General features: G+C 44.6%; 2 protein-coding genes across 4 annotated transcripts; both read right to left on the reverse strand.

Annotated features, from left to right (window-relative positions):
- Positions 1-5,441: 5,441 nt before the first annotated feature.
- SNTN (sentan, cilia apical structure protein) lies at positions 5,442-12,119 on the reverse strand. The gene is made up of 4 exons (XM_058031972.1): positions 8,660-12,119; positions 8,022-8,056; positions 7,132-7,271; positions 5,442-5,708 (listed from the first exon to the last, which is right to left on the reverse strand). Exons 1-4 carry the CDS (start codon positions 8,863-8,865, stop codon positions 5,550-5,552), a joined length of 540 nt encoding a protein of 179 aa, XP_057887955.1. The 5' UTR covers positions 8,866-12,119; the 3' UTR covers positions 5,442-5,549.
- A 2,035-nt stretch (positions 12,120-14,154) lies between these two features.
- SYNPR (synaptoporin) lies at positions 14,155-111,440 on the reverse strand. Of its 3 annotated transcripts, XM_058032016.1 has the most exons (6): positions 111,328-111,440; positions 111,163-111,228; positions 41,857-41,981; positions 25,140-25,338; positions 16,987-17,178; positions 14,155-15,935 (listed from the first exon to the last, which is right to left on the reverse strand). In XM_058032016.1, the coding sequence occupies exons 1-6, from the start codon at positions 111,343-111,345 to the stop codon at positions 15,669-15,671; spliced, it is 867 nt and encodes a 288-aa protein (XP_057887999.1). In that variant the 5' UTR covers positions 111,346-111,440; the 3' UTR covers positions 14,155-15,668. The 3 variants fall into 3 exon arrangements, with proteins under 3 accessions (XP_057887999.1, XP_057887997.1, XP_057887998.1); XM_058032014.1 differs by lacking the exons at positions 111,163-111,228; positions 111,328-111,440 and adding an exon at positions 64,630-64,796; XM_058032015.1 differs by lacking the exons at positions 111,163-111,228; positions 111,328-111,440 and adding an exon at positions 55,587-55,854.
- Positions 111,441-144,179: the final 32,739 nt, after the last annotated feature.

Raw genomic sequence — 144,179 nt, forward strand, 5'->3', positions numbered from 1 at the left:
CCCCCCGGGGCAGCCCCAGCACTCAGGGAGAGCCACCACAGCTCCAGAGGGCCCCGAGGGCAGCATTCTCTCTCCAGTGGTTACAGACACCCAAGGGGCTGCAGCAATCAGGACACAACAGTTTCAATCCATTTGCTTATTATCTACAGTTCAAGCTCCCCCTATTACATTGACAAACTGCCTACAAGCTCCAATCGATCTCAGGGCAGCTCTTGGTCCCTGTAAGCTCCTGGTGCCCACCAGGATGCACACATCTAGCCAGGAATCTTGTTATGGAACAATTGCCAACAGCAAGATGCTCCCAGGTTGCAGCACAGCACACAGACAGATCAAGTGGCCTCCAGCTCAAGGGGACAGTCCTGCCTTTCCTAAGCTCTTGCTGCTTTTTTCTTTTTTTTTTCAAATTAAAAACATCTTACTAGATGTGGCTTTAGGCTTTATCAAATGCAGTGTTAGTACCAGGCAACATACACCGAAAAAAAAAAAATAAAAAATCTCCCTGGACCTTTCACAGCTACACAACTGCACTAGGTCATGGACACCAACAACCTTCCATCTCCATTTAATACCAGCATTTATTTTATGTTCTATTAACAGATATCTAGAGCAATGAGGTGTTTCACATACCTGTAAGGCAGGGCAAAACAGCTCTCCATCTGCTCAGCCTGGGAAGGCCACCACCCTGACCTCTCTCCCAAGAGCTCTGTAAAAAAAGGGTGTTTTCCTTTTATCAGAACTCCTGAGCTGATTTGAAATACGTAGCAGCTGAGAGCTGCCAGTTAAACACCTGAGAGAGAACTGCTAAACATTTCTCAGGGCTAGTAAAAAAGGAGAGAACCAGAGCCAAAATGTTGTCCTGGGAAGGCTCTGGTTATAACAGGTGGGATGGGGAGAGCAGATGTGTCCAGAGCTTGCCTGCCGCCTATGAGAGCTACAAGCCACTTTCCTCAAGAGTCCTGTGTTAGATGTATGCATCAACAACATAAGGAAAAGGTCACTTGAGATTTCAAAAGTCTCCACTCTCTCTAGCCATTTTTCAAATCCAGAGTTCACTGTCCTGTCACCTCAGCAGTCTCTTCACTCCCATCCCAGACCCTGCACCAGGCAGCACAAACTTGCCCCTGCTGCAGCCCTGGGCACTGCCTGCTTGTCCAGGTCATGAGCAGACCCCAAACTCCCACCCCAACATCCCCAGCCCCACTTTGCACCCACACACTGCCCAGGCTGGGGGCAGCTCAGCACCAATGCTGCTCCAGCATCCTGCACACAACACAGCCTGGGAGCTGCTGGATGAATTCAGCTCCCTGAGGAAGAGCTTTCCTTTTGACCTTTGTCATCCTCTAACAGGGATAAGAAATCTGCAATTCTTCTGCATCTCAAGGACTGGAACGGGTATTAGAGAAGAATTAAGCGTTTCTCTTTAATTTGCTGTGCTTACCCACTCTTTCCTTCACATGTACTTGAGCACTCCCAGCATTGCTTGGCCTCAGGCTGCATTCAGCAGAAGGCTTTAGGTGCTCATTAATTAATGCTTAATTTGTGTGGGCCTCTGCTTACAATTCTTATGCAAATCCTTATCAAATTGTGTTCTGGTTTCAGCTGAGCTGGATCCAAGCCCTAAAGAGCTAAAAGAGGAATGACAAATTGAGAAGTAAATGTGCAGGTAATAAAGCCTTTCCTGTCCTCAGAGGCTTTGCAGTCACCTTGGGTCATGTGTACTACAAGTACAAAATTAGAGGAGAAATAAAGAGTGCCTTAATGTTTGAGTCTTGCAGAATGTGCAAGAGCTGTTGTTGGAAAGCAACTACCAATAAACACTTACTGATGTGTTGGTTATTAATGTGACATTTTTATATAAATGCTTCTTCCCCTAGAAAGAAGATAGTTTTTTACCAGAAGAGGAAAAAATGAGTTTTTTCTGTATAGTTTAATCATTGTGTATGTTGCCTGGTACTAACACAGCATTTGATAAAGCCACATCTAGTAAGATCTGGTTTTAATTTGTGCTCTTTATTACAGTTTGTTGTAGCTGCCTAATTAAAATTTGTCAGGGAAGTAATCAGCCTTATTTCTGCAGTGAGATCAGTTTAATAAGAAAGCAATTTTGCAATTTGGTTTCATTAATTAATTAGGCAAAACACTATACAATCCACGTAGTGGTGTATAAACCCAGGGATGCCATGACACCAGCCACGGTGTCCAAAGAAAAAATGGAATTTAACTGTGGATATTCCATGCCCAGTGTGGTTTTTGCCCCTGCCAGCTTCAGAGAAAAAAGCTGTCAATTAATGCTTAACTGATTGTGTTTGCTAGTGCAGGTTTTCTTCAGACAAACCTCAAAAGGGCATTATGTGGGATGGAGGAAGAACAACTGGATCAAGAAAAATTCACCAGCAAATGGGTCAGCATCTGTACACAGACTTCCTCCAACAGTCCCAGGTGCCAAAGCAAACAGATCTCATACTCCTGGGAAAACAAATCAGAGAAATAGTGGGAAGGCTGTCTGGGCAACCATTGGAGGAGGAGGAAGGGTATCAGGGCTGGGTTGTAGATCTTTCTGCTTGTCCCTGCTGTAAGAATACTTGCCCAGCTTCATTTTCCAAACTCAAGCAGAGACGTGGCATCCATCACTTTGGATGCCAAATCCCAATGGCACAAATCCCAACACAAAGGTCAGGTCCTGGCTGGCTGCTCTTCACACCACGTTCACTTCTGGGCTATCAGACTCTGCCATGATGCTCCCACTTGCCGAGGCAGAGGAACCTGAGCATTCCATCAGCTCAGCTGCTGCTCAGCTCCTCGGCCCTTGCTGGGCTCTGCTCTGAGAAATCAATGCTGAACTCTCTGTGCTTCCAACAGGAGCAAGAGAGGAACAAAACAAAGCACAACAGCAGCATTTGAGCAAGCTCAGAGCCTGCTCCCTGAGGATGCAGCCAGACATGCTGTCTGCACCAGATCAGCTTCAAAGCCAGCAGCTGGGAGTGCTCAGGGCACAAACACACTGAGTTAATAAAAGAGCATCTTCCACAGTCATGGTGCAAATTTCTGCCTCCTCCTAACTGGAGGAAGATGCTGGGGCTGCTCCAAGCATTTCCTCCTGATTTCGAGCATCAGGTGGGACTTTCAAGGGCTGATGCAGATCAAGCCCCATTCACCTTGTTCAGAAACTCTTGCAGAAAATGTCCCAGTGCCTCAGCCTCTGCGAGGAGCCCAGTGCAGGCTGGAATCCAGCTCTGCTACCTCTGCTCACTTGCTTTTCCTGTGCCTCTGATTCCTTTCCTACCATTTGAATATCTTTGCTATTGAGTTGTTCAGGAATTGCTTCTTACTTTGAATTTTCACTGTGCTTAGCACAAGGGGCTTTTGATCCAAGCCAGGGACTCAGGATGTTGCTCACAACACACCAAATTGGGATAAAAAGGGTTTGCACATGATGAGACGACAGAGTGAAGAAGGCTGATAAAAGGCTCTTAAGTCATTAATTCAAGTTATGCAAGATCTAGAAACATTTCAGCAACAACAAAAACTCTGTTAGAGCCTTAGCAGTTTCAAAGAACTTTTTCTTAATTGGCTTCACAATACTTTTTCCTTTCAGTCTTTTTTTTTTTTTTTTTTTTTTTTTTTTGGTGACATAGGGATATTAGCAAATTTATGCTTCCAGCATCACCAGTGGCTCCCAAACAATCTTTTCTAGGCTCTGCTGTGTTTTCATTCCTGAGTAATGGGAAACCTGCCCAGGCACTGACATTCAGAGCAGCTTCCTACCCCAGAAAAGGAGCATCAGCTGATATTTCAGGCTTTCACAGATCTACCTGGCCAAAAAACAGGGGGACAGGGAAAGTGACTGAGTAACACCAGGGACAGAGTATCAGTGTTAAACTGTGATAGCAAGGTGGGTAATCCCATCCTGGGAGGCTGAGTGGGCACCCATGGGAGCAGGCACCCTCACTGTCACTGGGACAGCAGGGGGATGCTCCCTGGGCAGACAGACAGACAGAACAAACAGGACAGACAGAAACACTGCATCCTGGCTTTTTCATTCTTGCCACAGGCTGGATGCTGCCTGTTCTTGCAGCCACCATCACAGCAGGGGCTTTGCTAATCAGGCTTTTATTTGTAGTAGGACCAATGAATGTTTAGCCTCCAGACCAGGCCTGTCCTGGCTGAGGTCCAAACCCAGCACCTTACCTGCTGAGCTTCATTTCAAACCCCACCACATCCATCTGCATTTCTTCTTTCAGCTCCAGCCCACACTGCACAGAGACATTCCTTCTCCAAACAATTGGCTGTGGGTCTTCTATTATAGTCTTTCCTTCACATCAAAATCCATCACAAAACATCATCTTAGTCCCTGAAAACACTAAGAGCCTTTTTATGTCAAAGAGTTAAATCTCATTACTCAGCAGGCATTAATTTCCCTCTTTTAACACTAGAGGGTTTGATCCCTTCCTGTTAAAAATTTATCCACAAAGCTAAATCATTATTGTCTTCCCCTTTCTAGCCAAGGAAGAAGAAAAAATTTAAAAGGCTCCAACGTTTTGCTGGCTCATTCATCTTGGTAGATTCTTATTAAATCCTTGCAGGGGCTGTTCTGTTCCTGGGGTATGAGACTGCTTTTTGTGTCCTAAAGGGATGTCACAGTAGGATAAATATTGGCTCTGAGCCAGGACTTTGTAGGTAGGAATCAAACCAAATATTAGGATGATGAGCATTTAATGCTTAGGCTCTGGCCCTAACCAATATCACTCAGTTCCAAAACAACCAATTTATCGGCCACCCTTTTTTCCCACCATCCCTGGTCTGGATCACCTCTTATCTGGTTTCTGCTTTTCACATTTTCATGGCACAGCAGATTCAGCAGGCTGCCCTGTTTGGGTCACTCCCCTGGTCATACAAGCACAGCGCTGCCAGGGATGCCCTGCAAATGTTGGACTTGAAATTCCTTCCATTGTGATCTGTAAATGAAGAAAGCAGCTGGAGGAGGAAATAAAAGTAAACAAATGCTCCCTTCAGCAGGGTTAATGGTGGGGTGGAAACCTCTCAGACTAAAATCAACCTTTACCTAAGACAGGAACAGCTTTTGTGGTCATTGCCCATTGTGAAACCCATCACTGGTGACCCAAGCTCAGGGGTGACAATCCCTGGGGTGGATGGGAGAGCCCAGGGAGCTGGGCAGCCCTGATTCCAGGGGAGTTGCACATTTTGGCAGCTGTGTCTCCATCATGTCCCACACCACCACAGGGAGAGGATGGAGAGCCTGGGCTGCCTTTCCTGGCATTGAACTGGGCTGGGGGCTGCCCCCAGCTGTTACCTGCTCTTGCCCCCAGCAGGAGCCAGTCACCCACTCTGCAAAGCACAAATGGAAGGGACACAAATCCCTGAGCACCAACTTCATGGAGTGTCTCAAGAGAGGAGTAAGTTCAGCCAGATTTGGACACAACTTTATTCCATTTAAAAGGGACCAGCACAGGGTATCCAGGCACTCTGTGTGTACCTCACTCATGCTTTCCTCATATGCTACCAGGCCATTTCTTCTTTAAAATCACAGATCATTTTGTGGTTTTCACATTTTTGATCTCCTGCAGCAGGTCAGACATTAGAGTGAGACTGACTAACAAGATCATGAAGTCTTCAAAATTAATTTTGTTCTCTGATTCCTCATCCAAGGAAGAAATTATTTCCTGGTATTTTGGTTTGTTTTCTTGGCCCTATGGAGGATTTTAAATGAAAAAAAAAGAGCATGAAATTCCTTTTTTATTGCATCACTAAAAAAAGAAAGACATCTACTTATGTAAATATTAATGTATTTTTTATTTTCCCATTCACGTTGTTATGTCAACATTCATATTAGTTTTTCAAGAGAAATTCAAACAGAAATATTATTGTAGTCAGAAAGGAGAACAACCAGTCCTCAAAGTTTCCATCAGAATCCAGCATATATCTTTATGTCTAAAAGACACCTAATTATGACTGAAAATCTGCCAATGATGATGATACAGCTGGTAACTGTTAGATAAAAAAGGGAGCCCTGTGTCCTGATAAAACTGGGAGGAGGAAACAACTAACCCTCTTAGATTGAATATTCAAATATATACAAATACATATTGTGAAGGTCTCAGAAACTGTTGATTTTACAGGCATAACTTTAATACTGCTACTCCTGGTCTTCTTGGGCATTCTTGTTGGAATGGATTATTAGAATTCTGTAACATATCTATTATTTATATTTCCTAACGTAAAATCCTTGCTAGAGTTCCAGGGTCATTTTTTAACTAAATTTCCAAACCATCTCAGGATCCCAAGCTTAATTGCTTCCAGTAATATTTTCAAAAGGTGCCTCATTTCTAATTTGGTGCCAATTTGCCCTCCCCAACCAGTCATGTGATCTTGTCATTTTGGGAAGGAAAGATATTACCTCTCTCATTTACTTATTTGAACTCTTTTTTATTAGTCCAATATAACTTTTCCTACCACTTGATAATTTATTATTTTGGTGTTTTTGGGTTTTTTTGGTGTTTTTTTTTTTGTTTTTTTTTTTTGGTTTTTTTTGTTTTTTTTTTTTTTAATTTACAGAGGGGAAATAAACCCCTGTGGGAAGTTGACAGCCACAAGTGCTGCTGTGATGGTTTTTCACCACACCTTTCTGCCCCTTTCTCCCAGGAACCCACCAGTGACAGCAGAGAACACAGAACATGGCTCTGCAGAACAGCGCTGGCCTCAGTGCTCTGGCAAACCACCAAACACCTCATTAAATACCATGAGTTTCTTCTCTTCCTAAAACCACCTTCTTGTTATCTTCCAAGGGTTTTAATTTAGTTGGTTGGTTGGTTTTTTTTTTTGTTTTGGGTTTTTTTTTTTTTGCAATTGCCCTGTTTTCTTTAAACAAATTCAAGCAGCAATCAGCTGTGGTTTGTTGTTGTGCTCCTCCTTTGGCCCTGTGTTAGACACAGGCTCAACATAAAGCAACTCAGTCACAGAATTTGTTTGTGCCAAACCCCTCAAGTCTCCCTTGGGACGACGCCATGGACTGCCTGATGCTGGCCAAGCTGCAGGAGAGAGCCTGAGCTGCCATTCCTGCACCCAGAGTGCCCAGGGCTGTCCCAGTGCCACCCAGCCAGCAGATCCCCTCACCTGGATGAAGTGCCAGAACTGGGATTGCAGTAAGCTCTTGGTTTCAGACTTGCTGAGCTTGCTCTCAGGGTCAGCATGGTTGTTATACACCAAAGCTGCTGTAGCAAAAGCCTTTTCAAGGTCTGAGCCTTTTCTTAGAGCTGGAGGGAGGAAAGGTTTATCCAAAAAAAAAAAAAAAAAAAAAAAAAAAAGGCTTTTGAGATATAATTGAAAGGAATCTGTTAAAACCATCCAGGGTGGGTGGAAACCTGTGTAGTTTCATTAAAGTTAATGAGACTGAAACTGTTTATACCCACAGAGGATCTGGCCCAGATTTTATTTGGAATGGGCCAGCACCATGCCTCATATCCCATGCAATCACACCCTGAAGGGAGCTTTCCCTCAGAGCCAGGGGTGTGGCACAGCACGGGGCTTGAGACCCACCTGGCCTGTCCTGACCCTGGGCACCCAGCAGGGACCTGCCACACCACAGGGACAGGCCATGGTGGCCATCTCCAGGATGCACTTGGAGCCCCAGAGACCTACACCAGGGAAAACAGGGCCCCTTTGGGAGCATCCCTGTGCTGCACCAGTGCTGCACCTCAGCATTATGGCAAGCTTGGGATCTGGGCTGGATCCATCCCACCCTTGTGCATGACTCTGAAATACTGATGCTCACAAGCTCTGCCAGCAGGGGTTACACAGATGATTTATGCTGTGATTTTTTTATGAAAAGGCAAACACAGGACGAGATGTGACAGCACAGGGCACAGGGACACATGAGACCCTCATGACTTGCACCAGCTGAGGATCTGCACAACCTCTGCAAGCGCTGTGACACTGCCAGAACTTTCTGCACGTGGGCTGTGAATGACCTGAACCCCAAAGGGGCAGTGAAGGGCTCCCCTTACCTTTTATTGATGCCAGCTGCTTGGCAATGGGTACACTGGTGGTGAGAAAGCAGAGAGGCACAATTATCACTTGGTAAATTGTGTTGGGTATTGAGTTTCTCCATGAATGAGCTTGCTCATTTCTGTTTTATTTAATCACCCAGGAACTCAGGGCTTCCCAAGGGACAGTGTCTTTCCTGCACAGTGGAAAGGAAAATGGCCTCTACAAGAAGCACAAGAACATCACACAGCTTCTAATCCCTCACCTGAGTGAGTAGCCTGGAGTTGTAACTAAAGTTGATTATTAATTTTAAGTGAGGGACATTGCAACACACTTCATGTAATTTCTTCATGAACATGAAAGAGGCCCCAGAGGTTTCTCAGTTTTATGCTCATTCCCAGGAAAGTGGAGAGGGGTCTGCCATCCCCTCCTCACCAACGCTCTCAGTTTGGAGCAGACACATAGCTTTTATTTCCAGCAGGACTCACATTTGTGAGAATCATCCCCCTGCTTTCAATCAAAACCTAAAACCTGCTTACCTTGTGCTGAATTGCTGGAAACTAATTACAGAGCATGTGATAGAGACAAACACACCCACATGATGAGTTCCAACACAAATGGCAGATCACCCAGATGCCACAACAAAGAGATGACTTACCCCTTGGGCATGCCTGCAGCAGCTGGAGGGCCTTTTTTGGTGGCAGCAGGAGCAGGCTGACTGACTGAGTACTGCTTCATACTGGGAACACTTGTTCTGCAGCCACACATCTCCAGGCCAGGCTGTTTGTGATCTCCAGGCAACGGGGTAATAGCAAGCAGGTGGATGGCAGCTCTGCCCCGTGGAAGCAGCCTGCTTGTAGCCATGCCTATCAATAATGCAAACACTACCTGGGAATCCTGGAGCCAGTGAAATACCCCAGTCTGCAGCAGGAAGGCACTGCTGGGCTGGCAAGCAGTGGGGCTTGAATTTCACAAGGGAATTTGACAGAAACAAACCCAGCTCATAATGGAGCCTGGATCCTCTCAGACCTGTGGGGATGTAACTTTGCATCGGGAATAACTTTGACACTGCATCCACTCATCTATACAAATTATAATTTTAATGAGAAACATTCCTGCTGTGGGATAATGTAACTTGCCCCAAGCTACAAAGTGAGTTATTCCTGCAGCCAGAGCTGGAATCCAAACACTTCCTAGCTCCGGATCCAGCATTTATCCTAGATGAGCACACTCCTGCTCTAATATTTATTCTATTTCCCTGTCACGGTGCAAAGAGCCCTGCTCTGCCTCCAAACCAGCTCCAAGGCAGCCCCCAGCAGGGAGCCTGGGCTGTGCTTCCCACCCGAGCAGGGAGTGCTGCTTCCCCAGGCAGCTCGGAGCCATATGGCAGAGCAGGCACGCATTAGAGGAACTGGAAGGGCTCCAGTGAACTTTGTTATTTATTGGCATGGATATTGCTATTAGAAAACACAGCTTGTCACACTGCCTAGCTCCGTGCACGGGCTCCTCTCTTTGCCTAGAGGTGTCTAGACAGGATAACTTCAAGTTTAAAGACAAAGCAGGCAGTTTAATTCCAGGGTGGTCTCTTAATAGGTGGTGACTTCAGCTACCTCACCCAGCTCATCGTTCCTGGTGAAAGGATACAATACTGATGTTAAAACTGCCCATGATGAGACTTTATGTAACGGGACACACAAAGGAGACTGCAACAGATGGCCCAGAGAATTAAAATGTTTTCCTCATTTAGTAGAAGCTAAATTACTGAAGGCTAATGAATAAGGATGTTCACCACCTTACCATTCCTGGATTTTAATTATCTTAAAAAGCATGGGAAAAGAGAACCTTTAATTTTCCATCTAAGAGTGTCATTACTCAAACAATTCAGAGCCTTTTTCTGAGAGGTTTAAGCTGTCTTAGATCTCTAGTGCATTCTTTAGGACTGGCTCATGAATAAAACAGAGCCTGTAATTGCAATGACGAAGCCAAAACACATATAATCAATGCTCATTATTCCTTCAATTAACACACTAAAATTAAACAAGAATTCAGGCTTAGTAATCTGCCATCAACTAAAAAAAAAAAAAAAAAAAGAGTCTTGATATCATGTTGAAGTGATAATTCCCTTTCACATCTGTTGAACCATACATGAAAAGCCTTACATCCTGGTTAATATGTGGAATGGAGATGTTTGGTCTTAGCATGCAAGGTGAAAAATGAGAGTGAGAAACAGACTCAGTTTCCTGTTTATCAGTGGCAGGCAGTACTGTGAGCGGGCTGGCAAACCCAGCCCTCTGTGTTTTGGGATCTTTCCACTGCAGATCAGATTTCAGCTCACAGTTGTTTTAATCTCACCGACTTTTGAGAGCCTGAGCTCTAGAACAGGTGATTTGCTTTGCTGGGGTAGTAGCAAGTTCAGACAAACCTGGGGTTCATTATCCCTCTAGGATACACTAATTAATGTGTGCAGGAGCATTTGTGCCTGACAGATAAGGGGTAGCATGAGGATAACCCTTGCCTTTGCAGATGATCAGCTTTGAAGATTGAGATTTTGGCTGTGCGTGTAGCTCGAGTATTCTGGTCAGCAAGGTGTGTGTGGAGCCAGGCCATCTGCTCTGTAGCTATTTTGGTACACACTATTTATGTTTGAAATATCCAGGTGCCTTTATTGGTCAATTTTTAGCATGTTTCACACGTTAACAATCCTGTCTGCGCAAAATACGCAACCTGCCACTTCAAACTGCAAAATCCTTGCAGGCAGTTCACTTAAAATAATTGCCACTGCAAAAAGCCACAGCCTCTGCCTCACTTTTGGTATTTTCCTGGAGACTTCCTCCTCCTTTTTTAAGGAAATGCTTTTTGCATTTCAGAAGGCTGATATTGTGAAACGCGTGTGTGTGTGACAGAGCCCTGACTCCCTTAGAGATGACCTGGGTGGGGCAGGATCCCAGGGACACAGGCAGGAGGGAATACCTGAAACAGGAGACACACTCACACCTCCTGGCCTCTCAGGTTTCATTTCACCAGCAAACCCTTCAGCAGCTGCAGGAGAAGAGCTGCAAACATGCACCCAGGCAGGTAATAGCTTGAATTCTTCACTCAGAGAAGCTGTGGCTGTCCCATCCCTGGAAGTGTCCAGAGCCAGGTTGGACAGGGCTTGGAGCAGCTTGGGATAGTGGAAGGTGTCCCTGCCCATGGTAATGGGTATGGAACCAGATGAACTTTAATCCTGAAAATACTATTGCCAAGTAATTTTCCCTCTGAGAATGTTTTATTATAGGACATTTAGATTTCAGAAAGGCAGCTATATTCTTAAAAGCCTAGAATCTCATTAATGGGGGACAAAAGAATAAAAATGTAACAGCAGGAAGTAAATGCAACAAACAGGATGCCTTCTCACTGAACTATTAAAATTTCATATAGAAATGCTAAGATCTTCATAATAAAGATAGATGTCAGTGACAAATGATGGTATAATCAGGACCAGATATATTAATAGCAAAATACAAATAATTGCTGATGTTGTAGAATTCCAAAAAGAAAAGCTCCTGCATTTAGCAGAAGCTGGGAATAGAAAGAAATCCTAAAAAAGAATATTGAAGTTAGGGGAGAGCACAAGCTAAGTAGACCATCTATTCACATACATAACAAATTTTGACTAAAATCTTTCTTAAAACCAGTGGACAAAGGACTAAATGCTTGTGACATGATATGGCATAATGAGAAGAACTTTTTTCAGAAAAGGATTAAATAATACAGTGGCAGTTTTTAATCAGTAGCTCTTAATCTGTCTGTCATATTAACTGTGAAACTCTGGAGATATTGTCAGGAGCAGACTACAGGGAGGTGCAATGCATGTTGATGCCACTGCCTTGTATATCAGCACATCACAGTTTCAGCCAAGATTGATTCAGGGCTACAGCCTGGATTGCTCTTTCAATTTGAGAGCCTATAAAGATTTGAAATAATTAACCTAATCAGGTCAGGCGATTGTAACATGAATTCATGCAACAAGAGCACAAACTTTCTCCAAGTCTTAGCCATCACTGAGGCTCTGTTATGTGCAGATCAATGGCCACAATGAAGGAGATCTGGCCCTCAGGAAAAATATCACACACAAAAACCCCAACCCCATCCAGCCAGGACAGAGCCCTGTGGGCTGTGTTTGCATCTGAACTCACCCATGTCTCCCTGAAGTGCTGGGCAGGAGGTGGAGCGGGCTCAGAGCCAGTGGTACCCAGGGCAGGGGATGCACTCTGCAGAGCTGGAGGGAGCATTGGTGCTCCAGGAGCAATGGAGGAAACCCAAACCAGCAGGTGAATGTGCCCCTTCCTTGGCCTCTGAGGCACCTGGAGAGACAGTCCTGTGCTCCTCCCTCCCCACCACACTCACCAGATGCACCTGCCTCTCCCCCATAGCTTCACACTTGATAATGCAAATATGCTCCTAACTTGGGTAGCTGAGAAATGGGCTATAAAGAGAAACACATGGGAAAACAGGAGGGACAGCACAAAGATCAAGGAACATGTTTTTTCTCTCCTAGGCTGACCTAGTTATTCAACTAACTGGCAGAGATACTCTAATGATGAAGCAGGGAAGCAAGGAGGCTGCCAGCAGCAGTTTCACAAAGGATGCTTGAGTTTACTTTGCTATTTGTCTTAAATCCAGGTAACATCAAATACAGTCTTTTTCATAAGTTGCTCAACCCTTGGCTATGGAGTCCCCATCCCCAGCAGAAATAAACTTTCAATTTCTCAGCGACTGCAAAAGGATGAGACTCAAATCTAGAGGAAGACAGAGAAAACATTCAGATACATTTTCTTACATAACACAGACAAGTGCATGCATCATTTTTGTTTTCCCTTTTGCTGCTGCCATACTTTATTAACCTGAGAAGCTATGGATAGAGATTTTTCTTCCCTCCTAATTCAGAGTGAAGATTACAGTCCCCAAAGGGTAACAACTGGCTCAACTGTTCTGTACAGCAGCCAGGAGCTGAGGTACCTGTAAATATCTGGCCAGCAGGGTAAAGCAAGAGCGAGTCTTCCATTAAAATATGAGCCTCCTACACTACTTTTTGTTAACTCTTCAACCAGTTCTGCCCTTCATGAGAAACCCTTAGACCTGGAGTTACACAAATAGTGCCCAAAATATGACATAAACTTAATTCTGTTCCAAGCCTTGTATCAAAAACTGCCCTTTCTCCAGGGGTGTGAGCTCCAGAAAGCTGCAGTCCTGTGCTCACACAAGAATTTAATCTGGTTTGAAATGCAGGAATAAACCAAAGCAAAACTCATTTCCATCCCTTAGCATTGGATAGAAAAGTTTAGAATGGGAGCCTGCTGATTTGGGTGGAAAAGTTCATGAAGAGAAAGCTAGTTGACACAAAAGCTATTTCTAGAGGAGAAACTTAGATATGGGAGCTCAGCTTGGGATGTTCCTCATCAACTAGTAGAAAGGGAATTTAAAAGAACAACAATAACAAAAAAAAAAAAAAAAAAGAAAAAAGAGTAGAAGCAGGAATAAGTGGGAGAAGGTATGAAGAGCACACATCCCATCACACCCCTTGCCACACATACAGGTTTCACTTTCTCCTGACCTGCCAATGTCCAACATTTTTCCAAACTTAAAATAAAACCAACCAACCAAACAAAACCACCTCCCCCAAACAAACAACCCCAAAACCAAAAAAATCACATAAAAAACCCCAAACAAATTAACCAAGAGCCAAAATAACATTTTTCGTTTACCCAGAAAATTGTACTTTGCCTTCATTTGGAATAGGAGAACGTTTAGATATTCCAGTTTGTTTTCTCTACAACTCACACATAGCTTTCCAGCAATCCTCAGAACTGGGATGGGTGGCACACTACTGGACTAATCCTACTGACAGTGGAAAGAGAGGTAAAGAGGCAGGCAGGTATTAAACTGCACACTTTTAATTTTTTTAAAAAACTTGTGATACTGACCTTTAATGACAGGTGTCTGCAGAAGTGTCGTACTCCACTGTACATTAACACAACCCCCATAAAAGTGTTGGAAAACAGTAAGAATATGACCAATAAGGTCAGGCATAGGAATAGTTATTTTTCTTTAATAGTTATCTTTGTCATTTGGCAGTGACATTTCAATATTAACATACTCTGAAAACATGCATTGTATGCAATAACTTTATTAGGGTCAAATAGATATCACAATATAGATTCATCCACTGAGTAGCCATAAATTGGTTACAACAATCATAGAAGAGACTAAGCTGTTTTAAGCTAAGATGCTTTCAACATTACAGCTCATACAATAAGATTATATACTGATACACTTTGATCTAGAAATGCAGATGATCAGTTTTGATTAGTACATTGTGCTTCAGGCTTTCATTTGTGTCAATGCATCCCATATGCTGTAGTGAGGGAGGGCTGAATTTCCCAGGGAGGAATCCAAACAGGCTACAAGGCTGGCTCTGGCTCTTTCAGGACGAGTTCCTCTGAGCCTGGGTTATTTGGTCAATCCAGTTACATTCTCCATTAGCACCAAGCTAGCGCTCAGAGCAGCAATCTAACAGAGGGATATCTAACAATCTTGAAACAGCACGGACAGAAAGGTTTTCTTCCCATCAAAGGGCATAAAGGAATATTTATGCTTTGTAAGGTCACAACAATACGTGCGGTTTTCATGTTGCCGTGTCAAGCAACAGGGCGTTTCCACATGATTTTGTGTACTGATATCTGCACCTCTGTTATCTTAGTTAAATAAATACCTTTGTAAACATATAACACAGTTACTTGGTCCTTATTCTCCACAGCTCACATTAAAAGATTCACAAAACATCCATAGAAATAGTGATTTATAGAAGGAATACTTAGCTGAGTTAAATGGAATAAACATTGGTCAGGTACCATAGATACTACTGAATGCCATTTCAAGGAAAAACAGTTTAGTTACAAAGCATTCAGAACTTGGGTAAGCCATATATTCAACTCTGCAAAATATATAAAAGATGCATACTTCTTTTAAACAGACATTTAACAAAATGTAGTGGCAGAAGTCGAGAAGTTCCATTTACACAGTCCAGACATTTGGTAGTATGAAACTGCTTATCCATGCACTAAATTACAGATGGATGACTCAGTTAACTGAAATAATAGTAAAATCTTCTGAAACAAAAAGGTATAACCAAAACAAACTCTCTGAAGAGTCACAGACAGGCAGTTCTGAAAATTTAGGTGCAATGTTACATGCATGGATATACAGAATAATCTGTAGAAATCATAGTAAAACACTTCCGTTTTTCACCAAAATGCAGAAGGAAATTCAATTATATTATGCATATTAAATACTACAGACTTGAGGCTACAAAAAGCTTCTACCATCTTAACACATACAAAACTACCATAAAGTTATCTCTACAGTACCTACTACAACAGCAACTCCAGGTCACCGGCGAGGAGCACATCCCCTGTGTCTGGCTAATCAGGGAAAGAAAGGCCAACTCCAGCCCCCTGGCCACCTCCCATCTGCCAAAGGAGGTGGGCTTAGACCTTCAATGGACATTAAACACTGTGTTGTAGTATGAATTTATGTAGAACCCTTAAAAATCTGGTGCCACTGAAACTTGAGACCTGTTAAACTGTCTACTTGCGAGGGGTGCAAGAGCTTGCGCTGCGTGAACCCTAAATTTGATTAGAGAAGGAGGTTGGCCCGCTCTGCCCATAGCTCTGGGACTGGCCATATTCACCCACCTGGCCATAGGAGCCTGGCTGGTTGTAGCCACCAGCTGGCCCATAGCTGTCTTGGTTGTAGCCACCTTGGTTGTAGCCCCCGGGCTGCTTCTCCATGGTGTCCGCAGCGTGCCGCTGGCCCGAGGAATGCCAGCCCGTCTCCTTAAACACAAACCAAATGTTGCCTGCCCACAGGATAAAGTTCAAGTAGCCAAAGACCTGGGTGGGAAGAAGAGGAGCTCGTCACCAGCAGCCACAATCTCACAGCTCAACCTAATGTTATGGTCCCCACCATAACACTAGGTCCTGGGGAAAGGCAAAGCTGCTCCCAACCTCTCCTTCCCAAGGACAAGAGGAAATGGCCTCAAGTCGTGCAAGAGGAGGCCCAGATTGGTTATTATGAAAAATCTCTTCACTGAAACTATTGTCAAGCACTGGAACAGGCTGCCCAGGGAAGTAGTGGGGTCACCATCTGTGGGGTAAGTGTAGATGTGGCATCTGGGGATAGGTTTACTGCTGGACTTGGCAGTGCTGGCTTAGTGGTTGGACACCATAATCTTAGAGATCTTTGTGGTTGGACTCTGTAATCTTAGAGATCTTTTCCAACCTAAATGATTCTCTGATTGTCCCAAAACCTGCAGGAAAATTTTCTCAGCTTTGGAGCAAATTCCTGAATTCATCTCCCTTAGCTGTAGCTCACAAGGTGTCTGCTTTGCTTTTTGTTTTCAAAATAAAGGTCAAGTTTTTAGAGCAAAAAACTTTTTTTGCTTGAAAACATAATCTAGTTTAAAGAAAATGTGGAAAGATAAAATTGAAAGAAACTAATTAAAAAAGAGAGCTCTTAATTGGTCAGGTGGCCTAGAGGGATTTTTTGTGTTTATTTTTTTTAACATGCTGAAGTCCAATTTTATGTTGGTTTTTTGGAGGATTTTTAGAAGAATCTGTAAGGCACAAACATTTCCTTCTAAAGGAGCACACAGACCCCTTTGCAAAAGAGTTGTAGTGAGCAAGTTAAAAGCAGAGGGGCAAACAATGCACTTGGACAGCCACTTTGCTTTTTCCCCATCCCAGCCCTGCACACTCACCCTGCTGCTGCTCCATGGCAGAGCTGCTGTGAGTCACAGCCTGCCTTTCCCTGCAGCAAGACTGCACTTCCAATTAAATCATGTCAGCTAACTGGTTTACACCAGTCAATTTAGGTCAATACACAGCTAAAAGATGAAAATACACTGCAAGGTAAGGGTGAACAGCAGCAGTAAAAGTCACTTACAACCGAAGTGTTGAGGCTTGACATAACAGGGCTGCGAACAGGCAAGCATTTGTTGGACTGCTGTTTGCAGGCAGACATCAGCAGCAGCACTTCATCAGGGTCAGTTGCAACCTTTACATCTGACAGTCCTTTAGCCCAAGCAGATGAGCTCACTAGCCACAAGAATGAGAAGACCACTGTCACAATGAAATCCTAAAAGACAAATTAGTTAGAAGCATTATACTGGTGTGTCCATTGGAAAGGAAAAAAATATTAAAAATCACCAGAAAACTCAAAGCTTGTGTCAGAGGAGGGAAATACCAAGAGCTTGTTACTTAGTGGAAGGCTGTGTTACTGTCATCACCCGCAGAGCTAATTTTCAGAAGTGCTTGACACACCTAATGGGGCAGAGCCCCTGGGCTGACATTTGCATCTCGGGCCTTGAGGCAAGATTCCCACAAACACGTGGTTGGTACCCACATGTGAGGATGCTGATCTGCCTTGAAAATGTGGCAGTTCAGAGCACCAGGCTGATGCATTGGGATGAATTACAAAATACAGATGCCTGCAAACAAGATGGGCCCTCCTGAGGGCTGGGTCTTGCCCTGGGTACTCCTACAGACAGTCAGGGTGGGTTTCCAATAGGAAGTGTTTCTGTCCTAGGGAAAACCTGAAATTGGCTAATCCTCAGGTACCAGATGAGGAGTTTTCTCACCAGCCACAGGTAAGGCCAAATGTCCCTGCTGCATAAGCCATGCAGCCACTAATTACTATGAGTGAGCAAGTAAACAGCAAGACTTGCCAAGCAGAGACTCCTCCCTGGCCTGGTAAAGCACTGGTTCCTAATTCCCATTCATGTGAAAAGAGGGGAGAAGGTGGGGTGGTCCCTCCAGGTCCCAGCAGCTCTGCTCTGATCCACTCTGCTCACTTTCCCCTTGAAAGACTCTCGGGAGCACGCACAGGCATAAACTTCTCCTTGTCTTAGCCAGAACAAGTGGCCAAGTGACACTGTTGTTGTGTGGGTTTGGGGGGAAAGGAGGGAGGAGGTGTGATTTTTCAAGCTTTCTTGTGTCTTGCTAAAACAGAAGAGCCTTTCTGCTGTCATATTTCATCCCATCTGTCAGCCCACAACAGATGGCAGAGGTGCCAAAGTCTAACATACCACTAACTGCATCGCTGCGTCTTGATATCCCACCTCCCGTGGGGCTGCTTCCCCTTCCCCCTTGCAAAATAAAGGTGTGCATGGAAGGGAGGGACAACACTCATTAAGAACCCAGTGTTTCAGGTTGCTTCTCAAAGAAACAAGCAATCTCTAGGAAACACCATTCTCATGTACAGCACAGCTGACATTTGGGGAAGGAGCTCTCCATGGCACCCCAGGGGTGCAGGGCGTGAGCCCCGTCATGATGGATGAGGCACCAGTCAATAAAGGGAGCCTTGAACAAAGGATGTCTCCACTGACGCAGATGGGATTAAATTAACTGTGCTTGGATGCTTTCCCAAAGGATACATCCTTCTCTTTTAACAATTTGCTTTCTGCAGGCCTGTGTCTGCCACCGAGCTCTGAGTTCCTCTGACCTCCCTCGTGCTGCCCAACTGGGCTCTCTTGAAGAGCGTGAAGCCCAGGATTTGACAACTCCCTTAGCACCCACAGAGACTCCATGAGGCATATAGCCCAGAGTAATTCTTCTTCTCAGGGAGATTTCCAGCAAGAGAAATTACTGTATCTCAGACGTCTTAGCAGTGAATGAGAAAGAGATTCCTAGAGGCAACGGTTCAATTGCAAACGTTCCCTAAAAATTCCAGCTGGTAGAAAGACGAGGTGTTTGCTGAGCTGTGGATGATGATGGGAGATGCTTTTTATTTGCTGTGAGGTTTGACATGCTATCAACCCAGATGCCAAGCCTCTGTGCAGCTTTGGACTGACACAAGAGATGGGGACACAGCAGAGTTTTGGGGAATGTATTTTCCAAATGCCAAGCAACCCTCTCCCAGTGCCACCACACTTGAAGCAAACTAAACCCAGCTCTGTAATCAGTGCACTGGCAGTGTCAATTAAAGAAATGCATAACAGCAGGTAGAAATTTGATGCAAACAGAGACAAACTGACTAAAACTAATGCAACACAGGAGATCAAACTTGCTAAAAAGAGAGAAATTTTAAAAGCAAGCAAAGTTCTTGAAGCAGGTGGTACAGACCTGCAGGTGGTACAGCAGCAGGGGTACAGACCTGCTGTTGAGCTTACAGGCCCATGTTGGAGAGGCTCATTGCACAAATTACTGCATCTGCATGATACAGTCTGACTGGTGGTATAGCCCATGTCCTGGGCTGTAAGTCCTTCCAGGTCATCCCATGGCACTGTGCAGCTGAGGGGATGGCCGTAAAGACATTAAGTATTTCATGTTATTTCTCAGATCTTGCCTTTCCCATAACTCACCATGCTTCTCCTGATTTCCTCTGCTCCCCTGTGCCAGGGTGTTCACAAAGTCTAAAACCCTGCCCTCTGTGCTACAAACTCCCCTATTTCAGAGCAGGTCAGAGCCTTGGATAGAGGGCTCTTGCTCCTGGGGTATCAGGATCAGCTCTTGTAGAGAGGACCTCCCAAAAACTGTAAAGTCTGCCTGGGTGCAAGAAACACACTGAACCATAAGTGAAAGATGGCACAGTGGAACTCAAAGAGGAAACCATGCAGCCTGGCCAGCAGCTGGCCAAGGAGACAGGACACAAAGGCTAATGGAACACTGGGATTTTTTCAGTAGGTGCTCTCATCAGGGCTACATGGCCGGACTCAGGCTTTTTCTGCCTCCCCTCTACAATGCAAGGATCAAAATGTATGATTCTGCATCTAGAGTGAACTTGCTTCTTTCTATTTGTGTTGAATCTTTGAGAACCTTCAGCTTTGGCTGGAACCTGAACCTCTCTTGTTTTCAAGTGGGTTTGCATTCCTGCCTGAACATTTTCACAGCTCTGGGTGGAACAGAGTTACAAGATAATGACATGCTGAAAATAAAAGTGAATTTCAAGCTAAGCTGTTCTGTGGCTTAATGTCTATCTGGGGAATTTCTCCTTGGTAATTAAGGCCAGAGTGCCTGCATACTGAAACATACTAAAACAAATCTTGCATTTCAATGTTTAATATCCCTATAGCATGGGTGAGTCTTTTTTTCCTTTGGAACAAAATAATTTTTTGTAGTTGCTCTCTTAAAATGATGTCCAGATCTCTTGAGTGTGTATTCTTGTATGATTACACCAAACTCCTAATTACTAAGTTTCTCACTCAGTTCTCAGCTGAGATACTTTGCTCTGCCTACAGATGCCTTTGGGAAAAAAGGAAAACACAAGCATGTAAAGAAAGGCAAAAACTGAAATTTAAAATCCTCAGAGTATACAAGGAGGGACTTTTTAAGATCCTGAAGTACGTGCAAAAACAAAAAAAAAATCCTTGCTGCCTTTTTCAAGTCGAAACTTGTTATTACTGAGTTTGCCAAAAATGTCTACTTGGAACAATTTTATACATTACACATTTTAGAATAGAACTGTGAAAGCCTTTTCTTTTTATAACAATTGAAATATTTCTCCTTGCTATGAAGCTACTTACTGGTTTCTGCAAAATGCCCCCCTTTAAAAGGGGCAGTCACACTCACTTAAGCCTCCTGAGCACAGTTTTGGATTGCCCAGTGTCTGGCATGACCTGACCCAGCCAAGAGCCTCACTCAGAAAGGGGCTGTGCTTCATCTGCTCCAGGCTGGTCAGTGGCTTTGCCAGCCCCTGAAGGCTGTGACACACATGTCCCTGCGTGCACTCTGTGCCCTGCTCTCCCTCCCAGCCACGTCTGCCAGGATGGGCCTGGGCTGTCATGGCTGGAAACAGGGAGAGACTCAGCTCTGGCCTGGCCAGAGTGCCCCCGGCATCCCTCCTGCCTCACAGAGCTGCAGCTGCTGCCTCGTAACTGACTGCCATGCAGGGCTCATGCAACAAAACCTTTCCATTTGTGAAAACCCCGTCACAGATTCACAGCCTCCAAGGGAGCAGCTCCTCAAACGCTGAGGTCCACGAACGCTCCCAGTCAGAGCCTGTCTAGCACTGCCAACAGGCTTCATGGCCAGCCACGCAGGAACAGAGGGAGATTTCTTTACCCAGCAGAGGCAAACCACTCAGGGGATTTGCTTTCACAGTCACAACCACCCTGAAGTTGAAGAAGTACCCCAGCAAGAGGCAGAGGCCTGGTCCCAGCCGGGCAAGCGGCCAGCAGCAGATTGCCGCAGGCAGCAAACGCCTTCCCACGGTGGCATTTTAGCTCTTTTTTGGTTTGAACCAGATCCCACCCCAGATTTTCTGCCGAATGAAGCTTTGAAAGAATTACATGCTTCTTGCAATAGTGTAAGGCCTTGCAAGCTTGCTTCACAGGGAAGTGCAGAGCCTTTTGGGAGGCACCAGCATGTACAGCAAGGTCACCCTGGCTCGTGCTTTAAAAGGAGATGACAAGAGCAGGCTGAAACAGCTCTTTGAAACGCAAAGAAATAATCAGGCACTTCCTAATTTCATTTTTCAACTGTAAAGGATTCAGTCTTTTTTTAATAGATGGTTCTTTATTCTTTTCCTGTCTGTTTTTAGACAACTGGACATCAGTGAGGAAGTACAACATTTAACCAAAGAGGTGTCCAAAGAACAGACCTGGGTGTGCTTAACTCACTCAATCTGCAACAGATGTAAGGAACCAAATGCCTTTCTGCATAATGTGATTATTCATGGGACTCCAGATGCAAAGGAAAGATCTCATCTTCTTAAGATATAAGCATCTTTATGCACCATAAGAATGAGATTAGCAAGTAATCACTATAAAAATGAAATATCTCTTTCCAGGGCTATACCAGTCACCTTTCTTGGCTGAATAATTGTATGCTTTTATATTAATTGACTGGAATATTAATTAAGTGATTTACATTTATACATGAATGCATGTGGTTCCTCATGGCCAAGCTATAACTTCCAGAGACAAACCTGAAGGCACCTAGGGTGTCAGCATGTGGATTTTCAATGGAACACATATGGGGTAAATAAACCATAGGAAAAATTAGAAGCCTGAGTGATGGGGACTGATATACAATGACTATGCCTATTCTTTCTTTTCTGAGAGACATATGGAAGCATCCTATCCCTGATCTCCTACAATTTCAGCACAGCTGGGTTGGTTACTCTCTCCTTGCAAGAAGCTCCAAACGCACAGACCTGAAGCAGAGCATCAACACAGGGGCTGAGCTGGCAGCCCCAGGGTGCAGCTCATCTCTGCTCTCACCACAAACCAGCAGTGCCTCCCAGGTATATGGTGTCAAACATGTGGGAACCAGCTTAGGTTGGTTTGGCCTGAGAGATGGGGATGCACTGAAAACTGGTGGCATTTTGTACATGGCATTCTTTAAAATCTAAGTCACCACCTCCAATTAATCTCTTTTAAAAGTTTCTGTCTCTTGAGCACTAATCAGTCACTTGAGAAGCAGCCTTGCCCCCGTTGTACCCACCAAGGTGAGACCCCAGCTCCTCACTCCACATGTGCACCATGTGGGAGCTCACAGTGGAATGAAAATCACAGCTGAGCTTTGCAGAGCTCAGAAACACACAGCATGTTTCTGTGAGGTACTAATCCCTGGCAATCTCTCCTTGTTCCTTCAGAAACTGGGACTCCAAGGCCCTCTCTTAGGCTCTTCTATCTGTATGAACCCCTCCGAGGATCCCTCAGGGAGCCAGCAAGGGAAGCAGAGGCTGAAGAGTGCAAGGACTCATCATTCCCTGTGGGAATGGGTGAGTAACACAACCAGGGCCCTGTGTGACCAAAATAAAGACTTCTATCCCCAAAACCTGACAGGCAACATTCGCAACAGAAATGGTTTACTGCATAGTGAATAAACACACCCCTTCCATCCAAACAGGCAGGGAGCAGTTATCTGCTTCTCCCACTGGAAATATTTCCTTGCTATCATGCCTCACTCCACACTGAATGCTAAAATATTTTTCCACAGTTAAAGTGATGCTTTGCTGAGATCTCAGCACATGCAGTTCATTTCCTTGTATCTGTATAAACAAAGTAAACTTGAAACACTTGTGACTGAAATTTTCCCTGCAAGTTTCTTGTGACTTACTGGTCATTAAATTCCTTATAATCATATCTTCTGCACCCAGTCAGGCTTCTGCAATTTGGTAATGCATTGATGGTGACTGCCTGTGCAGGGGCCTTTTGAAAAATATTATAAAATTTCAAGTGAAAGGGGTTTTTTCCTCTCCCGACTTCTCCTGTCATACTCATTTTTCAAATCCTGAAAATTTGTCAGGAGAAAAAGGCAGTTCTGAGAGGGTGCTGCTTAAAGGCAGATGTCATCCCAGACTGAGAAAATACGAAGCCAAGAGGAAGTACAAAGCTTAAAACAGGAATGGTTTTAACCATGAAATTGTGATCAGGCACTGCAGCAGAAGCAAGGATGGATGAAACTATCATCTTCAAACTCTTCACAAAGAGAGAAAAACTGGTAGTCTGGACAAGGTGCCTGATGCACTGATCCTGCCAGGTGATGAAACAGAGTGAGGGCTGCCCTGCCTCCTGCACCAACATGTGCTGCACCAGAGATTTCTGCAGCACTTTTCTTTGGAAGGAGCAATCTCAGGGATGAGACATACTCACACATCTGATCTGATACACGTCAGCTCAGAGCAGCATCTGCCTGGAGCTGGAGGATACATTGCCTGCCTCCTGCACAGAGCATGTGTCACCCCTTAGGTGAGCACTGCAGCCCTGAGAAGCTCCTTTTCACTCCATGTTTTCTTTTTCCTTGACCACTGAATTCCTCCTGGCTACAGCTGCCACCCTTTTCTCCAACTGGGGTTCTGCATTTTCCCTACAACTCCACTGCACAGAGGGACTCACACCTGTCCTCAGCCAGACTGTGGTGCTGCAATCATTGCACTGGACAGTGTCCAGGGACACCAGCAAGGATGTGCTCCAGGAAAAAAAGGTTCTTTATTTCTAAAAATGCCAAAAACAACAGAGCTTGCAGTGCACAGGATTTGCAGATCATTTGGCTGGGGAAGATGGGACATTCCTCCTGTCAGGCATAACCTGACCACAATCCTCAGAACCACTCACCAGCAGGAGCTGCTTTTGCTGTAGGACAAACTCAAAAGCATCTTTATATTCTGAAAAAATAAGGTCATATAGCCTTGGTTTAAATACTGTGAAATTGCAAACAGAGGCTTTGGTGACAGACACTGGTTAAATTTAACCTGTAGATTCAATTACAATCCATTACACAGAACAAATTAAGTCAATGTGATGTTAATGCTCTAGCAGATTGTGCCATGCATCCTGTGACAGACACTGCAGCAGCTGTTTCAGGAAAGTCCTGGACAAAGGCAAGTGGCCACATCATGATGTGACATATTAATACCATTGTTTCTCTTTCCTTTTTCTATTGCTACAGAGGATAATGTGGTTGGTCAAAAGTAAGAATTATTTTCCACAAGAAAATTAAGATGTAAGAATTCTGGAACAAATCCTTTGATGAGACTTTGAAATGAGACCTTACTTGATACCAAGAAGAAGCAAGGCACTTTATTTACTCTTTAAACAAAGGGCACCCCTTTATTTTCCCTGTTCTTTGGCTCCTCTGTGAGGACTTCCTTACATTTCCACACCATTTTCTAGGAAAGGTCCCAGTGTGTTGGTTTGGCACAGCCTGGTTTTTGGTAGCAGGAGAGGAGCACAGGGGTGGCTTCTGTGAGAAGCTGCTGGAAGCTTCCACCATGTCCAACAGAGCCAACCTCTGATAATCTCCTCTTTCCTTTTTTCCCCCATAAACAAAGCTCTGCTATCAAAGGGCTGAGATCCCAAATCTGCTACCACTCAGCTACATGTTCATTATTTGCGTGATCATCATCACTGCGGGCATCGGGAGAGAAGCACAGGATTTCACAAGTACATACAGGACTGAACTCCTCCTGCACACAGCCTACATTACCTTTGATGTTAAAATATTACATCACCATTAAGACAAAAAAGCAGGTGAATGCAGAGATGCTTTGGGCAGGACACCTGGATATCCCAGACCATGCAAAAACATCAACAACCGAGAAAGCAGGAGGTGAAGACCATGCCTGAAAACACTGGAAATGCTGCAAACACTTACAATTAAAGGCCCTCTGTTGTTCTCACGGTACTTGTTCTGGAAGAAGATGTAAACCACAGTGGCAGCCAGCGAGTAGAGGAAGGCGAAGACCGCGATGGTGACGAAGAACTCCGCCGAGGAGGAGAAGTCCCCGATCAAGGCGAGCGTCTCCCGGCGCTTGCCTTCACAAGTGGGAGCCTCAAAATTCACTTGATGCAACCTGGAAAACATCCCATGGAGCAGCAGGTGAAGCACAGAAAATGGGAGCTGTTATCCGAATAAAGATTAATACATTTGCTCTGTCTCGTTCCCAATGCACATTGATCCCTGTGAATAACTGGCAGCTGTGGGCAGAGCCCTGTGAGTGCCAGGGTGAGACTGAGCACATGAACACATCTTTTAATCAATCCCAGAGAAAAGTTTATGTTCCAGGGGTTTGGTACAACCCTCCCCATCCTCTCTGGGGTTTTGCCATGGCAACAACTGAAAAAGGATAACATGAGAAACAATTTGATTCTCAGATTCTTACAGTCCAGGCAGCAGAAAACAGAGTCTTATCCTCAGGACTAAGCCCATGGGATACCCGTGTTTGGATGTTCACAATTCCTTGCATCAAATTGTCTGGTGCAGAGCTACCTGTGGCTGTTAGCCCATAGGGCTGCAAGCCACACAGTGCTTCTACATTAAAGGCTTTTAAAATCAAGCTGCAGCAGAAATACACAACTTGGATCAAAGAAAAAGTCTGCATGCCCTGGTTTAAGCAACCTAAGCTCTAACTTCATACTCATGACTGTTTGTGAGTGACTGAACTAATAGATTTATAGTTCTGTCTGGAAGCTTCTGTGACAAACATTTTTCTGCAATAATTTTAATTCCTAATTCAGAAAAAGAAAGGGGATCCATGGAGGGGCCATTTTGGCAGGTCCTGTTGCATGGCCCAGATTCACAGTGGGGACGTGGAGCCCAATGAGGGATCACGTTGTTCTGCCCTGCACAGGCTGAGTGAAGGGGACAAAGCCAGCAGCAATAAAGAACTGATGATCTCGTGCTGAGAAAGGATTAGGCCTTCTGGGAGACATTCCTCTGCTCAAGGGCAATTAATGTGTGCAACAGCAAGCCAATGGGAGCAGCAGCCATAACTATATTTGGCTAAATAAAAAGTTAATTCCCCAGATGAAAACAAAGAACCCACAGCAGAAATCACAAGATGGGTTAATGGTCATTGGAGGATTGGATGACTTTTTGCTTTTGCTGGTCCTGATTAAATGTACCCAAACATGTAGGCAGAACCTTTTCATCAGTGGTTGATGAATAACACCAGTTATTTGCTCCAGAGGTTTTATTCCCTGTCATTGTAGTAGTGGTGGGATTAAAACAAAAACCAAGTCTGCCCAGATTGCAGAGATGAGCAGTGGCTGAATCACCTTTCCAGCGTAAAGCCAGCAAAGCCTGATGAAATCTGAACACATGAGAGAGATCCTAATGCCAGTGATGTTTCCTGACTTGACTGTCTTTACAGCAGAGTTTTCTTCCCCTCCCCAGGAGCCCTGAACACAGGCTGGACAGCACGTGGTGCTGCAAGTAGCAGCTCAAAGTCCTGTGCATACCAAAGAGGAAACTACTTAGGGAATATTTCTACCAAGATTCAGACTTGGAGTTGCTGCCCACCCCTGCCCCTCTGACTGTCCACTGTCAACACAGTCCAGTCTCATCATCAACAACCACCAGCCTTTACCAAACATGGTAAAGCAACTGAGACCATGTTCATTTTCTATTCTCTGTTTTCCTGACTGCACCTTAGTTCTGAATCGTAAGCCAGAAAAAAATATTCATATATTAACACCCTACTTGTACCTTCCCAGGAGTGCTTTTATGGCCAGGCACCTGTCAGGGATACGAGATCACAGAAACCTTCCTCCATCGAGTTATTTTTATTCACTTGCTTTTCCTTTTAGATTTCCTTGGTCTCTAAGAGGATGTGCAGTAATTGGTGCCTCTTGTGGCCACCTCACCTCTGTCAAAACAGCCGAGATCTCTGCTCTGCAAAGGGCCCCAAAATAGACCATGATTCAGACCTGGGAAGAGGAGCTGTGACAGGCAGGAGAAGTGAGGCAGCCAAGCCCTGCGGTGCTTAGGGTGGATGCTGACTGTACATGATACATCTGAAAAGTTTCTTTAAGGCAGGGGAGGATCACTGACAGAAAATCCACTTTCACTAATCAAAGCCTTTTTGATCTGGAATGGCATCTCCAAGAGAAAGCTCTGATTTTTTCCCCACTGATGTTGCTGAGTCAGCCTTTCTGGGGGCAGGATGGCTTGGGGATGACTCACAAAACATTAATTGCCTCCACCTCTCACTTTTGATACAATTCTACCTGTTCTGTCTCTTATTTCCTCTGACTTACTCTTCTTTCATCTTCTCTTATCTCTCTTTGTTTACACCCCACCTTTTCCTTCAAGTCATCCTTGGCCAGTGTCCTCCTTCTGCTGCTTTTCCAGTTTCCAGCACCACCCCTCCATTCCACCTTCAACTCTCCATTTGCTAAACAAAATCAGGAGCCCCAAGAGTGACCCTTTGCAATCACACCCTTTGCACTTTGTTAACATTTGTGGGGCTGCATTAACAGGAACGATTTTCACTGATTGATGGGCAATGCAAATAAGGAACACAACAGTAATGAATTTACTTAATTAGGGAAAACTTTCCCCCTGTAAGTTCCTCCAGGGTTTCTTTGGCCTTGTACTGCACTGAGTATTGCTATTAATACAGAAATAAAGCTCCTGGCTTTGGAATGTGACCTTGCATCCCACACTCAGCAGAGCTGCACTAAGGTTGTCCTCGCTGCCCATGGTTACCAGCACCATCCTTTTGTTAACAGCAGCTGCCATGGCCAAGCCATCCAGGCCCAAATTCCCCCAAATTCACTCCAGTCTGAAGTAAGTCCACCAAGGGCAGTCAACTTTCACTGATGAAGTCACAGTAATTAAGGGCTTCTGAGGCTTCTTCCACCACTTGGCAAACTTTCCATTGCCGTGGGAAATATGATGACAAGACAGCTGTATTGTCTAGCTTGACAAGATCAAAGGAGGGCAGGAATGTTTTACAGTGAAAAGGGGGATTTTTTCATTGTTCCACAGCAGCAAAGAGCAGTTACATTTTCAGATGCTAATTACCCTTGCTCTGAAGAGAACACATGAAGCCAGACACATCGAACAAAGCTACAGCTGTTACATGTGCATGGGGGAGCAAAAGTTGTGCTCTCTCCATGTGAACGTGAAGTTCCCTTTTCTTCCTGAGCCTCAGTACAATATTGAAGCCATAGCTTTCTTTTACTCATAGCCTTCCACTTTTTTTTGAGCAGCTTAATTCCCCTGATGATCCTTGAGCATGAAAATAGTCAGAGCCAACCTCCCCAAAGACCTGTCTCACTCCACCAGCAGAAGGGTGAGTGATCTAATATTGTCTGATTCACCCCCTTCAACAATGCACACAGGGCTTAAACTTGAAGCCAACAGAACACACAATTAACACAAGAATGTGCTCAAATGTTATTGATGAACCAGCATAGATTTCCTCTCATGGGCTTTGATTAGTGTGTGGATTAATAAATAGCAGATAAAGTTCTGTCTCCAAAAAATTCTCAATGGGGGTTAGTGTTTCTCCATTCCTTTAGCAGGATCTAGTGAAAAACAGGCAAAAAAAAAAGCTCTGTTTTGGCAGGTTGTCCTATTTTCTGAAAATAGCATCTTGTAATCCACCCTCCAACTTGTCTACAACATGCTGGAATAAAATCTGCAACACCCACACACGTGCTTGCAAAAACCCAGAGATCCATTATCTTTTCACTGGGCTCTATTTCCCCCCAACTTGTTTCTGGAACTCAAACTGTCAATTGTCTTTATTGTCTGCAAATCCCTGAGAGAAATAAATCACTAGAAATGACTTATTGCAGTAGTGCTTGTGGAGGGGTTTCTTGGGAAATGTTTATCTTGGCTGATAATCTCCAAAATGAGGGGAAAATGAAATTTCAAAATACAGTAGTGAAATGCTGACATGCACAGAGCCCCTCAGCAAGTCAAACTGCTCTGCTGAGGCACAAAAACATGACAAAGGTTTACATCTTCCTTTCTCAGTAAATACACAGTAAAGACATTTCTTTTAGTTAGCCCTGGAAACACCGGAGTTCCCTCATTTCAGAGCACTATCCTGGTGTGCTTTGACACCAGTGCCTCCAGCCAGCCAGTCCCTGGGCAGATGTACCTTTTTGAGGCACCAAATATGGATTTTTTTTGTAGGCTTAGTGGAAGAATACAAATAAATGGGAGCCTTTCTTCACACAAGGCTCATCATTCCTGCAAAACTTCTCTAGAGATATTACCTACATTAAGAAAAACATTTTGAAAGTCATCTCTAATAGTCAGGTCAAAGCAGAAATCTGCCTGCAAATGAAAAGTCTTTTCTTTAAGGAAACTGGGGTCCACTGACTCTTCCAACACTCTTCCCAGCCTGCTCTTCTCACTGCAAAGAACACTTCCCCCAGTGCTGGGCATTCCAAAATGTTTGGCATTAAATCCTGGCTATCTCAAGTTTGCTCACCCAGCAAGGAACAGATTTCCTTCCAGGCTTCAGGAGGATGGATGGAGTGAGCTCTGCATTCTCATCCTCCTCCTCCCCCCAGATCTGCTCTGCAGGGACAAAATCCTGAGTGGGGGCACCCTGCAGCATCAAATTCATTACCCAGCAATTCCCATAGGATCTGAACCTTTGCACCCAGGAGCTGCTGAAGTTAGTGTCAGGAAGAAATCCTGTTAATACCACATTTGAACACCTTGAAGCCATTAAATGCTGAAGTTCTCTCCAGCCTTTCAAAGTCAAATAGCTGAGATGTTATTCAAGCCCTGGACAACTGTGGGGATGAGATGGGGTTTGCCCCTCAGCAGGACAGCAGCTACCATGGAGGTGACTGCTCCCAGGCTCTATTCTGGTAAAATGAGGTTTTTACCCTTTTGCTAACAATGATAAGACTGTTTCTCACCCCAAGCTGCTCTCCAACAGCTCTTTCCCTAATGAAGAAATTACCTTACTCAAGTATTCCCAACCCTTGCCTTTACATTGCACTCTGCCATGACACACATCTCAGTGCTGCCTGCACATACCACAGCCTTTCAAAACTGAGATGTTTCTCCATCCTTCGTAACAATCCCAGCAGTTTTCCATACCTCACTCTAACAGCTGCCCCAAAAAACAACACCCTTCCAGACTCCTCATCACCCAAAGGTGCCCTCAGTACCCTCCTCCCCTACAGAGCAGCAGCACAATCATTTCCACTGCATACCTGCCCCTAAAAATCTGTTCATTTTTATCTGGAGATATTTGCAGAAAGCAAAATTAAAATTTGCCATCTGACTCAGCAATCCAAGCCTGTTTTTTTGTTTCTTTCCTTTCTGGAAGAAGAAGGGATAGAGCTGGCTGATCAAAGAGTATTTGAAAATATTTCACTTTGAACTTCTGTCCGCTCAATAAATCCTCTCCGTTTATTACCAAAAAATGAATTCCAAAGCCCACATCACTCTAGAATTATTCAACACCACCAGTCATTTCACACAAATACATATATCATCTTGCAAACATTTATTTCTAGCTCCTATCCTGGACATTTGAACATCCTAAAGCTCTCCCCTTTGTCATAGATAATTTTAGTGGCTTATACTCATCCAATCCATGTCCAGAGCAGCATGACCAAAACAAACCCCAGATGGTACTGCTGGGAAGCTAACCAGGAAAACTGTAGCAACCTACACTCTTTTCTGGATTATGTCCAGTCAAAATAATTAAAAATATTTCCCTCCTGATACTTTCAATTTCCTAGCTTGCCAGGTTCCCAGCCCTCTCCAGCACAGAACTGTGCTGCAGATGTTTGACCAGCAGTATTTCCCTACAGTTCTGGTCTATCAGGACAAATTGCAGGCACAGCTGCTGTGCCAGCATACTACACTGTGTGTTGTCCTGGGACAGGGGCAATTCCCCCAGGGCAGGCAGCTCAGAGCAGGTTCACCACGACACCTACCCAGAGCTGGGCACCTCATGGGTCCCTCTGCTCCGTCCCTCTACCCCACATTTAATTTCTCCTGTTAAGACAGTGAGTCTGAGACCCTCTGAGGTGCTCAGGCCCCCAGGAAGAGAAGCTACACAACCCCTTTGAGGGTGGGTTCAGAAGGCACTGGAACAGGGACAGCACTGGTGGTGGGCAGAAGGCAGCAGTGCCATACCCCAGCTTGAGATCCCCTGCAGGACCCATTCCCAGTGACTGTGTGCACAAAGCTCTTGGGAAACAGCCTGCACAAGGTTCCTGGGGGAAGGAACATCTGGAGTGGTGCCAGCCCTGGGAAGGAGCCTCCCCAGGCTGTGCAGGAGTAGCAGGAGTGCAAACCCTACTACTCCATCGTAGCACCAAAAAGCCAACAAAAAGGCTCATTATAGAACACATGCTGCTGGGAGTGCTTGCTGAGCTGAGTGGGTGATCCCAACCCCACTTCCAAGCCTTTATCCAAGACCCAGATTTATCTCCCAAGATAATTTCACAGCTCTTCTCAGGAACACATGCTGTGCAAGCAGCGCACAGTGCTCAAAGACATGTTCCACCAGTCTGTACAGCCCAGATACCTTCTAGATTGGGCACTTGCATTCCTTGTGGTACAGACCAGTGGCCATACATTCTGATTTCCCTTCACTGGGATATTTTCTTGGGACAAACTGCTTTCTAGTCTCTGGGAAACTTTGCAACTGTCTCTGAAGGAAGGTAACCCTTAATTACCTTTAAAAAAAGCCATCATGTTCATGGAACAAGGCAAATTATAGGACCTGGAAATGCCAATGGCATACATTTACATCACCATATAAATAAATATTCAGTGTTATCTGGTCCCATCATGATATCCTGGCTGAACCCATGGCTCTCATGTCCCTCCTGCTGCCTTCTCCTCTGGACAGACACAGGAAACAGCTTCCAAACTGAGAAGCTGCTGTCAGAGCCAAACAAAAGCTTCCATTTGGAGAAAGATCTACAGAAATCTAAACATCTACAGATGAAATATGAGCAGTAGAAATGACAAAGAAAAGCCATTGAATATAATAAGACCATTCCTGAGAAGTGGATGTATCAAATCCCTGGCAGTGTTTCTGCATGGAGCAGTGTGGGACTGCTGATCTGCAATTCCTGCAGAATTGCAATTCCTGCTCACACCACCTCCAGTTCACCTTCCCTTCCACCACCCAATGGGCTATGAACTCCAGGGAAAAGAATTCCAAATTCTTGGCATCACCTGGTGTTCAGCCAGACCCACCTGAAAGCACAAATACTTCACCCTGTGACAAGCAGTGTCACACACATTTTCATCTAGATCTAGACCCTGAAAGCAGCAATTTCACCCCCCAGACCAACTGATATAAATACAAGAGCAATCACAGAAGATGCAGCAACATTTACTCCTTTGTGCTGTATTTCAATATTACTTTTTATTTAGCTATAATTTTTCTCAAGTTTATTGTCCTAATGTACCTAAAGCAATCAGATTAAGTTCTCTGGAGTTTTATGGGATGACTCCAATGAAGCTCCCAGTCACAGCATGTACATTTGGAAGGATATGACAAATCCTTTCCTCAGGGAGCTGGTGGGCTGCAGCACAGGCTGAGCACACTTGTGGATCTGCTGATGGACCTGCAGACAAAATTCCAGCACCTTCACACCTTGAATAGCCCAGGAGGTGTGAAACCACAGAGGACAGGCATTGAGTGGGGCTGTGCTGCATGGGCTTGGATGCACATCCTCTCCAGAGTCTACTGAATGAAAAATATTGAATTTATCTCCTGGCAAATAAATTAATGTAGAATCCAGGTGTGAGAGGAGACCAAAGACATCCCATGCATCCCATCCCCTACAGTCCTGGGGGAATCTTCATGACCCCTTCACAGCAAATGCACATTTTGGAGCAGGGAAAAAGGGGAAGGGCATGTGTTTGATTGTCCCCCAGCTGGGTCACCATGTGCCATACAGGGATCAAATACCAAACAAAGCAAAGCCAAAGGGTGGCTGCTTTGGTTGCTTCTGTACTGACAGCATGAAAATGTGCAAAAATAAATTTGCAAGGGAAGTTGCCTAAATTCTGACTTTTAGGAAAAGCCTTTGTGGCAGGCACAGATAAAACACTATCACTGCACAATACTGCAGAGACTATTCATGAATATATATTAAAAATTCAAATGGTGAAAAAGCTGCAACAAATCCAAAATCAACTTCCACTTAGAGAATAAATTTGGCCTAAAGAATTAATGAAGAATTTTACTGGCACTAAAACAGTGTTAAGCATAAAATACAGCCTCTGTGAAGAAAAATCAGCCAGTATGGACCATCCAGATTCAGGAAAAGTCCAATTTTTGAGTGTCAAAAGAAAAGCTGTACAATTTACACAGGTTTAAGAAGGTGTTCTCCCTTATCTGCAGCAGACACCATCTCCAGAAATTTCCTACCACTCTCCTTCCCCCTCCAGCTGAGTGCCCATGAGCTCTGTGTTCTTGCAAAGTTTGCACGTGGACACTAAGACAAGAACTGAGCAGTCTGAAGAGCTGTGAGCCAAGACAAGCCTCCTCTATGGCCCCAGTTCAGCATTCAAGGATGTGTTTGTTCTGAGTTTTAAGGGATTAAAAGCTGCAGAGTAGAAGCAGAACACTGATGACAGCAGCAACTGAGATGACCTCAACATCTGGAGAAGTCACCTTGTCTGCAGAGCTGCTGCCTCATCACAAAAATACTGCCTGGACCCATCAGCTTGTCCTTGGTTAATAATTGTCCTTGCAATTAACTGGAGACTTTGTGGTTTTACAAATCTTCCTCCCCTGACCTCCTCAAGCACTGAGTCCCTCCTGACAGCCCTGAATGAGCAAAGGCTTTGCCACCCCTGGGCTGCAGCTTCTTGGCTGTTTACAAAGTATTTTGACCCAGAAGCCATCCAGACCAGCCATGAAATTGTGGGGGTGGTGGGTGGTCTCTTGCTTCAGCAGCACAGTTGTGATGAGGACCACATGCACAGGGTTAGCCCCAAAGGGAAACTGAAGATGTGGCTTTATCAGATTTCTGGTAAATCTGATTTTATCAGATTTCTATAGATCTCATGCAGGAACAAAGGGTGACTTGAAGCATCTCTGGTCCCTCACTTGTGAGGAAAGGACACTTGCCTTTATCCACAGTTCCAAAAGTGCAAACTGGCAGTAATGACCATTCTTTGCCAATCTTGAAGATTTATACAAAGTGGCTTTTGAAGATTGTAACTGGGGTCAGGAGGAGGCTCTCAAAACTAGAAAAGTCACAAAGTCATCCATATTTTTATCTGTTTTAATCAAACCAGCAGTAGTTCCATCACACCCTGACAATAGGAATTACACTGTACATTGTACTCATGGACAGCTGTTACTGCAGACCAAGTAAAAAAGCCCATCTTCTCCAATTTTCTTTCATTTTCTCTTTTTCTAAAGACAGTATTTCACACTCAGTGTGGTCCTTGAAGACTTGTGGAAATTGGAGAACACTGATTTGCAGTTTTCAATTACTTCAGTGGTCTGTAGCCATGCACAAGCAAGCCAAAATCACATCAGGGCTCTGAACTATGGGATGCACTCTTTAATCACTAGAGCCAGTTATAAAAATGTGAAATATTATTTTCTATTACAAACTATGCTCTTTCAAAGCTGAAAAGTACTTATTCTGCAGACCTGGATCACCTTTTCCCCAGCCCAGGAGACAATCTGAGAGCAAACAGCTCTAACTAAACCAACAGCTCATTGATCAGTGCTCAGCTTGGCTGTGCAAGCTCCATGTTCAGGCTGCTTCCAGACTTGCATCAGTACAGAGACTCGACCAAGGTCTCTGATGCCTGCACTGCCAGGGAAGTGCTGGGGCCATACTTTAAATAGCTCACAAAGTTTCTTGCATTCACATCAGAATGGCAGAAAATCTTTTAACCGGCTTTCCATTGGGAGATTTTGAAAAATTGAGCTGCAGTTTTGTGGATAGTCCTATAAATTACCAGATGTAAAAATCACAACTGAGAAAAAAAGGTCTATTTCCTAGTTAAAAATATATCTTAATGCTTCAGTTTGCATCAGTAAGTCATATTAAATATAAAGATACTTTGTGAAGGTGTCACAATAATAGATATTTGTAACCTGAAGGATTTGCTGAATTTTACCCAACAGGATGCAACATTATCCTCCTCATTCATACAATTTCCTCTTTCCACTAACAGTAGAAGTTCTGGTTAGGCAAATTATTCATTAAGAGGTCAAAATTAAGTATGAAAGCACTGCTGAGGTCAGAGTTTGAAACAGTTGTGGGAAATAATTAAAGCCATGCCTGAGCCCTCAGTGCCCATCCTACACAGCCAGTTTATATAACAGGGATACTGGTGAAAATCTCCAGCTTAGCTGATGTATTACTGAACAGTTTTCCTCATCATTTCAGCTGTTAACCCCAGATCTGTAGTGCCAGATGAGGCAGTCCCAGTTTGGCAAGAAAAGGGACTGCACTAATGCAGCTTTCACTATTGCAGATCCAGAGGGGACCACTGTGGCACAGCTCATGGTCCTCTGAACTCCATCCAACCATCCCTGCAACTCCTGCTTGTGCAAAATCTGCTTCTCAGAAGCACCAAGTTTTGTTCTGAGAAGTTCCAGGGTGGAGATTTATGCCTTCATTAAGCTGGAATGGGTCATGCAAAGTTTAACCAGCCCCTCTCCCCTTCCCAGGAGCTCTGCCAGATCTGCCTGGGAACTGGGGATCTGCATTTTGGCACAGCTCACACCTGAAGCCCGTGCACAGCTCCTGATGCCTTGCTTCTGTTCCTGTCTATGCACAGGAGGTTTAGGACACCACAGCTTGGTTTTGCAGAAGGGGAATCTTCTGTAAGGTGAAGATATCCAAAATAAAACACAAACCTTAAGGAGTTCAGCTGACTCTATGACTTTATTCTTTCCTATCTCCAACCTCCCAAGAAGTCTGGGAGCAGAGCCCACCACAGCTGCCTGGAAGTCAGCACTGCAGGCAGCTACTTAGTGGAATGAATTTCTATTTATCAGCAACTGTCAGTCTCCCAGCCATTACAGACATTCATAATCTTTCAGCCAGAATGTTTTTCACTGAATTCTGAAGCAAGATTAACAAATGGATGGCAAAAAATAGAAGGATAGCACACACTGGAAGAGAAATGTGCTAACATTACCAGAGGCCTTTTCCAAAGAAAGATAGATGCAAAGCTCAAAAAGTTAGATGTTTTCTCCTTAATTATCATTTGTAGCTTCTAAGTAGGCAATTTAGATCTGGCTGTCATATTTCAAATGGAAGACTAGACTGCCCATAGCATGCAGATGAGGTGAACACTTTCAAGGGTGCTCAATGGGAATGTCTTTATTCAAATGAGATGCTTAAAGTGAATGAAAAGCTCCCATAAAACATAATTTCCTTTTCCTTCAGAAGGAAGGGCCACTTGAAGAGACAGCTTTACTAGCACACTGAAAAGATACTAATATGTGATTTAGAATAAAATGGAAAACATTTGTTTTGCTCACTGCTTGATAAAAAGATGTGCAAAGACAAATTTTCATCAGGGTCTCATGTTAGCACCACCAGGAAACCCTACTCTGTCCTTCTAGTAACTGTGGCTCAGTGCTCCCAACACCTCTGCACACACTTCACCTAAGAAGGTGGCTAGGGTGAGAGTGTTTAAAATTTAACAATGTCATCCTCCAGGTCAATATTTTCCATGTAGTTTGCAGAATGAATGCCCCAAGAAAAGACAAGAGATGCTCCCAATTATTTCCCATGCATCATTCAACTTGGGGATATACCCTGTATGTAGGCTTGGCTTAAAGCATCCCCAAAAGCTACAGGCAAAGAGATTTTAGTCCAGGGTCTGCCTCAAGACTTAACTTAGGGGTTTGTATAGAGATTGTTTTCCCTTCCCATTGCCCTGCAGGTTCTACCAGCATAACATCTCTGCCCATGGGACACCCACGAGCCACAGACCCCACCAGCATCACCCAGAGCCAGGCTCTGGCACAGCATTCCTGCCTGGAATGGACAGGGCACAACCACAAAGAGCCTCAGCACAGAGCACCTCTCCCAGCACATCATCACAAGAGCACTCTGAGGTGCAAAGGTTCATTCAAATCAGTAGTTGAAAATGTTTCAGTGCAACTCTACCAGTTGCAAGTAAAACAGCAAGTTTGTGATAGGAATAATTAACTAGCAAAAAAATCTTCAGTACAGACTTGGTAAGTTAAGTATACAAAAATACTTGCTTTTAGGAGGACTGGTGAAAAAGCATCTTAAAATAGTGAATAGCAGTAACAAGTATGTACCCAGTAGGTGTACTGTTCTACCACTTATTATCAAAGTAAGCCCAAGGAAAAACCAAGTACATGATAAAAATACTTCTGGGATCACAGAAAATAATAAACAAATAGGACCTTCACTAGGACTCTTATTATAGACAAAACATATTGCTTCAGGGCACTTGGATAAGTGACAAATCCAATCTGAAAGGGTGATGGACTGTGAGAGCAACAAATAATCCCAAGATACTGAATTTTTTTTCCACCCCCTCAAAGAATCATTGCCTGGGTGAGGGTCAAGTTAATGAACATCCATGAACAACATGTGTGCCAAATTTGCAATAGACTCTGTATCAAGTACAGATCCTACTGCTAGAGAAAAACTGCCACTGTAGGGCCAGAGAAATTGATTCCTTATTTGAACTTGTCAAACTTCCAAAATGCATATACAGGTATCCATAGAATGGCTGATTTGTGCTTTAAAACATGAGGAAGGAAGAAATGCTCTATGATAAAACTAGAATCAGGCCAAAATGAGAAAAAAAACCCTCAGGTGAATATTTATAACATCTTTATAAACATCAGATTAGGCATGTAAGAGTCTGGCAAGCTCTGTAGCAGCGTGTGGCAGAGCTCCAGGACACACTGTAGGAGGGTATTAGGGTTTAGACTTCAGGTTAATTTCCACACTGCAGGGTGACTACAGGGTCATGGACATGAGCTGCAGGAAGCTTAAATGAATCAGAGTAATTGTGGATGGAAAAGCATCCATCTCATCTGCTGTTCCAGGAGAGATGGTGGAGCCAGATTGGGGGTCAATTATGTCAATATTGGGGGGGCTCTTCAGTGGTTACTGCACCCCAGCAGCACGAGGTCAGAGCAGAAGCTCAGCTGGGAATGGGTCAGCTGGGAATGGCTCATCCTCCTCATGCTCCTGACACAGCCACCCTGCACAGGCAGGGCTTTTCTCCCAGGGATCCTGCCTCCCAGCAGTGCCGAAGCACCACTGCACCAGGTCACTCTGGAAGTGATTAGTACATGATTAGCACACTTTTATGCTTCTCCTCACTTCCCCCTTTTCAAAGGGCAAATTAATCCAGGTCCAGAACTAACTAAGAAAGTGATTCCAGCAGAAATGAGAAGCAGACCCTTGTGAAAAAGGTTTCTTTGGGTTTTCCTTTTGGTGCTCCCCAATTTCCTGCTACTAGAGTTACAACAGCAGTAAGACAACACAGGAGCCAAGCATAACTTCCAAAAAGCCATAACTTTAAATAAAACAAAGAAAAAATTAATCTTAATTTACAGGTATGTTTCAAAACTTCCAAAATAATTGTACTAATTATTTCTCTTGCACTAATTTTTATTTCTTGCTGGAGATTTTTGCAATTTGTAGGTTGGGGCTGAGAAAAATCTCAATAAGCAGGTGTGAAGATGCTCCTTTGTTTTGGGAGCATCTGGAGCTACCTGCTGTGGAGTGCAGTGCTGCTTCTGTGCATTCAAGACTGGCCTAAGCCCACACCCCACCAGTCCTGGTTTTGCCCTCCTGCATCCTCCTTTTCTTTAGCTCAAGTGATTGGCCCCACACGCATTGGTCACAAGTGCAATGCCCATCCTTTCAGTCTGGAAAACTACATCCCCATTCTGATCTTGCTTTAATAGGAATATTTTCAGGTTCCCTCAATCTCATTTCCAAAACACCCAAGCCTTCTTGCTTTGCCCAGCTGTCCTGTTCAGCCTTACCACTTTGTTTACCCGTTTTAGGCTCTTGACACTTGTCATCTATTGGCCAAGGTCTAGCAGTTCATTTTTTGGGAGAAGAAAATAAAGCCACAAATTCACAGCAAGAGAAATGAAAGCAGCTGGAAGCACCACTTTCTTTGTTTCAAGTCATGCTGGAAGGTGCAGCTAATAAAAAAGCAGCACTCAGGTATTTTGACTGCTTCAGTGTCACTGCTGACAGCCCCAACAGCAGCGGGGTGTCAGATGCTCAGCAGCTTCTCTCCTTCCACCTACACCTCCCCCAGCTGACAGCCAATAATCAGGACTGTGAAGGCATTTGAAAGGAAAATGCCATGGGAAGATGGACCTGAATGCAAGACAACTAGTGGGAAATTCATCCTACCTAACAATGCCTGCAAGCCCATGCAGAGAGATGAGCCTCAGCCTGAGGAGCACAGCCTTGATTAGAGAGCCTCAGCTTTTCTGAGCTGCCTTTTCCAAGCTTATTCACTGCTCTGAGATGTTACCTTTCCCAGCTAATCTCAGTTCTGTTTTTAGAGCACCCCATCTCCGTTCTGTGGAGAAAAGCAAAAATAGCAAACACACGAGAAAGTCACAGGAATATTTGGATAAAACACTGAGATGACACCAAGTTCCAAAGTAGCATATTCTCCAAGCACACATCTGCTGCCTCATGTAATCTGCACATCTCTGGACACTTTTTGCATATGCCTCAGGTTTGCAAACAAAATCCCAAATTGCACAAAATCTAAGTGTATTCATGTTTCTCCTCAAACAGCAGCTAAGTGTCATCTCCCCTCTCACCTGCACATTTCAGGTGTGTTTGTACCACTGTACATACATCCCATCTGTGCATGCTGAGTTCAAGAGCCAGCTACAGCCCCAGCTGGATCCCTCCTGCAAATAAACCCTATTCTGCATCATCTCTGCAACATGCTGGTATGTTACATTGCCCATCAATTACTTCCAGTTTTCTAATAAGCAAAACTGTGGGAGATTGCAGATCCAGCCACTTCCTTCTAGAAACAATGGCTGATGTGCCTGGTGGAACACCAGGAGACACTTCAGGGCTCCTTCTCTCTGTTTTATTAACTTTTAAAATAAAATACTATTTTATAATCATGCAAACTAAAAGCACTTCACTACAGGGTGTACTTGTAATGAATGTTGGAGAAATGACCTATTTGGAAGTGAATCAAATTACAAACTCACATAACTCAATTTTCAGGATCTCTCCTACGCATACTAAGCAGAAATGAAAGAAAATGTGGACATATTCAAGCCAAAAAATAAACATGTGTAATACCAGGAAATGTGACTTTTTAGAGTAATAAATGTAAGGCAAGCAAGAACAATTCAAGGAATCAAATTCAGTTCCCACTGTTTGGAATTTGCTGTATCTTAGAACATGTTAAAGAAATAGATGCTTTCAAGTCTGGTCTGTACATAGCAATCATAAGCAAAACAGCATGTAATTTCCCAAGGAAGAAAACTGATTTTAGAGTCATAGTGTACTAGACTTGAGATTGAATTATGCATTCTTTTCTTAATCATCTCAATTCCTTGAAGAAATCACTTATACAAAATTGAATGGTTTCTGCAACGGACTTGACATATATAGAAAAAAGACTGTAGATGCTCTTTTGAAGCAGGATCTTAAATGGCAAGAACATTATTTATATTAGTACATATTATTATATATATATGTGTAACTACACTACAGTTTTCAGATGTACTTAAAAACCATAAAAAAACCTATAAAAACTGTTTTCCTTAATCACTAAGTTTAAAGCATTCAGACACCAAGAGATGCAAACAGGCAATTAATAAAATTTTCAAAAAGCATTTCAAAATTATGGTTCAAGCTCATTTTGGCTTTTTGCTTCCCCGTCCCTTGGAGCAACCATCTCAGATTCTTGTTACTGCAGTGGATGGGAAACCTCTTTCATTTCCAGCTGAAGTTAGTGGGTACACTACAGTTTTTCATCTTGGGATGATTCCCTTGGAGCAGCTATTTCATATCCTTGCTACTGCAATGGATGGGAAATCTCTCTCATTTCCAGCTTAAGTTGATGGCTACACTATAGTTTTTCATCTTGGGATGATTGTGTTGTTTTATTTTTCCTTGCCTTCCATTTTCCACTCCCCCAGCTTTCCTGTCCTCCCCAGGGCTCTGGAATCTGAGAGCCATGAATTCTCCTCTGCTGAGTTCCCATTCCCAGCAGCTCCAAGGCTCCATCCACACCAGGTGGATAGCCAAATGAGTAGCCAAACTCATTCCTCCTGTACAGCAGAGGAAAATTCTGGAGCCCCAGACTGGTGCTTGACTGAAATGTGCTGTAAGTGAAGGATTCCCTCCCTTGCAGCTTGGCCAGCCCAGCCCCGAGAGACGAAGCGTGCACAGCCGGGGTTGCCTGAAGAGGCTGGCAAAGGCTGTGCCAGTGCTGAGGTCACTCTGGGACTTACCTGAAGGGGTAGGCAAAGGCTGTGCCAGTGCTGAGGTCACTCAGACTTACCTGAAGGGGTAGGCAAAGGCTGTGCCAATGCTGAGGTCACTCAGACTTACCTGAAGGGGCTGGCAAAGGCTGTGCCAATGCTGAGGTCACTCAGACTTACCTGAAGGGGTAGGCAAAGGCTATGTCAATGCTGAGGTCACTCTCGGATTTGTTTGCACAGTCCACACTGAGGCGCAGCTCTCCAGAGTACCCGCCGCATGTTGCAAATGCAAAGATTGCAAAAAGCTGTCAAAAACAAACAATATTTTTATTTAGTTTCGTTTCAGCGACCACCACGAGCAGATCCATGCAGTAGCTCTAGCTCAGCCCCAAACTGATGCCCCTCAGGTCGGGTTATCCATCACTCCTTGCATTTAAAGCATTGCCATACATTATTCCTTACCCTTCCCAGAAGCACAGAGCCATGACACATGAAGCTCTGTTGCCACACAGACAGAGCCATCACCATTTGTCCATGCCAGCCATCTCAGCCCTTCCCTCCTGTCTTGAACCCTGTTTGGGATTCACAACCCAAGCAGTTATTTCAATCACCCCACAGACAGGTGAGATTGGATGAGAGGGATGGATATTGACTGAACATAATGAGTAATTCTTAACCCAAACAAAACAGTGGCAGAAGTATTTCAAAGGTGCCACCAGAAGCAGCAACAGCAGACCCAGACAGTTCACACAGCCACCATTGTATTATGTGGCAAAACACAGACATGACCTGCCCCTCTCCCAGTTAATTTACGACTTAGAAAAAACCCACATTGTTTGTTTTAATTACTTTTCCTAAATTACCACCATAATCTAAAGTGGACATAGAGGTGAAATAAACTGACTGCAAAGCAGAAAGGAATTCCAGACTTTGGCTGGAGTCAGGCAAACTGGAACAGAAAAAGGAGCTTGTGTGGCTCTGATGCAAACCTATAACACATGTTAATCTTCCAGGAGAAAAATAATGAAGGAAGGAGTATGCAGGGCAGAGACACATCAGCTCTTATATCAAGGGTTCAAAGAAAGGAATTGGAAGCAGGCAAAAGTATCTTCAAACATCACTGATGTAGGCTTCCTTGGAAGACCCCAAGTAGAAGTGGGTACAGTTTATTTATGCAGTTGTAATTTAAATTAAAGGACAGGTTAGATTTTGTTGATTGCAGCACTATAGCCCTGAAGTACTCAATCAGTTTTAACAGAGTTACTGTGAGATCTACAGAAGGGCAGATCAGGGAAATGGCAAGGAAATGCCCAATCCCAGCCACAATTAAATGAGCTAAAATCAGGAACCCAGAGGAAACAGAGTGTTCACATCTGGGAAAGAAACCATGTTTTTGGACATTGAAATATAATGCAGCAAGCAGATGTAATGGCAAAATAACAGACTGAAAATATAATAAATAGAAAAACTAGATCTTTTCTTGCTGCACAAGGCTTTGTAAAACATGCCATTAATCTTAGTTCTCCCAATTTGCAGCATAAACAAAGCCCCAAGTTTCACCAGCCTCCTTGGAATTCAGCTTTGCATGTTTAGCTTTTCCCAGAGAGTGACAGATTATAGGGGTGACACCTGAGCACTGGGGCAGGGAGACCCTCCCTGGGTGCAGAGTGATGTGCTGAGCATGATGGAGCACAGGGAGTAACAGGAGAATGATGCAAGTTTCCACCCTGCCACTCACTTCCAATGTGATCAGGGCATTTCATTCACGGAGGATAGATCTGCAAAGGTATTTAGGTACCTAATGACAAGAAAAGCTAATAAAAACTTTGATTGAATCAATTCTTCTTGCTGAGCTCATTGCAAAGAAGAAAGCTGAATTTCACTATGAATTGACTTGTTAAATATGTGCCACAAAATAAATGTTCTCACTGCAACTCAAATAGTGCTCCTTCATCCTAAATGAGACACTTCCTCTGTACACACAAGAAGTTTCTGCCCTTACATGTAGCACAGCACTGAAAATCAGCATTAATCACCTCAGGTCAATTTGTGAAAACAAATATATTAAGGAGAACAGGAGAGAATGCTGACCTGCTTTCTGGCCTAATTAACAGAGTTGCAAATGCAAATGGTTTACAGGTACATAGGCACAAAGATTAACAGTGATAAATAAAGAGGGAACTTGAAAGCTTGCAGTGTGAGACCTGCCATAAAGGAAGAGCCATCACCTCCCAGCTAACACTCTCAGCAAGGGGACAAGCAGAGGAAAGAGGTGCAAGAAATGCATCTCCTTTAATCATGCATTAGAAACCACCATAATGGGTTTCATCATGTTTTTTCACCAAGGGCACAGAGCTATGCCCTAAAACACAACTCAGGCCATTCCTTCCTTCCCAGGAAGTATCTCCTCCAGAATTCCCAGTTTTTCCTGTCCCCTATTGAGAGCATCCAGCCTTTACTTTGGCCCTACAACCAGCTCTCAACCAGAAGCTTTTCAACAAACCCCTCCATGCACAGCCAGCAGCTCCCAGCATTACCCAGCACACACTCTGCTCCCAGCACCAGGCAGCACCCACAGGGCAGGTGGGAAGGCAAAAAGGACCATGCTGCAGACCTTTATACCAAACTTCAGCTGAGCCTCAGCCAGCTCAAGCCTGGTTCCCTGCTGTGGCTGGATCACCCAGCTGCCAGCAATGCCCAGCCAGCCCCCACAGCTGCATGCGGAGGACACCAAGCACCTTTAGGAAGCATATTTATAATTTACATCAAGGGAATGCAGAGTGAGGGCTGTAAATCAATGGTATTTCCCTGGGTCATCATGGTCAAGCAGCAGCATAACTCTTCTCCTCCTACCTCTCCATTTCCCCTTCTCCCCCACTCCAGTTGTGCTGCTTTATGCTGTCAGAGGAGTGCCCAGAGCAATAAGCCAAGAATTACTAGCTGGCTTTTTGTGCACACGGTAATTCTGTGGCCATTTCAGGAATACTGTAAACACCACTGTATTTTATTAGAGCAGGATTTGTGTAAAAGGTAGTTGTAAACCCCATAATGGGAGCTTTATGGGCCAGACTCAATAAAACCTCCATCTGCAAGATAATTTTATTGAATCGGGCTGCTCTGAAATTGAAAAGTTTATGGAGAAAGGGAAAGTGTTTCCCCACGTTCCTATTTATGCTTTGCCTATAAATCCACACTCAGCACCAGGCTATCTGCAAGTGTGCACACATCCAGCTTCTCCCCTTCACATGAGATAAATGTCCCCGTGCAGTTACCTCTGGTTATCCCATGGCTGCTGCCTGCCCAGGCTCAGGGCTGACAGCCAGTCCTGCAGAGGAATGTGCTGCCACTGAGGCAGCAAATCCTTGCTGCCCTGGCTGTGCCAGGCTGCTCCTGCCCACAGGAGTGGGAGCAGGGCAAACCCTGCTTTCCCCTGTGCTCCCATCCCTGCTGCAGCTGCAGGTATTGCCTGGCCATTGTTATACACTGGGGAGGATGGTGCTGGGACCCTTGCAGGGAAATGGAAAATGCCTGTCCATCCCCAGCCTGAATCAGTGCTCCACATTCCATGTGGGATGACACACCAAGCATCCCCCAAATTCAGTGTGTGCTCTGGAAGCAGTTACCAACCCACCCAGTGAGGAACAGACCAAAGGAGGCACAGCAAAGAACATTATTTGTGCTTCTCAGCACAGACTGGAGCAATGCACATCTCACATGTCCAGGCTAGGCTGGCTGGAAGATCATCCTTCTTCCTCATGGTCTCAGACACAATGCTGCCAAGGCAATGAGTTTCTGTAAAGTGATTAACACCATTCCCAGATCCTGTTACAATGATATTCCCTCTCTGACCTCCAGCCTTGGCCTGGACTACAGGTATATTTTTTGTAAAGAAGTATAATCACACAATATAAATTGACCAACAGAAATTATATTTATTATGGTACTGTGCAACAATAAACCAGCCTTCCCTGTCAAATCAGACAAGCATGTTTTAAAGACCAGTTGAGAAAAAAATAGCAGCGTAATACCCAGCAGAGCACAACACTGCTTCTCACACCAGCTCAGGGCAGGGAAAGGTCCATCATATGATTTATGGGACCATCTCCCTTCTGATGCCAGGTTTCAATGCAATGGCAGTGAATCCTGTCATTCAGCATTCAGGTGCTGTCATTTATCCAGGCTCAAGGCTGGCTCCTTCCTTTCCCAACCCAGCAGCCAGGGACTTGTGTGATGCCTTGAGGGAGCCCAAGTCCCAGCTGTGAATTAAACAGTTGGTGGTGCCTCAGCATGTGACCCTGGGCATCACTCATCCCACCATGGAAGGGAAAAACAGCATGATTTCATATCCCTTCTCCCTGTTTGGCTTTGTGACAATTCCCCTCAATGCCTGCTGAGCAACAGGCTCGCTCTGCACACCAGGGGAAGGCAGAACAGCTCCTGACAAGGCGAGTTGAAAGGCTTATGTGGAGCATGTTACAGCTGAAACATCCTGCTAGGAAGACAACACTGTCATTTAAAATTGATGAAACTTCCATAAAAACCACTTGCTTTCTGTGGGAGCACATCTGCCCTGTGCAGCAATTTGCTGGCTGACAGGATGGAGCCGTGCTGGGGACGCACCCCAAAATTATCCTGCTGCAAAGGAGAGGACCTGCTCTGCCTGAGGGCTCCTGGGTGGGTCCTCCAGGAGGGTAAGATCTTAAAAACAAAGTGTTAGTCTTGCCTGGAGCTGTGGTGGCCAAAAACAGGCTGTGAGGGATGCAGTTCACTATGTAGATTGGTCTCCAACGCTTTCTCTTGGCACCAAGGAAGGAAAATGGGAATGAACCTGCTGGATGCTTTCCCAAAGAGGTCCCCCCAGTCCCCTACTCCTACCCTAACACTGGAGAGCCAAGGGGAACTCCTGACACTCTGAAAGAGCAACCTGAAATATCCCAAACGCCCGCACTATTATTAGTCATTTTACACGTTCAGAGTGTTTTAAAAGCAGACCTATTTTTCTGGCATAATTTCTGGATATGAGACCTCCCTTTCTCCATACCACCATAACAGAGACACTGCAAAACCTCTGCCAAATGTTGCATTGCCTGACACGTCCCACAGTGGCCAGGAGTCTGTGTGGAGAGAGGAGGGAGCTCATTGCTCTGGAGACGTCCCCCCGCAGCCGGCACCGCTCACCCAGCAGAGCGTCTCGTTAAACTGAGATTATTTATTTATAGGGCACAACCAGTAATTGAACATTATTATTAAGGCTGTAAAGGGAAGGGTTGAAGGCACTAAAGGACTCTACTGGAAACATTTACTGCAGAACTGATGGCCCAAAATATGTCACCAGTGAAGGATTAGGAAGCACTCTCTCCCCTGGGTCTCTGCCTGTTTCTTTTTTAAAATTTGGCATTTTTCCTGCACGAATCTGAGCTGCAGACTTCCTGGAATCACTTCTCCTACATACAAGCCTTTGTGCACTGGAGATTATCAGATTATTGACTTTGGGATTCCTAATTATATCAACTTGACTGGTTGATGAATTGGAGGTGGAGAGCATTGCAACCAACGCAGTTCTTGGGTGGGGGGTGACAACTAGTTGGAGTCATTTTCCTTCAGCAACTACACAGGGAGAAAGCTGAAATATATTCTGCTCCTGCTGAGAAACAAACTCTCAAGCCACAGTTCACTGATTGCTGGGGTTTAGTGTCCCCATCTTATAAATAAACAGCAGCATTGCTAAGAGGCTCCTGTGCCAGCCCAGCCCAGGTCTGTGTGGAGTGAAAACCCCAGGGATGAGGGAGCAGCTCGAAGTTCAGGCATGAAGAACCACATGTGCCACTGTCATACACCTGCAGAAGACCAATCTGCTCCACGACTTCCCCACAGGGCTGTGGCATCTTCATGAGACCATCTACAGCAGAAAACCTCTGTCTGGCATTTTAGAGCACTCACAAAAACCACCACTTGATGCCATCAGCTGGATGGAAAGACCCGATCCCAGGGCAGGCAGGAACCCCACAGCATCCTGTGTTTGAAGCACGACACTTCATTTAATGGTTAGCTTTTTTTAATGAAAAAAACCAAAACCCAACAACTTGATTTGATTCTTAATGGAAGGATTTATGGAAATGAAATTGGGATATTTTTAGTGAGTAAAGATAATTTTAAAATAACTTGGTTATACAATACTTTAATCCCAAGGAGACAATTTTCTCTCTTTTGCTTTGAAGAAAACCTTTATCTTTTCCATTCATCTTCCATTGATTATTCTAAAAATCCCATTTAGCTCCACCAAATAATGGTATGGTAGTCATTTCTCATTATATTTTAATAGAATAAAGCCCAACTGTATATGAGAGGATTAGATAGCCATTCGTTGGGGTAAAGAACACTGTTCCTCCAGATGGCCAGACAGAATCTGTGTAATGCCTTTCCTATTTATTAAGTTGGAAATGTAATGCAAGCTGTTTCATCCAGTATTTAATGGGTCAGCCACAAAGTTGAAAGATAATGCTAAGGTTGGCAGCATGCATGGAAGAGTTAACAGGCAGAAAACAGAGGCACATATAGAGCATCTCTTCTTGGACTAAGGGAAAAGCCTTGAAGTACAGAGGTACTTACACAAGTAACCTACACAAGCACCTTTACCCATGAGTCAAAGGTTTGAGGTAAGCATTTACTAGGTCCCAAGGGTTTTTAGAATTTATTGTATAAATTGCTTTCAGCACATGGATATTAACACATTGGTGATGTCTTCCATGGAACAAAAGACACCAGCAGGTGCTGCAAACAGGTTTAGGAGTACCTGGGGTAATTACTGGGTGAACATGGCTTCATTTGGGATGGATCACAGACATACCTGCAGCCCTTTCCCCTCTGCCTGTAGAACAGTCTGGAAGTTCTGGCTCTTCCTCTGCAGCCTCCACAGCTTCCCCTTCGTGCCCTTTTCATTTAAGGACACAGGAGCACAAGTTGGACAGACATGTTTGGATTGTACATATAATCCCTGAATGACTCATGCTGTGACATATGTCACTGCAGCAGAGACGTGCTCCTTTTTGGGCCTGAGAGCTTTTCTAGTCCCGGACTTCCAGCAAAAATAAAAAACAAACAACCGTGGCAGTCTCTACCAGGATCCACATTGTGACAGTGCCCAGAGCATCACAAGTGCCCAGAGTCCTGGCGAGCAGCCACTCCCACTCCGTGTCCCCTTCCACATGTGACCACCACAGGCAAAACCATGGAAAGCCATGGTAGAGGTACAAGAGAGCTTTTCTAATAGGTCAAGTCAATTCTCATTTTACTAACAGAAAATGTGCAACAACCCACGAAATACTCAGGTTAATGCATAAATAGGACTCTGTTTCTGCTCCCTCCAGAAAACAACAGGTTTTGTGCAGACTTTACAGCCTGATTGTATGTGATTTATTGTGTAACAAGTGTAAACATTATAAAATAAAAAAGGTTGGACGGCTGCTCGTTTCCTCTTTTGCTTGGTGGGTTCAAAAGCATCTGGGCTTAAAATGGCCCATAATGTAATATAAGTGCATACAGAGCAGGATCCAAGTTATTACTGAGTGGGATTTACTCCCTCTAATAACCACAGGGATTTACATTATGGCTGAGTGACATGCACACATGAGAAGCACTCTGTGAAGGGAAAGTGCTCCTGAATTTGATGTCTTTAAAGCCTGGCTGGCCACCACAGGCACAGGGACTCAACCACAGCCAAGGCTGCACCACACTGCAGCACAATGGCAGAGACCACACAGCCAGCTCTCAAAGGCAGCGCTGTACTCAGTGTGCACAGCACCTGCCCTGGGCTGGGGCTGGGACAGGGCACAGGGCATCTCTCCCAGCCAGGGAGCCCAGCCCCATTCCCAGCTCATCCCCACCAGGCACCACCGGTCCTTGGCAGCATTCCCTGATGGCTCCTGGAACTGCTCCCTCGCCTAATCTGTGTCTTTGTACTTCCCATTAGTCCTTTCCCAGCACTACTGCTGGGCCTGGGCTCCTGAGGAGAATTTTCCTGCTCTGGTGACAGATGCACAGAGCAGAACTGAGAGGCTGGAGCACTCCTCTGACCAGAAAATGCTCTGGCAACTGGGTCCCGGCAGCGTGGCACAGGCAGGGGGCTGCAACCAAACCCTCCCTGGGTCAGCCCCTATGGAAAATGATCATTACAGGAAGGGCTCTTGTCCTTCAATCACACTGTATTATTTATGACCTAATGATTGCCCATTGACTAGCAGGGATTATACATTCCTGAAGATGTTTCTGGGTGAATGAAAGGGCATTAACCTCATTATTATCACGTCCATGCTCATCAGAGGCCATTAGTAGCTTCCTCTCAGCTCCCTGGGCTCCAGTGCAACTCTCTGGTGTCATTTGCTGCCTGTCACCTGCTGTCCTACACGCCTGCCCTGGCTCTGTCTCCAAACATGGGGCCCATTGCCTCATCTCAAACCAGTTTTGGATGGAAAAATCCACTGGAGCTGGCTTTGACCTCAACACCCACCTCTGTGCAAAAGGCTGGAATAAGAATTTGCTCCTGGCTAAATATCAGCCCACATGGTAAAAATAATTTATTTTTTAATAATTAAGATGATGGGCTATAAATGAACGTTTGCTTTGCTGAGCTCTGGGAATTCGCAAGGAACATTTTGAGCAAGAAAAATTTTTAAAATTAAAACCTTCCTCTCCTCTTCTTTTCTGCCACTCCTCTTACACTCTGTCCCTAGAGATGGTACTGCTCTCCTTCCCACACTTAAATCATAAAAAGCAACACCTAAACACAACATATTTAGGAAATGCTAACAACATTGTCCTTATCTCACTAGCTCTGAAAGACTTCATCTGGACAGGTTAAGTTGTCCTGTTCCCCTGCATCTCCTGTTCCTGTGCTGCTTCACACCTCTTGCCTGTCTTCTTTTTATTCACACTCTTTAATTTGTGTTCCACGAAATCTGTACCCACACTACTTTCCAAACACAAAGAGAAAAACTTTTCAAAAATCAGGTTCTTGCCTGAATGTTCTCCATTTCCTTCATGGTTCAAAATATTTAATTCTGAGACAACCAGTCATCCTTCTCTTTCTCTCAGCTGCCAGCAGCTGCTGCAAATCTTCTGTGCCACTTCCCAATGCACTTCAAATCCTCCCAGACCCCAGAAAAGAAACAGACACTTGTACAAAACCAATAATGCATCAATATGCTTTTGGCTGTTGCAATCTTTACATCTGCACTGCTGGAGATGAATATCCAGTTTTTTTTTAATCTATAGACTCTGGCCTGTGGAATAAAGCCAGGACCACTAAAATAAGGAAGCAGAGAAAACACAAGCAGAATGGAAAAAGCAATTGAACATGCTATAAACTTAGAATCAGATGAAAGCTAATTATGGCCACGCTCACTGAAAAGATAAGGACACAGGGAGGGAGATAGACTTATTAATTATTTGTGTTATGGCAGCACTTAGAAGCCCCAATCCTTTATCTGGGACTAGCTGTACTATACACTGCAAACACTTAGATGTATCTTTGGGTAGTGGTACAGAGTTTTAAGGAAAATGTGCAAATGCTCTCTGCCTTCACCTTCAGCAGCTTCTGGTTTGTTAATGCTTTTAAAGGAACCTGAGTCCACCATCAGACTCATTCTGAGCAGCTCACAGGATGGTTTAATTGGTCAAATAACAAATAATTCAGCATGAAGGCAGCCTGCACTCCAGGCTGAGCTGGGCATACCCCAGGAAACCCCCAAAGTGGGCATGAGCTGCATCCACTGCCATCCTCATCCCCTGGCATGGGGGACAGGACGCTCACTGCTGCCAACAGAGACGTTTCATTCTCATTGACTCTGTGCAACTTTGATTGCTTTTCTAATTAAGATACATTTTATGGTAATCTACCAAGCCCCTTAGACTAAATCACTCACTTAATCTGTTGTTAGTGCCCATATGTTTACAGCTTTCCAGCCTGCTGCAGCATATTTGCTTTGCCACAGCGCCGGGGAGCGTCGGTGACAGATGAGGCACAGCAGAGCCCTTCAGGTGGCACAGGGCTCTGCCACCCACCCAGCCTGTGCAGGGACAGAGGGACAGACAGCCCTGACACACACACAGCAGCCTGGAAAAGAGAGGAGAGGGAAGGCACAGCACTGCAGATACCCCATGCTGATCACCTGTCTCTGTCTCTACAGATGAGCTTAGCACATCTTTCTCATTTCCTTTTCTTTCCTCGCCTTTTTTCTTTTTTCCTCCAAAATAAGAGATGGCACACAACAGGGGAGGACGGCTGAAGAGTTTCACATTACTGTCACGTCTCTGGCCTCAGAGCTCAGTTACCAGAGTTTCACTGCAGGTGCAAGGGCTCTTTGCAACCTTTTGGTCACATCCCCAAATTGAGGACAGGCAGAGCCAGACCCTCCATCTGCACTGGACACTGAAGGAAATAAAGGCTGAGCAAACTCCACGGTTCTACAGGGAGTGTGTCCCCAGCCCCAGCATCACCTGCAGCCCAGACACACCCATGGGCCCCTCCAGCATCCTCAGGGCTGGCACAGAGAGGAGCTCCTGTCCCCTGGGCTCCCCAGCCACCCTGCCCCTGTGCGCAGACACGGCTGCAGCGCTGGCAGGCAGCAGCTCCATCTCTTATCTCACAGCAGCTCCTGCTCTGCCTCTGCATGGGGGAGCAGGGATGCACTGAGCAGAAATGTGGCCCTCCCCTGTTCCCAATCCATGGCACGGCTCCTGCATCCCACAGTGGTACCTCAAGCCCAGGAGGACACAGAGACCCCAGCTCTGCTCAGACCAGCTGGGCTGAGTCTCCAGCCCACCGTGCAAAAACAAGCCAAATTCACAATGTTTGAAACTACTTCAGGGAAAGAGAGCCCACAAGCAAAATCAGGAAAAACCAAACTCCAGGTTAGTTGGTTGTTATCAACCATCCTATGTTAATGGAAAAATTCCCTGGAAAAAAATGGTCATATAGTTCTACAGGAACTCTTAATCAAGAGTAACATGAAGAATAAAGTACCACCTGCAATCACCAGCACTGACAGGCAGCTGCCACCCAATATCAATACAAATACCTTTCCCCCTGCAGAGTTTCTATTGATCTGAGCAGGATCAACAGAGGTGAGGAAAGTACTCATTACATCCAAGGACCTGGCTAAAAAAGGAGTATCAGACATTCAGAAGGAGTCAGATATTTAAGAAACCAATTTTTTAAAGGGTTTATGGAATTTCTCTAGGAATTGTTTGAGCTGCTAAAGGAGCAGCCAGAAAGACAGGTCTCAAAGGAAATGAAGGTCCTGGGATCCAAACACCCCTAAAACAATGTTTCAAACCCTGACACACCTCCTAGCAGGGGACACTGAGATCTCCATCCCACTGGCACAAATCTCAAATTTTCAGTGCCAAGGCTTGCAAAGCACCATGCTGTGAACCTGTCCCTGCAGTTGCACCAAGCCCAGTTTGCACATCAGCCTGAAGTCATCTTGCAGAGTGGGTATCACACTCCTGGGGAGGGGATGGAGGCTGCTCCAAGGTCTGAGAGCTGAGGGTGGTTGGTGGTACTGGGCTGGGGAGCAGCTGCCCCAGACCTGCTACCACCAATTGGTGGAGATGAAAGATCACTGCACATTGCAGCATGAGGATGGGCAAAAGGACAGAGACAAAACCCCATGGACACAGAGGACTTCTGTATGTATGACATGATGAGCAGGGCAAGCTCTCCTGTCCCCCTGAGTTTGTGTCAGCCATACCCTGTAGAGATGTGGGGCTGATGGGATCATTTCTGCTCAGCCAAAAGCTCCTCTGCCAAGAGAAAGCCTTGCAGCAAAATACTTAACCACATTTTCACTTTGTGCCTTAAGTCCCCTGGCTGCTGGCAGACTGCCCTCAGGAACAGGGATGAGACTTGCCCCTGCCTGCAGTCCAAACAGCCATTTCAAGCCACTTTTCCTGCTTCAAAGCTATTAGGATGAGATCAACTGCCTTCCTTAACAAACCGCAACCTGGCTTCAGGACAGTCTGGCACCCCTGCTATGATGAGTTATATGGCACAGAAAAACCAGGCCTTTAGGTTTGCAGGGTAGGAGCAGGAGCTGTGCTTTCAGCCACCTCCCCTTCTGGGTCACCCAAACATGTTCCTTGCTCACCTCAAGGGCTGCACTGAGCCAGATACCAGGGCTGAGCAAAGTTAGAAATGCCCAATGCTGTCCTCAGCCAGGCAGGATCATGCTTAGAGAGTGTGTGAGATGGGCACTGCTCAGACACTCATGCCCTCCACACCTGAGGAGCTAAAGGACTGTGAAAAAGACAATTATAGTTGTGTCCCTTGTTCTCTGACATGGTGGCACACGGCACATCTCATGTGCCACGTTTTCAGTGCCAAGCACACACATTCAATCCATGCAGCTGCTCTGAATATGTGTAGGGTCCTTATGAAACAGCAATCACAAAAACACCAGAAAGCCTCTGAACTGAGTGCCCATTAACTCCATTTTCAGGAACAAAGCACATGGGTTTGCCTGTGGAGTGCCCTGGCTGCCTGTGGGATGCTGGTGCCCAGCATCAGCTCAGCCAGGGCACAGACCCAGCAGAGCCCAGGAGCCACTGCTGAGGGCACACCACCAAATATTCCCATCAGCTGCTCTTCAAGCAGGTGAGAAGGCACATGAACTATTACATTAAAAAAAAAAAAAAAAAAAAAAAAAAGGAGAGGGTGATGGATAATTAAAGCTGTCCAAAAGCAGCTTAAAATGACTAAGCAGTTATTGCTAATCTGAAATTTCTCTCTGATTTTACAAGAGTTTAGCTTGGGCTTACACAACATCCTTACCTTCTCCTGTGGGTTTAATAAACTCAGTTACAGCCTTCTAACATCTTATTAAAGTACACTTCATATATCTATTAGCATACCCTGGTGTCATGAGAGTAGCAGACTATTCTAGGTTTAATCTGTTGATTTTCTGAGCAGATATATACTCAAACATGCTCTCATAGCAGCTCCAACTTGTGCTACAGCTGGAGTTCTTAAAGACTTCTGGAGCACCAAAGCTATTGATTCCCATGGATACGGCTCAAGCATGAGAGAACTGAAGTGTCAATAAATTAATCAGTATAATGCTGCAAACTCAAGTACTAGGTAGTCTGAAAGTATTAAAGCTATACATCTTGTTTTCCTCAGCCCATTACAGCCCCTGACTTGTGCTGCCTGGAAAGCTCACCAGGAGCTGTGATGGGAAGAGAGAAATAACTGCACCTTGCTGTTATTCACAGGTAACAAGGAGGTCTCCAAGTTAAACAAGAGGGCTGAGGAATGAGGCTGCTGAGCTGTAAAAGCCAAGGCAGGGAGCAGAAAGTCAGAGCAACAGTCTATTGACCTGTACTAATGATGTCACACTGTGAAAAGCAAGCTATTTTCGTAATTAAAGGTTTTCTTTATTTCATTAACATATTTTGATGAGGAACATGTTGCTGCCAAGCTGTCATGCTTTAGATTGATCTAAGGTAATAGGCAGGCAGATTTCATACTTCAGCTTGATCAATATTAAATAGCTCTTACTGATTTTTTTTCTATCAAATATTGCAGCATTATTTTGGAGGCACCTTTGATTTAAAATGCCAGAAGGAACACAATAAATAAGAATTCCTTTTCCCTTTAATCATCATTGTTCATGTTTCTGCAGTAAAATGAAGTGCAAAACAAGTTTTCAAAGCAGCCATCCCTCTCTGCAAAGCCAAATACAAACTGAAAATATTTCAACGTATCTAAAAATCACAGAACAGTTTGGCTCAGCATGAGACCACAAAGAAGCCAAGCCTAAACACAATTTTATGGGCTTCACAATTCCTGAAACACCCCACTTCTCCCCCAGCCCGTACAGTTACACAAATAAATAGAGATGCATATAACTTACCGGAGCAAATATCACCATACACATTTACAAAAGGATTTATAATCCAACTTGCGTCTCCTGAAATAAAGCAAGGTTTGTCTCATACTAAAAATAAAGGCTCCCAAAAGCTTCTCACAGGAGAGAGAGAGAGAGAGAGAGAGGGAGGGAGGGAGCAAGCGAGCATCAGCTCCTTGCCTCGCTTTTTATGAAGCAAATAAGGAGAGCAAGAAAATCAATGCTGAGAGAAAGTGAGATGATATACCAATCAGGCAGCAGCCTCAGACTTGTTTGCAGAGGGATGGCAAAATGCTCATATTATTAGACACTGACTACACACAGCCTGGGTGGAGAAACCATTTCCCCTCAGTGAGGGGCTGATTGCTTTGTGCTGGTGCAGGTACCACCGTGGTGGGCTGGGAGATGCAGCCCCTTCCCACCCACAGCTGGTGCAGCATTGCCTTGGCACTCCCGTGTGCTCCACAGAAAAGAACCAGCCCACAGTTTTGGGCTAAAGTTGAAAAAAGCCTGGAGAGCCTCCAAACTGTCATTGGAGCAGTGCTTCTTCATTGTGGGGTTTGGGGCTGCTTGGACTCTGTTACATTTTGAGATGCCTTTCACTGCACCTCAGACAGCTGCCCTGCAGCTGCAGCAAGGAGCCCATGCAGAAAGGGGAAAAGACTCCTCAAGTCTCCCAGACCTTCATGTGGGCTGAGCTCACCCTGTGCTTGCACAGGACCAGACCTCCAAAGCATCCTCCTGGAATCTGAGCTTTTGTCCCTTTTTGTGTATCAGAGAAAACCAGTGGGAAACCCATGGGTTGCCCTGCAGCAAGAGGGAAAATTTCTGTGCTCTTAATGCACCCAAACAAAACCTTTGCCATGCCACATGTGTGTTGGGAGGAGGAGGATGTATCAGGGCATGAGCTCAGGCACCTGTTTGTGATGCATCAGTGGCAGCCAAACACCACTTCTTTGGGAAGGTGCCACATTTGCTCCCCCCAGCAGCTACACAGACACAAACCCCACACCTTGGCACAGCAAACTTCCTTACAAGAGGGCTTCAGGCCAGTCCCACATCTCCCTGCTCTGTGTTCAGGACATCAGCACGTTAAGAGCAGGAAGGGATCCATGGATCCCTTTTGGAAAGGTGTCAGCTCTGCACTTATCCATGCCCCAACACCACTCAGGGTAACCAAGACTAAACCATACTGAGCTGTTTACTGATCAGTGCTGAGCTGAGCACTGTTTTACTCTCTTTTCTACCCACAGCATCAAACATTTGCAAATACATGCGACATAAGGCAGATTTCCCTTTTATTAGGAGACAGAAGTTTCATGCTGGTATACAGATACACCTGTGGGGTGACAGCAGTTCTCTGCACTGCAAAATTGGAGCACAATTGCTTTTCCCCAGGGGCTTGTGATTTACAGCAAATGCTGGAATTCACAGGGAAAATCCTGGGAAGACAAAAGCAAGGAGGCTGAATTCATCTGATAATAGAGTTTATCTGTGGGGGGCTGGCACTTCTAGCACAATCCAGGTGCAGAGGAGGCTCTGACAACTCTTTATGAGCCTTTCCCACAAGCAGGAGCTGCACAGCCAGGCTGACAGATGTCACTGCTGTGGATGTGGCCCTGTGTTTCCAGCAGACACAGCCTGGTGCTGGTGGATGCTGTAATGAGGAGATGCTGTGATGCTCAGAGAGTTCCTCAGGCTGGAGCACTGCTCTGCTGCGTGGTGCATTTTAACACACACAAAAACATTCACCAGCTACCTGCACACTGCCTGAGCCCCAGCCATGAAGATTAAACACCACAGTGACTCTGGTTTGCAGAGCTGGGCAGCATTTGCCTCCCCCTGCACTGGGAGCAGCCCTCTGAAGCCTCACCGATGCAGGCAGAGCTGCACACTGCAGTCACATTCACACTCCACGTGGTCAAAGGTGACCAAGGAAAGGACCACACCAAACCCACCACCCACTGCATCAGCACAGTGATGCTGGCTCTCCCACAGCCCTGGGAGCTCCTATCCAGCCTGTGGGTGCACATGGGTGGAGGATGGCAGGAGGATACCCAGCTTGCCTCAGCTCCCCAGCTGCTGCTGCTCACTGCTCCTGGCCTTCTTCACTGCATTCAGCTCTCCAGCTGGCACCCAAATGTGCTGTATCTCATGGTGAGCAGCCTCTTGCTGCAAGGTGTGAGAGTAAGTGAAATGCAAACACCTCTCGTTTCCTTTTCCAGTGAGAAAATTTATTTTCCCTTCCCACAGTTAACAACTGCTTACTCAAATTCACTAAAGTCTTCTGAAAACTTTGAAAAACATACATCAAGAGAGTTTTGCTGAGCTGAGAGCTGCCATGTCTCAGCCCTCTAAAATATGTGTGCACCTGGGCACCTGTGTGGGATGTAGGGATGCAGCTTTAGCACAATGGGTTGCAGCAGAGAAGGACCTGTTCTGGCACACACCTCCTCCAAATAACAGTAAAACAGACTCCACAGGATACAGAAACCAAGGGCTGCTTTTTTTCCCTACCTGGTAACACACCATGAGTGCTGTGGATCAGTTCTAACACTGCTGAAAAAATGAACGTGCTGGGGTTTGCTGACAAGGCAAAACACTTGTCAGGCTGCAGCAGACCCTGCAGCACTGCAGCCTGGTCCTTTCTCCAGCTTTATCAGATTCCTTTTCAAAAATTCATCTGAAACACTGGATGGGGCACTCAGCATCACCAAGCACAAGAGGAGCTGCTGCCAAACCAGCACTGCTATGCCATGTCTCTGTGCTGTAATTTGTACTTCTTTTACTTTTTTACTTCAGAGCTTTTTACTTCAGAGTTTTGAGTTAGGAGTTCCAAAGCAAACTAAAAATCTCCTGGGATTTAAGCCCCAAACTACTTTAGGTACTACTGAAAAGCAGTGTGCATCTAACAGATTTGCAGCATCTTTGTGCAAGGTTCATGGCCAGTGCTGCTGAAAGGAATGCAGTGACACCAGCAGCAGGACAGGCAGCCTGGGGAGAGAGAGACTTGTCCCTGGATACAGCAGGGCTCAGGGGAGGCATCTGCATGAGGACAGCTCAGAATTACAGAGGCTGGAAAGGACCCCTGAGATCACTGAGCCCAATTAATGCAGCACTGCCAAGTCCACAACTAAACCACATCCCTAAGCAGCACACACACAATGTTTGAACAGGGACAGAGGCTCCATCGCCTCTCTGGGCAGCCTATTCCAATGCTTGGCCACGCTTTCAGTGAAGAAACTTTTCCTAATATCTGGCTCCCCACCACTCTTTGCTGTCTGTTCCCACCATGCCCCAACCCAGCACAGAGTATCCACCACCACACAGGCACCAACTGCCCTTAGAGCCTCTCACTGCTCCACTGCTTTATTCTTAACATGCTTGGTCACATTATCCCTGTTCATGCCTGCTCCTGTGTGTGTGTGCAGAGTTACAGACACCTCTAAAATCCCACACTCACTGTGGAGATGGAGTTTCATCAGTCTAGTCACGGAGCACCTGAGCTGGAGCTTTTCCACATCAGGGTCCTCACCTTGCCCAAGGCTGGATTTCACCCTCTGCCCAGGTAAAGCCAGGAACAGGCAGCACCACCAAAGGCCCTTTGGACCATGCTACTGCTTTGGTGCCCACTCCACATTTGGAAAAGTTAATTAATAACATTAAAGTGTCCATCCCACCTGTGCTGCAGAGAAAGCATCAATCAGGGCAGCAGAGGTGTCCGAGAAGGCTGGAGCCTGACAGAGGGGCTGGAGCCCCAGCTGGGAGAGGACGGCTCCTACCTGGAGCTGCTGCTGTGAGCCACCCACCAGCACAGGGAATATTAAGATAGGCTGCCCGTTTGCCAGCAGAGATTTTCACATTTCCCTCTCAATCTTTATTTAAATTTGGGAAGACAGAAAATTAACAAAGTCTGAGATCTATAACAGGAAACCATTTGTTTTTCTTGTGGAAATGGAACATTTCCTAATGAACTTCCCCTCCCCCTGTGCCACTCAGATCCGGATGCAAATATTGCTGCGAGTTTATCAATCTGGGCTTGTTTCACGCAGTTTGCAATGCTAATGAGTAAACCAATTTTGACATATTATGTAAGCCAGTTTCTGAAACAGAGATTCTTGGCAGGCCAAATGTAAACACAGACACCCTCTTGCATCCAATTTAAATGAGCATGTTGCTGAAAGCACTAAGGGCTTGATTCTGTTGACTTATTCCTGATTTACTCCAGTGGAAAAAAAAAGGTGGGGGGGAGAAGGGAAAGAAAACTAACAAAAATACCCCTTCAATTCAATTCCTAGTGCAGCAGCAATTTGCAAAATGGATCTAATTTTGTAGCAAGGAAATGTGCTGGAATAAGCTAATCCAGGGTGGTGACTTGGGCACTGTGTGAGCATCAGCACAGCACACGCCTGGGAGCACACATGCCATTCCAGATGGAACTGAGGGGAGAGATGACAGCTCTGCTCTCCCTCATCCCCCCGAGCCAAAATTAGGTCCAGGTAGTGGCCCATGGGTTGGACCTGCCCCAGAAGGTGACTCCTTCCAGCCCCTTGCTCTTCCAGCAGAGCACTGCAGAAGAATGATGCCTATGGGGGGAGCAGACACAGTCCAAGAGCAGCACCAGCTGCTTTGAGCTGCCCCTGTCCCTCACATAAGGGCCAGCAGGAACCCAGAACACACAGGAATATTTGTTTCAGCACACACTAAAAGTCTAAACTTCACCACATGTCCACATGTCCAAGTGTCCACATGTCCAGGTGTCAAGACCCCATGCACTACTCACTAGTACATCTGGCTCAACCTGGCAACAGGCCACAACACAGAAAGTCAGGCACTGATTAATGGATTATATCCACCTTTTAAAGAATAGCACCAGAAAAACATGCTGGAAGCAACACTTCGGATGGCAGACTGCAACAACCAGCAGAAAAACTCCCATTGACACAGGGATGAGCTGAAAGTCACAGGTGCAGAGGCAGGGGTAGAAAACAAAAAAAGAGAGGGGATACATTTTTAAAAGCCCCTAAAAAAAAAAAGCCTCTAGGAGAGAGAAGAACATGATTTTATTAAAGTGAGGAAGGGCTGAAATCAAGTCTTTCATTTGCACTTTTCCCAGCACCATCTGGAGCCCTTGCATCTGCCACAAGCACGGCGCATTTCTTCGACCAGGAGAACCAAACAGGGGGGAGGCAAAGCTGGAGGTGGCCTCTGCCCTGCTACCAGCTCTGGGCACCTGCACAGTGCCTTAAAACCGAAACACATGAGTGAATTTGAACTGTGATGCTCCTGCCATGACAGAGTAAAAGCAATAAAATCAGAGACATGTTGTGCTGTGAGGTCGGGTGTGCTGCCACAGAATGTATTTATTGAGAGTCAGAGATCCCACCAGGCACCAGAGCTGCAAAACATCACCTCACATTAAATTCCCTGCACAACATCACAGCCAGGATACCATTTATCATACCTGGATCTTTTACATGACAAGGTAAAGGAGAGCAAAAGGAAGAATACTTTTAATCTCCAAGCAAATATCCCATCCTGAGCTTTCAGTGGTGAAAGCAAACCTGAGAGTTCCTCCCTTTGTGCTGTGCTGCACTTTCAAGCTATGATCATAAGCAGCCAAATGCCACACATTTGTTGGCTCATTAAGTTTCACCCTGAAAGTTTAACAACTGCATATTTCTAAAGTAATTCACGTTTTTATGCCATAAGAGAAAACTTACTGCTGTCTAGACACAGAGGGGAAAAAAAAAGGACAGTGCTTGAAAGGAGGGCAGCAGACAAGGAAGCACCACTTGGGATGTGAACAACAGGGACATGAGGTGCCTGTACAGCCCCAGCACTGCAGGGCTGTGGAAGAGCAACAAAACTGGGAAAAGAAGATACCCTGCAGATCTGAGGGACCTCACAGATTTTTGTGCAAGTCCAGCTCTTTGCCAGCCAACAAACACCCCCACTACCCACTCTGCCATCCCAGCACAGAGCCCAAGGTGGGAGAGAAGCCCAGAATCACATCACAGCATGGGCTCCCATCCCAGCAGGGAGATGAAGGCAGCAAGCAGCCAGTGCAGACTGATGTGCCATAGCATCCCCCCTCCATCCCTCCTGCTTATCTACACCTGGCACATTACAGCAACAGACAGGTAAATGGGGATTTAATTCCTAACATCTCATTTTTTACTGCAATTTTAAATGATTTGGAATAACTCCTGTGGTTAGAAGCCCAACTGTTATTCAGAGTTAGTCAATTTGGAAAGCCCTCACTGTCCACTCAAGCATCCCCTGGATTCCTCATGCTCAGAAGAGTGTTACTGCCATTCCCTCATTCCTAGTGCTTTCTGCATTTTTAAAGCATTTTCCCATTTCTGCATGTCTTAAATACCAGATACTAAAACCATATAAAGAACAATCAGAAGGCCAAATGGATACTGACTGGATGATGAAAACAGCACGAAATAAAAGAGAATCAGATTATTTTCTGTTGTAATTTTTATAGCTATTTAACAGGAAGAATGGAAAAATCTAATTACTGTCAACTGTAAGTTTTCAGCTACCCAGCCAGCAGCGCGCTGTTATTAAACTACTGCATAATTGCCTCTTTTACTCTGCTTCCCACAGAAGTTGTGTTATTTCACTCATAGTTAAACTCATAATATTGGCTTCATAACTAATCCTGTCAATCGAAATCCCCAGGGGCTGGTGCAAGGATAAAAATAGCGAGGAATTGTTTCTTCCCTCAGCTTTTTTCAAAGGCCATTTCTGCAGGCACTGGGGCTGCAGCTGCCAAGGTGCCACCACTGGCCTGGGAATGCTGCTCCTACAACCCAAAGGAGCACAGAGGGGAGGGACAGGTCCTTCCTGCAGGGGATGCAGTCCCCTGTTTCCATCCCAGGAAGGGCCTGTCCTGCTCATCTCTCCCTGCTGACCCAGGCAGCTCAATTGAGGTATTTGATGCTGCATAGCTGAACCTGACCTCCAAGCCCAGCTGTGACTGCCCACCCTGGGGCTTCCTCCCAGCCCTGAGGTTGAGGTTCACTCACAAAGCCTAAAAACACAGGTTTACATCTTCCCCAAAAACTGGGACAGAGTCTTACTTAAAAAACCCCACCAAGGCACTCAGCTACCTCTTCAAGCATCAAAGATACACACTAAAATGTCTGTTGGGCTCCAGGATCCTAAAGGTCTCCTCCAGAATAAATGATTCTGTTCTTTGAGTAAAATTTGTCTATGCACTTATAAGAAGCTGCAAAAAAGCACCAAATTTTCAGCCATCCAAATAGTTAAGCTCTGTCTGAAGTCTTACTTGTTTCCTGACATCCTGGATTGATGTCCCTTGCTAGTTCATGGCATGGTCCTTTCCTGGAGATGGCACTGGGTTTGCTGTAGAAGACACAGCCAGGGTCTCCTGCTCTCTCCTCCAGCATGTCCTTCCTTCCTTGTGGGATATTCCTCTTGCCCAGGACACAGAGGGCCCAAACTCACTGTCCAGCTCAGGTTTGGGATGAGGTGGTAGGGCTGGAAGGGGTGAGGGAAGACAGATTTGACCTCACGCTCATCCCTACAATCTGTCTCTCTGGAGACAACAACCCTGTGCTGGGGTTGCTCCCTTGTGGGCACACACAGAAACTGCTGAGAGCTGGCAAGGAAAAGCTGGGAAATAACACATTTCCCAAAGTGGTGTCCCAGAGGAAGATGCCCATGCCAGGAGGGACCCAGTGCCAGGGCCCTGCGTGCACCTGGACCAGCTCCAGAGTAATCTCTCTTGCCTGGAGGAGCCTCTCCCTGTGCTGGGCTGACACACACAGACAAGAGCACGGAGCACATCAGCACACTCACTGCACCACCAGGTCCATGTGGGAATCAAGGGAGAGTGGTTCATCTGAGGGGTTTTTCCTCCTGGGAGCACCACCAACCCACCTACTACAGCCAGAGATGGGGATACAGCATCCCAGTCTTCACTCAGCCTGCTCCTGGAGCCATCCAACAACAGCAGTGTCCATCAACACAGGAGTGAGAGAAATAGAGCACCAGTTTAAAAATGTGTAAAATAAAGATTGCTAACCCTTTCTCCCACCGCACAGCAAGGATGGACCAGCCCAGCACAATGTTCTGTAGCCGCACAGGAAACTGCTGCCTCCCATGCAAGGCTGAGACAATCTGACCAGAACTCCAGAGGGGCCTCAGGGTTAAAAATCCCTTGTGTGCCCTATCAGAGCCCTCAGGGAAGACAGCTCTTCCCTGAGCTGCATTACTCTGTTCTCCCCCATCACTAAACTTGCTTCGCTTTAAGACAAGAAGATGGAAAAATAATTTTTGCCATTGCTTGGGCAGCCAAGCAGCACCGCGGTGCTCCCAGGCAAACCAGGAGAGCTCCCACCACGTCCGGCCTGGAGAGCCCTGGTGCTCTCAAGGGTTGGGGACTTGGCTGACAGACCTGTCTGACAGAGAATAGAGATTTAAAATAAACACGGCCCAACACAGTGTTAGATTTCTCACCCATGGTGTTTGTGCAAATGAACCCTCAGGCTGAAGGATCTCCCTGCTCAGAAAGCCGCAAAGACACAGAGAAGCTGTGTTATGGCCAAAGTCACCCTGGTGGTGGCACTGCCAATGAGGTGCCACCTCCCTGCAGCCAGCAGAGCCCACAGCCTCAGCTGTGCCAGGCATGGCAAGGACACAGGAGGGAAGCACCAACACACCAGGGCTGAAGCAAACCCACCAGTGTGACTGAGAACTGTCCCTGTGTCCAAGTACAGGAGGAGAATCAAAGACAAACAAGGTGAACTGAGGCTGCCAGGCACAGGACCAGCAAAATCTCCTCTTGTTCCTACAAGTGTTGGTGATGGCACAGCACACAGAGGAGCTCATAGTGACAAAACAGATCTGCTGGCATGAGCCAGCCAGCCTCATTGGAGGAGACAATGTGTATGTGCCCTCTTTGGATGCTCAGCCAGGTCCTCAAGGAGAACATGGCAAAGCAACCACTCTTATAAACACTTTAATATCAAGATTAACTTTCTTGGGGTCTGATTCTTCAAAGATTCAAAACCTGCCAGAGCTCCCAATCTTCCTTCATCTTTTCTTGATTATACTGCTTGTGGTGTGTCCATTTAAAATTGTCAACTCTTCATCCTCAAAGAAGAGGAATGAGAGTGCCAGGCTGTCCTGTGATCCTCATGAAGTGACACTGTGTTTTGAGGAATTCCCATCAAACAGCAGGAGATCCTTCAGGATGAATCTGGAAGAGGAGAGCACAGGCTGTGTAAACAGTGGGTAAATCAAGGCCAGCTCAACTTTCCCATCTGCACAGTGACCCAAGCATGCAAGAAAACGTGTGCAGGGTCTCTGTATTCCCCAAATTAAAGTACTATGGATGAAAATGTATTACAATTGACTCATTGGTCAGGGAAATATGAAAAGGAAGAACATTACTGCTTCCATAAGTTCTAATTATCAGTGGATTTTAGATACAAGAGCAAAGCATTCAGCTTGCTACCTATTTTTCATTAAACATAGTTCAATCAAAGGAGCCATCAACTTTCCTAGATGGAAGCAATTAAGGAGAGCACAGGCTGTTGTGTTTGCAGTGGAGACAGGAGCCTTCCCCTTGGCAAATCATATGCTCCCAGATGCATCCAACCCACCAAAAGCTTCCAGCCAGCTGTTAGCCCAAGGCTTGTTCCCAGATGTGGGGCACCCTGCTGCTCCAGCAATCAACCCACCCACTGCTCCAGCTCCAGGGGATGTGCAAATCCCTCTCCCCTACATAACTGCATCCATTATGGGAACAAAACACAGCTGCTTCTGAGAAGGGCACACCACAGACCTGCCCCTGTGCCAGCACACAGGGGAGAGGAGATGTCTGTGTGTGCCCATCTCATTCTGCAAGATACTTGCACTCAGCTCTGTAATGGATGGACTTCTAGTCACACCTAAAGAAGCAGGTGGTCCTTGTAACACAACCAGGGACCACTGAAGAAACTCCACATGGAGAACAAAGCTGAAGGAAAGCAAGGGTTGGGCCATGTGGTGAAAGGTTAAACCTCTCCAACTGATATCCCCAAAAGTGCAAGTGGGGGATGCTGTGCTGAGTACATCCTCAGTTCTGTCTGAGACACATTGACTACCGTGTGTCGTCAGGTATCTTGCATTGTCCCGATGCTCAGAAAAATCAGTCATGCCCCTAACAGAAAGCAACACAGCCAATGCAAACAATGTCTTACCTGAATCACCATCAGCAAGGCTCTTCCAAACTCCAGCTTCAGGAAGGTCAGGGGCTGAGGTACTGTGTTTCCCCTGTGAACGAAGGTGAGTGGTGCATTTTTTAAGTCTCATGTAGGCACCCACACAAGTGCTTTAGGCTGACCTTCCCTGTGGCTTGCAGAAGAACTGTCCTTGTCCAACCAGCAGAAGTGCAAAGCAGCTCACTGTCCTTGGGCTTTTGCACATTTTGTGTGTGTAAGATTCAAATATTGGTTATTATTTCTTGAAATGAGAACCCCCCCAGAAGCAGCACTTGGTTTACATGGAAGACAACATTCTCCTGCACCAGTCATTTCCATTAAAGTATTCCACAAAAGTCTGGGTGTTTAGAACATGCTTGTTGGCAATTTATGCAAATCTAGTCTACAAATAATCTTGACAAATAATGCTGAGAGTGAATTTGAGCTGAGGCTGTCTGAGATCACAGGTGTTGGTTAGGTTATCAGACACAGTGGGTGGCATGTTAATGTGTTCACGTCCTAACTAGTGGGTATAAGTGAGAGGCTTGATCTACAACTGAAAGAAAAAACTGAAAGAAAAATTGAATATAGAGCACAACAGATATTGCTGAACAGATTCGCATGTGGGCACTTGATTTATCACAATGCCTACATAAATATGTATGGAGCAACTGTTTCAGAGAGGCCCCATGCATGGACAAGCCTGTAAAATAAGTTTTCTGATCTAAATATTAAAATTGGCCCTTGGCAAGTAATATAAATAATAGTCTCTTACAAAATCACTGTTTCAATTAATTTCACTGGCATCACCTTTATCTGTGCAAGAAGGAGAGAGAAGCATCAAACAGGCCTGAAAGCCAGCAAAATAAATTCAGAGTTAATTTCAAGAGGTCTGCTTGTCTCACAGTTCAGAAAATGCACCATGAGATGGAAAAACAGGTTTAAGTCCCATCTCTGCCAGGGTCTAATTTCTCTCTGTAGAAAAGTAGGATGTATTTCTTACAGCAAACACAAAGCATTTTCTCTAACTTCAACGAACAATCATTTTTTCTGAGCAGTTATATCAAACAACTTACATTTTTTTGCACACTCCAGTAGCTTTGTTTTACAGCAATTGTCATTGTTTAAAAAAAATTCCAACAAAATAAAAAAAAAGCAGCACCTTCCCCCTTCCTTAAACCTATTAGAAATGTCATTCACATTACCCTGTGGAAGTGAATTGAACTATTCCCAACAGCCACTCAAAAAATACATAATCACCATAATTACTGGTGGCATCTAATTAACATTCAGCTTCCTCTCCACAGCAGCTACAGCTGGACAATCCATTTATTTCAACCTAAAACTAATGCTCTCCTAATTATTCTCCATCTCACTGAGCATCCCACCTGTGCCCGTTTCCCCCGGCGGCTCCGTCTGGCACAGCCTGGGGAGCTCAGCCTGGAGCAGCCTTGCTAACAACTGCCCCATGCACACACAGGGACCTGCTCCCACTAATTACACAGCTCCTGGCTCTGCTGGCCTGCCTCACCAGGATTCACAGAAAAAGAAAGAAAAAGGAAAAAAAAAAAAAAAGGCAGAGCAGCTGCAAAAGGCTGCAGCCACCCCAAAGGGATGTTGCGCTCTGGGTTTGATAGGATGGGATAAAGGATGAATAAGCCCATAAAATACACATGTCTCTGGTTTGATGCTGTGTGTTATCTTCCAGAAGAGCATGGGGTCAGGGTGGGCACACCCGTGGTCCAAAAGCCTGTCACATCCTGGTGCTGGTCTTCAGCCTGGGGAAAACCCTCTGCTGCCACCTTTGTTCTCCTTCCCTGGCCACTCTGTTGCAGCAACAGGAACAAAACTGCTCAACCCAAATACTATTTTAAAAATAAAGACAGCTAGGGATTACACAGATATAGCAGCCTGCTTTTATGAACTGCCTGGCATCAGTCACTCTGAATAAAATGAAGTACATGCAAATCTCATGATACCTCAGTTGTCTCAGTCTACTCCTAGCCCTTTCCACCCCCATATCACTCATCAGGCAACTTTTTAATTCACTTTCATTTTTCAGACATGCATCACCTCTTGTTAGGAAAAATAATGTCTTCTGTTGCCATCTAGATGAGCTCCAGCTCATTAGCTCTGTTTCTTTCCAAAACTCACCTAAAACTTATTTTCTTTTTTGCTCGCTCCTCTCTCTCTTTGCTATTATGTTTCTACTTGTATTATTTCAGCCTGTAACGATTGTAGCACTCCTAGGAATGATGATCTGCAAAATTATCTTGTAATTGCATTCATATTTGAGCTTTCATCATTACAACTAAATACATAAAGGGGGATGAGAAGGAAGCTGACAGTTACTGGGGGAAGCTCTTGGCTGAACTTCTCCTGAACTCAGGAATTACTAACGCCTCTTTCTTTCCCTTCTCCCCACGTTAATTTGTAAGTTCTAGGGTGAATCTCTGAAGGCACCAAGAGGCCTTTGCTCAGCACGGCCAGCTGGGTTCACAATACCCACAGTGACACAGTGTTTACCCCCAGTCAAAGTGGGCAAGACAAGTTAATGATGTTAAAAATCAGGGGGGAGAAGGAAGGAGCTGAGACAGCACAATCTTGTAGGCATCACTTGCTTCAGAGACCAAGGAGAAAAATATAGCAGGTCAAGAGAGGTCTTAAGAGTTGTCAGAGATGGCCTGAGTGTCAAGGGGAAAAAATAAATCAGTGCTTGCATATTGGAAGGTTATTTATGCAATAGTCAGGTGGTTATGGTTTTGATACCAAGGTAAGAACTCCAAGCACCAGTTAAGGTCAGAAATTTAGTATCTTCAGGCCATGCACACAAATTTCTCCTGTCTTCATCACCTGCTGAGCAGTAAAGTGCCTCCAAGTGGAATTGTCTAGACTTCCCCCAAAAATTTTCAATTCCACAAAAGATAACTTAATCTTGGCAGCTGATCTGTAAAACTTTTTAGATATGGCGATAGGGAGAGGGCCAAATTTTATAAAAATGCCCTAGTTCTTATCAGTGCAAACCAAACTAAGATGGATCACAGAATTGAAGTCCCAGCATTTGCTAAACTCAAGAGCTGCCCATGTGCTTCCCTGGCTGTCCAGGAGCACTCAAATTTGAAGGACTAACTGCAAACCAGTGTATTTTTCTTTGCAATTTTTCCAGAAAAGAATTTAACAGAGTCAACACAAAAATCTCCAGCCAGCAGAACATTGCTAGGATTCCCTAGGTGAACATCTTACATCTCATTTACCTTCCTGGAGAAGCCCAGGTTTGCAGACCCCTGGTTTTTGGGCAGCTGGGCTCCCCACACCAGCCAGGCTCACACCTCCTGCTGCACATTATCTCTCCTGGAAGGGGCACTCAAAGCATCAGCAAGGAAAGAGCCCTTGCAAACCCCAGAAGGGGAGCAGGGATGGGTGGATTCTTTGGTGTCTAGTGGCACATACACCATTTCTGCAATACTCTCAGCAGGGGCAGCATTGGACTTGGGAGGTTCCATTTTTTTTTTTAAATTTATTTTTACAAAACTTCCAGAAATGCAGATCCTTTGAAACCCCACAATCCTACCCCATCAAGCTGAGGCTGTCCAGCAGGTTCACAGTGTATTTGTACCCCTTGTCATGTTGCAGGGTGCCAGTCACAACCAAATTATTTCATCTGATGCCTGAAGACAGGACTTTACAGATAATAAAACAAGCATCTCCTTCAAACTAACAGCCCTCTCCAAAAGCCAAGCAGGTAGCAACTTATCACTTCCAACCTCAGCTAGCACTCACTTGCGCTCCTAATTGCTTTTAGCCTCTTCTTGAGGCAATTAACTCCATACCCACCCCCTGACACCTTCTCACTCCAAAAAGCAGTTCCCAGTTCACAGGGCTCTGCATTTGGATCTCAAGCTTCTGCCTTTATTCCCTTTCCTCTGCAGGGCTCTGCATGTGTTTGTGTCTGGGCATGTGTTTCCTCACCCTGATGAATTCATTATTTATGGGGCTGAAAGAGCAAAGCTGCTGAAATCATTTAGCTCTTCTGCACGCCTCCCAAAGGCATAACAAACATAATGGGAAAGCAAATACCAGGCTAAGCTGGGTTGTTTGGGGGAGAGCACAGAAATGAGCGTGGGGGTGCTGTGCAGCAGGTATGCCAATATTTGCCATGCTTTCCTGCCTGGCATGGGGCTAAATCCCTCCTGTCCTGTTCTAGCTGCTCGTGGGGATGCCCAGAGCAGCCTGGACCAGCACAGCTCAGTGTGCTCCAAGGGATGCTCTGTGTTCCCAGGCTCACTGACGTGTTCAGCTTTACCAGATCTGGCAAATGGCACCAGAGGGCAGAGCTGTTTACCCTCAGCAAATCTGAGACAAGGGAGAAAACCCACGACTTTCAGGCAGCTCCTGAATTCTCCAACACCAAAAGCCCATTAATACACAAAAGCCACCAAATATATTTCCACTCAGAGTGACGAGCACAGGCATTAATGAGCCAAATGAGAGGCTGCAGTTCCCTGCTCTGTCTTTACTAAGCCTGCAGACCTGGAGGGGCGTGAGAGCCTCTTGCCAAGGCAGCAGCAGCTCTGCCTGGGCCTGCCCTGGCTCTCTGCATTCCAGGGTGCACAGGGCAAGACAAATAACACAGGTTCCTAGACAGCAGTGGCTGGGAACAAAGCCTGTTCTCTTCCCATCACTGATGCAGATAAAAAGGCTTTACCCATCAGGAAGCTTTGATCACAGAGACCAGAAATCATGGACCACGCTGACACTCTGCTGCCCAGGCTTGCTGCTCAGCATCTCAACAGATGGAAAGTGCTTCCAAGCAGGTGAAACCTTCAAGGTTATAGCTTTTGTTCTGAGTGGATGACCAGAGGCTGAGAGAATCCCTGTAGGTGGGCAAACAGAACTGCTTGAATGCACATCTACCCCATGAACCACAGGATTTACATCCCAGAGAGCACCTCCAACAGTCACCACTACATCTCCTGGACCTCACCTTACTGCACCTGGCTCAGGAGGGGTGGGAGGAACTGTAATTTCCAAAATTGACACTCTTGTGCTGTTACATGCAAAGGTTTTTGGATGGTGTACATTTGCTAACTTAACAGACTCTTCCACTGCATCCCGGGTACTGAGAGCTGCCTTGGATGACGGATACGGCCACAAGAACCCCACTCCAAACCACTCATAAATCCTTTCCTTATTATTTCCCCAGCGCACACAGTGTGCTTTTCTTTATTATTATCAAGATCAGTCATCGTGCAGGCCTGTCCACTGTTGAGTAAGGAAGCAAAGGAGTCTTGCCCCAGAAAGTCACTGTTCCTTCCAGAGACTAAGGAACCTGTTCATGAAGTACCACACCGTGTTATATCCCAGCTCTGCTGCCAACGAGGGTACTTCACAACAAAATCTCTCGAGAGGGGGAGGAAAATACCTGCAAAATACAACTCAGAGCACAGGGCATTAATGGCTTGGGCAACAGCTTAGAATAATGTTGGCTATCTTAACAGCGTGAAAAAAAAAAGGTCTATTAATATTTAAAGAGAAGGAAGGAAATCATACTGGTTTCAGGTCTCAGTCACATTTTGTCCCTTGCCACAACCACTTTATTCCACATATCTTCCTCCTGGGCACACCCTGCATCATCTTCTTTGCAGAGGAAAGTCAGTTGCATTGTCTTATTTTTGTGCAGAATCTGATTTCAGAGTAAGTCATCATTGCAAAGAGGGTTGAAAGGACCCTCAGAGCAGAGGCCAGGCAGCTCTATCTATTCTGGCAGATGTTTATCTAACTTCTGACTCCCAGTGACTGCAACTCCACAGCTTCCTGGGGCAAAACTACCCCAGTGCTTCTCCATCTGCTTCTTAAAACTGCATATCCCTTAATAGCATGTCTTCTTCTCCCAACCAGCACAGACCAGAAAACTGCCCATTTGAGCTGACAATTACCTTGTATCTGCATATCCAGGTAGTTAACAAACTGATTTTCTTCTATTATGAAAGTATTTTTAAGGAATAAAAGCTTTAATAAACAGCACATTCTATATGAAAGAAAATTAAGTTGCTTTATTCGTAATCTAACTAATTAATTCTTTTCTTAAAATATTTGCATAGTTTTGTTTAATTTTGTAGAAACCTAAAATTGAGACTGAGATCAAAGGGACTGATTTCACCAGATACAATAGGTTTTACAGAGCTCTGCAAAGTTCTGCCATTGCCTGAAGAGGTTTTAATTCAGGAAAGACCTTTACATTTCCAGCCTGCCAGTTTCAGTTAAGGCTAATAATTACCCTTGTAAACGGGCTGCTGGCTCTGTGATTTTACCTGGACTGTGATTTTAACACCCAGTTTGGAGGTCACATCTTGTTGTTCACACTGAACAATTTTGGGCTAGGGTTAGAGATGTTTTATGAGCCAGATCACTTCCAGTATGGTTTGACACTGGCCAAACATCAGGCACCCATGAAAGCCATTTGCTCACCATTTCTTGCTCTCAGCTGGGCAAAGGAGAGGGGAAAAATTAACAAAGTGCTCATGAGTTGAGATGAGGACTGGGAAAAAAAACTCTAAGGGCAAAACAGGTTCAAATTTAATATAATATTATATAATATTATACAATATAATATTATATAATATAATATAATATTACATAATATTACATAATATTACATAATATAATGTAATGTAATGTAATGTAATGTAATATAATATAATATAATATAATGTAATGTAATATTATGGTATATAATGTAATATAATGTAATATTATGTTATGTTATATTATGTTATATTATGTTATATTATATTTTAAGCCAATCACATAGTATTAGTATAGTATTTTATTCAAATTTGCTTCTATTCTTTCTAACTAGAGTTTGATGGCTTCTCCATACAGACACTGTCAGTGACAAAATTCAGTAATATTCTACAGTACATGATTTCAAACATACACAGGTTTAAACAAGGCTCTGTGGACAGTGAGGGGTGCCAAAATGATTGCTTTCACTCAGCTGATTTATGACCAAAATCAATTGCATTGAAAGCAAATGGAAGTCAGACTCTGCCCACAATTTTACATGCATTAAGTGCTGGGAGGTGATGGGGAAAATGGACCATTAGCACACGATTTCTGAAATAACCACAGCACTGCAAAATTAGATGATTCTGACCCTGTGGTGAGCAACAGTTTCCTCCAGAGCCTTTTATTTTTTGCTCATCAGTTGCCTCTTCTGCAGATCCACCTTGTTCTCCCCAGGCTTCTCATTAACTCTGGTCCCAGTTTGGGGCTCGTGGAGATGGAGCCAGCCTGGGCTTCCCACAGGAGGGTCAGGGTGGACATGTCAGCTGGGGCACATGTTTTGCAGCAGGTGGAATTAAAAAAAAAAAAAAAAAAAAAAAAAAAAAAGAGCAAAGGCTGACACTTCCACAGAGCTTACAGCGCAAATAACACAACAGTTATTTAGCAATCTTGTCATTGCAGGCAAAGTTACAGCTGAGCCCCGATGGTGCTTTGATTTTAAAGCTCAGTCTTTGTAAACACATTGGCTGAATTAAGGATAAAGGCAGTGGGAGGCTTTTCCCCTGAAAAGAGCAGAAAACAGTTTGTCTTGGAAAAATTAATCACAAAAAACATGCCTCTGTTTAAACAATTATTTCCAAAATTTTGGAAGGGATTTCATCTCCCCTGGAACTCAACATTACATTTGGGTTAACAAGCACCAGAAGAAAAACCAATTAAAATTTTACAGTCAGTGAGGACAGAACCAATAGGGTATAACAGCCTTCCAGATTTTCATTGATATGGTGATGAAACACAAATATTTATGAGCTGAACACTGCCTCCAATATCATTCAGAAAGAGTTCTTTTAGTGCTGCAAAACCTTTCAGGATTACAAGAGAGGAGACTCACAACAGATAAACTCTTCACCCCAGCTCACCCTGAAAGCACTTTATCACCACGTGTATCTCTTCTTAATCACTGTTAGACAAAGGAGAATGAAAATGTGAGACAGGATAATGCTGCTCATAAAAAAACAAGAATGAAAAATCTGGAGATAATTAGAACTGATGGATCAAACTCATGCCATGCTGATTTTTGCCTTTTTATTTTATATATTCTCTGTATTCTTTCCACATATATTTGTGGCCTATTACTGTATTACTGGCTAGTTTTTTCAGTAGTTTTTCATGCTCTTTCCTTAGGCAAAAAGACAAAACATGTTCCAAAGGCTCCTATCCTGTCTTGGCTCTCCCTGGCTACCAAGGTCTCTTCAAGACCCCTTTTCATGAACAAAGTACAGCCATTACCAAGGTGGAGGCTCCAGAAAAGGGCTGAACCAGAAGGGGGAATTACCTCATCACCTGTGCTTCTAATTGGGAATTCTTGTCAATTATGCTAATTAGCTAAATTTATAGAAATTGTGTTCACCCTGTGTGGGTGGGCTTTTGTGGACATTTTCCATATCTGCATCTGGAGGCCTCCAGCCTTTATATTACTTCCTATACTAATATTATCTTGAAAATGTGTTTTGTTTAATTTATAGGTTCCTAAGGCATCAAACTACTGCACAGAAATATGCAACAGAAAGCCTTATTTACATCATAGCATTGAGAGTGGTGCATTATTAAAAGGAAAAGCCTTGAGCTCCTGATACAAGAACAGAAGTTCTCCTCATTCACAGCCAAGGCACAAGAAGGAACTGCTTGCCAGCACCTCACAAAGTCTGTGACCCAGCCCAGAACTGAGCTGGACATCACTGGATGTCCAGCATCATGAACACATCCTCCCTATCAAAGGGAGGCTGGAAGAAATGCCCTGACAGCACAAATCCATACAAGAAAATTAAATCTACCTCATCAAGAAAACACTCCTCCCTGTCTGTGAAATGTATAATTCCATAGCAAGAGGAATTTGTCTCATCTCATAAATGTCACACACATGCCTCACGCTGCTCTGCAGTGTTTTACCTCAGCAGTGTGCTGGAACCTGGAGAGAAATGTGACAATCACAGCACAGCACAAAGCACTCACCCAAGGGCAAATGGGGTCTGCCCAAGGCTCCACCTCAGTGATGGAATGATCTCCATCTCCTCCCTCTCAGAGATGATCTGTGCCAGGTGACACTTATGGAAAGGGGAGGAGAGAGTGAGAAGCCAGGACTGGTCAATATACAAATGCAGGAAAAACTCTGAAATTAGGTACAAGTGCTGCATTCTTGTCTGAGATGATGCAGGACTTGGCTTTTTTTTCTGGCTCAGGTAATTTCCTTCTCCATACAGAAGAAGAAGGTAGGTGCTGCAACCTCTAGAAAATACAAGCAAGAGACTTCATCTTAAACTAAGGGAAGGAGATTCCAGCTTGACCCAAAGGGAAGAACTGAAGGTTAACTGTGATGCTGAGCAAAAAATATCCTTTACAATCGCTCTACTGCTTTGCCCATTTATCAGGCTGCAGTTTTGTTCTACTTTCATAAATCAGAATTTGTTATCAAGCACATTATTTTGTGTATCAATCTGGGTGGCACATGAATTGAAGACTGAAGTGTGTCACAAAGCCACACGTCACCTCTGGGGTGGCTGCTCAGGTTAACACCTCCTCAGCCCACACCAACCCACAGGTGCCAGACAGCCACAGCAGGATTCACAGGCAAGGTAAGGGGTGCAGCCCTTGGGAGAGGAATAAAAACTGATCATCGGCAGTGAGAAGAAAACTCATTTGATGCACTCCAGGAGAGAAGGGAGTGCACCTGAAAAGCCAGGGAGTTTGTCACAGTTGCTTCAACAAACATGGAAGAGAAAACATAGGTTTTGCTTTAAATTCCACTGTAAGTGACCACCATTTGTGCACTCCCTGAGAAAACAGAATAAAATGCTTTTAATAACTATGAAGACTGAAATGAAACTATACAGAACAATGTCAAAACACAGGTAACAAGGAAAAAATATTTTCAATTATATTTCCTTTAACCTGAATTGATATAGAACATCCAGGGGCACGTTTCCCAAGGTGTGAGTGTGGGATCACACACAGGACTCCTGCAGCACCAGCCTGACTTCAGGGAGCAGCTCCCCAAGTTCTGCTCTGCCAGTCCAGCCATGAAAAGCTGGCAATGCAGAGAGGCTCTCACCATGAAAAGCCCAGGAAGGTGGAACAGTGGCAGAGAGTTCTGCAGAGCAAACCTGTGGCAGCTGGGATGCAGATGGTGCCATGCTACCTGCCAGACCAGGGGCATGCTGCACCATCCCTGCCAGACGCCCCCTTTACCTGCTGGGGAGAGAAGCACCCAGTGAGGAACACCAGAATATGCTTTCCTTGTGATGGACTCCATCTGGGGCTTCTTAGGTACCTTCTTTAACTCACTGCTGACTTTTGTGACTCTCACAATGTGCACAGCATGAGGTGCTTTTGACACACATAGAGATAGCTTGGTGTGGGATAATTTGCTGCACCCAGAAATGTCACTGTTCACCTCTTGACAGCAGCTGATTTTGCATTGTTCCCCTGGCACTGAAAACAACTGGGTAACAGAATAGCTTGGAACACCAAGGAGCACATAAGGGAAGTCTATTAAAAGCAAGGGAAGTCTCCTAAGTGAGTTACAAAGCTGCAGCCACTGCAGAGCCCATGAAGGACACACAGTAAAGTTCATTAAAGAGCTCTCAGCAAACATTCCTTGTGTCAATTCCACTCCAGAGTTATCCTCCAGCTTCCATCTATGCTGCCTGTACACCTGGTTCTTCTATTCAACTTCATCACAAGTAGGTTTTTATATGCTAAATTTATGCAAGCAAATGCGATTTTGGCAAATTCTTTTGTCAGCATTTTTATGACAACAGATACACACAGAATATAATAACTCTGGCTCACTGAAGAAAAAAACCACCACTTCTGAGAAAATCAGATTTAGGAAAGAATATTGTGGTCTGGAATAACTGTCAGTATTTTCATAAAATTATTCATTGTTTCCTTCGCTGATGAAATTTATTGCAAATAAACATAAACAAAACAGAATTAAGGAGAAGCAGATAAGTTTCTTAGGAACTTGCAGACACCCTTGAACTTTCCCTCCATTCTCACTCCATCAGGGTATGCAGGGAAAACAGGGCTGTGTCACAAGTTTGTGTAATGCATGACCACCAGCAGCAAAGCTGTTTGGAAGCTCTCCAAGGCCCTGATTCACCCTCACACACATCAGCAGCACATTGAGCTGTGCATTTGTTATCTTGGAGCTTTGAGATAAATAACATTTCCTATCTGAGTAAATAAAATCACATTACTGCTTCAAAAGGCTTCACTGCAAGGGCTCGAGACCCAGGCAGATCCCGTTAGTGGGGATCTCAGCCCAGTGCAAGGGCAGAATCCCTTTGATCAGGGCTTGGCAGACAAGTGCAGCCTGTTGCACCTGGAGTCTGCTCAGGGCAGAGATGTTTATGGGATCCAAAATGAATACAGCTACCTGGGCAAAATCAGGAAACTCCCATTCAAAATAAGATCAATTGCTAAGGTGACCCAGCTGCAGCAGGGGCACAGGGAAACAGAAACCAGAGAAGGAAACAACAGTTCTCCCTGTGCTCAATCTTCCTGACATGTGTGCCTGAAAGGCCATCTTCCAAACCTAAATTGGGACAAACTGCCAATTAAACACAGGCTTTTAGATCTTCATATTCCATCAGAATAATACTGTATAGAAACAAGTGGTAGCGCTAACAAGTTTCAGTACTTAGTATTTTCACTTTTATTGAGATGAAGCATTAAAAAGAAATCTCTAATACAGATTCAGAACAGTTCCAAAATATTTACAGCAATTCCAACAATGACCCATGGATTACAACAGATACACTTGGCCGGTGTGTTATTTAAAAAGCCACCTAGAGTGGAAAATGTTAGTGTCCAGAAGCCAGATGAGCTCAAAAAGACATCTTTAAGTGTTTAGATCAAGAATGCTTTCTATTGACTCTTTCTGGCAGGTATACACACACTTGACCTTGACTGGAACCAGTGGTCATCTTCATCCATGCACAGGCTGAGCTGCTCACACACTATTATAAATGTGTATATGTAAAAAAAACCAAAGAAAAACAAAACAAAAAACCCCACATATACCTTATGTTTTTATACATAGCTAGATAGATAACTAATACCCTGGACTTCACTAAATAAGCTTATACCAGGACATGCCTCCCCATTGCCCCCTAAGCACCACTACAACTACACAAGAAGTTGTGCATTTAATAAACATGGTTTCACTGCTGTGCAGAAAACAGCAATACACACAAAAATGGACACACATCTATTTTCAGCCCACCAGAATAAACAAAAAGATATGTAAAGAACTGGGAAACAGGGAGATAATGAGCTGTCACAGCGAGTAGCAGTTTGGCACCAGTGGTGCAGCTCTGAACAGTCACAGTTACCAAATAATAATGTTTACTTCAGCATTTCTGTCAAGATCAACTTGATGCCTCAGGCAGTTTGGGAAAGAATCACTTAGTCAACAAGAAAAATCCAAATTCAATTGGAGGAAACTAATTAAACTGAGCATGAAATTCTTCCAAAATATTAAACTATGTACGAAAAGACACCTTAGCACAACTGAACTGACAGGATTTTGGAAAAGTCTCCACTTCTGTGATTTTTAAAACACTGGGATCTTAGGCTGTCCAAGAAATGTGTTTTATAGTTTGTCTCTTGCAATAAATTTATCACTGGGGAAGGACAGCAGGAATATTACCTTCCGGAGAGCCCTTTCATGTTGTTCCTCTGATATAATGCCAGAGTGTGCAAGGGTGTGCCCAAATGTGCCCAGGTGTGCAAGAGTATGCCAGGGTGTGCCCAGGATTTTTCTCCTGGGAAGCTGAGAAGGCTCAGAGAAAAGGAAAACAATTCTTATCTCATTTGCTTTTCCTGTCTTGTGCTCATGGACTGTGTTTGGAGATTGTATTCCCACAGGTGATTGTTCCATTGGATTTGGTGTGAGTTGTTTTGACTCTCTGGCCAATTGGTGCAAAGCTGTGTTGGGACTCTGGAAAGAGTCACAAGTTTTCATTATTATCTTTTTAGCATTCAGTAAGTGACCCTTCTGTATTTTTTAGTATAGTGTAGTATAGTATAGTATAGTATAGTATAGTATAGTATAGTATAGTATAGTATAGTATAGTATAGTATTCTTTAATGTAATATAGTATTATAAAGGAATAAATTAGCCTTCTGATAACATGGAGTCAGATTCATCATTCCTGCCTTCATCAGGGATCCCTGCAAATACAATAGTTTTCTTCCAAGTTAGACTCTGGCAAGTACAGCAGGTATGGATTAATGCAAGCATGCTATTATATTATTTTTAATTGGTTCCCTGTGTAAGATGGTCCACATACTCACCAGTGATACAAAACCTAAGAATTCTGATATGCAGAAATGGCATTTATTTTCTCCCAAGTATACCAGATAGAAGCCAGTTGCACTTGAGCTCTGTGACAGTCTGCTCTTCCCAAAATTTCTCATCCTTTACAAATAACACACTCCAGGCGATGTGAGAGGGGGGGATCTGCAGAATTCAAGCAGAATTCAAGGCAAAGGCAGAGATGGTGTCAGGGACAGGATCCTGCCTGTGCAGGAGCCACGGCAGAATTAGGATGCTCCTGCCTGTGCACACAACTGCCTCTAAGGGGTTTAATCCCTGCGAAACCTCGGGAAACACCGACGTGAGCATCCTGCCCTCGTCAGAAAACAGCGTTAATTCTGCAGCAGCCCCTCCGCAGGGCAGGGACGGAATCTGGGTCAGGCGGAGCCGGGCTTGGCCAGCGCCCGCCACCAGGTGTCACCAACTTCTTGATGAACGCGGATCGGATCCCAAAATGCGGCTCTGCCAGCCTGGGTATCACTCACGGGGACCGCTGTCACATGTGCCTCCCATAACAGCAGAAAAGACCGGCACTTTCCCCTCCAAACCGCACGCTGTTTATCTCTGCTCCCGTTCAGGTGTCTCTGGTTAACTCCCCTGGGTTTACAGTCACTCTGCCTCTTTTCTGTCACCTTACAGAAAAACAGAACCCAACCCAACTATTGGGTTTAAGCCCTGTTCCCATGAAGGATGTGGGGGCTTGAGGGTGCCACGTGCTGACTCTGAACAAGGAGACCCAAGCCTGCCCCAGCCCACAGGGAAGCCTACCATTCCACCATTTGCTTTGCTATCCAAAAACCACCCACTGAGCAGCTACGGTCTAGATTTCCAGAGGGAAAATGGTTTGGGTCAACCCCACAATTTCAGCTGAAGAGCAGGTAGCTCCCAGATGTGTAAAACAAGGTATAAGACACGAAAGTTGAGGAGTATCTTGGAAAAAGGTAAGTGACAACCATAAAAAGCAGTGTTACTTCTCCTGATGTCCGAGAATATGGTGCTGCCCAGAAAGTGGGAGCAACAGAAATAAAACCTACTCAGATGGGAAATATCATCTTTCCAGTCCCATATCTTTATGTACATGCATGACATTTAACAAACAATATAAGAACTAGAGAGAAAGAATGAGTTACTAATACTTCTGCATCAGGAGCAGGGACACACAAAACCAGCACCCAGCACCAGCACTGGGAATGCTGCCACTGTACTCAGTGCCTACAGACATTGCCACACTTTGAAGATGATCAACAAGGAAATATTCTTGCAGCATCTGGACACTGCCTCAGCATATGAAAGACACTCCCGGAGGGACTCCAAACTCTCTGTTTATTCTGATTTGAGCTGCCATGCTGCAAATGTCTCTAACTGGGAACAGACCTTCTTCACTGGTCGATAAGCCCCAGGTCCTTCCATGAAGCAAGCAAAGCCCTGCTGAGTGAAAAAATTTAGTGGCCTTGAAATCTTCAGAAACATGTGAAAATCAGGACTTTCTGTTCCTCTTCTCTATCCCTCTGATTATCCATCCCCATGCCAGAGCCTTGTCAAACACCTCAGAACTCATAGCATCCATCTGGCAGGTCCTCATGTCATCATATTCTTTCAGATTGTCACTGTAATGTCAACTGAAGGCACCATCACAGCACACACTATCCATTAGGGTCAAAGAGGATGTTCTCCTTGTCTTCATATAAATTAATACCTGGAATCTGATTTTTTTTTTTGCTTTTTCAGATTAGGCCTTGCAGATGCTGAACTCAAGAGACAGACACAAACCCAAAACTGTTTTACCCTGCCATCAAGGCATCACTTTACATGGCATCCATATCAGGAATATTTTCTCTTTGGATAGCCACCAAAGCCCCATATCAAGTGTAGTTAAAATCATCATACCAAAGCTGCAAGAAATGCTTCAAGATTTTCAATTGCATTTAAAAATATGAAAATTTCCAATTCAAAGGAAAGCAGTAAGTAAAAGTGCCTCCAATCTGTATTGATTTCAATGATGTTATGTAAAATTTGCAGACCAACCTTGCCTAATAGCAATGAAAAATCTCCAGAGTATTGTACAAAATATCAAAAACCCCTTGTAATCTGGGACAGTGGAGATTTTCACAGTCTGAAAAGCAGAGGTGCTACCTGTGGTTTTAGGACAGGCATATGAGCTGAACCGTTCTAGTGAGATCTCCAATAATAAGTGACCTTGGTGTGCTTAGTTCATTTATCACCAGGAGTCACAAACCTCTCCCCTCTCTCTGGTTCTCTGCAGAGTCACACAGATGCTGTATTCTGCACAAGGATTCTGCTATGAAAAACATAAAATACCACAGAAATGCAGCGTGAGTGAGGCAGAAATGCCCCAGGTTTGGTCCTGCTCCCACCATGGACCAGGGCAGCAGGTTCTGCACAAAGCCAGGATCAGCCCTTTGCACAGGAGCCTCAGAAAGGGCTGAGCCATTTTCCCCAGAAGGCATCTCCTCCTCTGACAGTGCCTGGCTCAAACAAGCAAAGAGGGCTTGTGCTCTGCCTTGATTCTGCATCTCATTATCCCACTCTTCACAGTGAGCAGATGTGAGGGAGCTTTGCACTTTTTGGAGCATTGCTGCACCCAGACCAGATAGAAAACACTGCACAACCCCAGAGAACTGCCCAAATACATAAGTGCTATATGCTCTTATCCCTTAACCTACTGGTTTAACCTGGAAGGAATTCCAGACCTCCTCCTCAGGAACCTGGATTAAATTCCCAGCTCAGGCACCCATTCCTTGCATAAGCAAACAGCAGCTTTTCCTGCCCCTTGCTTCCATGCATGAAACAGAGGTGGTGAGTGTTTCTATAAAGCAGGGAGGATGCTTGGCAGCACTTACAACAAGCCACATTTCAATACAGCAAAGGGTGAAGTGAAGTTAGTGCCTAACACACACTAAAGGGTTTTAATTGTGTTTTTATCAATGGTGAGGCACTGCAAGTCAAGAGCTGTGACAATATACCCTAAATCATACAGGATTACCACATTGTGTCAAACAAACATATAATTAAGCAGCTTTAATATGTTAACAGTTTGGAATCAGATTAGTGTTGTATTAGGCTAATAGAGTTGGTCCCCATTAATCCAGATGAATTGCTCAACTCTGTTTACTTGAATTTTTTTTCCAGAAATTTAAAAACATAAATCTAATTCTCAGCAGAATATGCACACGCTGTAGGGTGGGATGAATTCATCAAGATATCTGGGCACGTGGAAAAACCAAGTGCAGCTTAACTGGTTCAACCACACAATGAAGAACTAAACACTCTAATCCCCTGTGATGAGATTTTTGTACCACAATAAAAGACAATGTGTCTGGGCCCTGAGCAAGGTGCTGAGGCACCTCTCCACATTTGCAGATGGCCTTGAGTACTGTGTGGCCCCACACACCCACACAGCCCCAGGACCAGTACTGGAGTCCATGTTGCAGAAACACTCCACAGAGGTAATGCTGTTTTTGTACACAAAATGCAGGGCTGCAAGGCACAGATGCATGTAAAACCTGCTGCCCAGCTTCCCTGGGCTACCCAAGCTTTAAATACAGAACTTTAGGAATCACACACATTTTTCATGGCAGCAATGCTGGGATGCCTGCACATGTCCATGATGCATGATTCCAGATGCAGGGCTCACTCTGTAGCCAGGTCAGAAAGGGTCTGGATGATTCCCATTCAAAGCTTACTCTTAAAAATGCAAGGAGGCATCCAGGCAAAAAGAAACGTGAACAGTGGGGCATGGAGGGCAACCAAGGCCAACCCACATTGCTCATGACCTGTACTGATGAGATTTAATCCAGCCTCATCTAATGCAGCCTACTATTGGCACCAGCAGCAGAGTGAAATCTTGTGACATTAAGGTTTGGTTCAGATGCCAAACTCAGAGGTGACACTTCAAAGCCAGACACTTCAAAGTCACTCCTACATGTGCTCTCTGCTTAATTTCTGTATGTGTGCAGGCACCTGTATGAGTAAATACATACATCTTCCTACATACACATAAAAAATACATAATGGATCACAGAATGGCTTGGGTTGAAAGGCACTTTCAAGGTCTTCTAGTTCCAGCCCCCCTTCCATGGGCAGGATGTCAGCCACCAGATCTATTTATAGATGTATCCTATACTGCAGCAGGGCAATGGCAAGATTTTACTCCTTAACTCAATATGGCTAAGGCAAAACACACACATTAAAGATGCAATTTCTTTTCAGCCAAGCCTGTATTGCTTTATAACCTCAAAACATGGACTAGATTTACACAAAATCAATGTCTACTTGTCTTAGACTGATCAATTGTCACATTTTTCTATATCCATGCAAACAATTCATTTTAACAGTCAATTTATGCTAATAAATAAGGCAGTTTCTAAGAAGACAAATTCCATTACTGTCTACATTCAAGGTACCACTCAGCCAGCAAGAGGGATTTGATTTACATTGCATGAGTATGGGGGGGGTCACCCAAGCACCCATAAAACAACTACACACATAGAGGTTGAGTTCCAAACAATTAATTAATCATGCTCATTCCAAGACAAATCCTGTGGTGCAGAGGGCAGGATGCTGTAGTCACAAGATATGTGGACACCAAGCTTTTATTCAAAATGTTATTCTCAGTGGAGAGTACCGGGCCTTGATTTACAACACATAAATCCTAGTTCACAGTGTTTATGCTACTGGGGACAAAACGTTTCCTTAGAAATATTGCTGGGAAAATGTCAAGCAATGAGTTATCTGTCATAGAATGACATGGAGACGACAGGTTTTTGCTGAGAGTAAATGGCAAAATACAGAATGCAAAAAGGTTTGGACAGCACTGCTTCTTCTGAAGTCTGAAGCTCAGCACACAATACTAAAATGAAAACCCACTTGCATCTGTTCCATTTACCATGGAGTCATAAGCAGCAGTCAGATATTTTTTGTTTGCCATCCATCAGTTATTGACGTGTAGCTCAATAAAATGAAAATATTTTATAGCAGAGATTTCATCAAGCATCCTCATACTACCAGAGCACAACACTGTGCCAGAGCAATATGGTTTAACACTTCTCCTCACATTTATTGGTATTTACAACATGCAGCTGTAAATGACACAAAAACCCATGTCCACCAACACTTATCTTCAAGGGCAGAGGATTTGCAGAAACATTTGCAGCTCTGCCCCTCCTCCCCACACACTCTGACCACCTTCTGATGGCCAGGCTTGTTCTCCCATTGATACAACACGAGTACTGAACACAGAGCTGCACATGGACATGTTCCCCCAAGGGACAAGAGGCTCCTCTCCATTTGGGAGCACACCTTTGGTGAGGTGCACCCACTCCTGTCCCCTCTGCCCTGTAGCTGACACACAGGTGTTTGTTGCTTCTGGAGGAAAGCAGCAGCACCCATGAGGACGCTCTGTGCAAACCCGTACTCTCCAAAACCTGGCATTTCTTCCAAGAGCACCTTGTGCATCCCATTTCATGCCAAGAGCTGCCAGCCTGACCTGTTCCTCTTCCTTACCTTTCCAGCTGCAATGAGGAGCCTGCACAGAGCCAAGGCTCAGAGCTGCTGCCTCCTCAGTTCTGCCTTTGCATTCAAATGCCTCTACATTTCTTCACACTTCAGCAGATAAAGCCCCATGTCCCACTGGGACTGTGACATTGACATCAGCCACATCATTCTGAAGGCTCCTGTCAGTGGGGTTAGTGGTGGGAGATACTCCTGAGAATTCCCCCAAATGCTGTTGGGACAGCAGAAGGTCCATCTTCCCCTCCCACCAACAAGAGACCAGCTGACTGAGCTCCAAGAGGAATTCCATTGATCCCCAAAATACACAGGTCTCTACTAGCCCTTTCCTTTTTATTAAAATTGAAATAATGTATTAAACTATGCAGCTGGAAAGTGCCAAAGAACTATTACTGTGCATGTGTGCTTTTCCCTTAAAGCTTTGATTTGTCCCACATAATTGTAGACAGGAAGGATGACATGTTCTCTACATAAATTTATTACATTGTCAAAATCCTTGCTCTGAGTTTTCAAAATGAACAGTTTTGCTTGAAAAATACTGTGTTACAAAATTTATACACACATGAGAAAGACAGCGTAACGCATCAAAATCAAAGCACTTCAGTTGACCAGATCTGAGTTTTGGGGTGTTGGTATCTTTTTCAAGGCAAACAGACTTTCAAGATTTAAACATTCCTTCCTGACTCAAAACAGACAAAATTTTGGCAGTCTTGCCTTTTTTCAGTGAGACGTGAAGGCTGTTTCACACGTGGCTCTGCCAAGCATCACTGAGGCAGAAATTACACTCATGTGTGAGGAGAGGGCAGATTTCTCTCCTCCCATGGCACATGCTCTGAGACAGCCCCCTGAGAACATGGTGGCGGCCACACAAGGGAAAGCCCAGTTGTGGCAATCAGGGCCCCATCCCATCCCATCCCATCCCATCCCATCCCATCCCATCCCATCCCATCCCATCCCATCCCATCCCATCCCATCCCATCCCCTATGTCCTCCTGGCTCTCAGAGGGCTGGAAGCACCACGAGGGTCATAAGGACTCATGCTGCTGAGGAAGCACAGCACCAGAACTCTCACCAATTCCTTCCTTTTCTCACAAAACTGCCTTTGCTTCTCTTCTCCCCTCCATGCTGGCAGAGGCGCTTTGTGCTCCCAAAGGCTGCAGTTCTCTTAGGGTGCCTGCAGCCACACCAAGCTGGCTCATTAGCTCAAACAGCTGTTTTCCCCTTCATGCATCTAAACAGCAGAGCTATTTTTGAGTGTGCCCATTATACCTGAAAAACCTCTTTTGTCTCTCTCTCTCAGCAGTTTCTCATCACACCAGCACTTTTCTGTACCTTTCCCTGCTATCAGAAAACTTAAAATCCAGCACCAGGCAGGACAGTTCTCCTTGGCCACCTCTTCTGCTATTTTTGCAAGGTGTGGCCCAACTATAAATGTGTATTTCCACAAATAGTGCTTAACCTCCACAAATGCAGAATATTTCAGCCTTTTCAGTGTGGCTGCTAACAGATTTATCACCTTCATCTGTTACCTGGCCCATGACACTCAAGATTAATCCAGTTTGTTGTACATTGAGAAGCAGATCATGCTGAAGATGGGTTTTCCCCAGAAATCAGCCTTCTAGCAGCGTGCAGGAGAAAGGAAATACAAGGACACCTGACAACCACCCTGCTGTCTCCAGAGAGCCAGGTGTGGGTGTCCACCACATTCCAGCATCCAAATGGCTCAATTCCCAAGGGGACACCAAAAGCCCTTACAAAATCCACCACAAACTTCACAGTCTTCATGCTCAGCAGGGAAAAATGTTTTTTTTTTTCCTCATAAGCTTTTCCTTCTGTACTTGAAACATGTAGAAAATACCGTGGTGCCTCTGGAGCCAGGATGCTCCTCACAATAGGATCATGAAACCCACAGCCAAATATTTTATCCCACAAAGAGGTAGAGGTTGTTGCCACCATCCCCTGCCCAACCTCCTCTCTTTGGCACAATTGTTTGAGTATAATGAGACTTTAAATCATTGCTTTTACAACTCACCACTTTCAAAAAAATCAGCTGGTATCTTGTTTTGGTTTTGTATTCTGGGAAGAAGGAGGGAAGCTCTGATGTTGCCAAAATTAAAAAAAAAAAAAATCAACCACATAAAACCCCCCCATATTTGCTTCTCAATATCAGTAGCTTGAACTAGCATTTTATTTGTGTTTGTATACAGTGACAACATTCAGGTGAGACCAATAATAAAGTATTAAGTGTCACAGGTTCAGAAGTAATGTTTTCTAGGTAAAAAGCATTTATGAAGAAAAATCGGCATCACAATTCCATTCATACTCAAATGTGAGGAAATGAGTTGGCACAACCAACAGCTCCATCTTTTTGACATATTTGTACTTTGCTTTTAAAAAGTAATGCAAACACAAAGCAAAAATGTTCAACACAGAGGATAAAGAAACACACGATCAATGTCTCCCACTCCCCACAGCTGGAGGTGACACATTCCCTCAAACATGGTATTTATCTTGGCATTTCTAAATTATTCACTGTTATTACTAATTTTTTTTTCCTAAATACATGCCAAAGTATTACTTCCCAAATTACCAGCCTCTATTGTTAGTTACCTGCAATTTTCCATCGCCTGTTCAAGGCAGGGCAGTCACATGAAACTAAAGGCTGAAGCATGAGGGAGTTTGCCCATGAAACCCATGGCCTTGAGGGTGCCACAGCTCCAGGACTTCTCCAAAAACACACTGTGAGAGCTGCTGCCCAAACAAAAGGAGCTGAGATCAAAGGGAGAGGAAGGGAAACCAAGTCATGGGGCTGCTGCTTCCCAGGGACTGTCCAGAAGAGGTGGGTGAGCTGTTCTGGCCCTTGAATGACCAATTCCCACTTTCTCCCACCATCCCAAAAACAGGTTTTATGAGGAATTCACCACCTTGCACATGGCTACAGCCTCTGCAGAACACGTTGTTTAAACAAGGGACAATTGTTTGGCATTTGTAAGAAATGTGGCCAAGCCCCTTAAGAAAATGCTGTTTGGAATCATGCTGATGCATCATCCTCTTGCCACAGTATTTTTAGAGATATCTGTGACTACATATCCAGGGTAGGAAAAAAAAAATCCCACTTTGGCCACCATGGGCACATGTCAAGAAAAAGCAGCCACACAGGCACCATAATATGATGAATATGCAGCAAGTGCTGGTTCCCTTTTGCTGTAAAACAGAGGGAGCAGACACACAGAGCATTTGGATCCAGATCTTCTTCCTCCAGGTACTGACTTTAAACACTTTGCAACAGCTAAAGCAGCACAAGGATTCCACATTCAGTTCTGAACTTCTCCCTAACCTTTGTGGTGGCATTAGCATAAGGCAAGGAGACATATTTTGACTCCCATCTGTGCAAATCCTCCCCGTGCTGCAGAATCAACATTCTGTCAACCAATTATTTTATGCTGTATCACAGCACCGGGGTGTGGGGGGGAGAGATGAGGGGGAATCATCACACCTACAATCAAAAGAGCAAGGTTTTGCAACATAGCATGTACTAAAGATGTCTGTCTTAAGTCAAACTAGCAGCCATATTTTATTCAAGAAGCATGTAAACAAATCTGGCACATTCATTATAAAAAATTGTGTACCTAGCATGTTCATCACATTTCAGATATTCCATTCCTCCCTCCCCACTGAGCTCCATGGAGACAAGTCAATCAGAGTTAACCATCTGGTAATCCTTAGCCCAGGCTGTGCAGCTGCTACCTACCATTTTTAATCAGGGCTATGTCTTCCATTCATGCTAAATAGGAGGCATGAACAGCTGCTTGGCCAACACTTTCAAGCAAGCACACTCTCTCTCTCTCTCTTTAGTATTCCTGGCTTCTCTTCCTTTCAGCTTTACATTTTGCCCATGTTTTATGAGTATTCACTTTAAAAAAAAAAGTAATTGTGAAACAAGAGGAAAATGCTTCTGGTCATTAAATCTTTAGAGAGTATATCTGCTCTAAACAAGTTCCTGGGGGATAGAGAGTCCATCACAGTCTCTGATTTTAGAAAATAAAAATTATTGTGTCCATGGAAATACCTTTTTTGTTTTTTGTTTTTAACCTACAGATCCCTGCAGCATGATTCTCCATTGCACGTTTCAGGTAGAGAAACTTTAAGCATGTGAGAGGTAAGATAAATTTAAATGAAGAATATATGGATTAATTTTTAAAACAGGTACAGTAGTTCCCTAGCTTAGAGAAGGTTTCCTGCAGGCTTTCCTGTATCCCAGCACCCAAGCAGAAGCCTCCCTGGCTCCATGAGATGCAGGGGAAGGGCACATGCCAAAATCACCCCCAAATCAGGCTGTCTCACCTCCCTTGCTCAGTTCCAGAGGAGATGCTTCCCTGTGAACCTTGCCTTAAGCTTCTCCCATCATCCAAAACGCTTTGGGAATTATTTTTGTAGGAAATCCAACTGAATGGCAACCAAATCTTTTCCAGAGATCAAAATGCTCCAGCACAGCAGTATCTCAGCTGCAACTGCTCCAAAAAGCAGCGTGTGTCCTGCCCAGGTGATGGGTACCAGCCCAGCTCCATGCTGGGCACACACACTCATCCCTCATTCCCTGCCTTGGATGCATCCAGAGCCATGACTGTAAATCTCTTACCACAGAAACAGGAGAAAAATCAACTCCAATCCACTGCCAGTGGCAGATTTGCTGCAAATTCAGGGAGATGGGTCATGACCATGGTGATGCCACCTGGTAGGAATGACTCAGAGAGAACTGGTACCTGGCCCAGCAAGATTTCCACCTGGATTTTGTGGGTGCAGACCCCAAGGTGTTGGCTTAGGCCAACTCCTCCAGCATAGATGCTTCTGTAGAACATGTTTTTACATGTTTTTTTCCTGAAATCCTCCTTCAGCCACGAGATGTTTTACATATATACTGGTCTTCCAGAAGAGCAGAATCTTGGGAACATGGAAATCACCCATTGCCTCCAAACTCTGTGCAACAATAGTCACAATTTATACCCCAGCAGTGTTAGAGAATGTTTTTACCCTGCAGAATATCGTTACTTGCTCCACCTACCAACAGACACCTACCAACAGAAGGTCATACTGAGAATAATAATGATAATTTAAAAAACACACAACAATATAGATGTTAGAAAACATTGTCTTTATTGATGACATGTCACTGGGGATGTAAAATCTTGCATGGCTTAATCAATTAGTTCTCCTGAACAGAAAATAAACAGAGGATATTTTCAGTATACAAGAGTGCATAAGGGTTAATGCAATCATGCATTCCTCCGAGCCCACCATAAATTCAGCATTTAACTTCCATGAATTTGCCACAAGTAAAAAAACAAAGAAATAAGTTATATGACAGGATGGTGTTTCATCTTGTGGAGGGAAAATTCCTCCAAAACACAAACATGTCAGAGCAAATTTTAAGAGAAAAATAGCCTAGAATTATAGGAAGGACCCTGTGAAAAAATAGCTCTAGGATAATGAGTGCCATCAAATCGATAAGGTCCACTTCTCCTTATGGCCTCTATGCACATATACACAGAAAATTACTGCAAACATTCTGCTTTAATGGCATTTTAGTTTTTCATCAGAGATAAAAACAGCCTTTGCTGTATCTAAATGTGCAGACTCACTTCAACTCTTGCAGCAATCAGACTGAATTGGAAGAATAAAATATTCTATGTTAGCCCTTCTGGGAAGACTTATTTCAACCAAAAAAATCCTCCTCATGAGTGAAGGACCAATGCATGTACATCTCTAGGCAATGATCAGGCAGTGAAAATGGGACAAGAGAGGTGTGGAAAAAGACAGACAGTGAAAAGCAAAGTGCAGATGATTTCTTGACTGGAAAAACAATGCATAAAAGAGGGGAACAGTCTTCTGCCACAAACCAACCCAATTAAAGTGGAAAAATGGGCTGTACCAAAGGCCATATTAAACTGGCCTTTGCTGTCTTCTGCTTGTAGGTAAATATTCCCAGTCTGCAAATCCTGTATATGTTTTCTGATAACCTTTGATGCACCATCCCCCTTGTACATCCCTTCATGCTACAGAAGTGACTACAATTTAAATTTAGGATACAAAACACAGTAAAAGCCAATCACAAATTTACACACACTAACCAAAGGTGGCACCAAACAGGAGGAGTATTAAAAACCACGAGAGACATCTCATTTTATGGCACTTGCTCTGATTGTGCCAGCTGCTCTACGGGCAACACTGAGAACAGCAATGCACTTCCAGAGGTCACGATGAGGCAGAAACTCAGGCTCAGCAACTCTTACACAAACTAGCACCTGCCAAAACAGTGCAGAAAACACCTTCTGTGACTGAAGTGAAGCTCAAGAGATGTCCTCAGTCACTGTAATGTTACAAAGCCAAGCTTTAAAGCCAAAACACTCTTATGAATTATCCTAAGCAGCAATGCCCATGCTGGCCAGTGGTTGCTGCTTCTGATGACTGCTACAAAAAAAGGGACGAATTTTCTGACATGGAACCATTTCCTCCCCCAAGCCCTTGATTTCACTGCTACAAAATGAGGCAAGGGATGAAGTAGCCCTCTACCCAGCCAGGGATGTCTCCTGCAATTGGGAAAATCTCATGGCACTCAAACCCCTTGACAGGCAAGTGAAATCAGTGAAGTACCATTAATCTTCACAGCAATTAATTCACTATGGAGCAAGCCCTAGACAGACACACATCCACCACTGCAAAGATTCAGAATGGCTCTGTGCTTTCACACTTGCACACAATGTGCACCCCTACCCCACATTTTAAAAAGTCCAGTGTGCTAATAATACAGGATGTGCTGGGATGCTGAGCCCCAAACCCATGCAATGAGGGGTTTAGTTGCGGAAGGGTTTGGATTTAATAATCCAACAGATTTTTGGCATAAAGTAACACCTTCTCTTTGATAAAAATCCAATTTTTACAGAACATGGTCACAATAAAGATTGCATTCCTCCCCTAGATTTACTCCCGAAAAACCCCAGCCAATTCTCAACCTGTCAGATGTGAGCTATCATAATGGTGGTGGTGGTGATGATTTTGTTTTCTCCCCTCCCCACCAAGTATACTAGTTATGAAACAGACTGAAAGACTGAAAGGGAATTTCAGCATCTTCAATTCAGAAAACAGAATGAACTAGAAATCTGGAAAAATAACTTGTGACTAATATGCAGATTTTATCAGCTTGTAGATCGGAAGCCACAGTTTGCTGGAAGTTGTCTCCTTTTCTCCTAATTTGCCTCAGATGAAAAAGGCACTTGTGTTCTCTCTCTAAGTGAATACTTCACCTCAATGCCTTTTGCAGCATATGCTCAAGCTTGCAGTTACTATTGATAGAATGGGAAAGAATGACAATTCTCAAGATTTCATAAAAATTCTTCTTAACCCAAATAGCTGCAGAATTTAATTTATAATTCAGACATTTACACTCAAAAATCAGTCTTGAAACCTTCTCTTGCAACACTCCTACCATAGATGGAATTTAATTTTAATAAAAGCTGCAAAGGTGTGTGTTCAGACTGTGGCTTCACCAGAGCCTGTCATGAAAGGTGGTGATGACCATAAAACAGTAGAAGTGTTCAGACTATTTTAGGCCAAATGTCCAGTGGGATATCTGAAAATTGCTAATTTGGAAGAGGACAGACACATGATTTTAGAGTGGGCAGTGTGCTCTGTGGTCATTAGCTGAAATCCTGGGAACATCCACGTGATGAGCACAGGAAGCTGCTTTAGCTGGAGGGCAGAGACTGGGGGAGCAAAGCCTCACAAGGGAAGAACAACCATGCTCCTTGTATCCAGCATTTTTGAACCCACCAGCCCCAGTGCTGAGGCATCATAAGGTGAAGTCATCAATCATAATCTGCAAAAGGGGCAAAAACCTGCATCATACAGCTTATTCCTGCAGGATCAGACTCTCAACCACAGGTTTGTGCAGCAGTGGAATCCTTGGTTTTCTCCATCCTAAAACCCACACATCTCAGAGGGTCTGTGACTGATGGGACATGCCCTGACAGACCACTACCCTGTCTCAGGTGTCAGTGCAGCACTAGGAGTTTGGAGGAGAAACCAAAGGAGATGTTGCATCAGGAACCTGCTTGTTCCTCCCCTCTGACCCCACAGCCACACCTCAGGAGAGGAGATGGACAACAATGTACAATGCCCATTTCCCTGTTTCTACTGCTCTGATTGGAGAATTTGTGAAGGCAATTCTATTAGAAAATGGTAACTATGCCAAGCTTTGATCCATCAGTGTACAACAGAATACAACTCTGATTTTCATGCTCTTAGGCATGCAATAAACTAAAGGCACCACAACTAGGAGGTACATGCAGATAGCTATAGCAATGCCCTTGGTAGAGCTGGGGACTACAACTATGAATTACACCTGGAAACAAAATGTCCATTTCCTAGGTTTTTTTCCTAAAGCACCACGGTATGGATAGAGGCAGGTACAGGAGCTCACACAATCTCTTTGACAAAGTGACTAAAGCTAACAAAATACGTATGCCTGGGAAAGCAACATGATTCTGTCATTTAGCTAACTGCCCCACAAATGAGAATCTAACACTAAAAATGTATCCCTGAGGAGTGTGAAGATACATGAGCTCCTTGATGCTCTTCACAATCCATTATCAGCTACATAATGGCAGGCCATAATACCCAAATCCTCAACATCAAAGATCAAAGTCACAATACACAGCCATAATAAATTTTAATTACAACAATCACCCTGTAAACAGGTCAGGAGCTAATCTGATCAATAACTGAATTTCCAACCAGTGAAACAAGCTGCATATTCAGCAGCCTATGGCTACAGAAAGAGTTTGTTCTCAGCATTATTGGGCAAGATCATTTGAAATTGGCTGGGGCGGCAGATCCCAGCACTGCCAGCCCTCTGCATCCCAAAGGCTCACTGCAAAGGGCAAATCTTTCAGAGTGGCTGCACAGCTACGTACCCATCACAGAGGTCTTCATTATAATCGATATTTGAAGCATAAAACATTCAACAGCAGGATATTTTAACTCCTAAAACCAGTCAATTATGTTTGCTGAATTAGCCTGTGTGATTGAGTTGGTGAGTGCAACGAAGGAATAAGAGTGAAACAAAAGCTCTGTTTAAAATAGGTCACTCCTTTAGAAAATTTTGTAATTACACACTGCAAACACATTTGCATGTTCAATGAGTAGTACATGTTTCTTGTGATGAGAAAGCCTGGAAGAGCTTAATCAAAGTCTAGCTTATCAGCAAAGGCTAATTGGCTTCCATAGCACATCATCCATCAGAATCTAGCATTAGTGCAAGCTTCGCCAACCATTAGTTGGCAGAAAATCCCAATTTATTTTGATAACAGAGGTCTTACCTCCAGGGGTTTCCATGACCACATAATCAGGTGGTGCATCAGTGGCCCAGCCCATGCCCTCCAGTCAGCATCACCCAGTTAATCAACTCAACAGCCAGGGAAGATGGGAACCGACCATGATGCAGAGTAATTTGGGAAGAAAGAAAGGTACAAGGGTGATAGATAATGAGTTGGAATCCTTTTCTTTTAAGAAAGAGTGCAAAATAGAAACTAATTAATAAACTGCCATGAGTTAAGCAACCCAAACAGGCAAAATAATGATGGACTGAAGTTTTCCCTACAGCAAGCTGTCATCTCAGTTTGTGAACTGTAAGGCTGATTTCCCCAGTATTATGCAAAGAAATGGCCCTTTTTTCTTGTATTTAGACTTCATATTTCAGCTACTGAGTCTTCTTTACACTAAGTTGGGTTTGCAGGCGAGGAATAAACCCAAGCCTTCTATTCCTGGGTGTGATCTGCCTATGCAAAAATCTGGAATTATTTTAGGGAAGCACATCTTAGTACTTCCAGACTTGTATTTCCACCACCACAACACATGACTACAAATGACAAAATCTAAAGAAAGTCAGACCTTAAGAAGGGCAGAGGCTGAAGATTCATTTATTAATGTAACACTTCATCTGAAATCATTTTACATCTGTGTCACAGCTTGAAATTCTTCTAATCAACCTAGTAGAAAGTATCACAAGATGCTATTGGCTTGGTGCAAGACAAGAGCAGGGAGATAGGACCAGAATTTACTGCCATAGCAAACTTTGTATGCAGGAAACATTATTGCCATTTCAATCCAGTGACTAATTCAAGGGTGAAGAATCAGGTCCTGCCAGGATCACCTGTAATCGTCTTGTGGCTGCAGCCAAATGCTGCCTGATTTGGAGTCTCACACAGTGATCAAAAAGGCAATGGGACAGCTCTGTATTACAGATCCATCAGTACAGCACTTATTACTGAGAACCTGGGCTAATTAGCACTGCCTCCCTGGCAGCACACACTGGGATCCAACCCATCCCCTCCCCACGGCACTGCCTGGTGCTGGGCTGGTCCTGCAGCTCACCCAGAGCTGGCCAAGCCCTGCTGGGGTGACATGGGCACACGCCCCAATTGCGCTCGTCATTCACATCACCCAGCTGCAAAACTCAACTGCAACGGTTAAACACAAGCAAAATAAACTCATTTTGTGCTTCAGAAGGCCAACTGAGAGTCCTCTCACCATCCATAAATCCAAGAGCAAGACCTGGGCGATTAGGACCGCGTGTTTCCTAGGTGATAAGCCTTTCATTTTTCTGAAAGACATTTGAAATAGAGCATAGGAAGATTAATCCTCCCCAGAGAAGGGAGAGTTCACTGACTAATTTCTCTTGCATTTAGATGTAATAATTAGGCCTATTGATTCTTCTGCTTTGTTCTTTACCATTATAATGAAATAATTAAGACAACTTCAAGGAAGTACTTGAAAGCTCATTTCACTTTGTCTTCTCAAACGTGGGCCACCTAACACTTACGTGCACACTCAAAGGGAAAAGCAAAGGTGGACTCTTGCCTTATTTATCTCCATAATTCATCAAGCATCAACTTCAGGCAGCAAAGTGCTGCCTCAGGCTGCACTCCATTTGCTGCCTATCATGACTATGAACAGCAACACAAATGAGATCCATCTGGTGCAACCAGGACACACATTGCTCTGCTAAGCTCTCACAGCAGCTTGTTATCAAAGGGGACTGGAGGGAGGCTGACCCCCTCCAAGAGTTATGAAGAAAAAGAAAGCAATACTTGTAATTCCCCCTGAGGAGCCTCATGGTCGCGTTCTTACAAAACATTACGCAAATGTTATTTCCAGTTCAATTTTTTTTAGGATTCTTGGAAGATAATGGTAAAGTGTCTACACTGAAGAGCACTCATGATCTCTCCAATCTCTCAGAGAGCAGCACAAGCAGGTTTTCCAAGTACAAGTATGACACTATCCATGAAGGACCCAATCTTTGCATCCACAGGAGGAAAATGTTGCACAAATGGTTTGGGGGCTTCCTGGTGGTCCTCAGGGATGTAAAGCTTGGCTGAATGGATCAGGGCCTGAGCAGTGTGCATTGCACATCTGCATGGGTACTCAGGGAGGGCTGAAATTGGCACAGTTATGAGAAGGATGAATGAAGATATTAAACATGCAAAAAGTTCTGAGAAAAGCCACTTAAACTGAAAAGGATTTTCTCATTTCTAATTCAACATTACTAATTCAGCTGATAAGAGTTCTCTGATCTCTCCAGCATGCCTCAGATTTAAACAATTTTAGGCATTTTTGTATTAAATAGCCTTTCAAATATTAATCTTGTAAAAACAGAAGGAAATGCATATGCATTTTAAAACACGTTTGCTTCACGAATACCACTAAAACAAGCTGATACAAAACCATGGTTTTGCAGCCCCTGAGGAGTAAAGGCAATGACTGAAAACAAAGAGCTCACTCCCCCAAAATGCAGACATGCTGCCCTGGAATATGACACCACATGTGTTAGATGGGGATGAGTGTTTGGGTCCAAAGAGAGCACAGAACTTTCCAGCAGTGGGGCATTCACTGCAGATGGGATTGAGCACTGGAGCATCTTGGCCCAGAATTGACATCACAGACTTCTCCACATTTTGGTGTTCGTGCAAAGCCCACCCAGCCCCTCGTGGCCGATGTAGCTCTGGCAGTGTGAGCTGTTAATGTTTAATAGGCCTCTCCTGCACCCAGTGGTCACTGTGACAGCAGGGAACCAATGTTTGTGATTCAACACTTCAAACAGAAATCTTAGATGCGGCTACCTCTCAACAGGAGAAAACATCTGAAGAATGTGTTTTTCTGATATTTTTACTTCCTGAGAAATGAAGGGTGCTTTCTGTATGACTCACATCCATGTTTTTTCACTTGCGATATTTTTAAACTCTATGAGATCCAGCACTGATTGGAATGCAAAAAGTGTGACTTTACTCCCGTCCTACCCCAAAGAGCCTTTCAGCCAGGGACAGGTGACAGCAGGAACTGGGAGCAGGTCATCTCCAGGTTTACAGTGGGGGTAGAAAGCTTAAAAGAAACAGCTTTAGAATTGATGAATGTCAGCCATATGTGAAAGCTAAAAGGTTTGATGAAAAAGAAGTACACAGACTTCTTTCCTATGAGAACATAATGTGTATTTGAAAACAAACAGAAAAACTCATCCAGAATAAGGGCTCCTTTCTGTCCTCTCCAGCCAAAAATATCCTTACAGTGTAGATGAGAGATAATTTTGTTTTAAATGCAGTTAATTAAATACATAATTCAAAGATATATCCTCATGATAAGTGATCCAATGCAGATTGTTTACATGAATTTCCTCTCACTGCACATTCCTTCCCAAATTCTGCATGCTTATATTAGGGCATCATGGAGAAACCCACACCTGTCCTAGCTGCACCCAGACTGCAGATATAAATTGTCCAGTCCTACAAGAATCAAAAGATGCAAAAACAAACACAACAAATGATAATAAAAGAGTTTCAATGCTTTGACACTGCTCCCCAGAGTCCAGCTTCTCTGTCAGCTTGGAGAAGGCTGAAGGGCTCCTTGCTGGACCAAGGCTCACCATAAAATCTCGTTGGCTGGGCTAAAATGTCTTTAGCATCAGGCCAATGTAAATGCTGCCCTTCTTTAAGTACAGTTTATTTCCTTTAAAACCCCATTCAAGAGACCTAAATGCCAGCCTCAAGCTCAGACACAAGACAGCATTCAAAGGAAATTCACGGGCCAGGTTTTGCTCTGGGCAGAAAGATTTTGCTAATGGTTTCACAAAACTTTTTTTTCCCTCCACAGGAGCAAAAAAGCAGAAGAAAGTTGAGGCAGAAGAACCATACAAGCATTCAGAACAGCAATAAAACCTGGAAACTCAAAGGTAAGAAAGGGGTTTCTGCCCAGTCAGGGGGCAGGTGGCTGCAGATGCTCACAGGATGCACACCAGGCTCCTCAGTACTGCCAGTGTGAATAAATAAGAGTGAATCACCAAATCATCTGAAGCAACTCCTTTTGAAAGGAATAACCTGCAAAGGACTGAAAATCTGACTAATGATTAAGATCAAAAGGGGTAACATCAACACAGAAACCTATTCAGTCTACACAAAAATGTCTCCAGCTCTCCAAGTGACAGGGAACACACTGTTTGCTTAGCAGCAACACAGAGCTGTACAAAATACAGAGTTTAAATGCATTTCCATTCAGATAAGTTATCTCTTCCCCTCTCCACCAGCAGCTTTTAAAAGATTCATCTTGAACTTACAGCACTGGAGGGTTTTTTCTTCTCAGATTTTTAATTCACTGGCATCACAAAGACCTTTAGCAATTTACAGTGTGAAGAGCGCTTTCTCCTCAGATTGCCCTGCTTTGAGTCAGTTTGTACACTGTGGCTGCCTCATTACTTACATTGCATTACACAGGGGCAAATGCAGCAGGCACTGCTCTCTGCAGCAGATGTGCCCCAGGCCAGCACCAGCCAGATGTTTCCAGGGCCCCACATCAGGAGCAGGGGCTGGGCTGCTTTACCCCAGCTGCCCTCTTACCTTCCTTCCAGCCTGAAAGTAAATCAGAGTAACTGCAGAGGACACAGCCACATCACCAGGCCACACTAATCAAAGTGTTGCAATTAGCAAAATAAAAAAAAACAACAACAAAAAAAATCAAAACCAACAAACCAAACAGAAAAAAACCCAAACAACAACAAACCACCAAGCCGGCAAACCAAAAACCCCAAACCTATTGGAGACACCATAACTGGGAGACACCCAAATTCTGTTGAACTGCAGAAGGAACACTAGAGGAACCAGAATATATTGCTTCCTGCCTCTTGTTATGATGGTCTCAGCTGTTTGTCCTCCTATAAGTCAGAGGGATGCAAGCCAGACTCCTCAAACCCTCATGCCACCCTCCCTCCATGTAGTTTCGGTGATAGTTGCATCAGAGGTAGAGCAAAATATTACAGGTTTAGCAACTCTGACCAACCAATGCATAAAGTTTTCACTCATTTACTGACAACAAAATGGCACCTGGGCCAGAAAATCCCATGGGTTTTCTTTAGACATGTTCAAAGCAGAGCATTCCCACATCTTGTTGCCTGATTGCTGCTTCTCTGAGATGTCTCTTTCATAAGCACTTCCCATCTCTACATGCTGTACATTGGCTTTAAATATCACAGATAAATACAGGTGGTAAAAATCAGAATAGACTGCAAGAATCTCACCTTCCTCTTTGGAGGCACCTGTGCTTTCTTGGTGGGGCAGTGAGCTGCTGCAATGCCAGGAGGACAGTCCATAGGAATACATGACCATTATATGTGGCATGTAGAATCTGATTTTTCTGCATACCACCATATGGAACAGAATCTCAGCGGCATCAAACGTTTACCTAAACTCCATTAATGTCTTCTGCAAGCCAATATTTATAGCATACACACCAGTAGCTGCTGTCAGAGTGTGTATAAATGTTAAACTGAACTGTTAAAGAAACATAATGACAGATGTAGAGATGCTGAAGAGTGCAATCTATTCTAATTTATGATAATTTATTTCCATCATCTGGAGCCCTATTCAGAAGAGAAAGCTGAATGCATCCCAAAGCGCATCATGGGGTGGAGTGTAAAAATCCCCAGAAAAAAAAATAAATTCTCTTTTAAATGAAGCAAGAATACTCTTCTCCTAAAACCCAGGACATGCTCAGCAATCTCTCTGTGCAGAAGCAATACAGATGTGGGGTACTCAAGCCCTGCCTCTTGGCAGCCCAGTGACACACGGGTTTCAGTGCAATTTGGGAATAGCTGGGAACTGTTTGTCCCATGAGAGATGTCTGATCATTGCTGAGTCACTACTTTTGGGGGACTGAGCTGCACAATGAACACTTATGAGCTCTGTCAGAGCCCCTCCAGCTGCACGAACAAACAAAGCTGCACCCATGGGTGGCTAGCACTAACGAGCACACAAATTTGAAGAGGGAAAAAGCCGTTTTTAGAAATGACTGAACTATGCCATGGTGAGCTGCATGGCAGAAAGAGCTTTTCCATTTGATTTCTCAGCAACACAAGCTGTGCTGGATCAGTTCTGCCATGAGACCCAAATCTCGTCTCCATCTCCTGTTGTCATTCTGCTGTGAAAGCCATGGTGGAAAGGATGAAAAAAAGAGAAAAGACAAAAAAGCAGTGACAGCACTTGGTCCCTGCAGTGGGGACCACCGCTGGGACATGGGCAAGGAGCTGATTTTCATGGCATCATCCCTGCCTGGGCAGCAGCAGTGGCAGGAGGCTCGTACCCCGTGGCACAGCCAGCATCCCCTGCATATGTCAGCCCGCCGTGGAGCCAGCTCCTGCTGCCTGCCAGGGCCTCACAATCTGGACAGGCACAGATTCTGTGCTGGAACAGGCGCCCTCTCACCGAGCTGCCTGCCATGAGTGACAGGCTGCCACCGCAGCCCCGGGACCACGCAGCAAAACACGGGGGCTCAGGAGTGCTGGTGCTCTGCTGAGGGGATTCTAGTGCCCCTGCACAGCTCTGAAAAACTCCACAGCTGGCCAGAAAAAGGGCTAGGCACACAGTACATGCATAGGCTACAGCACCAGCGTGCACTCGTGGACTTACATGTCAGATGACGATTTTCAACCAAAATAATTTTCTGCATTTTAGACTCACTTGTCTTTTCCCAAAAGAGTTTTCATCTCTCAAAAAAAAATCTTGACTTTTTTAAGTGCCAGTGCTAAGGGTTTGCAACATCTATCCTGGGAACACCAGTGCTGTGCCTTCAGTGAGTTTGGGTTGGCCCCTCACCCTGTGCCTGCTCTGGAAATCAGGTGCCACAGCCACACTAAACCATTCCAATGGGCAAAAGGGCCCCATCACTGACCCCTCCAGAAGGACTGAGCCTGGGGCACCTCAGCAAGGTGTGCAGAGGAGGAGAATACAACCATTTCTGTAGAGAATATCTCTTTACAGAAATATTTTGTGTTGAAATATTGTAGTTTGTGTCACAAATATTCCTCCATTCATGATCCCACCAAAGTGCTAGTTTTCAAAGGCAATTGAGATTAAGAATTATTTTTGCCTCAAGTAAATGAGATTTCTTTTCCCAAAGCAGCTCTACCAATGAGTTCTTTTGATATAGCAATGACAGCTTCTTCCCTGACATTTTAGTTACAACCCAAACCACAAAGGACAAATACTCCACATGATCCTTAATCACCTGCCCCAGCCTATAATCCACAAGGAAACTCCTTCCAATACCTTTCCTGCTGCTCTGTGCCTGGCTGCAAGGAAAGCCAGCTGCCTGCCAAATGCTCCCAAACTGAGCACTTGGCTGGGATTAATCGATGGATGTGCCCAATATACAACACACAGCATTGCTTCTGCTCTCTGACTGAAAAATCAAAGTTTATTAATTATTCCACCTGAAATTAAATTCCTTTCACAATAAAATCTTCATTCTTGGCATCAACCCTCTCAATGAGTAATTCCATCAAGGAAACTCTTCTTGTAGCACCGCTCACAGAAGATTAAAAAATGGAGTGAATATGTTTAGAGAGAAACTCCACTGAGCCACACTTGTGAGTAATCCCTCTGTCCACATGCCCGTGGGTCACCAGTTGGAAAAGGCAGCCTGCAATGCACTCAGCACTTGGCAGTGAGCAGCTTTTGCACTTTTATCCACCCTCAAATGCATCCTTCCATCTGCGTGAAAGATTAGAACAAAATGCTGCGACGACACAACAGCACACGCCATGTGCATCAGCTCACCAAGATCAAAGGCACACAGCAGCGAAGAATTTAATTAAAATGTTAAAATTAAACAGGAAGGCATCCATTGTTTAATTTTTTGGCAGGCATCTCCTTTCAAACCGGGTCCTAATTCCATCCCAGCACGCTGACTGCCCCTGGAGATGGCAATCCGGAGAGCCCTGCCGGATTCATCAGCCGCTGGATCCGGCGGTGGGGGAATCCCACGCTTGCTTTGGCTTTCAAGCACAGTCCCTAAAAAACCACTAAGAGAAACTGAAACTCAGCTTCAAAGGATAATTGTTGCTATATACATATTGTGCAGTAATAAGCCAATTTCCAGTATCAAGCCTAAGCCCCATGGGCTGGGCACAAGATACACCCAAGAGCATCATTCCCCCTTACAGTCCCAGCAGGGAGGTGTGACCTTGCCATGTTCAACCATGTTCAAAACACCCTTCCCTCCATACAAAGGCTGTTTGAAATGGGGTAAAAAACTGATGCAAAGAAGTGGTGTTTTGTGTGCAACATGACCTTTGTGTGGGGCGGAGAAGGGGTACACAACAATGTGGTTTTAGACTTGCACGCATGCAGATGGGGGCCCTGTCTTGTTTGGTTTTGCTTTGAGCACACCTCCAGCACACAGCCAGGGAGAAGATTATTCTGAAAACAGTTCAAGCAATGCTCAAGTTTGCTTGCTCAATAACTGTTAGATATTTCCTGGCTTGCTGGGGTATTTTGGGCTGAACACTTAAGGCAGCCACAGACCATACAGCCCACCTCAGGGAGGCTGAACCAAGAAGCCAGATGTCTCCTTGGATTTTGGGAACCTAGAAAGGAAGATTTTGCTACTTCTTTAATACTATTTGGGATGCTAGAGAGGCTTTTCACCTAATATGAAGATTGTCAGATGCAGTGTCAAACATGGGGCACCAACACAAGCACCCAACATGCACATGACAATAGATTTAAACTGAGGTATATCACTTCAAGCCAAAGATACTTTGGATTTGCATCACCTGAGAAATTACACAGGAGGGCAGAGCATTAACATCAGGAAAAGAGAAGACTGAGGACAAACACAATAAACTTCTCTTAGAAATTCAAAGAGCTACTATAGAGCTGTTACTATAATTTACTTCCTGTGTATCAATGATCTTGCTGATGTTGGTTAGCACTTCATTTTGAAATCTTCTGGGCAGAATTTCACCCTCAATACTTCAGAGTTTTGAGTACTTCTGGTGTATATTCAGTCAGGCTGTTCACAGCAGGCTCTGGTACTTCTCATAGAATAAAGATCAAGTTGACAGGTTGGGACTTTTGCAAGAGTCAAATCAGATTTATTTCTGACAGCAGATCTGGGATTGTTCACCTCTCCACTGAAAATGGATAAAACTTCATTAAAATCTTCCTGCTTCAGTTTTTCTCCTGCTTCCTTAACACCACCTCCCTCCTGCACATTTTAGTGACTAGGATGGGGTCTTCTTATCAAAGTGGCTTTTCCAGTCCAGCAAAAGCTCCCTGTGTCATGTCTGATCACTGAAAACATCCTCACCAGCTTCTGCCTTGCAATGGCCCTGCCAAACTGGGCTGAACATCTGCACCAGCACTTATCCAGGCCCTGGAGCCCCCAGAGCTCCCCATAGTGTTTGTCCCAAGCCTCAGGCTGCAGCACTTGCTGCTCCCCACAGTATTTGCTCAGCAGCTCCCACAGGCTCTGCCTCTAACACAGCCTTCTCCCAGATGCTAAGGCATTCTGGAAAAGGCACAGACAGAACAGCTTGCTCAGAGAAACACAATTATCCCTCCATTAGAACATTGGGGAAAAAAAAAAAAAAAGGAAAGCTAAAACAATAAAGGGCAATGAGCACATTACTTCAGCTTTTCCTGGGTCATGCCCCTACCCCTCTGCTTTAAGGGCCAAAGCTGACATTCATCCTGTGAGACCTTTCTTCTCTGCTCTCAACACTGAGGTTCATAACATTTGCTTCATGCCACAGATGGCTGCTCATCTGGAAAACCCTCTCTCCTTAGGGGCCACACCAGTCTAATCCTCTGCTGATCCTCCTCCCCTGGCAGCATTATGAAAATACTTCACCACAGCAGAACCCAGGCTGTCCAACACAAGACTCTGCTCCCTCCCACCACAAACAACCTCTGAGCCTGATCCACAGGAGTTTTCTCTCCCCACAGCATCCATTCCAGCTGAGCACTTGCAAATGAGTGCAAATGCCCCATCCAAAAATCTGGAGCATGCACTCAGGGATGTGCCTGCATCTATAGGCTGCTAATGACACAACACCTAGTACTTTTGTTTATATAAAATATTCTTAGAGAATGCTTCCTTGCTTCAATAAATATTATATATCAAAGCCTTTCAATGACATAAATTAAATCTACAATTATAATAATTGGAATTCCCATAATTTTATGTGATTTAGGACTTCCCTTAAGAATGGAAAGCACTATTAGCTTTTATAACTGAGTGAAGTATTCAGAATGGGAAGACAATGCTCCCAAACACAAACCTGAGAAGTCTCTATCACAACCAGAAGATAAAACTGTGCAAATTGAAGGAAAAGCTTACAGTTTGCCTATATTCAGTATTCTTATGCTTTTGCCAAAAAGCAAGCAAGCTGTCACCTTAGCAACAATGTCACACTTTGCAGCACATATGCCACTTTGAACAAACACCTTAAACACAGCATCTCCACACTGTATATATATGCCTTTCTATAATGTTCTAAACAGCACTCTGTAGACTCCCCTGGGAGTAAAATCCATGCAGACCCCTCTGGCAGCTGCCGGGCTGGGCAGACAGACAGCCAAGTGCTGTTTTCCACACTGCACTCCAGGCCCATACTACAAAGCATTTTTACTCAGTGCCCAAGGGGAAAGCTGGGCTTGCAGAGGTGCAGCTTTGTCTTCCAGAACCAGCCCTGTGCAGAGCCCAGGGTCACCTCTCTCTGCCTCTCCTCTTTCCCTGCTCAGGACAAGGTCCTGTCCCCCGGAGCAGAATGGAGAACTTCACCAAGCAACACCTCCTGCCCCTTGGGACCACACACAGTGCCATGAATGCAGGTTAAGCCAGAGAGCTGAGCATCCAAATGATAAAAAGTGTTTCATCAGAAGCATCTCCAAGCCTGTCCTCTCCCAACTGCAACATCTGAATCCAGAGATGTCAACATGCAGGGCTTTTACCCGGAGCTCCAATTATGCAGATGCTGATTTACAGGAGTGATGACTGAAACATCGCCCTCATAAAAATTGTCAAGGAGACTTTAACTGTGTTTGTCTAATAGCAGAACCCTCTATCTGCACACATCTTATTGCTAGTTTGAAAGTCAGATCATTTTTTGTTCTTCTTTTCATAGAAACCTGGTTTGCATATATAATCAAATTTAGCATTAATGAGTCTCTTTTCTCATCTTCTATTCCTAATGCTTCAAACAGCCACACTCACATAAGAGCAGCCATTGAAATGGCTTGCCATGAGATTTCACTAGTTTCTCCCAGGAACCTCCAAGAAGCAGCATGAAACTCCAAAAAGTTCTGCTCCTGGATCCCTGTCTCTCAACCATATGTGCTAATCCTAAACAATTATTTTATACCAGGTCACACTCTGGGCTGTTTGAGAAACATCAGGATTTAAATGAACTATTAGCTGACCTTTTAAAATCAGCTCTTCCGTGATCACAGCATGGTCCTAAAATGGAAAATGGTAGGCATTTTCCAGATGAAAGATGTCATTTATTTGCAATGTGGTCGGGCACTGCTGACCTTTTCTCTTCCCTGTATCAGCATTTGTACCGTTTTAACAGCAACTTGCTGATAAGCAGAGTTCTCAGTTTCCAACCAGATATGCATGCAGATAATGATGGATGTGAACAGCAAAGCAGTCAGCTCTCTGCAAACTGCATAAAACATGGGACCACAAGGCAGATTTCCTGTTCTTTCAATTGTGTTCTGGGTTTTCAGTCTTTAGAGCTCCCATCTTTTTCTGCTACCTTGATCTAAAACCGTATCTTTTATCAAAGCCAGAGGTCTCAGAATCATGAGACTCACAGTAGTTGAGATTTTAGGACCACAAGGTAGGCACTGCCAATGCTTGTGCTGCCTTGATGCCAGTCCCACTGGCAGAGTGACATTTGGCTTCCACATCTGCTTCAGTGAGACTACAAAAACCTCTCAGATCCTCCCTATTGCACACCTGATGTCTAACAGCAAAACCCACTTCCTGGGCTCTTCCTAATAAAAATAACTCATCTGACAGAGTTCCCTGCCTGCAGATTGCCCCAATAAGTGCTCAGAGTTGCAGGCCCAAAGCCAAGGACAAATGAAGCCTGTTCCCAGGGCTCAGGTCTCCTGGATGCTCACACATCTTGTTGGTTCATCGTGGCAATTTTTGCCTGTCCAGAGCTGCAGTGTATTTTGCATGCATTATGCTAAGCTGCCTATAAGAAATCATCCAATTAACGACAGCTTACAGAGAAGGGTTAGTTACACGGTAATTACCTTTCTAATATTAAAATACCATAGAAATGGATTTACATTTTTTGATTTAGTGGCACATGTTTTACTGACCTGACACTACACATACAAGACCATTGAGGCAGCAGCTGGGATCCAGTTTACAAGAGCAGCTAGGTACTTACATCCCCAGGCAGACATCAAAAGACTTGGCAATACATTTTAAACATGTGTACGTGCTTCTTCCACAGCAAGATGGATGGACCCAGCACTAAATGCAACATCTGATCCTGGAATTGTACAAGCAAAATCACCAGGCAATGAGAAATATTACTTTTTTTAAAGGCTTTTCTTTCAATATGTAAGTAGAGAAGATCAAACACTCAGCTCTTCCACCCTGCATCCATGAGGAGCATTAAGCTTCAGCAAGATAAACCTGCTCCACCAACTAAGTATCTGCCCATACCAGAGTAGCCAGCAGCCTTCTGGTTAAGCAAAAACCAAACACTTATATACAAATGTGGTGAAGAGTCTCAAGCAACTATAAAACATCTCAGACCCATAATACATTAGACAGAGCAAACTACTAATCACACATGCTTCATGGAAGCATTACATTCTTATTTCTTCCCCATTTATTTTCAGCATCTCAAGATATCTAGGCTTTTCTAGGGCACACTTGAAAGCACGCAGCTACTTATGTCCATTCATATGCATGCAAATATAATCCAACAAAAGCACTCCACGGCCAGATGAGCAATCAGCACTAGGACAAAAGACAAGACTTATTATCAGTCTTTCAAGATTCAGCTTCCCTCTGCCTTCTGAACACACATCTGTGTGCAAGGCAGGAGGTGCTAACCCTTTCAGAATCTATACCATCACAGCAAGCTTGACAACAGCCTGGCTTTTCTCCTGGCTCACCAGTCAAGTGATCACAGCGTGGAGGCAAAGCAAGGTTAGCTCAGTCCGTGTGCACCACATGCAGATTTTCCAAATAACCTTCATCCAATCCCCCCCAGAGATTTGTTGTCCAATGTTTTGGAACTCTTTGGTACATCCCATGGAGATGCTCATGAGCAGAGATGAAAGCCAATCATGCAAGGCCTGCAATGTATTATTTTTATTTTTATTTTTTTGCATAAAGGCAAGAAATAAAACAACTCAGACATGTTTGAGTTTACTGAACATCGTAACATTCACTTCCAAGTTGTCCTATTAAGAAAAGACATAGCATCCACAAGATCTGTCCTGTAACATAAATGATTCACAAGTGCCCTGATAAAAGCTGCACTGGCTTACACAAAGTTGCAGCGTGGCCTTTGTGCCAAAAATACCCCCTGCCCATAGCAACCCAGACACAGCTGCAAGCTGGTGGAGATGGGAGCTCCCTGCAAGGTATTTTAAAACACCAACCTATGGATAACCACCAAGGCAATCACAGCATCTGCTGACTGGCACAACGGTGGAGTTTCTGCATCCTGCTATTTATGGAGGAATACAGGAAAGACATTATGGACATTTATGGAGGAACACAGGGAAAGACATTCTGGACGGCACTGCAGCTCTTGTTACTTTACAGGAAACTGACAAGTATCAGGTTGCTTTGGGTTTGCAGAAGGAAAGTTGTTTGTTGCAATTCACAATGTAATTAAACATACACACCCACACACCCCACCACCACCCATGCTCCCTCTGCCCTCCACAGCCTAGGGATACAAAGTTCCCATTTGTACAAAAATATTTTTCCAGTAACAGCCCAAGTACAGCAGGTAGCCCCTATACCCATCACATTGCCTTGCTTTCCACTTAATTTCCTCTTCTAGGGCTCCAGAGAGAGAGGCAGCAAGTGCAAAACAAATAGACCAAAAGTGACAAACTTGCTGGCCTTGCTCACTTTTTGCAGACCCCAATAAAAGCAGTCTAAACACATCCAGAGAGTCACAGGACTGAAATTAATCCAGGGAGATGAATGAAGGTATTTCTTCTCTTTCTTCCTTCCTTATTCATTATTGTCAGGTGCACAAATAAGAGAGTTATTTTTCAAATGAAGTTGTAAGAGTGTTTGTGACATTGCTACTGGTTGTAGTGCCACAGTGGATTATCTAAGAAATAAGCTTCAGAAGAACATTCTTCTCATGCAAAGATCTGTGGAGTAACAGCCAAGGGACTGAAGATGAGCAAGAACAAATACAGCTTTTGTACAGTTCTTCCCTGCCCCCAGCACATGCCATGAGTTGACTCAAAGCTGGAAACACCCAGGCCTCACCCAGTACAGCTGTGTGCATTTTTCCAAGTTCAGATTTGTGATCCACACCCTTTATTGCCAAGGTACAGTTCAAAAAATGCAACTCTTACATAATTGCTACAAGTTGATTTCTTGGTTTCTTTTCTTTCTCTTAACCTTTCCCAGGCCTGAGCCAGTGTATTTTCTTAATGGCTTCTAAATGCAATTTCTTGTCTGAAAATGAGATTACAGTGTACATAGGAAATACAAATGAAAACAAATTACAGTGCTATGAATATTCAGAAGAATCAGCCTTATCTCAGCAGCTTCTCTCTGGGTGTTAGGTGACCATCAAAGCAGGAAATTGAGAAGGTCAGATAAGGTCCCGGTTCCTTGGGACAGAAGTCCATGTCTGAGCCAGATTACAGGTAAACTGGAATCTGCATACCTGAAGATTAATTCTGCAGCAGTTACAGTTTCACATCTGAGGAACCTCCAAGCCATTTCAGTCGCCTCCAGACCCACAAACATGTGCACCCACAAACACAGGGATTTCAGCAGCAGTGGTTCAAGAATAAGGATGTGCTCACCCCAGAGCCACTGTGAGCCACCCCATACAACGAGTGAGAATTCAAGGCTGGGCTGCATGGACAAGCTGAGGACATTTTCAGGCTGCACCACCTCCACCCTCCCAGCCTTCCTGAGGAACTCCCACAGCTCTGCCATCTGTGCTGCAGCACCACAGAGCCTCCTCCCAGGCACGAGAGCCACCCAACGCCCAGCATCACTGCGTCACCAGCTGGGCCATGAACTTTATTCCCTGGCAGATGCAATCTAGGACTCAAGTGGGAGGTGATAAGGGTGTAATTTAACTGCTCTGATCAAGTGCAACAAGGTCTGTGAGGCTGCTGGGGGACATGGAAGAGGACACAGAATTGACTGGAGCATTTGGTCTTTTGAGTGTTTAAGGTTTAAAATTATGGCTAGGCTGATAAAAGGGGTCTGGGGGAGAGGTGGACAGTTAGCTGGGACTGGAAATGGTAGAGAGAGGTGGACAGCAGTTTGGAAGCATGGTGAGAAGAGAAGGAAGATAGGAGAGTAAGTTTAATTGAATAGAGATGGAATTTCAGTAATCCAAAAAGGCTTTCAAGTATATTAAAAAAAAAAATTACTTCCACACTGTGAAATACCATAAACTAAACTGTGCTTAATTCTACTTACACATACATGTCAAATGGATAGAAAGTAACTTCTCAGATCATAAATATTACCATACTCTGCACCCTTTTCCTGTACTCCCTTTTTGCCCAGGGCTGTCCCACTCGGGCCGTGTCAGAGAGCTCCGTGCACACACGGCCGCGTGTGCTGCTGTGTACACACACAGGCAACGTGCACTTGCAGCAGCCAGAGCAGCTCCACTTGTGCCTTCCAACCGTGACAAAGGCAGCTTTTATATTTGGCTGTTGGAAGAAGTTACAGACCCAGGGAAGTGCCAAGAGAAGAGTTCCCAATCGCTGTCCCAAGGATGCCAACACGCTGGCTGGGGCGGGGACAATTTTCCCGATGGATGACACAGCCCATGCCCATCAGCCCAGAGTCCTCCCCAGCAGGGCTCACTTCCCAAGCCCCATCAGACATAGCCTCATCAGGCAGGCAGCCAAAAGACCACGCTCCCAGCAGCTATTTGCCATGGAACAGCTTTGCTCCTGTTCTTCTGCCCCGCAGTGAGCGCTGCACAGTGGCTGAAGCACCCTCAGACCAGCACCTGGGGCTCAGCCCTGCATGTCCTGACTTCTCCCTGAGGCAGGAGCAGCAGGGCTGGGTGGGTTTGCAGAGCTCTGGGCAAAGAACACAAGGGACCTTGTCCATCCACTGCCATGGGCAGGTGACCCACTCTGGAGCCACCCTGTCCCGGGCCATGGCACCGCCACATCACCATTGCCCAACTCCACAGGACCTGATGCTTCAAGGTGCCCAGCGGGGAAGAGGAGCTGCTTCTGGTGAGCAGGGACAGAGTCTGGGGTGAGCAGCTGCCCCCAGCACACCAAAACACCCCCTCAGAGGCACCCTGGCCGGGCTGCACGTTGCAGGTGCCAACATGTGGATAAACACACCCGCACAGGGATGCGCCCCCCAAAATACACGCCTTACATAATTCCCCAGCCAGTCGGCGTTAGGGGAATGTGATTAATCCTCCATGACATGTTCTGAACTTTCCGTTCAGAGAGGCTCTCTGCTCCCGCAGACCTACCGGCGATGGATGTCATTTGACCTGCAGACTTCACTACGAATGAGCATCAGAGCAACACACAGTGACATTGCTCCGCACACCAATTATCTGCCTCCTTCCCCGCTCGGCCCAGAGACAAGTTTGCTAAATGCATAACGAGGATTTTATTTTCCTCGCTGCTTTTTTTTTTTTTTTTTTTTTTTAATTCGTTTACAGCCAGCACACGGATAGCGGGGGGGGTCACCCACAAACCCAGCGCTGTAGGACGCGAGTCCCCGTCCCCATCCCCCGTGTCCCCGTCCCTCAGCCCGGCCCAGCTCCCACCTGTTCCGCCGTGCGCGCACTTCGGCCACAGCCCCCCCAAACCCCTCCGAGCGCGGCACTCACCCACTCGAGCACCCTGAGGAAGGCCAGCGGCTCCTTCACCACGCGGAAAGTGCCGGCGGAGGCGAGCTGCGGGCAGGGAGAGACGGAGAGAGGGGTCAGCCCCGCGCCCGCTCCGCGCTGCCCGCGGCGCAGCCCGCCCGCCCCTCACCGCGGCGCCCCGCGCACCTGGTCCACCGCCTCCATGGCGCCGCAGCCCCGCGGAGCGGAGCCGAGCGGAGCCCAGCGGAGCCTCCCGCCCGCCGCCAGCCGGGATGCGCGGCGCTGCCCCCGCGCAGGCCGGGCGGAGCAGCCGGGCGGGGCCCGCGCCCCCCGCGCCGCCCCGCGGAGCCGCCCCGGCCCCCGCCCGCTGCCCCCAACGGGCCGCCCCGGCCGCCGCCGCTCCCGCGCTTCCGATAGCGGCGTTGGCCTCCCGGGAATCTGCGTTAATTTTTTGTTGTTGTTTTGTTTTTTAAATTTTTATTTCTGGAGGAAAGCATCAGGAAATTTTTTTTTTTTTTAAGAGAGAAAACAAACTGCCTCCTGAGCGCGCGCACATAACTATTAATATTTAAGGGATGCCCCCCCGCTGCCCTGCGCACTTCCCCTCAGCCCCTCCCGGGACGGACTCGCTCGTCTCCCCCGCGGCCGCAGGGCTGCAGCTCTGCGCTCTCAGCCCTCGCTCCCTCCCGCTTTTTCGAGCATTTCCTTGACAGCAGAACAGCGATTTCTGCCTTGCTGTTGTCCTGGCCTCATTTCCCAGCAGAGCCTTAACAGTTCTAATGCATCCCGGGTGGCACAGCCCGTCAGGAGCGGAGGTTCCCTGTGTCCATCCACGCTCTCCGAGAGCATTCCCAGCTCCCTGTGGCATTTAAACAGCACTGCGAGGATTTTGCGATGGAGCAAATTCCTGCTCCAGTAAGGGCTCGGGACACAAGTCCATCAACCCGTTTAAGAACACAACAACCCCTAGATTGAGACCCCGAATCTGCAAATACTTCCATAATAAACTTCCCTGCCACCCCGATAACCAGTTGTGCCGCCAGAAGGACACCAGTGCTCAAATAGGATTTCGGCCATAAGTAGGTCAGAGATGTGCCTAAAAAATACCTGAAGCTTTTATTCCCTGGAAGGAATCGGCCATCTGCAAAAGTTAAATAAGTCAATTAGTTTTGCTCAAACTACATCTCTGTTATGAAATCCCCAAACAATAATCTAAATGCACTCTTGGAGTAAACAAGATGGGGGGGGGGGGGGGTGGAATGGGAGTCAGAAAAAGATGAATTTATGAAGTTTCTACTGGAACTTGAGGCAGTCGATTTTGTGTCAAAATCACAGATCTGGAACAAACTCAGCTGAAGTCTGGCAGCAGTGGGACTGGGTCCAGATTTTTAAAAATTTATATATTTTTTTTAACCATACCAAAACAGCTTTCAGGTCAGAATTACATTAAATTTTTTTCAATTAAAAATTCGTGTATTTTCTGTGCTCCTTTCTTTCTATCCTAGCAGATAACAAAAGGAAAGGAAAATGGATAATTTGCCTTACAAAATACTATCAAATTTATTTATTTATATAACATCCTCTAGGAAATATGAAACACTTCACAGCAATTCTAGGAACTGCCTGCTGGTGGCCCAGTGCTGTGGGAAGCAGAGTCCCCTCACGGAGGCAGAAGGACAGAGCATCCATAAATCTCCAAGATGCAGAAGTAGGCAGGGATGCACAATCATCCTTCTGACTTCCAGCCAGAACTTCTCCCACTGGTACAGAGATGCAGAGCCAGGTCACTTCAAGCCACCTGCCTCCAGTTCTCATGCCTGAAGAAGAAATTATCATGGAATATCCTGTGTTGGAAGCAACCCACAAGGATCATTGAGTGTGAATTAGCCTGGTCCCCAAGAGTAGCAGGGTAACCATCCTCCCTCCTGCAGGGATTTTCAGCTCTGGTGTCTGGTATTCCCACCAACAAAGCCCTTGGCTGTGGGAAGTTTCATCATTTGCTGTTTACTGTGACTCTCATGTGCTGTTTCCTTTAATAGGTTTCTTTCATGGAGAGACTTACAGCTGTGGATGTATTGAAGCAGTTCAAAAACCTCCTGAGAGACTGAAAAAAATTGCTGAAACATTTAGTAAAGGCATAACTTAGCAGTAGAGTGGAGAAGATGTTAAGAATATTTTTTCTTTAATTTTACCAGTAGTGTATTGGAAAAAGAAAAATCTGCCCCATCTCCATTGACTGCCACAGAGAACTGGAAGCCTAATTCACTAACCCTTTATTAATTACCTCCAATTATAAGCCTGAAATTTTAGTGGCACTTGGACTTCAGTTTTCAAAAACTGTCAAAGAAAGGAGAACAAACCAAATGCTCCTAAAACCTTTACTACTGGGATTATTTCCCCCACTGTTCTCTAGGTCAGCAAACTTGGGTTTTCAGCAGATACAGGAGCTCCCTCATGCTGTTTTGGGGGGATTTTTCTCATTCCCTCTCCACCATCCCAGCTGTGTTTCACCTTGGTGCTCCTCAGTGTTTGGCCATCCCCACCTCAGCTCCCCCTCTGGCTGGAAATCCTTGCAGAACCATGGCAGGAACCTATAAACCAGAGTTTATAGCCAGTGCTCAGTGCCTCTTCTTGCCATTATGAACTCCTCCAGATGGCTGTAAGCATTTGCTCTTGCGTATGGCTGAGTGTCTCTGGCTTTCACAGCTGCTGTCTCTATCCCAGTCAGCTCAGAGGTAAGAGCACCTCCACGCCAGTTCTCGAGCATCCTAGTACAAACCTTGCTCTGAAAATGACATTAAAGCTCCACACTTTTTTGAGCCCACCTGATAAAAGACACTCTGAAATGCATGTTCAGGTTACAGCCATGGTAATTTTGCAATTTTTGATGGTACAGCACAAAGCTGTACCCCAGGTTACTCCATTATCTTCACTCTGCTCACACCTGGATGGCTGGGCTTGGCATGCATGAATCAATGAAAGCCAGAGAGGTGCAGGCACAAATCTCCCTGACGAATGAAAAATAGGCTGGAAAGTCTCTGACTATTTCACAGGCACAGGATCTCACACACAGGAGGCTCCTGCCCTTTCCTTTCCTTGGAAAGGCTCCAGCAGTGCTCTAAGGGGAAGCAGCCCTGCCAGTCCTGCTGGGGGCCAAAGTGTTGCATAGGACACTGGTGGAGCTTTAGTGCTCATCAAAAAAATTAATTTAATTGGCCCAAGTCCTAATAGGGCAAGTTTAAAAGCTAAAGTCCTCATTTCAGGATTAGCATTTTGTCCTGCTACAGGCAGGGATTTCTTTCCTGTTTCTAGGAAGCACATACCTTGATTTTTCTTTTCGGTAGAAGGTGGGAAGCTTCCCTGGTTAATTGCAAGTGTGAGAACTGCATCTGTTGGTTGTGTCAGTAGGAAAAGTTTCAATATGTACCTACCCCTCATTTCTACCTTGGAAAGGTTTTTCCCAAAGGGCTTTGCCAAGAGAGGTATGTTAGACTTCTCCCAGGCTGCCTGAACCTGTGTTCTCATAAGTAATTTCCTACAGTGTGGTCTAAGCAGCAGATCAAGTGAATTCAGGCTTTTGCTGCACACCCATGGACTGCAGACCACATGGGGCTGGAAAGCAGCAGATCCATGGAAGCATGACTGTGCCAGCGCGTGAATCTGGATCAAATTTTCCCTGTGGGAATGGAGAAATAGCCATGCAGGATGGGGACACTAACTTAAGGGATGGTAGTGCTCCTGCCCCTGCCCAGGACTGCAGCATGCCAGCCTCGAGGAGCTGGAAAGGACACTGAGGCTTTGTTTTTCCCTGGGATGTCTTTGATTTAAATCTTACTTCCACCTGCTGATGTGGAAAGGGTGAGGGTAATCTCTTGTTCTCCTAGGCTGGACATTGAATGTCAGCCAGGTGTATCTGCACACAGGTGCAGATAAATAGTAGGAAAAGTGTCTTTCCTTTCATGTGGCAGAGCACAAAGCCTACAACCCATGGGTCATCCAAGCTGCAGCAGCAAGGGCCAGATGGTGGGGTCACCCAGTTTGAAGCGAATTGAAGGCAACTGGTGATAGCACCAGTGCAATTTTTTTGTGAGCAGTTGGGTGTGGAAATGAGGTCTCGCACACGCGCTAGGAGGACCATATGGCACTTAGCACACCAGATTTCCCAGCTCCAGCCAGGCCTCAGTCTCACACTCTACCTGTCACTCTTCTCGAGATCCACACTCTCCAGGGTCACTTCATCCTCTCGGGGTCTCCATCAAATTTGTTTGCAATACATTATCTCCTAGAGAGGAGAGCTTGGTGCCATCTCTTGGATCTTTCTGTTGTTTTTAAATCTCTCAGTTATTTGATTAGGTTTCAATAGCTTCCCCTTGGGGCTGTATTCTGCACTAGGGAGCTTTTCACCTTTTCCTGGCACAGAGTTCACTCACCCATCCCAAAGCCAATTGCCAGTCATTTCATGGCTTGGCTTCACTTTTTTGGTGTGTTCACTTCCAAATTTAATGACAGAAGAGCAACAAAATATGAAGCCTTGGGATAGCCAAGAATTGTCTTCCATGTGGCCAGGAATCACATATGGTGATCCATGAGAGAGACCAGACTCTTAGGTCCCAGCCAGGTCCTGTAGCACAATTTCTAACACCCCTAAGCTCCCTCCCCCACTGCATTCAAATCCTAGGTGTACAGTCCTGGCTATAAATAATCCTTATTAAACCTAATTCCCCAGGGAATCTCATTTCTCAGTTTTCCCTGTGTGCAGTTGATAGGGCCAAGCATGGACATCAATCCCCCCTCACTGTATACTAAGGTAAACAACTTGAAATGCCACAGGACTGCAGAATATTCTATCCTCAGAAGCTGAATAAAGTCTGCATACAGAAACCCATATGGGCTTGTTTTAGAGCAAAATAGCTTGGAAAAAAAATGCACATCTCAATGTGTTGCCAGACAATAACAAGTCTTCAGGATTCAAATCAGCAGAGCAATGAGGCTATTGCTCATTATAAAGCTAAAGGTACAAAAGTATCTTTGAAAGGAGCTTTGTTGAATCAGCATTTGTTTTTCTAGCAATGTGCACAATTTCTTTAAACAGGGTTATTTTCAGAGTATGGCATGAAAATAATCACGGAGCACTTTCTAAAGGTTCAGTGATTAAGGCAAGAGCAGGCAGCTGTTTGGCTGCACAGCTGATGTTGACCAAAAGTATCATGTCTACAAGTCAAACTGTCTTAGTAAGATTTCTAGAACTCACACAAGGCCTGCAAATATTTCTCTCCTGATCTCTAAGAATAGATGCAGAAATAATCTTTAGTTTTTCTTTTTGGATTTCAGTTATATATAAATTGTATTATTGAAAGTCAAGTTTCCCTTAGTCCAAAAGGTTTGCCTGACTTGGCTGCAACCTTTGTTCCACGTACAAAAGGCGATCCTGATTTGATTTTAAAAAATGAATCAGTCATTTTTCTTTCCCTTCCTAATCTTTCACTGCCATCCTGTCTTGTCATTTTTGATCCTGGCTTCCAGAGTACATTGTCTGGCTTTAATCAAAAGCATTCTGTAATTAGGTTCCAGCTAATTTAGCTTAGACTATTTAAAAGCAAAAAAAATAACCTTGCTTCATGGTAAAACCCAGCTAAGTTTCAAAGGAGCTGAACAGGGGTGACTTCATAAATATATCACTGGCAACTGCCAAATTTGTCCCTTAAAATCATCAGATATAATTTGTCCTGGGCACATTGAGGGTGATTTTATACACAGGAACATGGAGAGCACAAGTGAGCATGAGAAGCACTGCTGCAGTCATATTCAGTCTCTCCCCAAAAACCTGTGTCTGGAGCTCTGGAAGGGACACTGTCAGGGCTGGGATCCTTCAAATCTGACCTACTTTTCCATTTCATCCTTTACCAAAGCAAATGTTTAAGTGCTAGATTTTTTCTCTTTTTTTTTTTTCCTTAAGGGAAGGGAGGGAAATGTCAGAGCACAGCCTCCAAGGAAGAGCTACAGTCACGAGAGCTGCTTTGGGTTAAGCACAGAGGAAGGGGCTTGTACCACATCCTGCATGGGGATGGTGCCCTCAGCTGTCCCAGCCCCATGAGGGAGCTGTCCCCATGCTGTGCCCTGCCCCAGTGCCCATTTAGGGCACAAAAGCAACAACAAAACCCAAACCCACCTTGCTGCTGGTTTGCATGAGAAAAATCTCTTTTCAGGATAAGGAATTAGAGGGTCAGGAATAGCCAGGAGGTGGGGAGGACTCACTCTGCCAGCTGCAGGATTGAAGGAGAAATGCCAAAAACCCAAATTTGGCTCCTCAATACTGGTACAAAGCACATTCAGTACTTGCATCCTTAAGGAGGGATGAGGTGGGCATCCTGCTTACACATATCTGCATCCCAGCAGGTATCTCACCTGTCCTTTCCCTGCTTGGGGAGCATTTATTTACCTCATTTATTTACCTCCTTCAGTCTGGATTAAAGCTTTGACAGCATGGTAGGTGCAAATCTCCTGTAACACAACATGGAAAATACGAACTCACCAAGATCCTCAAATTCACACCAGCACAGCCCTGCAACTTGGAAGGTGTTTTTCACAGCTGGCTGTGTAAGACTGCTAATAAAAATGCAAAGGACAGGAAACACCCCAAACAGCATCACTCTCCAGGGATATCCATCCAACTCACTGTGCACCCACAGCCTAGAGTCAGGAGCTGGAGCCCCATCACTTCAGAGAACAACAGTTCCTTCTCCTTAAAACTGCTGCTTGCTGGTCTGAGCTCTCACACAAACCATGAGGGGAAAATTCAGCCAGGGAAAATTCAAATTCACATCATCCATTGCAGAGGGTGCCCCAAGTGCAGGGCTGCAGGTGAGGCCAGGCTGGGAGGCAAAGCATCACCTGGTGTGCAGCCCAGGCAAGGTCACAGCAGCAAGGGGGATGCTCCAAATCAGATCAAAACTCTCAGCAGGTCCCACTGGTGAAAGCCTGGGTGCAAGGCATTAAAGACAGTGACATGTTCTTGTCCAAGGCACCTGATTAGTACTTGATGGAGGAGCTCCAAGCACAGCACCAGCTCCTGTCATCTGCAATAGAATTTCAAGAAATTTTCAGGAAATGAGCAGTTCTCTACATCCTGCTTTCGGGGATCAGAAACATAAAATTAACTACACAAGTGTAAATTAAGGGAAAGCAAAAATCTCCAGCCCCCAAAAACTGCCTGTAACATCCCCAAACATCAGCCCCCACTCCTGCCCTCCTTGCAGGCAATTCACACATTATCTTTGCTTTCCTCTCACTGACTGCAGTTTTCCCAAGAGCTTTCTCAGGCTCTGGGGTTGAGCAAGAAGCAGTGCTGAAAACTTCCATGTTTTAATAAGGTGGTCTCTGCATCTAATTGGAAATTTTGCTAACCATTTGTCAGCATGTGCTGAAGTCAGTATTGGTAACACCTCAAAACAGGAGCTTACTAATGTCATAAAATAAACTTTTTATAATGATAGATAATTTAAAAAATTATCTGGGGACCTTCCTTTCCATAAAAATGAATATAACAACCCTTTCTCAAGCTAAATATTATCTGAATTTCCTTCAGATTTGCAATCTGGCTAAAGCTGTTGTACCAGTCATGCTGGTTGCTGACATGCTATTTATAGCAATGTTGAGAACACTGAAATCCATTCTCTGCTCCCAGGATAGTGTGTTTTTAAACTTGTGTTTCACCAAATTGGAACTAATGAAAAAATAAATTAAAAAATCAAGGCATTTTTTTAGGCTTCGTGGAAAGATAAAAGTACAAAAAAATGTGAAAAAAAAGTGCACACTTTTTCCTGGCCATTTCAACAGCCTTTTGAGTTCACTTTGCCTTGCAAGGCATTCACAGGGAGAAGTGCAGATCACTTAGAATAGAACCAGCTCTTCCCAGCCCAAATTGTGCTGCACTCAAGTCTAATTCCCCACCAAGGACTTCACAACATCCTCACAGGTGACCACAAAAGTGCAGCAGAGACTGGATCCTCACCATTAGTGAAACCCTGGTCAGGCTTTCCTCTGCCCCAGGGACACTGTGAAAGGGGAAAGATCCTGCTCTCAATTTGTTTCTGAGGGAGTTTAGTCAATACTCCTAAAATTATTCTTTTATGGCTGTAAAAGACAGAGAGCCAGCCATGGTATTATTCCTACTTACTGAGCAATACCCAGTTTTCATAAGGATAAATTATCCTTCCCATCTGGTTAGAAACACCCTTTGTCCAACCACCCATCAGTCCCTGATGCTGCAGAGAAGGTGATGTTGGTTTTGTTTTGAAGAACTCAGAACTTTGTTGGAAAGAGAAACATCAGGAGACCCTGCAGGACAGAGAGCAAGCAGGGACTACTAACACAAAACCCCCAGTGAGAGGGTGTTACCAAACAGAAGAAGCAGCATGAAATATGAAGTGAAAAATACAGATGGAAAAATAACAAAGGGGAATTTAAACCTCAGAGATATAAGCAAAGCAGTAATTAAAAAGAAAGCAGACACAGCCCATCACAAAAATCCCAAATAGCTGCAGTTGAGCAGAGGTAGAGAGGGCTGTGCTGGAGAGAGGGATTGAGTTTGTTCCTCTCAAAGTTGTGTTAAGTCAATCAGCAAGGGCTGGGAAAAGCTCTGGATAGCCCCCAGCAGGACTACTGCCTGTTTTTGGAGGGGAGATAAGAGGGGTAAATGGAGCTCAGTGTAAGGCAGCAGTGGGTTATGCACAGAGCTATTCCTAAGCCTGGGCAGAACTGCTGAGTGTTTCCTACTTTGGTCACCTTTACAGCTATGTGCCTCCCAAGAAACGTGAATTTTTTATTTTCTTGCTGAAGGTTTATTAGAAATGGCAAAAATCTTAGTTTTGAGACTTTAAAAAAGTAGTAGCAGAAGGGAATTGTGCAGCATCTTTATTTCTGTTCTCCTGCTTGTATGTTGTCACCTCTTGTCTCTCTTCCTCACACTCCGGCTTTTGACTACATTTCCTGCTTCAGTTTTCATAAATATTTGAAGTCCTTCAAGGACATTTCTTCAGGTGCAGAGGGAGCTGGGGGCTATGGCAGCTCTCACAGAGTCATTCTGAGGGATGGAAAGCAAAGGCTTGAGCCTGTGAAATTACTTATCTGGGAGAAATGCTCTCAGACTGTCTGAGAGCATTTGCTAGGCCTGTAGAAGACTGGGAGGCTGGAGAAGGAAACAAAAAAAGTTCTTTTACCCCCAGGCTATTGTCAACAAAAGGCAATGTAGTGATACTGCACTGCTTTTCCCCAAATCTGCCCTGGCAGGAGCAACTTCTAGAGTCTGATCTTTATGAAGACCATAGAGTTTATTCAATGACCTCTGCGTACCAGAACTTCCTGGAGAGGCTGGAGATCTGTAGAGAATCCATGTGGGCACAGAGAATCACAGAATGGTTTGGGTTGGAAGTGACCTTAAAGACCACCCACTTCTGACACCCCTGTCATGGGCAGGGACAGCTTCCACTGGACCAGGCTGCTCAAAGTGGCCTTGGACACTTCCAGGGATGGGGAAGTAAATATAGATAATATAGATGATATAGATAGATATAGATAGATATAGATATAAATATAGATTAGATATAGATACAGATATAGATATAGATACAGATATAGATATAGATTAGATATAGATATAGATATAGATATAGATATAGATATAGATATAGATTAGATATAGATAGATATAGATGTAGACATATATAGATATAGATTAGATATAGATATAGATATATAGATATATACACAGAGATGTATATTTGTACCCCATACTTTAGTGGTGACATTCCTAGCCTGTAAAAGGAGCAGTGACTTCACTGGCAGCGTTTCCCCATAGCACTCTAAGCCATAAAAGGGCTGTGTGTGACCAAATGACCAAATTCAGCTGTTTTGGTGTTAAGCAGGGAGCTCAGCAAGTGTGACTGGAAGGGCAGGGCCTGGCTGTTCATGTGCTGGATAACAGCTTTGAGTCAGTGGTGTATGTGGCCATGGAAAGGCAAAGTCTGAAGCTCAGTCTCTCTGGCCAATTCCCACATGTCTGGTGCTGGTCCCTGGTCCAAGGGGCTGTATAAGCATCCCTACATTCCCTGGACAAGTACTGTGGTGTGGGAGCTGTCAGCATAGGAAGAAAATGGGCAAATCTAGGCTTCAAGGGGCAAGTATTGGTACTCTCAGACAGGGAGCTTGCCTGTGGCTTTTCTCTGCCCTTTTTCTCCTGACTGTCCTGCAGCTGTCACTGGTGTGAGAAGGAGCCCTGTGAAATGGTGGCTGTGCAGTAAGAGTTTAGTGCTGGGCTTTTGGTTCAAACCTGAAACCAGGTCTGGCTGAATGGGCTCCTGATAGAGGGAGGCTCTTGGGAGAATGTTAAGATCCTCTACTTGAATGTAGGCTGTCTTATGATTTCTCTCTGATAGTGCTGGTAGTGTTTAGACTGAAAGCTCAATTGTGTTTTGACAACATCTTTTCCTGGTGTGATGGAGAGGAACATACCCAAAATCTGTCTTGTTATGCCCAGACTCGTTCCTCAGCAGTATTTAATATTCTAGGTTTGGATGCTCTATAAATAAAGCAAAAGCCTCATGAGTCTCTGTGGGACAGTCTCTTTCCTCTCCTCCTGATTTTAACACAGGAACCCTGGAAATTCAAAACCCAAACATGTGCATGGGGAAAGTGGAGTGTGGCACCCAGCATGTTCTACTCCCCAGTCCTGCTGTTGTCCTGAGGGGGATCAGACTGGGGAGAGGCAGTGACTGATGGCTCCAGGCTCTTTTTGTCTCATATGAGGGAGGGATGAGATGCCACATGGAATGAAGGAAAACAAGAATAAATTCTGAGGAATTTGTTAAAACAAGGAAATTTTAATCATAAAATATTAGTGAGGTCTTAACCAGAGTGGATGAGTATATGTATGTATAAAAGCACCTGATCCATCCTCTGGTGCTGGAGGAAAGGATTTTAAAAATCTATCATGGGCAGGTAACATATTGAAGGAGCAAAGAGCAGGACTTCCCCAGCTGAAGGGCTGATCCCCCTCACAATTTTTACTCACTGTTGGAGGGTTTGAGCCCTCAGGACCAGGGCCAGCTACATCTCAGAAGAGAAAATCACAGTATTTACCATGAAAATGTTGATATGAAATGTTTTATTGTGACTTATTGGTTTAAAACCAGGGCCATATCTACAGTGTCATACTAAACACACTATCAACTCAAATAATTGGAATAATTTGAAAATATAAGGGCAGGTGATTTAAATGCTTCTCAAAAAGTATTGAATAACACTTTTTTTTCTCCCTTTGATGGGAAAGCAGGGTGAAAGCTCTTTTTATCTCACTGTAAAATTTCTATTGCCACAACCAACCATATCACTGAATGAAGAGTGCCATTAAGCCACTGGATGAACAAAAACAGAACAACATTTTTTTGTTTTTAAGGGTATTTTCTTTTTGTAACAATCCTTACCAGTGATGAAAATTATGTGCACATAACAGGAGGAAAACAGATTTTAGGACGATTTTCACAGGTCCCAAGCAGGACATTTAGTGCAAAATCTGCTTCATGTGAATATGAGAGTTGCAGGGTGTGGGGTGATTTAGTTGTCATTCATCTAATTCTTTTACACCAATTCACTTTGTTATGAGGAAATCCATGTTTGTTTTGTAAAAGCAAAACATTTAGGTCATGGGGGGAAAGCATAAATTGACAACTATCGATAAGCAATAAACATTTCAGTAATACATGTTAAAATTCATGAAGTTTGTATTTTAATGTGGTACTTCTCTGGTATTCGAGCTATTTTTTTGTATCTTTTGCAATTCAGCTGAAATATTATTCTAATTCACAAAACAACAGTTCATTCTCAGCCCTCACCTATACAAAAGCCTTTTTACACCTTTTCAGGTGTAAAAAGCAAAAAAGGGCCTAAAACTAAGATTACTTTGCTGGCACAACATGAAGAATGCAGTATGAGTGAGAATCCAACCCCTTACCTAAAATACATCAAAAAGGAAACCTGCCTGTTTTCCATGGAGACAGGATAATTTTTGCCTTTAATGACCTAATTATATGGATATTTACAGGTTAATCTAAATTTGCAAGAAAGAAGTTCAAAGTGAAAATCAGACGACCCTAAATATTTTAATAATATTGCTATTTTTCATTTGTTTCGTTGGGCAATTTGTCACAGAGGATATTATTTAGTCAAACTAACTCTATGTTGCCATCATAACGCCTTGACATGCCTGGCTGCACACAATTGAGTTATCATCTCCATTGCTTGTGCCAGACCCAGAGGCACAAGGGGGCTTTCGTCCACCTCTGGTTTTGAAATTCTTAATGGGTTTGGGATAGCAAAGACCAAATTAAAAAACAAAAACCAAAACAAAAACAAAAACAAAAACAACAACAAAAAAAACCACCAAAAAACACCTCCAAACAAAAAACACCTCCAAAACCAAAACAACAGTGTCCAGATACTGATAAATAATTGGGGTGAGAAAATTGTCGACCTCAGGCTTTAGATGGGTGATGGGAGCTCTGGAGAGAAGGATCTTGAAACCACAATTTTGAGCAGAGCCCCAGTGTCTGGTGTGTAACCTGCCCCTCTTCTCACGTCCATTCCTGGTGTGGTTTGTGCAGGGCTGTGATGTGTGTCAAGAGTGTGAAAAGTGCATATTGTATGGCTCTATGCAGATATTTACTACATGTATTTTGTTGTATTGGTTAGTAGTGCTGTGTTAACATTTTAATAGTTAATCACAGCAGATAGCAGCCATAGGACACCTAAATCTTTCAGAGAAAGATAATTTATTGCTCTCTTATCAGAAGAAACTAACTTCTTCCCACCTTGCTCAGACATGAAGATGCCGTTTAGGATTAAGAGGAAGAAGTTGACACTGACCAGACAGAATCCTGTGTTTGAATGGAATTAATGCATCATGTATGAGGTGTATGAATATGCAACAGGCCATTGCTTTTAAGGGTTAATCCTCTGTTAACGTGGGTCCTTTTTCAGGCTTATATTGCCCAGAAAAAGGTATCTGGATGTCCGTAACTCTTTGTTTCTATTGTCTCATATTGTCCAAATTATTATTACTCCAATTATTTTGCTATTTTTATAACCATTTCATTAACTATTTTTTAATTTAACTATTAAACTATTTTAAAACTATTTTTTATTTTACTATTAAACTTTTAAAATTTTAAAAACTAATGATTAGTGTTTTTCACAAAGAGGTTGGGGCAAGCACAATTTCTGCCTGGGGATGAGGAATTCCTTTGCTGGTGCGTCCATTCCAGCACAAGGTGAGGCACTGAATGCACCCAGCGCTGCAGCACCAATGCATCCCCCTGGCCCGGGGATGCTGCAGCTCCCACCCGGGGCCGCCTGCAGCCGGGCTCGGTCTCCCTGTGATCCCGCACGGAGCTAAATGTGGAACAAGCCGTCTGAGATCAGCGGTGCTTCCCTGCACAAAGCTCTGTGTGAGAGGCGGATTATCCCAGACCAGATGTCACTTTCTGCAGCCGCTGCGGCGCCGGCTCAGAGCGGGTTTGGTTTGACTGCCTGCACCTTCCAAGTTGCTCTTGGGCCCTTCCCTTCTCCTCAGCTTCACCGTGAGGATCCAGGAGACCCAGCTAGCATTTATTGTTTGTCCGTGTTATTTTTTCAGGAGCTCAGTTTTGTTGTTCATAAGCAAAGGTTCTGGCACTGTAAAAAAATGTTTTGCTAAAATAAAGCTTAGAATTATCACAGTCAAATTTAGGATACACAGGGATCAATAGTTTATACAGTCTTAGGGGTGAAATCTTTCATTTCAAAACAACCCCTGGAACTGTTCCTCAAGTGATCACAGTTCTAAAATATCCCTACGTATTTCAAGTCTTGTGATTAAATAATATCTGTCAGCACCAGAGCATGCAGAGCAGCCCCTTTTAATCTCTCAGCCAAATATGATCATTGTTTTTCATCTCCCATTCCTTTCTGGCCACACATAAACTATTTTCTCCTATTAAACAGAGTTTCCAACAGCACCAAACCACCCTGAAGTCCCAAGTTCCTCCCTGGCATGTCTCTGCCTGTGAGCAAACAAGCTTCATACTGTCCAAAGCTGCTATGTGGGCAATCCATCTTTCCTTCCACAATGAAGAAAAACCTTGCCTGGTTCTTATGAGCACGTGATTTCCAAAGCTTATTGCATTTAACTCAGAGTGAAGCAGAGACAGGGTTTATTACTTGTATTGAAGAGTAATTTAGCCTCTTGGTCATGTGTTAGAATCTCTGGGACTGGAGAAAAAACCACTTTGTTTGAAAGCTTTGCTAAGAAAACCAGTCCATATTGGTTGTTTAGCAGATTTGACATTTGATTTTCCTCATAGGTAGTTGTATTATTGCCGAGGGAGAAAAAATGGTTCTGTAAGGCCTTCTGTACAGACCAGAATGCATTTTCTTGTGCAGGAGCCCTTGAATTTGCACAGATAAAAGCTTCTCCTGAACATCTATGAAGTCAGACCCTGTCATGTACATTACTGTGAAGAAAGTGGAAGAGAGAAGGTGATCCAAACATGACTAGATTTGGAGATTGCAAATCATCTGCACACCATTGGTCGCACTCTAACCTGCAGCAGAGCATCAGGAACTCTGTTTTTTTGAGGCTTAGAAGAACAAAGCACCTGTATATTCCAATGAACTTCTTTTGCTTTGGATTCAGGCATAGAAAGACATCAAAATAATGCCAAGGATAGCAAGTGGCTAAAATAGACACATTTTTTCATTGTACAGATTCCTTAATGACACTATGCATATGCTTTCTCAAATTCATGTTATAGCTATGACATGAAAAGCTCTCTTTGGAGCTATTTTGTGCAGGTGGACTAATTTGGGAAGAGAGAAATGGAGAAGACATCTGTGCTCCATTACATAGCTTGAGTTTAATTTTGAACAGAGAGAAATGGAGCAGAGGAGTATGAGAAACAGGCTTCACTCTTTAAAATTGTTAGAAGATTAATAGGTGATAAAAGGGACAGTAACAGCACTGGGTGGTAGGCATAGCCAGAGGCACACTGGTTAACCATGACAATTCTTCTTATATACTGTTTTCATTGCATTGATCAAATACATATTTATAAAAATTATATGTATTCAAACATTTTATTGAACTCTTTTCCATGTTCCAGGAATTCTTTATCTTGGTTTGACCTCTGATCCACCCTTTTAGGGCACGTGCAGTAATGTGGATTGTCTTTTTGAGAGTCGTGTGTCACTTCTTTACAACAGCCTCTGTTCCATGGTTTCAGTTATTGATCCAGGTGACATCATTGATAGTCAAAGGGTCAATGGCAGGAATCCTTATCGAGTCCATGTCTTGAATAGTATCTGACCATGCAGATAGTTTTAGCTATTTCCACAAGTACTTTAAATCAACATTAGCTATTTCACAAATATTTCTGAGCTATTCTCGTTGTTGTCAGTTAGTTACAAAAATAAAAGTATTAGTTATTATTTCACAATTACAGCTACTTCTGTAAAGGTTAACATTAAAATGCACAACACAAAGCATCCATTTTAATATTTTGTGAAAGCCAAAACTGTAATGTATGTTTATCACACTGTTTACAAACCAAAATACAATCTATAAATGATGTTCTGAGAATACAAGCTACACAGTGGCCAGGGCATTGATCACAAAAAGCTGACAAATTGTACTATATCAAAAGCAGTTAAAAGTGATTACAAACTGTACTATATCAAAATCATTGTAATTAATAATAATTTGCAAAAGCCAATATATAATAGTGAAATCCAACAATTACATAGTTATTTATAACAGGAGTGTGCTCTTCTCTATAGCTGCAGTTTATGTCTGGGAATAGAGAGACAGAGGTTTTTCTCTGAAAGCTCATACCTGTTTTGCCAGCTGAAAAGGGCACCTTTTGCCCTTGTTTCTCCAAACCTTTCTGTACCCTGATCATGCATAACCTCATGGGCAAAGGAGCAGGAATATCTGACATTCTCCTCCAGCATGTGTTGTATTTCACAGCAGGAGTTTAATGCCTTGCCATAATATTTTTCTATAACACAGCATGCAAGTCAAAATTTCCAGTACTTTCAATTACTGGACACCTGAGTGAGGAAACTGCCACTGATGGGATCAGCAGTGGTGCAGGGTTCGTGGCACGCAGTGACCAGAGAGGACCTTGGAGCAGCTCCAGGAGCTGATTTCTGCACAGGAGCAGGGCTGTGCAGGGAGTGAGGGGTGGCCAGAGGCCTGCCCAGCATACCAGAGTGAGCTGGGCAGCTGTGGCTGCTGTTTGCAGCAGAGATGGATGCTGTAGGAGTGTGAGAGCAGTTCCAGAAACTATTGCTGGTGGCAACAGGAGAAATGCTCATGAATTTCCTGGGGGCAGGGCTGGGTCTCTGATTCCCTGCATATTTCAAGCCAGATATTTCATCTTCAAGCTGCCACTGAAGGAGACAACCTATGTTGTCTCTTGTGCTTACAGACACAGCAGCATGATGTCTCATCTGATGTGATAATGTGCTGCTGGTTCTGGGAGCTGCAGCACATTTCCATCCGTGACATCGCACCATGTAAATGTCAGGCTGCACCAGCCATGGCATTCCTCTGGAATCATTGTGCATACCATGATATTGAACTATGAACAGCAACCCAATTATCCCTTATTCAAGATAAATGGTGTGATTATAATGACCACAGATAACAAGAGGTATCAAAAGGCAGAGCACCAGACAGATCACACAGTCCAGGCTCTCTGGCTTCGTTTGGATGGGAGTGTGGTTTGTGCTTCCTCATTGCAGGGCATGGTTTGAAGCTCAGAGAAAAAATAATCCTTTAGATAGGCTGATACTTTAGTACTCTGGGTTTAAGAATGAGGACTGATAGTACAGGTGAATATACCCTGGAGCATCACAAGGAAAAGCAGCTCACCTGAGATAGGAAGGACAGAAATATCTGACTCCCTCCTCTGAAGCTGTGGAGCCCCAGCTATGGTTTGGGTATTAGGATTTGCCTTTCAAATCCAAATAGGAGATAACTGGTGCAACGAGTTCCCAAGGGGGTGCAGTGAGGGCTCTGAGATTTGGAGGGGAGACAGAAAGGAGGAAAATTGCAACCCACTTGCTTCATATTTCTCAGGGCGTAACCACCAGAGGAGGTAAAAAGCTTCTGCAGCCTTCAGTTCCTTATCTTCAATCAAAACACAATCCAAAGACATTTTTATTACAGTAAAAAAGAATCAAAACCAGTATCAGTGTTACAAGATATAAAGGGAAAAAAAAAGTGATGGATACCCACAGTCAATAACTGGTCTCCGACAGATAATCTCAACCTGCTACAGAATTTGCAGTGGTCAGCACCAAACAAAATTATGCAAGTACATGTTTTGAAAATCAGTTTCACTGGGAGGATGCAGAGATCTCACAGCTGAGGGGCAGCAGAGCTGCCATGCATCAGCATTTTTTCCTAAAACTCCCCAGTGCCAAGCTGCTGGTGGCTACCCTTAGGTAGTTGGATGCCTTAGGGGTTTCACTGTAATTACTGGTCTACAATCTGTGTTCAGGAAAGCTGTGATTCTAAGAAGTCTGTAAAGTTTTCTGATTCCTTAGTCCTGTGTTAGGCAGTAGCAGGAGGCTTGGGCTGTGCATTACATTTACAGGCATTCTCAGGCTGCTCTTCAAAGGTTCTTTTGCACCTCTTTCTTCCATTTGCCTGTTACAAAAATGAAGTTTTCATGGCTAACAATCTGAGGTGGAATAACTCACTCCTGGTTCACCAGAGAACAGCCTGAGCTCATAACCTCACAGTAGGAACAGTTATGCCCCTGTGTTTAGTAAGTGGGACACTTGTTATTGCTCTGCAGGTAGAAATATCCTCTCAGATGCAAAACCTGAATTCCTCACAACAAAATTCAGCAATCAAGGGTTTGACTAGCTCCTAGTGCTTCCAAAATGAATGGCATAATTAAATGATTTAAAGCTTGCTGTAATCAGGAGTGCACAGTTAATGAATATTCAAGCTGTTCTCATTGTTAGGGATGATAAAGATACATCTTCTCTTTAGGTGGGTTATTATTTATTGTCTAAAGAGTCATCCAGAAGATGGTGCCACAGTTCTGCCTGTGAAATGAACGCCAGCCCAGACGAGAGTCCTTGCACAGAAAATAATGTTTCATTGAAATTTAAGAGCAAACTTATTTTCAGGGGCAGTTCAGAGCTCCAAACCTGACATTAAGTCTGTGTTAAGTCTCTTATTGAAAACTAGGGCAATGTATCTTCATCCCTTTTGCTCTGTGTCACTCCAGGCAAGGTCAGCCAGCACAGCAAGGAAGGAGAAAACTGCTCCCATCTCCCCATTCCCTTCTGCAAAATGGAGATATCTTTGGGTATTTGTTAAACTGCTTGATCTGGGTAGCAGAAAGACATCAAAAATGATAAATAAGATGAGGACAAAATAAGTTTTGTTCTGAATGCTTCACAAGGCTTCAGTGGCAGTAGGAAGTGCAGCATTAAATAGAGGCTGTGGTTGTTTCTGTTGGTTAAGGAAGGACAGCATTTCTGAGGCTCTGTGTCACTGAAGAAAATGATGAGGTCAAGCCTGTAGATCCTTGTAATGAGATTAAATAATCTGATTTCCATTTCACAAAGCTTTGCGCTAGCACAGAAGGAGAAAATGAAAACTGAGATTGGTACGAAGCAAAATCTCTGCTCCTACCTAAAGCAGGCATTTAATTTTTTCTTCCATTACAATTTTCTGTTGTCTGAGGTCTCTTCTCTGTAGCTCAACCAATTTGTCATCCGATTAGTCTGATGAAGCATAGAGAAGTCATTTGAACTGTAAATTTTCTGCAGGCAAAATAAAATGCAAACAAGAAGAGCTTCCTGTGCCTGCCAAAGTGATGATACTCAGAATACAAATAAGAAAAAGCCATGCTGACAGCATAAGCTATTTTTATATTCTGTCACTGGCTCCCGGGCATGGCAGCTTGAACAGGACCGCATCTGTATTCCCAAACCCAAATAAACCATGTAGTCTTAAGTGAAGTTCTTGTCTTACAGAATAGCTCTTTAATCATAGTGAAAGGATCCATTGCAGGAAGGATGAATCATGATGTTGATTCACACTCAAGCTGTACGTTTGCTGTTTGGATTAACCCGGACACAACAGCTCCAGAGAGGAGGGTTTCCTGCTGCTGACAGGAGACGTGCAGGAGGAGCCAGCAGGGACTTCTGTGCAGGCAGCAGGGGCTGATGACACTTCACAACTGTGCTTCAGTCCTGGACCTTTCAGAGGCCAATGTCACGACCTGGCTCTGTGTGGTGGCTGGGCACAGACACATGAGTGAGTTCAGGGTGTGGGTCCCCCGCCATCCTCCCACAGTGACACCCCAGCCTCCCCAGGGTGGCTGGGTTTGTCACCTAAAGGTCACCCTAAAGGGCAAACACTCACAAGAGGACAGCCCCCACGTCCTCACTGGCATGGCAGGGATGGGGAGAGATGCTCGGCTGGGCTGTCCTTTCCCACAGCCTCAGCAGCTCCCAGCTTCACTCTCACGTGGCTCCTCTCTGAAAAGCAGCTGTGGCCTCATTCCCTTCTATAAAACCTACAGCATGTGGAAAACACAAGCTCTTTCTCAGCACCCTTCCACTGCTGAATTGTTGTACAGACATACGTCACGTACTCATTACCTGCCAGGATGCACTTAACAGCTCTGGCTAATTGCAGTAACATCTTGCTTTTATAATCCCTTTGATACTGCTGGACCCCAAAGTCTTTTGGGAGGTCAGTAGCATTAGCAACAGGCAAGATTTCCCACAGCAAGTGGAGCTGAAAGGAGCACTAATAGGACTGTAGCTGGCAAATGGACCGTGCAGTGACACAAAGGCCTCAATCCTCAAAGTTCTTCCCAAATAATCCTCTGGAAGATATTAGTGGAGCAACAGGAGACTTTTATGATGCAAAGGACCTGCTGCTTATGAATTTCTGGAAAGTAGTCTGACTTTCTCTAGATAAGCATCACAGGGGAACCTCTGCCAAGCCAGGGAGTGTTTTACTATCCAGGCACTATTCATTCAACACACTACAATATTAGTTAAGTAATTCTCTCCTGAATTAGAAAATTACTTTGATCTCTACGACAAATATCTCTGTAAAGCCAGGAACTTGCCTGGATTCACACAGCCATTCCCACAGCATTTTGCAATTCAGGAAACCATTCTCGGCTTCAGCAGAGCTCAGCGCAGCTCTTCCCACTGGGGCTGAATGTGGCAGCCAATCATCCTGGGAGAAACCCCCTGTTCAGCTACATTGGGGGTAACAACCAAGCCTGCCACCAAACCTAAATGTAGTTCTTACCTTAATTGGGAGCACTGGCTGAAGGCTTTGCTTCTCCCTGGCATTTGCTGGGCTCACTGCTCAGCAGCTGCTTGGGCCATGTGGTTTTCTAGCACGTGGGGGTTGTTCTCTCTGTGATCAGCACCCTGGCCCTGCTGCAGAGATGATTGATGATTGATTGATGATTGATCAGAGCCACGGCTGCCTTCCCACCCACACTCGCTGCCAGGCCCCTTCAGGAGAGAGACACTGTGCTGCCATGCTCTGCTTTGATGAGAGAGCACAGCAGAACACACAGTGGGATGGGTCCATCAGGCTCTTCACAGCATTGGACAGGCCTGGCTGTGACTTCATCCCCACTTTTCTTCTGAGCAGCTGAGCTTGGTCAGGGATGCTCCCAGGGCATACCAAAACCAGGAATTCCCTGGCAAAATGCCTCTCACCCTGGATGCCCAGGGTGGGTATCAGCCTGTATGGAAAAGACTAAAAAAGCCTTGCCTGGAGAGGATGTGAAAGGGGCAAGACAAATCCTGGGTGAGCGACCCAAATCTAGGGCCTGTAAAATCAGTGATCTCCCAGGCCCTAGAAACCTTGTAAAACAACAAAATGTAAATAAATCCCATGAACATTTCTGAGAGAATGGAGCTTTTTGGTAGGAAAGAAGTTGATCACTGGATTTTCTTTTAATTTTTATCAGCCATTTTGCTGCAGGAAGAGGTGACATTGGGAGTTAGGCAGATCCTTTCTGGTGCTGGGGACTGGAAGGTGCTGCACTGGGAGATGTCAGTGTTGTGGTGGCTTAGCCAGCATGCAATGAGGGCTTGTGGGAGAGCTCTGAACTGTAAATCCACTTGCTGAAATCCACCTGAGTCAGGCTTGAAAGAAAAGAAGGAAAAATACTACCCAGATTATTAGCATTGACTTTTGCCTTTTTCATTAGAACTTCTCCCTGCAGGAGAAAAAAAATGAAGGCAGAGCTAATGTCATGGATAAAATTGCAGCCCAAACCTGATTTTCATGCTCTATTTATTACAGCAGATCAGAGGTTTTGTATGAGATCCTTGGGAATGTAAAGAACAGTGAGTTTGTTAGACCAATGCAGCAGTTGCATATTTCTCCTGCCTCAACACAAAACTCAGCTGTTTTCTCCACCTGACCTTGGTCCTGATCCAAAATGAGAAGAAGGGAGTGAAGTCCTTGTTGCTGGCTGGGGATTGACCCCAAGTGCCCCACATAAACCCAGTCAGCTGTGGCTGGCCTGGAGAGCTGCTGCTTTCCCTGCCCTGGAAGTGGAGGCACCACCCCAGGCGCTGCAAGAGGAATTTTTTGGTATTCAGGTGCCCTCTGAGCACCTTCCCTTTTTGCCCAAAAGCACCCAGAAATAGAGCCCTGCCTCGTCCCTCCAGAGAAGTGCTTTCCCCAGCACTGCTATTGTTTTTTTTTTTTTTGGCTGCTATTTCAGCTGCGTGGGAATTCACTGGTGCAGCAGTTAGGAGCACAAATCCACTCATTTTCTCTTTCTGGGATCCATCTGGGTGCCTTGGGGGTGTTAGAAATCCTCTAGCAGGAATTCAAACCAGAAATCCCAGCTCCCAGTGAGAGGGCTGTGTTTCTAGCCCAAGCTTTGCCTTTCAGGGAAAATGGCCCCACTTATCAAGTTATCTGTGAGAATGACTAGGCCTCATGCCAGGAACGCTATCGGCTGCCTGCTGAATTACTCACTATTCAGTGACCTTCCAGCAGATTATTGGAATTATTTTGAATTTCAATGGACGATGCTGGAGCCTCCTTGCTTTCAGGCCCCCTCTCTGCCCTCGATTAAATCTCTGAGCTGCCAGCACAAGCTACTGTGTCCAAGGCAATGGGAATGGTTCTGGCTGTGTGGCTCATGTGATGGCTTTCCATGTGTGGGATCTATCAGAAAAGCTGTGCTCTGAATCCAAAAGCAGCAAGTCTGTCATGATCAATATTCATCAAAAGTGAGGTCAAAACCTCACTTTTCAGCAGCAGAGGTGCAGGGTGTTCTTGTGGGACACCTCATGCTGAGGTAGATCAAAGGAGCTGATCTTTTCTAGAGGGGGCCTGAATGTAAATTCATTTACACAGAAGAAGGAGGATTTAGATTGGTATTTCCTTGCATGAATATAACAGAAGGTGAGGAGGAGAGAAAATAATTAACAGATTCAATCACAGAATTGCTTTCAAGGCTTTTCAGAGGTTCTAGAGAAAGAAAATACCTAACTAGTGGGAAGATTTTGAGTGTCCTGATGGTAATAACAAATGGTCCCGGGTTGGCTGAGTTTGAAACATGGACCTCTTGTTGGAGAGGGGGCTGCTTTCCCAGCAGGACAGATGCCTTCTAACCATGCCAAGAAAGCATTATATTGTTGATGGATCAGCATGTGGAGGAGAGAAGAGAAGGACTGTGAGTTGTGGTTTGTGAACTCTTCCAGCAAGAACTGCTGGAAACTTCCTCCTGTGCAAGTCTCATCACCTTTCTCATGACTTTCTGTCCCATGAAGATTTCATGTGTGCTCTTGAAGCTGTGCTGCAAAGACTTGCTAGCAGCAGCTCTCTGCTCTTTCCTACCTGTACAGGCAGCATTAGAAAGCAGGATATAAGCATCTCAGCTATTGATTGATGACAAGTCCCAGGATTCATAATCCAGAACAACCCTTCAATGCCAGTGACAGCATCATTTCATACCCACTTACTGCTGTGACAGTGTTCAAGGGCTGAAATACACACTGGAGGTTTCTAAGCCTGTACTTCATGTGATGGGAAATACATCTAATAATCCAAAATTATTTTGCACTGAGCTTCCAAGAGTGGGAAAACTGTGTTTGCAGTGTTGCCCTTGTGTCCCTACTTGGGCTGTGCTGGGGTGAGGGTCAGGGAATGGGGTGATTTGCAGCCTTTATTGGCACTAAAGCCAGCCTTTCCCAAAACAGTTTAATTTGTAACCCACTTATGCAGGACATAGGATAGTTGTACACCCATTTATGTGAGAGGAGACACGTACTGTAATCATAGCTACATTTTAAGAACTACACCACATAATTGAATGTATATTACACTACAGCCTCACAAACCTGGCAACACATTCAGGGAAGAACAGCTGTTATAAAAATCGGGAAAAAACCAATTAATACTTATATTAACTGAACTTATTATTGCAAAGCAAGTGAGTATTTCTTATGTTTGCCATTGAGCAAGTGCAACCATTTAACTCAGGGCTGTTACTGGTGGCCAGCAGCCTTTTCGTCCGCCAAAGAGCATAAATCTGGCTGTGACAGGGCAGCAGGAAAATACATAAATATTTAATGCTAAAGTACACGCAATTGAGCTGCGTTTTGCTGCAATTTGCTCAGCTGCCACTTGATGGGGCCGAACGTCTCCTTTTGCGGCGGGATGCCCGCGTCTCCTGCCCGCGGCCGGGGATGCTCGGGGAGCGCCGGGACAGGGACAGGGACGGGGCTGGTGGTGGCAAACAAGGATCATTGAAACCATCTCCACACTGGGAGTCTGTCATGCCTTCCCAAATCTCACAGTGCTTCCCTAGCCTCCTCCTGTGATATTTCACGGCTGCACATAAATTTGCTCGCTAAATCCTTCTGCTTTGCCCAAGGAAAAAGTGGCAGCTTTTCCCCATCCTGCTGCTAGCAGCAAAGGGCTGGTGCAGAGCTGTGACAGGTGGTCACAGGGGTCTTAGGATGAGGGACGAGACGAGGATTTGACTCCATGTTTCAGAAGGCTTGATTTATTATTTTGTGATATATATTACATTAAAACTACGCTAAAAGGAATAGAGGAAAAAATTCTCATCAGAAGGCTAGCTAAGAATAGAAAAGAATGAATCAGCAAAGGTCTGTGGCTCGGACAGAGAGAGAGCCAGCTCTGCTGTGATTGGCCATTAATTCCAAACATCCACATGAGACCAATCACAGATCCACCTGTTGCATTTCACAGCAGCAGATAATCACTGTTTACGTTTTGTTTCTGAGGCCTCTCAGCTTCTCAGAACAGAAAAATCCTAAGGAAAGGATTTTTAATGAAAAGATGTCTGCGGCATGGAGCATCTGGCTCTTTTGGACAGGTAAAGTGGCCTCAAAAAATGCATGGATCTGACTTTCCCAAAGAAGCCAGAGGAAATTGTTTTCCTGACTTTACTTGCTGAGTATGTCCAAAACCATTCACAAAATCCTTCCCAGCAGAAGGGAAGTAATCTTCTTCCTTCTCTCAAAGAACCTGATGTAGAACATCCAGTTTGGGTTCCACCTGTTGAAAAGGGATGTGGAAAAATAATAGAGAGACTCTTGGAGAGCTGATGAGATGCCAAGGTCTGGGGTACACACTAAGGGGCAATGTACTGGAATAACATACCTTGTAGGAGTCTGTGTTGGGGAGCTGTTTTCTCCTGCTCTCTTCTTGCCAACATCTGTGAAGTTTCAGGCTATCAGCTGGGCTGACCACAGGCCTTGCATGTTCTAGAACTAATTCAAGGAAAGGTGTGTGTCAAGGTAAATAAGAGAATCCAAAGTGAAGCCTTGTAGAGCTATACCTGGTGCCCCAGACAAGCCACACATCCAGTGAATGGGGCTGCAGAAATGGCACCAGGGCACTTGGAATTACCTCTGTCTGAGCTGGTGGCTGAGGCTCAGACATACTCAAAAATAGCCAATATTTTATTACATGTGCTCTAACCTGGAATGCCCTTGTCTGAACTGGAAAATATGTGAAAGTCACACCCGAGGACATGAAGGAAAAAAGAAAGCTCAGTGTCTGTGCACAGGTGGGTGTAGGCTTGCAGACTATTGCAGTTCCATGCTCCAGATTTACCAGGCAGCATTCCTGGTCTGCCTGAGGGTGAGGTCTCCAAACCTCCCATTCATTACTTGGCATCACTTTTGAAGCACAGCACCCAGTGTGGCCAACATCACCATCTTAATGCTCTGCTGTTGGTAAAGAAGCTCCTGGTATTGCACAAACATGCCATGCTGGCAGGCAAAGCAGTGGTGCTAAATTGCATCAACTCTGAGGATGAGTTTAAACACAGAGCTTTTTTTATAACACCAGAAGCATCTCTGCGTGGTAACTCAGAGATTGCAGCTCATTACCAGCCCATGGGAGGAACAAGGCAGGATGGCAACAGCACCCCTGGGCCAAGGGACAGCAGCTGGTGAGGGAAGGGTTAATCAAAGGCTATTTCCTCCCCTATTTGATCACAGCTACTTGCAGACCAGTGCTTCCAATTGCTCTCACCAAAGTTTATTACTTTGAGTTACTCAACAGCGAATTGTGACCTTTTCATGGGCAGATGGTGATAGAAAAAGGGGGAACAGTTCTAAGGTAAATCAGGAGAGATTTAGATTAGATGGTACAAGGAAATTCTTTACCATGAATGTGATGAGGCTCTGGCATAGGCTGCCCAGAGAAGCTGAAGGTGTCCCTCATTCCCTGAATTGTTCAAGGCAGGAGCAACTTGGTCTAGTGGAAGGTGTCCCTACCCACGGCAGAGGGGTTGGAACAAAAAGATCCTTAAGGTTTCTCCTAACCCAAACAACTGCATGATTATGTGATTCTCTGACTCTATATCTCTTTCAGACAAAGTTTGATTTGTAATACAAGTGAAATGTGGCGTGTTTAACAGATTTATACATCCACAAATTTCTTTGTGATGGTGTCCCCAGGAGATATTATTTGTTATGATAGTTAAGACTTGATTATGTGAAAACAGGATGATGATTCCAAAAGTTAGTTAAATGTGAGAAACCAACTTCTTTTTAGCACAACAGCAGGCTAAAGAGACAGTAAGGTGCTGTTCCTCAAAGAGCAGTGCAGGCTTGAGCCTGCTCCATGTATCCACTGCCTTTGAAAACAGTGTAAGATTATGAAGTTTAACAAAGAAAGAAAGCTTGAGGCATTTTCACCTCAAAGAAAATCTCACCACTGGGGAATAAATATGGGACATAAATAAGTAGAAGCAAAACACCAGGTAATGCTTTTAATGAGCATTCTGCTCTAAGCCAAGAGCATATTTTGTGGAACTGTTTGCTCTCCACCTATCTGCTGCTAAGAGGCTGAGGGACACAAACTATGCATAATGAAAATGGGAGCTAAGGATGTAGCAGCAGAGAGTGCCTTGTAGTCCTAACATGGATCTAATGGGACACTGGTGAGCCCTGATCTCAAACAAAGATGTCCTGAGTGGGGATATTGTGGTGCTGGGAGTGTAAGAGAGAGGTCCATGAAAACCCAGCTGCTTTTGCCACTCCAAACAAAGTCTGAGTACAGTGTTTAAGGGAAGGACCTGGCCCAGAAGCTTTAAGTGGCACAGTGCCACTGGGACCTGCTCAGCTCAGAGCACAGCTCTGCCTCAGCAGGTGCTGTGGTTGGTGACAAGCAGGGTGGCACAGAGGGGCACACATGGCATGCCACCTCCCTTGGTCCCACCAGCACAGCTCTGGGTGGTGCTGACACCTGAAGGCTTTGCTGTCACGGGACTGTGTGTCCAACAGAGAGGTCCCTGACAGTTTGGGGGGCAGGGGTGAGTGAGAGACTGGGATAAATGACCAAAACAAGCAGTTGTACATTAAGTACAAAGAGCAATGCTTGATTAACTTTCTAGGGCAGACAGATTGCTGCAGCTGCAGGGGAAGTGTGGGTGCCTCTTGCAGACACCTCAGTCCCACCCCAGGGATGGGGACCCTTCGAGCCTGCAGATGCCCACCGTGTTGACAGCTGGGACCACCCCTCTGTTGTGCAGGTCCCTCAGTGCCTCCCTCCCTTCAGAGCTGGGGCTGAGAGGGGAAGGTCCCCACAGGGGGATCAGCAGGGCTGTGTGCTCACATCTGGCTACAAGAGCACTGCCTGGGGGCATCCAAAAGCCAAAACCCCTGCATGGTGATGCTCCTTCCTCCTCACACTCCTCCTCACCAGCAGGCAGCTGCCATGGGCTGGGTGCTGCCTCTGGGAAAAGCAGGGATGCAGGAGTGAGGCTGGATGGTGCTGCCAGCAGGGCTGGAGAGGCTCTTATCAGTGCAGCACAGAACCAGCCATACATATTCATTTCATCCCCAGTCATTTTGATTTTCTCTGTGCTGGAGAGAGCTAGCAGGGGACCCCACTTTGAAAGGAAGTCTTAATAATAATCTTTTTCCAGTTTTTCTGCCTTTGCCTCAGAAACAAAGGGTTATTTTACATATTTGACATGATTTTCTTGGTAGCATAACTGAGGCTGACATGGAAATTAAGACATTTTGAAAAGTAGCTGGTCCTGTGTTATTCCACGTCTCTCTGACTGGCTTATAATGCTCTGGGGCAGCACACCCAAGACTGTAGCGGTCTGGAGGGCAGATTTTTATGAGAGCAAATCTCAGGCACATTCCATCAAGGGGAACTTGAGCTCTTTCAGCATGTTTAATGAAAAAGGAGTACAATGAAAAAATGAAAATTGTACTCCATTTGGAGTACAATTCATTTGTGGCCTTTTAGTTTGTTTTAATTGTGATGTATTTATTGAGGTATGCAGGTGTTCAACAAGCTTAAGTGGGGAGTTTCACAGGAAAAGATTTGTTATACAATAACGCACATTCAGGCACATTTGGGCTCTTCAACAGCACAGAGCAATCTATAATGAAGCTCACATGTCCAGGGAAGGACCAACATTATCTTTGACCTGTCACTTCTCTGCTTCTTTGCATTTTCATGTCCCAAAACTCTCTGAATACTTGGTTCTTCACATGTTGTTGTTCTCCAGAGTTGTTGGGAAGTTGTTTAACTTGTTGCTGTCTCTTTCTTGACAGATCTCAAGACCAGCATATTTTCATATCAAACATTCCAGTACAAACAGAAGACAACTCAGAAATACTGAAATACCACCCCAAGAAATCTGCGGGGATTTAGGAAGCAAATAGACAGACATGGAGCTCCAATGAGCCCCAGCCATATGAGCTGTGACATGTGAAAGACAACTGAAGGGAACTTGGGAAGAAGCATTAAAAATACTCCGAGAAATTATGAGGATGTCTGGGATGATAAGAGCTGCTTGGAAGGGTAATAAAAATGAGATCTATTATCATGAGAGATGGGAGAGAGGAGCAGTTTGCCCATTGCTGCTGGCACTGCTGAGCCATGCAGGGCCTTGTCCCAGCCCCTGTGACACTGAGACACCCAGCACCTTCACATGGTGACAACCAAGGGTGTAGATCAGGGCAGGAGTTTATGTAACACAGGATCACACAGCACCCAAGGGGACTTTTCAAACCCAAGGGGACTTTGGCACCTGTCACCCGTGTCTAGGAGAAACATTCCCCCCTAAGTGGATGATTGCACTTGACATGATGGAGGTGTGACAGCTTCATGTGTGAAACCAGCCTGGCTGCATCTTTGAAAGGCTGATACAATGGGTGCAGCTTGGGATGTATCTGAGGAGAAAAGGAGAAAAGATAAAGGTGTTATTAAGGCAATTCAGTATTTTACACATAACAAATATCTTAGAAGGTTCCCGCTCTTACACATTTTCAGGAAATGTTTTTAGGAGAAGGAGAGATTAAATATGACAGCAGGTGAAAAGCTCTTTTTCTAGCATTAATTTAGCAGTGCAGTAAACCTCCTGGAGCTCAGATGTGTTAAGATGTGCAGGAGAGGGATTTAGCTCATGGAAACCGCTGGTTTAAGCAGGGAGCACTTTCAGAGAGATGCGGCTGGAGCCGTGAGCAGCCTGGCATGGGCAGGACCCAGGCTGTGCCCTCCCTGTGCCCGCAGTGTCACACAGGGAGTATCACTGTCCCTGTCCCTGTCCCGGCAGTGTCACATTGGGAGTGTCCCTGTCCCTGCAGTGTCATATTGGGAGTGTCCCTGTCCCTGTCCCTGCAGTGTCACACCGGGAGTGTCCCTGTCCCTGTCCCCGCAGTGTCACATGCTGGGAGCTGCTGCCAGCTCAGTTGTGCCGCTCCTTCTGCCAGCCTCTGCAGGATGCTCTAGAGCAGACAGCCCAGCCCTGCAAAATTATCAGCGAGCCAGAGTGGAGAGTGGTTTCTCATAGAGTGGAGGGTGGTTTCTCACAGAATAGGCAGAGAAGAAGACAAAAAGATGCACAGATGTAATGAACTGTGCCTCTCTCTCTCCCGGCTGCTCTGATGCAGACTTGGTGCCAGCAATCCTCCTGCTTCCCATGGCCAGCAGCATGCCTGGGTGACAGGAGAGGTGGGGACAGCCACTATCTGAGCTGGGGCTGCTTCTGGGAGGTGCCAGATGCTGCTGAAATCCCAAAACCAAATGTACAGGCAGGAGTGTGTCACAGACATCTTTTTATGAAAATCCTTTCCTTAAGATTTTTTCCTCCTGAGAAGCTGAGAGGCCTCAGGAACAAATGTAAACAATGGTTATCTGCTGCTGTGGAATGCAACAGGTGCATCTGTGATTGGTCTCTCGTGCTTGTTGGCAATTAATGGCCAATCACAGTAAGCTGGCTTGGACAGAGAGTCTGGGACAGCTGCCTTTGTTATTCATTCTTTTCTATTCTTAGCCGGCCTTCTGATGAGAACTTTTTCTTCTATTCTTTTAGTATAGTTTTAATGTAATATATATCATAAAATAATAAATCAAGCCTTCTGAAATATGGAGTCAGCATTCTCCTCTCTTCCCTCATTCGAAAACCCCTGTGAACACGGTCACAGGAGTGGCAGCAAAGCAAGAGCGGGCAGGAGATGGTCTGGGAGAGCAGAGGCTCCTTGTGTGAGGGTGCTGTGACTGAGGGCTTTGCTGGCCTTTGCATGGTGAGGGGGGATGTCTGTGGTGGTGGGGAGTGGAACCTCGTTGTCCCAGAGGTGTCAGGGACATCCCTGCAGCAGGGGGACAATCAGCTCAGGTCATGACGCTCCTGTTTGTTTCCAAGTTCCAATCAACTTCCTGTGTCTCCATAGAAAGTTGACTCTTTCTCAACTTCCCAGGATGGACGATATTTGTTCCAGGCAATGTCAGGCAGCAGGAATACCTGAGGACTCTCTGGAGTCAAAAGTCTGTGTGTGGAGAGGTGTAGGTTCCATGAAGATGCTTCATTCACTGCAGACATTGGCTGGGGCATGGCCTCAGACTCAGGCTCTGTGCTCCCCTCACTGCTTGGGGAGCTGAGTCCTTGGGCTCCCACCCTCATGAAGCAGAACTGGACTAAGGGCCTTTTTCCCTGCATGAGCTGTCTCTAAAGCCTGGAATCCAGACTGTGATGTGATGATGCTGGAGCACTGTGCTGCTGAGGGAGCCCACAGGGCACAGAAATAGGAACCTTCTGCCCCATCCCAGAGGCCACAGAGGCACCCTCAGCCTGTGTGGTGCTGGTGACTCCTGTCAGGTTGGTGAGCAGCCCTCACCTGATGTTCATGATGAATAAAGCAGCAGTGCTTTATAAAAAGTACTCGTAATTTATTATGATAGTTTTTTCTTATACCTCTCTGCTTTTTCCCCTCAAAGTGCATTTTTTTACCCTTCATATTCTTAAAATTTACGATGGTGGGATAGCTGCTATTTATGAACAGACAGTGCTGCTGATTTAGTTTTAAAAATTCACCATCAGTTTCATGACATTTTAAGGATTCTGCAGTTACATCAGGTGATTAAAATGTACAGGGCTCCTCTCAGACTTGCTCTGTGCTCTCTTTTCCCACAACCTGTGAAAGAGCCAAGACAATCTTCAGGGTCTAGGCAAAGATTACGCAGCCTCTTCACAAGTCTGCAGGTGAAAATGAGCCCGATCCACCTGAAAGCCTGCCAGGATGCTCACCCTCATTTGCAAGCAGAGATCGGCAGCATTAGCAGCATTTCAGAAACCCAGAGCACAGCAGATGCCTGGTAATCTCCAGGAAAGGACAAAATGTCTTCCAGAGGCTGATTTTCACTGCCCAGCTCTGAGTTTGCATCTTCCTGGAAGAAAGGATTCGGTGCCTGAAGGGTTTGGGCGCCAGACGAGAGCTCTGGTGATGCTCTCAGGTTTGCACAGTCTGCACCTCCCTGCTGGCAGCTGCCACATCCCCAAAAGCAGCAAATCTGGCTGCTTATTATCTCTGCCTTAATCACCCTGGGACATGAGTGGCATTACTGATATCCATGCACCCAGATGGCTCCCAGCCCGTCCCTGGCTCCCTGCTGGAGCTGCTTTCTCAGACCAACTGGCTGCACTGGGCATTATCTCAGAGACACAAGAGAACCAGAAAACACACCAGACACCATCCAGAAGTAAATAAATGCCCAGGAGTCCAGGCAAGACCTGCCCTTCCTGGCAATAATGTTTGGGTGGGGCTTCAAGTGCAATAATTACTAAAACTCAGGGATTTTCGTTCCAGAAGCACATTTTGCAAGTGATTGAGACTCTCTACAACCTGATTAATATTTTATCTTTATCTGAAAGAGCAGTGAGGGAGGAAGGTGTGTGAGTTTGGAGTGGGCACTGGGACACTGCTCCCTGTCCCTGCCCTGAGCTCAGCACACAGCCTGTATCCAGAGATTCCCATCTGATGGACCACACACCTTTGCCAATCCAAGGCAGGGCAGGGAGTCTCACAGAGGGCAGAGCTGAGCAGATGGGGGATCTCACATCACCTGAATGTCAGGGGAAATGTAAGATTGTCTGTCTTAAAACACACAAACTTCATTCTCTTCAGTGTTCTACCCAGCCCCTGTGAGCAAGGGATGCTTTGGGAGCACCCTGGATTCAAATGAAAATTTGTTCTCACAGTTATTATACATTATATATTATGTTATAATATATACTGTTATATATCATATATATATATATAAAATATATATAATATATATATTATATATATATAATATTATAATAGTATATTATAATATATACTTTTATATATTATATATGTTATATATTATACATTATGTTATAATATATAACTGTTCTCACAGTTATTATGCATTATATATTATGTTATATATAATAACACAGTTGTGATATTTTTGGCCCTAGTTTCTGTGCAAATGTACATTTTGCAAGCTATTTTATGGGTAGATGCTTTTATTTTACAATAACTACTCCTGTTGCAATTTTCAAACCACTTGTAAAAATTGTGAAGCACAGCTTTCACTCCAAAGATGTGACCCACCCATCCAGGCTTTTTATTAAGTTCTTCTTTTGCTGAATTATGGAGTCTCCCAGCTTCCACAAGTCTCTCTGCATTTACTTTGTGTATTTCAAGACTTCCTAGTTACAGTAAAATTATCTCATATTTCAAGTTCTGCTCACACAGCTGTTAAGATTGCCATTAACATCTGGACCACCTTTATGTTGCTGTGGTGGTTTCCAGGCTCCTTCTGCCTTGCTTTGAAAACAACAACCCTGCATATAACAGGGTATTTTCCTAATTGACAGATGACAGCTCCCCTCTCTGTCTCTTAGCTTTGTGTCAATTTGCTCACTGGTTTTATTTTTGCTGTTAATTATCTCATGAGCTCTTACAACAATGGAGGTCCCCATTATGATGGTGTTTTTTGCCAGTGCTGAGGATGAGGACACAGATTCTGCCCTGCAGGTAAAGCTCATCCTCCTTCATTTTTGTCAGGGCTGTGCCTGCTGCTGCCTGAGGCCAGAGGAGTGGAATAGTTGTCTCTAAAGTCCCTTCAAACCCAAACAATTCTATGACTCTCTGATCTACCCAAAGTAGAA

The sequence above is a fragment of the Melospiza georgiana genome, chromosome 11 (assembly GCF_028018845.1).
Source record: "Melospiza georgiana isolate bMelGeo1 chromosome 11, bMelGeo1.pri, whole genome shotgun sequence".
Lineage (NCBI taxonomy): Eukaryota > Metazoa > Chordata > Aves > Passeriformes > Passerellidae > Melospiza > Melospiza georgiana.

Bases quoted from the DNA above. Each gene is read 5' to 3' on its own strand.
- SYNPR (XM_058032016.1), bottom strand. The intron at 25,339-41,856 runs GTAAGTCTGAGT...GATGTTTTCCAG, and splicing joins GCCTTTGCCTACCCCTTCAG to GTTGCATCAAGTGAATTTTG. The intron at 17,179-25,139 runs GTAAGTGTTTGC...TTTGTCTTTTAG, and splicing joins ACAACAGAGGGCCTTTAATT to GATTTCATTGTGACAGTGGT.
- SNTN (XM_058031972.1), bottom strand. From the start codon at position 8,865: ATGGCTACAAGCAGGCTGCTTCCACGGGGCAGAGCTGCCATCCACCTG. The intron at 7,272-8,021 runs GTAAGGGGAGCC...TCCTCCCTCCAG, and splicing joins GCAGCTGGCATCAATAAAAG to CTCTAAGAAAAGGCTCAGAC. The intron at 5,709-7,131 runs GTGAGGGGATCT...AATCCTCCATAG, and splicing joins AGTTCTGGCACTTCATCCAG to GGCCAAGAAAACAAACCAAA.